We start from the raw sequence: 134568 nt of genomic DNA, 5'->3' as shown, positions 1-134568 counted from the left end.
AAGCAGACAAAATGCAGAGACAAAGAAATGTGTCACAAATAAAAGAAATGGAAGAAAGCAAACTGCTGGATATAGAGTTCAAAACCACAGTTATAAGTTTACTCAAGAATCTTCTACAAACCTCCAAAAAAATGAAAAAGGGCCAGTCAGAAATTAAGCATACACTGACTCAAATAAAGAATAATATACAGGGATTCAACAGTAGAGTAGAGGATTCTGAGAATCAAATCAATGATTTGAAATATGAGGAAGCAAAAAACAATCAAAAGAGCAAAAAGAAAAAAGAACCCAAAAATATGTAGATAGTGTAAGGAGTCTCTGGGACAACTTCAAGTGTACCAACATTCACATTATGGGGGTGCCAGCAAGAGAGAGAGAGAGAGCAAATATTGAAAACCTATTTGAAGAAATACTGACAGAAAACTTCCCCTACCTGGTGAAAAAAAAATAGACTTACAAGTCCAGGAAGCATAGAGAGTCCCAAACAAGAGGAACCCAAAGAGGACCACACCAAAATACATCATCTAAAATGCCAAGGGCTAAAGACAAAGAGAGAATCTTAAAAGCAGCAAGAAAAAAGCAGTTTGTTACCTACAAGGGAATGCCCACACAACTGTCAGCTGATATCTCAACAGAAACTATTCAGGCCAGAAGTAAGTGGCAAGAAATATTCAAAGTGATGAATAGCAAGGACCTACAACCAAGATTACTCTATCATTTAGAACTGAAGGTTAGATAAAGAGCTTCACAGACAAGAAAAAGCTAAAGGAGTTCCTCACCATCAAACCAGTATTATATGAAATGTTGAAGGGTATTCGTTAAGAAGAGGAAGAAGAAAAAGAAAGAGATCAAAAATATGAACAACAAAATGCAACAAATACATACCTATCAACAACTGAATCTAAAAATCAAAATAAACAAATAAGAAAGCTAGTGAACAGAATAAACTGGTGAATAAAATAGAATCAGAGACATGGAAATGGAACAGACTGACTATTCTCAGAGGGAAGGGGGTTGGGGGTGGGGAGAGATTAAACAAAGATCTTAGATGCATATATGCATCACCTATGGACACAGACAATAGGGTGGCGAAGTCCTGGGGCAGGGCGGGAACCGGGTGGAGGGGAGTTATTGGGAGAAAAAGAGGGACATCTGTAATAATCTCAACAATAAAGATTTTAAAAATAACAATAAAAATAAAAAAGAAATAGCTTTCAGCTAGCGTGGGAATGTGAGGTAGATCTGGGCCCCAGAAAGCAGAGCTGGAGGAGAGAAAATGGGGAAGAAGGGAGGCCTCAGGAGCCCTGTCTTTGGGGCAAGTTTTTACAAAAAAGCCCTGAACACAATGGGCCCTCCAAAAGCCAGAATAAAGATGATGCTCTGGTCCCCATCATTAGCATTTTTTTAAAAATCCTCACTCGAGGATATTTTTTCATTGACTTTTAGAGGGGGTGGAAGGGAGGAGGGGAAAGAGAGAAGCATGGATGTGAGAGACACATATCAATTGGTTGTCTTCCACAGGAGCCCTGACCTGGGGCCAGGGGTCTAACCACTGAGTAAACCAGCTAGGGCCATCATTAGCATTGTGAAGAACCACTGATGGACTAGGAATGGACAGCTAAGATGGAATACAAAGCTTCCTGCTGGCACTAGTCCCAGTGCCACCTCTCAGGCTCACCATCTATCCCCATCTTGTCTCCTGGGCTCCTGGGGCCTATAATGCACTTTGTCTTTCCCACCTGCCACTGTCTACTCATCAGCCTCGTATGCAGGGTCACCAACACCTCTCGCTCCAGCTGGCTCGGAAAGTGCACAGTGCCTCTTTGGGTTTTGAGGGTATTGTTACTAACACAGAGAGAAGTGACAGCTGTAATTGAAACTACCAAACATGCTCATCAAAACATTTCCAGAATTCTTTATAAGTTCTACTGGTGCCACTCTTGGCTTTCACTAGATCCTATCATCCCAGCTGCTCCCCGTCATCCCAGCTGCTCCCCATCCCTACCTCACCTCCTCTCTGCCCTTCACCTCCCATCCTGGAAGCCCTGTCCCAGGAGCTCCCTGCTCCTCCTTCAGGCTCCCAGAGCCAAGTGGGACTCACCCACCACCCAGAGAACATCCCAACAGCTGTGTGTTTACTCAGCATTTGATATAGAATTGTTCAATAAAAAGAAAGAGTTCCAACTAAAGTAAAAATAATCCCAGCAGAGGTCTCAAATATTAAATCTTCCTTCTGGAACAGAAACCCTGTAAATATTAGAGTTTGCGCTTTGTACAGTGGTGAGTCATGCGAGCAGTCAGGTTCCCTCTCAATTATATAATGTATTTATCTGGAAACTAAACTCCTCACTTTGGATCTCCTACTTGCCACATTGGATTCAATCCCATTCGGTGCTTGCCCAGAACTTGTCTTATTGTTGTTCTCAGAATGGCTTAAGCACCAGCTGTATGGGCAGAGCTGTGTGCAAGTGCCCTTGAGTTCTGTTTTGCCCTTCTAATGCTGCTCAGAATTCCCTCTGAGAGCTCTAGGTGTCAACAGGCATGATCATTATTGGAGTCACCTGATACAATACAAGAAGAGCTGTCACACAGGCTGCCAAAGGGGACACATTATTGCCAGGTTCTGTGCCCTAAAGGAGGGGCCCAGGGCAATCCAGGCAGACTGCGTTTGAGCTCTGACAGCCAGGAGCTTTCATGAGGGCATCAGACGTTGCGAGTGAGCTGACTCCTCAGCATGGAATGAGGAAATGCCAGCTGCCCTCTTTGCTCTAAGTAGAAGAATGAGTTAGCACTTCTTTGGTCATAAAAGGGGCTTGAACCTGTGCAAGAATAATAAAACTTTATCAGCAGCTGTCCAAGATGTGGCCTTAACCCCACTCAGAGCGCCACAAGGGGTAAGATAGCAATGGGATTGCCATCCTCCTTGTTGGAAGGGTGCTGGGTCACCTTGCACATGCCCACTTTTCAAGTTGCTTCCAGTCTAAAGGAGATGGTGTGGGACCTGTCACTCAAAAATACCATGGCCTCTAACCCACCCCTTAGTCCATGAGGGCCAAATGGGACTTCTCTCTGTTGAGTGCCCTCTACTTCTGGAAGAAGTAGGCCTTCACCAAGCTTATCCAGGAGGATAAGGTTGGAAGGTAAGTAAAGAGAAAGTTAGGGGCTACAATGGCTTTAGGACAAACCCCTAATGTCCGCAAATGAAAAGATTTCGAATTCCCAGCCTCCTTACCCCCACCCCGGTTGCCTAGCTAGGGGGTTGCCACAGGCCCATTATCTCTTGTCTTTCTCTTTGATACCCAATCTGACCCCACTGACACTCTCCTCTCCCATCCCTCAAGGTACCTGTCCCTACCTAGTAAGCTTCTGGGTTGCTACGACTTCCTAAGTCCTTTCAGGGCCTCTACAGGCCCCTACTCTGAGTGCGGAAGCATCACCCTGAACAGGCCCAGTTCAGTATGTTTTTGGGCCAACTCTGGCCTCAGGTACATAACCAAACTGCAGCTGCTTTCCCTCAGGGGCTGGGGGGTAAAGGCAGGTGGGAATGGCATGGTCTTCGAGGCTCCAGGCTCTTAGGCCTTATTCATGCACTTCTCATTGGGTGGCATGTTCACTGGCCAGAGGGTACGTCTGGTTCTACCCTTCACTGAAATTTTTTCATCTCTTTTCCTGAGGCCTCAGGGCCTAGTTATACTACAGGCCACCCTGACACACCACCTAGGACCAAAGTTCATTCTATTTCAAAAGCTTCCACATTATTTCTCAGTTTCCAGTTGAGGAACATCCACAGTCCTCAGCTATTTGCCAAGCAGAGATGACTGACACAACCAGGGTCCAATGAAGAGCCAAGCCTTCCCGGCTCAGGTTGCCCTTTTTCTCTCAGAGGCTGGGGAAAAAGTGGTTCCTTCCTGTGAGGGTCTTGGCATCGCCTATAGCAAACGGGCCAGCCCGCCCCCACTGAGGCCCACAAGGGAGCCAGGCAACCTGATGTAGGGCTCAGGAAAGGAATGGAGTCCCGCATGCCAAACCTCTCAGCCGTGCTTCTCTGCCTGGCCCTTGTTATCTGTGTTTGGAATCTGCTCTGTACACATCTATGTTCGAGGTTTTGGCGTTTGCCTTTGCTAGCAAAGCTCCTCTGAAATTCCACCTGGCCTTGGCCAACCTCAGAGAAAAGGCCCTCAGGCAAGGAGAGTTCGTCAGAGGCCAGATGCCATTAGGAGACATCGTGGCGCCAGAGACCAAGGGAGCCAAAGGGACTGGAATGAAATGCTTAAACCTGGGTGACAATCCCAGACAGCTGGAAAGGGACAGTCTTCCTCAGGAACACAACAAACAGCCTCACAGTAGTCTGTCCCTTCTCCCCTGGCCAGCTGCCCGGCTCTAGCTTTTTGCCTGAATACCTGGGAAGAAACTGGTAAGAGGATAAGGAAGAAGCAGGGCTGGCTCCAGCGGAAGCGGTTCATGGGGATGAGGGATCCTGGCTCTGGATGCTCACAGCCTCCTGGGGCTGGGAACCCCAGGGGACCTCTCTGCCTCCCGTCTCAGAAGGAGAACGTGCTTGAATGGGTTCTTTGACCACAGGGGGTCCTCCAGGCGGCTGGGCATCTCCTACCAGATGGGGCAGAGCCTGCAGTATGCGAGAGCGGCCACCAGAGGGCCACACAGAGACAACTAGCTCCGACACGCAGCCGGTTGCCAAGCAACTGTGACGTAAAGGGCACCCAGTTCGAACCCTCCTAAGGCCCCCAGGTTATTTCTGGTTTAACAGACTGTGGCACAAGGAGTGGCCTCAGGAATCCCAGAACCGCCTCTCTTTTAAGCCGAGAGAATCTAAAATGGTCCAGGGACCCCAAATCCAGCACCACCCTGGCGTCTGGGGGACTGGGCTACTGTCCCTGCTCCTCTGAATGCCAGGAATCAAGAAAAGAAGATAAAAGTTTCTACATTCCCTTCTGTAGCTCCACAGCGCTTGGGCAAGCTCTGATTTCCCTAGCGGCTAAAGCAAAGCAACCACCGCTTCTCCCCTCCCCCACCCACCCCTCCCAAGCAGGGGCAGGATTAAAGGCATGTGACCTTGAGCCAGACCTTGAGCCTCCAGGCTCCTCCTCAGCTGCACTTGAGGGGCCTCGAGGGGTGATGCTAAAGCCCAGATCTGACCTTCTGTGGTCTTGATTCTCTCCCTTTCACCCAAGAATTCTGTCCTTGCCTCAAACCTCTCCTCAGGTTTTGATGACCCTGAATATAGAATTCTCCCAATTCTTCCAATTCCAGATGGATAACTGTGACCTGAGAAACCAGACATGGAACCAAGAAAGTGAAGCAGACACAAGACGAGGGGTGTGGTTATAATGAGCTCAAAGCCTGTGCCGGTAAAGCCTGTGCCGTCTGTGAAAGGGCCTGGTGAGATAAGGTCAGAGCCTCTGGCACAGTCAGGGCCCCTCTGGCCGTGGCATCAGTAGGGGTTCCAGGCACGTCTTTGGGTCATGAGGAACCCCCGCCCGCCCTGGGGCTGGGCTCTGACAGGGGCCCAGGTATCAGTCACTGAGATGGCGGGGTCTCTCAGGGGCACCGTGTCGGAGAATCACACAGGCATGTGCAGCTCGTTGTACTCATCCTGGCCGTCCTCGTCGAAGTTTGGTTCAGCATCTTCCGAGTCCAGCTGCAGAAGGAGCGGAAGGTTGGAAGAGGCAAGGAAGCCAAGGGGTGCCCCCAGTTCCCCAGCTCCTCCTTGGCCAGCAGCCCTCGCTGCTCCCAGACCTTTCCAAGCCTCACAGTTTGCAGGGACTGTGGCCCCAGAGTGAAGCACTTCCCATCTGCTTAAACCTTCAGGTCACCACCCCCTCCAGTGACAGCTCCTAATAACAATACCAATGAGAGCAGCTACCAGAGGTGAAGCACGTTCTGGGGGCCGCTCCCAGCTAGCTCTTGCGGTGTACTTCTGTGGACTGTGTTTGGGTGGATGATTTGCAAAAAGATGCCCCTTCCTCCAGATGACAAAAATAGGGCTCAGATGGATTTCAGCACCGTCCCACCCCCACCCGCCCCTCAGCTATGTGCTTCTGTTCAATGTACAGCCTGCACAGCTGTCTGCAGCAGCCTTGTGCTTACTTCACACCAAACCATCGTACTCAGTACTTCACCTGGATTAGTGCTTAAGCCTCACAGCAATCGTATAAGGTAGAATCTTCTATTAGCCCTTATATAGATGAAAGTGAGAGTTCAGGTTAGGTTACCTGTGTCAGGCACACAGCTGTCAGGCGGTGCAGCAGAGATTGGAACCCAGGCCCCATCCACACTGGCCCTGCCCCAAGCACAGTCCCTTACCGCCTGCAGCTCTCTGTCCTGGAAAATCCGGGGCAGAAGGCAACGCCTCAGAGGCACCGTGAGCAGCAGCAGGAAGGGAAAGGCGAGCGAGGCCGCCGTGGACTTGACCACCCAGAGCAGGGCGATGCAGCCCAGCTGGATGCAGGTGAACAGGTGCATCCGCCACGTCTTCACCTGGGAACAGGCATCAGGTCTCACCACACTCCCACCCACATCTCTTGGGAGTTGGCTCCCCAGGTCCCAATATATCTTCATAGTCATCCTATCCTGCCCATGTCCGGCCCAGGGATCCCCTGGACACCCTTCCCATCACCCAGCTCCCCGCCTCCATGCTTCCTGGCCATACCTTGGTCACATAGGGCTGCTCGGGATGGTGTTTTGCTGGCATGAAGATGAGCAACAGACGCTGGGACAGCTGGATGCCAGACAGCGACGTGACCCCCATGTACAGGAAAATCCCAAAGAGCACGGCCAACGGGATCTGGCGCAGCACAGCCCCCATGACGATGGACAGGCCTGGAGGAGGAGTCACAGACCTGCCTGACCCCTCAGACAGCGCTGTGAGGACAGAAGGACCTGGTGGGAAGGGGGCACGGACCATCTAACTGACCGGCTGGGCCTCATCACCACGCACAAGAGAAGATGGAGCAGGAAAGAGAACCAGGAGAGGGCACGAGGAAAAAGGGCTCATGGGGGTCAGGAAGCAGGGCTGGCAGGCAGGGCAGGGGCTAGACAGGCCACATTTGGAGAGTCAGAAGGGACCTGGCCCAAGCCCGGATGAGAGAGCTGATTTAAGGCCTTGGGGTCCAAGAAGGCAAGTCTGGGGAGCAGGGCCAGGCCTTGCAAGGTGGGCGCTCTCACCCACGAGGCTGGAGATGAGCACGCCAGTGACCCGCTGCTCCCGCACCTCCTGGATCTGGGGTTTGTCTCCAGGCGCAATGGCGGTGCGCATGACAGTCAGTGCATTGACATGGGTGACTGAGCGGACGGTGGCAGCCGTCAGCCAGGGCAGCCCAAACAACCCACACAGTCCCCCCAGGGAGCCGATCAGAAGCAGGTCCAGGTGGAAGCCGGAGCCTTTGAGCAGCCTCCGTGCCTTCTGGCTGACAATGAGCCTACAGAGAACGAAGTGGGAGTGAGTGGGCCAGCAGCCGGGCCAGGCGCACACAGCCGGGCGGGGAGCGGGGTGGGGGCAGAGAAGAGCTCTCCCAGGATCTGCCAGCTTCCTCTTTCAAGTTCCCAAATTAAAGTTCTCACATTTAAGCAAGTCTGAGCTAAATTCCTTACACTGTGGATGTTTAAAATACCATAAAAGCCAGATGCCAGATCTCACCACGTTATTGTGACTTAACCAAAATGAGATCATGTGAGCGTCCCCGGGTGAGAGAACATACTGCCAGAGCGTTCTGAGAACTGTCAAGTGCCACCCTGCAAATGCCGGTGGCACCAGACAGATGGCACGGCCAAGCACCATAGGCAAAAAACTGTCTGTCCCCTTGCTGCCAATCCCACCATCCGCACTCGTCCGCCCAGGGTCCCCGCCCTCTCACGCAGTGATCTGTGTCTCCATGAAGATCAGGATGAGGACCAGCAGGGCGGGGACAGCAGCTGCCACCATCATCCAGGGCGGGAAAGGACGGGCACTGCCCAGAGGCGGGATGAACCACGTGCGCTTATGGGGGGAGGTCACCGAGAGCCCCGTGGGCACTGTCAGCTTCTGCGAGGCCAGAAGGAAGGCGGGGTTCAGGGACAGTGCCCCCCACGCTAGGAGCCCACGCAGGGGCTGCTCCCGCAAAGCCGTGTGTCCCCAGTACCAGGGCTCCAGGGAATTGGGGTGTGAACAGGTTTGAAGGAAATTAGTTTTGCATCCTCCAAAGTTGCTGTCCCTACAAGAGTCCGGTATAGGGCAGAGACATGACATACCTTCTCCCAGATCCCCAGAGCTGCCAGGAAACCTGGGGGCCACCTGTCATTCTGCCCCAGCCCCATCCCTGCTCCTCCAGGTCTTGCCTACGGGTCACACACAGCCTCAGACCGCTGGGTGGCCTCCTTAGTGGGACCACATGGCTGCTTCTGAACCCCCAGCTCACCCATCCAGTGTGACCCCAGCAGGTCTCTGCCATTCCACCAGGAAAGCTGGGTCCCAGCCCTAATCTAACTGCCGCTCAGGCCCAGGGGTGAGAACCAGCTGCCAGAGAGATCGGGCTCACTCGCCTGTGTGTAGGTGTCTGTAATGGAGTAATCCACCAGGACCATCACCAGAATGGAGATGGGGATGCCGAAATCCCCGATGATGCGGCGAGCCTTAGGAGAAGGGAGCAGAGGTGGAGGTGAGGGCTGGAGGCTCACAAGGGCTTATTACTCCTGACCTCTCTTGGGTCTGAGCTGGTTCCGGAAGTTCCCCAACCTGTCTCTTCCAACCCCATGAGTGCCAGCCAGCCCAGGTGGGCACTTCTCTTCTGAGTAGACTTCTCTGAGGCTCTGATGGGCTGGCGCCACATAGACTTGGCTTAGAGCCAGAGGCTGACCTGGAGAAAAGGGCAGCCCCCCTCTAGAGGGGGCCTGGCAGGGACAGCAGAACTAAGAGTCCCCCAGGGGCTCCACGGGCCCCGCTCTGGAAGCCACGTACCTTGCCCCCCAGGAAGCGGCTGTTCCTGAACTTGCGCAGGAAGAAGGCGATGAGGAAGGTCCCAAGCATGAGGATGAGGGACAGCAGGGCCGTGTTGGGCTGGTTCCGCGGGCCTAGTGGCCCCTCAGTGGCGGGCAGAGCACTCCCATTCAGGTCCAGCCTAGGCGCCAGTGCCCCCTCAGGGGGGTAGAACGGCAGCAGTGGGTGCTCCGTGAACACCTATGTGGGTTACAAGGCTGCCCTAGTGTTCACCTGGGCAGGTGATCCTGATTTCATCAGCTGCAAGGGAGAAGGCTGTTCCCTCACCTACCTGACCAGGCAACAGTAACACACAACATCCAGCTACATAAGACACACACACACACTCTCAAAAGGTGACCCAAGGACACCCAGCCCTTAGCGCTCAGTGACCACTTCACACACCTGTGCAGGTAAATCCTGGAGTTCTGACCAATACCCTATGGGTCTGATTCCTTCCCCTTCAGCTCAGGCCTACCCCGGGGTGTCCCCAACCCCCCACGCCCACACACAACAGAGCCCCCTCTTTGGGCCCTCTGCCCCAATCTCCATGCCACCGGCTCCCATGCTCCTTGCCAGGATGCTGCCCACCCACATCTACACCTGCCCTGCCCCCAAACCCTCTCTGGACCCCTACCTTATAGAGTTTGTAGAAGGTCTCATAGATGAAAATGAAAGAAATGAGGAAGGCGAAGATCTCCTGGGTGAAAGGCGAGATGTAGCGGACCAGGAAGCTGCCCTCAGCGGCCACCAGAGCAAGAACAAAGACCACCAGCCAGAGGCCAACCCACACCCGGCCGGTGAGGTACTCCAGGTCATGGGATTGGCAGAACTGGTGGCCAGGAGGGAGGAGTGGTTACCCACAGCAGTCTTCTATGAATATCAGGGCCCCATGAGATAGGGAGGAGGTGGGGTGAGGGGTAACTCCAAGGGTAGGAGGGGGACCCAGCAGGGACCTGTCACCTGGGCTGAGGGGCCAGGGGAGGAGCAGGTGATCCCAGGGGAGCAGCAGGACAGGGCTGTCACCTTGAAGAAGGCTTCTTCGAAGACCAGCAGTGGCCCTGAGAAGCCAACCACAAGCAGCGGTTGGGCCCCCAGCAGAGAAAAGAGGACTCCAAGCACAGCCGTGGACACGATCAGCTCAGACACTCCCATCAGCCCTTCGGTTTTCTCCCCTGGGGAGAGCAAGGGTCAGTGGGAGAGCCCTGCCTGGCTCCTCCCTGGCCCCTCTTCCTTATCTAGCTTAGCCTAACCTGGGGACCCAGCAAGAGTGGAGCAGCCCCCCAGAGCAGTACATAGGGCCCCCTTACTAACCCCTTACCTCCTGCCCCTTCACCACCAGCTCCCCAAGGTGATCTGCATAGCTCCCCCAAAAGTGAACTCTGGAATCCCCTGACCCAGCAGCTCAGGATGGTCACACTGACGACTATCTCCTCTCACCCATAAGCCCCTAAAGTGATCACTGGGACACCCTGTCCCAGAAACCTTGGAGATGACACTGAGCCCCGCCCCTCCGCCTCACCTAGCAGCCCCCCGAAGGTGATGGCAGGGCTGAGGGCAGCGAAGTAGATGAAGAGCACGGCGGCCACACACTGGTAGTGCAGAGCGTCCCGCAGGTCACTGGGGTAGTGCGGGTAGCGGCGCTTCACGTCCCGGACAAGTCCCCCAAACACCGAGCCGGTCCGCCGCAGGGGGTCATCTTCAGGGGTCGCCTCAGAGCCCCCCAATTCCAGCGACAGCCCTGGGGGACAAAGGGGTGCTGGAACACAGACCACCCCTCCGCTTGCAGGCCCTCCATCCTTCCCGGCCTCGCCCGTGGGCAGAGGCCTGGGTCAGGGGCTAGAAGCTGCATCCAGGACTCTGGGAGTCAGGACGGAGCTGAGGTCATGGACTTAGCTGTGTTGGGGGGGAGCATGGGGGACTCTGGACACCAAAGGGTCTGACCTTTCCCAGGAGCCACGTAGCCTCCCCGGGTGGTCATCTCCACTTTGTTCTGCTCTCGCTCCCGCCGCTTCCTCAGCAGCTCCCGCTGGAAGGCGGCCACGGAGCGCAGCAGGTCGCGGCCCTCCACCTCCGACGGGGGGATCACGATGCTGCCATCCAGGAACTCGCTGATGGCGCTCAGGAGGTCCTGCCGGTCATCAGCCTGGTAGGCAGCCTCGTGAAACAGCTGGGGGCAGAAAAGCAAGGGCTGATCTGACCCGGGAGGCCCTGGCATGGGCTTTGGGGAGAGGGGTAAGGACGTTCCGCCACATACGCAGGTCCAGTCCAGTTGTCAAAATTCTGACTCACAGGCCCTGCTGGCTGGCAAGCCACAGCCCTCAGCACTGCCCCTTCCCAGGGCCCTCTATTCCCCTGGGAGCCTCCAGGCTTTCCCACAATCCAACAACTACGGGGTAACACCTGGCACTGCAGAGGCCTCCAAGGCCATTCTGCCTGGACAGTGCCCACGTCCTGTTGGGAAGGATTTTGAACATCACTGTCCTATCCAAGCCCAGGAGAAGCCACAGTGAAGACCAACATAGCCAGCCCATTCACATCCAGTCTATGTCACATCCAAAACCTGGAGGTCTGGCTGCTTCTCCCTGTCCCATCTCCCCTCCCACAGCCCCAGCTCAGAGGGCTCCCTTTCTCCCCTCGGCCAACAGCCTCTCCACTCTCCAAAGCGCTGCTCCACCCAGGAGGGCCCCTGCACCCCTGCATCCATGGTATCCTGGGGCAGTGAGAGGGACAGGAACCAGGAGGGCCCGGGGGACAGGCCTAGGGTGCCCAGTCCACGGGCTGGAGGACCAACCTTGTCAGACATGAGGGTAGCGATGGAGCGCCCCAGCTCGTGATAGTCGGTGCTGGTGTGGCGGGGCCCAAGCATCACGAAAAGGAAGCGGACCGGTACGGGGACCTCAAGCACAGACTCCAGGAGCACCGCCTCACTCAACCGCACAAAGGCTGCTGCCGGCTGCTCCAAGAAAGGCACACAGCCTGGGGAGAGAAGGCCCGGGGCTGGGCACAGGGGCGCGGGCAAGGCAGCCCGGGGCCGGTGGCTCAGGAACATCATGTGCAATGGGGCAGGTGTGCACTGAAGAGAGAAACCCCGTTCTAAAGGAGACTTATTCATTTATATGTTTGTACATTTACCACAATTTACCAACAGATGGAAATTAAGGGGTGCTTTCCTCTAATTCTCACAAAGGTGCTCTATGGCCTAGCATTTGTCCAAGGTTGCCGAAAACGGAGGGACGCAGGCAGAGGACTGGGGAAGAAAGGGCTGGGGATGAGTTGGGAGGGGCAGGTGGGGCCAGGTGGGGATGGGAGAGGCACAGAGCTCAAGACCGGTGGACCACAGGGGAGGCACCCATGCCCCTGCCTCTGCCGCTGCCCCCAGCGCCCGTCCCTCCTTACCCACAAGCACCACAGTGGCCTCAGCATCTTCGGGGATCTTCTCCAGCAGCTTCAGGCTTTTCCCCCGGTGACTGTCTCCCCCAGACATATGGAGGGGCTTCTGAGGACGCAGAACTGGAATAGGGCTGGGACCCAGACCGGAGGCCGTGGCAGGCCCTCCCTTCCCTGCTCCAGCCCTGGACTCTGCCCGCCAACCCCTGGACCTCCCACCCCAGCCAGGGGAAGGACTATGGGTGATGTGCCTCACATCAGGAGGGGACCAGCCCAGGATCTGGACCCCTTCTCCAAGCCCCCCCACAATCACCTCAGCCTTCTCTTGTTTAAATGGCTCCCCTGGGTCTGCCACATCATCCCATTTAAACCTCCTGCTTCTCCAGAGTAGGGGTCCCTCGTGGTTTCCCCCTAAAGATCCCCCCACATCCTAGCATGATGCCAGGCATCCCACCTTCCTGACCCACTCAGTGGCCTCCTTTGAAACTAGAAACCCTCTCAGTCCCCCAACCCAGGGCAGAGTAAGGCGACTGACCTCCTTGGCATCAGGGTCGTGAGGCCAGAGTGGGGCTGGCTCCCCCAGGTCATCGGCCATGGTGGGCACTGCCCCATCAGGGCCATGGCTGGGGGTGGGGTGGTGATTCCCCATGACCGAGTTCACACTGGAGCTGGATGTGTTTCGGGGAAAGAAGCCACTGTCCTTGTCATCATTGGGGTGGCTGGGGAAAGGGCAAAGCAGGGGAGGCAGTTAGGAGGGGAGGATCTTGGCGATTGAGGTGAAGAGGAAGTGAGAAATGGAGGGCCACAGCCTCTATCCCTCTGCCTCAATGTAAGAAAGAACTTTCTAACGGGTAGTGCTGCCCAACGATGGATCAGGAACCAGCTCCCCGTCACTTGGGTGCTCAAGCAGAGGCCGCAAGCCCCACGGGACAGCCTGCTCCTGTAGAGACGGCGGAACCAGGAGCTCCCTCCTGGGCACCCCCTCCCCCGGCACCTGTGCTTCAGTAGCAGGGTGCGCAGGACGCTGGCCCTGTCCTCTGGCCGGATCTGGTCAGACACAATCATGGTCTCCACCACAAGATGCGCGATGCCCGGCAGAGTGGTCTGCTCCAGGTCCAGGAGGGCGGCGCCTGGGGGCACAGTCAGAGGAGGGGACACGGTCCTATCAGACAGGAAAACCCGCCCCAGCGGCCTTGCTTCCCCAGGGCAGGCAAACACACTTGGAGAGCCAAGCACCCCTGTACCCGGGCAGATACACTACTCCATGTGGCCATAGCCCAGCCAGAGAGACGGTCGTGAAAATGGAGCACGGAATGAGGGCATGGCCCCTCTTCACCCAGGGAGGGGAGTCTACTATGCCAAGGTGCAGTGCCAGGGACCAGGGGCAGCACCCCACCCCTCAGAGCTGACAGCGGGGCAGGCAGTTGGACCCCACATCCCCAGGGTGGCAGCCAGACCGTGCCTGGGCCCAGGACTCCAGGGAGGAGTCCCCGGGAGGTGAGCAGCCTGGCTCAGGCTCTGCAGTCTGTGAAGAGGGCATGCAGCCCAGGGCCAGGCCTGCAGGGCCCCTACCATGGGCGATGGTCCTCCTGAGCTCCAGGAGGCTGCGGAAGGAGAGCGAGGCCACGTGGGGCTTCCCCCAGCGCTCTGTCTCTTCCTCCACGTCCTCCTCAAACTTGATCCAGCGTGCCGTCTCCCGCCAGTGGGGCTCCTGGCTGCGGTCCAGCATCAGCTCGTTCAGCTCCACAAACACCTGGGGCAGGCACCAAGGATGAGGGCCTGGGGGCCACCAGATGGGACCCGGCGCCAGGGCACGGTGGGAAGTGAGGGAAAAGGAGGCCCTGGGAGCAGAGGCAAGAGGAAGCTGGTGGCCCACGCCCGGGTCCTGTACCTCATGAGGCCTCCGGTCTAGCTTCTTCTTCTTCTTCTTCCTGCGCAGGATGGGGGCCAGGCCACCGGGGCTGCCCCTCCCGCCCTGTGTTCGAGATGGCTTCTTCACCAGGTGCCGCCGCATGCCAGGGTTGTCTTCCAGCCGGTGGCCTGCGGAGAAGGTGGGCTTGGCAGTCCCAGGGGTCTAGCTCCCGGCCTCAGGATCATGGCCAGCCCCTCTAACTCCCTGCTCTGCCCAGCCAGTCCACTGGTGGGCGCCACAGTCACCCAGGGGCCATGCCAACAGGACCACCTTGTCAATGTGGCTACTTCACAGATAGGAGACTGAGGCCCAGAGCGGAGGAAGCACTAGCCCAAAGCACAGAGGACCACTAGCCAAGTCACAGTAACAAGGCAGATCCCTACTCAGTCCGCAGGCCCCCCATGGCCACTGCCTCTCACTCAGAGTGCCAGCACCCACATGGAGCCGCCAGGCCCCAAGCCCCCAGCACTGTCCCTGAGCCTCTCTCGGCGCCCAGGTCTAACCCCACAGGTCCTCGGCCGGACAGATTCAGGCAGATGTTCTCTCCCTTCCTCCCCGCCTGCCCCTTTCAGGCCAGCAGCTGGTGGAAGGTCAGCAGCCAGTTTACTCACAAGCTGGTCCCCCTGCCATGGGGCTCAGCTGGTCCCTGGTAGACTCCCACGGGTCACAGTCCTCAAGGTCCCGCACAAACATCTCCAAGTCCTCTGAGGCCAGCGAGTCTCGAGGGCTTTGAGCTGGAGCCCTCCAGGGGCCCAGGCCCTCGGCATCCCAGGGCCTGGAGCTCAGTGCCCCATTGGGCTCCGTGAACTCCAGCTGGCTCGTCATTCCCCAGACACGGGCTGAGGCCTCAGCCCTGTCCCCCCAAAGCCCCGGCTCTCCTGAGAGATGGGAGTCTGAACAGGAATGGTCTCTGTCCAACCGGAGCCCGAGATGTCCAGGCCTCTCAACTCCAACTCCCAGGTCCCCAGGGCTGCTCCCGGCTGCTTTAAGCCCCAACCCTGGATCTGTAAACACGCCCTCCCTCTGACCCTTCCCATCCCGCCAGCACCACTGCTGCTGCCATCGGATTGTTCCTGTCCCTGTCCTCAGGTCCTGGCAACTTTCCATGACGTATTGAGCTCAAAGCCCTCCTCCCCACCCCCGCCCACACACTGTTCTAAGGGGAGGAAGGCGGGGTCAGTGGTGCCTCTGGCCTGGGCACAGAGCCCCATGGGTGATGACAGGTGGCACAGAAACCAGGACTGATAAGATGGAAAGAATGTGCCGAGATCACAGCCAGGCCAGGCCAAGGGTAGTGGGTCAGGAGTGAGGAGGTAAGCCCTTGCTATAGGGAGAAGCAGGGCCTGGCAGAGTGGCTCAGACCCAGGGGGCTGGTGTGAAAGGGTGAAGAGTCTGCCCTGAGAAGAGGAGGGCGCTATATTGATATCTCCAAACATCATGTGGAAGCGGGGCTGCCCTATTCCAGGGGTGACTCCGAGGACAGAATCGGGGCAGAACGGCAGAGGTGTCATGAAGGGAAATCTCAGCTCTGGAAACCGAGGTAGTGAGCTCCCCGTCACTGAGTGGGGGAGAACACAGAGCCTCTCCAAGGTCCCTCACAGGCTGAGTGCTCATGGGAGTGGGCCACGGGGGCTGCCGCAGGGTATCACTCACTCTTCATGTCGTCCAGGTCTGCAGAGCCCAACATCTGGGCCTCCGCCTCGTCAGTGGGCACCTGCTGCTCTGGGCCACCCAGGCTGCCCAGGGCACTGCCTGGGCATAGCCGCTCCCGCAGGTCATAGCTGGCCGATGGGCTCCAGGGCCGGCTCTTCTCTCCTGTGACTCGGGGGGCCCGGGCCCGGGGACTGGGGGAGCTGAGGAGGCAACAGGCAGCCTTGGATGACAGGGAACCACAGTGGAGATAGACCAGGATCGGGGGTTCCTTGGCCTCCAACTTGGGGCAGGGCCTGGAGTGCCCCCCTGGGCACTAGACACAGGCTCCTCCTGGGCAGAGAAGAAAGTTCACCTCCACCTTCCTGCCCCCGTCATGCTGGTCCCCCCCTTCCTCCCGATCCCCCTCTTAGCCTCTGACTCTCTTCTCCTTGCCAATCATGTGGACAGACGGGGCACCCCTCCGTGCCTCCTCGGCCCCCCTCCTCTCCTCTCTGGGGTCAGAGGTGGACACACTCCCCAAGATCAGGAAGCAGCTTGGCATCTCCTCTGAGCTGGGCTGGAGGCCAGTACCTGACCGAGTGCTGGGGGCTCTTGTCCGAGCGAATGTCCCCCGAGGACAAGGGCTTGGTGGAGACAGCCCTCCCGGGGAGGCCGGGACTGTCATCCTCGTCACTTCCAATGGAAAACTGTGGACAAAGCAGACATGTCCTGGGCCCTGCCCCAACGCAGCCGCTTGGCCTGGCGAGGCCTCCTCTCTCACTCCACCCTAAGCAGCCAGCCCTCCCTCAGGGCCAGACCCCTACCTTCGCTTTCTGTGGGGACCCTGAGGGTGGAGGCTCCACAGGCTCGGCCTCATATTCCCCTTCCTCTTCCTCCTCCTCTTCCTCTTCCTCCTCCACCCCGGTTCCCCCCTCCTCCTGGATGGGAGGGGTCCCTTCGGAGGGAGCAGCAGAGGTTTTCTCCTTCTTCTTCTTCCTCCTGCTTTGCCTGGCAGAGCTGGGGGGCACTCGCCGCAGCTTGTGGGGTGGAGGCAGGCGCACGGAGAGCGGGTGGTGGGTGTGATGGGAGGTGTGCCGGTGAACTGCGGGGGCAGGAGAGCCAGTTGGGACCCCCACAGCAGAGGGGGACCCCACACCACCCTAGGGACACACACCTTATTCTAGCTCAAGGCCTCAAGCAAGGGCACCTTAGTCCTTCCTCCAGAGCCAGACTCCCCCTAACACCTGTGTCCATGTCCTGTCATTGGTGAGGCCTAGTAGAGTGGGGGGCCGGGAGTAACAGAGGGGGGCATGAAAGAGGGGTGGTGGGAATGGGAGGACATGATGCAGCAAAGAAGGAAAAGTAGTCAGAGAGCTCAGGACGGGAGATGAGGAGGTGGAGAGAGGAGGGCCAGGGGTGTGGCAGAGCCTTGGGGAAGACAAGGGTCACTAAGGGAGGCCTCTGGCCCATGTCCCTACATCTCCCCTGCGGCTGGGACCGGCTTCCCTGACAGGCGAGCAGGCGATGGGTGAGTGAGCAGGATGACTTAACATGGCATGGTGGCCCAGCACAGCGTCCAGCACAGCGTCCAGCACATGATGGCACTGGGTGACCAAGCCAGTGTGAGCACGGTGATGGTGGCAATGAGGTGATGGTGGTGAGGGCGGCCACACTAGGGGTCCCCAGGCTACCCACACTCAAAGTCCCGCTCGCTGTAGCTGCGGCTGGGCTTCTCGGGGTCCCAGGCGGGGGGCTTGCTGATGAGATCCCCAAACCTGCTCACAGCCAAGGTCTTGCCCAAGTCATCATCCTCCTCCTCCACGTCTGGACTCAGAGGGGGCTCCTCCAAGGGCACCCGGACCTGCGGGCTCAGACAGCTCACCTAAGGACCCTGGACCCAGGAGCGCCCCACTCCCCCAACTCCAATCCAGCCCTGGGTGGAAGGGGGGCGGGGACCAGCAGGCTCCATCTTCTACGGCCTCCGCTTCCAGGGCCCCAACCTGGGACCAGCGCCCCAGCTCCCAAGGCTTGGGGAGGCGGGGCAACAGATCCAAAAAATAGCAAAGGACGCCCCCCCCCCCCCCACACACACACACACACACAACCCTCCGCTTTATCCATTCCGCCCAAGATGGAGCAGGGGTGTCCCAGGGTCAGCCAGAGGGCGCCCCTCTCCTCCTTGGGGTCTCTCCCTCCTCATCCCCCATCCGGAAGCGTCAGTCACCTGGGGGAGGGGGGAGGCGCCCCCGGGCGGCGCGATCACTCCGTTGGCCATGGCCGGGAGGCGCTTGGGGGGCTCTCGCTCACTGAGGGACCCGCGACCCGGGTGAGAAGAAGGGGGCGCTGCGGGGACCTAGTGGAGAGTCCTGGGGGAGAAAGGCAGGGTCAGGTCCTCTCCCCCTCCCGGCCCTCTCCCCCTCCAGGAGCCCCAGCGCCCAGGCCCTGCCAAGCCTGGGACACCCAGGGGCCCGCCCCGGCCCGTGCGCCCCGCCCCGCCCCGCCCCGCCCTGCGGTACCTCGGGGCTCTGGAGCCTGCGGGACCCGCGCTGGCCTGCGCGCCCCATCTCCCTTCGGCTTTCTCTCCGGGGCCTGTCGCCGCGCAGGGCCAGGCAGCCGCGGGGCGCCCACGGCGGAGGCGAGCCGGGCGAGCTGGGGACGCAGGCGCCGGAGCCCGCAGCCCGCGGCTCCACCTCCCGCGCTCGGCTCCGCAGCCCCGCCGCCCCGCCGCCGCCGGGCCGCACAATGGGAGCGGGCGGCGGTGACTCACCCCGCCCCGGCCGCCCGGCCCCCACGCGCGCCCCCGCAGCAGCCCCCCAGCCCCTTCCCCGGGCGTCCCACTCATCGCTGGGGGTGGGGGCACGGCCCTCCAGTCCCACGATCCCCACATGCCCTCCCCCCACCTGGCTTTTAGCCTCCCCTCCCCTCAAGAGCCCCCGGGGGCGACCCCTCCGCAGACTTAAGCCCCTGCAATCTTAGGAACTGAGTTCACAGCACCGGGAAGCACACGCCACTTCCAACATAGCCCCTGATGCCTGGCTTCCGCCCGCAGGCACCGCCCAACATTTGACCTTGGCACTTTACCTCCCGCCCAGGGCCTCCGTTCCCCACCTGTAGCCCGCAGGCCTGGAAGAGGAGTTTCCAAAGTCCCAAGGGTTCTAAGATCTTGTGGCTGCTTCCATAGCTCCTCTCCCTGGTCTCCCACTCCCTGGGGTCACACCTCCTTTTCCAAGGGCAGAGGTCTTTGGCAGAAACTACTGGATCCCAGTTTGACCCTCTGAGGTCTCTCTGAAACTGGGCACCTAGCACGAGGCCATGCGCAATAAGGCCATCCCTGAATCCTTAAGAAAAACTAAGAGGATGTAGAGGGGAGAGGGGAGAAGGAGCTGGTGGGCAGGGGGAGATGGAACTGGCCAGGCCCAGGAGAGGAACTAACTCCTAGAAGGAGGAGGGGGAGGGTGCTGGCCAGATGGTGCTCCAAAGAGGGGGGAGAGTTTAACCCTGAGACGCTGGACGTGTAATTTACCTTCTCCAACCTCTGTCCTCATCTGGGTCTCAGCTCAACCCAAAGGAAGATCTCTCCACATTCAGAGCTGCACGAGGGGGGAGGGGCAACACCCACTTTGCTTTATGCCAGTAGCCTGTGCTCAGCCCTCACCAACCCATCTCAGACCCACGACAGAGGTTCAGGGAGGCTTAACCTGCTGTGGTCACAGGTGGGAAGCAGAGGCCCACAGAGCATCATTGGTGTAGAGGTGAATGCCCGAGCCACAGCCATTTAACCGCTGCAGGCCTGTTTCACTGACGTGCGCAGGCCGTGTGCACAGGCCGGGGCAGGCCCCTGGGTGTCTCGCTCGGTGTTGAGAGGGTAAAACAAGAAGCCGGTGTGGGAATCAGCTGTGTGTAAGCAGCGCATGTGACCAATGCCCAAGTCTCAGGATGTGAGTCTTCTCCATGATGGGTCAAAGTGTGTTCCCCAAAATTCATAGGTTAAAGTCCTAATCTCCAGTACCTCTGAATGTGACCTTATTTGGAACTAGCACAGTTACAGATGTTAAGATGAGGTCATCCTGGGGTAGGGTGGCCCCTCTTCCAATGGGACTGGTGTCCTTACAAAAAGGAGATTTGGGAAGCAGACACACTTGCGCTCGGGGAGAAAGCTGCCATGTGAGGACTGCAGTTATGCTGCCCCAAGCCAAGAACTGCCAGGACCTGGGAGAGAGGCCAGAACAGACCCTTCCCAGCTCCTTCAGAGGGAGCGTGGTCCTGCCCTCGTCTTGGTCAGACTTCCAGCCTCCAGCACTGTGAGATAATAGGTTTGTTACTGAAGCCACTCCGTTTATGGAACTTTGTTCTGGCAGCCCCACACACTACTGCTCCAACCCAATCCTTTACCGCTGAGCCAGGTGATTGGGTTCCAAGTCTCCACCTGAGTGCTGTCTGGGTGGAGCCTTCACTTCCTCAGAGATAAGCAAGAGTCTTGGAGCCTTTCCCAGCAGGGACGTGTTGGAGGGTTCTCTGGTCTTCAGTCTGCCTTCTACATCTGGGTCATGGCCTCAGTCCCTGACTTCCACCCAGTAAATTCCGACAGTAGCGCCTTTAATACCAAGACAGTCTGAAGTGGGCCTTGCCAATGTGGGACCTTGTGAACTGGGCCCTGGACATTGATGCCTATGGGCACCACTTGGCTCATCCTCTGAGGTCCTGCACAGGTCCTGGTCTTCCTGAAACCCTCAGACTCCTCTCCTCTTCCCAGCTGGGGACTCCCCCATCCCACCCGCAGTCAGCAGCTTTGGTCTCAGGCCTTGCCAGCTCTTCCTGTATCCCCTAGCCCAGGGGTGGGCAAACTTGTTGACTCGAGGGCCACAATGGGTTCTTAAACTGGACCGGAGGGCCGGAACAAAAGCATGGATGGAGTGTTTGTGTGAACTAATATAAATTCAAAGTAAACATCATTACATAAAAGGGTACGGTCTTTTTTTTTTTTTTTTTAGTTTTATTCATTTCAAACGGGCCAGATCCGGCCCGCGGGCCGTAGTTTGCCCACGGCTGCCCTAGCCCCATGGGATGATGGAGTGCAATCTCCCGTGAAAGGATCTTATGAACTTAGGCATCCAAGTTCATCTCTCCTTTCAAGGCGAAGACGCTCACAGCCACCAGTTGTTTCCGTACCAGCTCATCCAATTAGATGTCAGTGTATGCTTTCATTGTTCCTACTCAGATCTCCTAGCATCCTGGAGGCTTTTCCATTGTGTCCTATTGCCTCCAGCCCCCTATAGACTGTTCCCGATGGGATCTTCAATCCTGTGACAAGAATGCTCCTTGTGGTTCAGCGTTGACCCATGAACCAGGAGGTCATGGTTTGATTCCCAGTCAGTACACATGCCCGGGTTTCGGGCTCAGTCCCCAGTGTGTGGCACGCAGGAGGCAGCCAATCAATGATTCTCTCTCATCATTGATGTTTCTCTCTCTTCCCTCTCTCTCTCTCTCTCTCTCTCTTCCTCTCCTTTCCTCTCTGAAATCAATAAAAATAACATATATATTTTTTTAAAAGAATATTTCTTGTATGCACAAAGGATGGCCACTGTGTGTGTGTGTGTGTGTGTGTGTGTCACAAAGAGAGGGAGGGGGAGAGAATATGAGTGTGTGGCTGCCCTGTCAGCTCCCAGCTCAGAGCCTGTAGATACTCAAATGGTGACAGGAAAGGTGACAACAAAGTCAAAAGCACAGATACACCCCCCCCCTTCCTGCACAGCCCAGTCTGACTTGAATGTCCCCACCATGAACTTCCAAGATGAATTTTTTAAGGAGACTGCCTCTTTGCTACTAGAAGCCATTTAAGCATGACGCCTGGAGCCCAGCGACCTGAGTTCATAGTTCACCTGTGGCTAGGATGACATTTTGACAACTGCATGACCTTGAGCAAGCAATTTACCCTCTATGGGCTTCAGATTCCCCATCTGCATAACCACCACAATAACGGGTTTGCTGAGAGGATGAAATAAGTTCAACCATGTAACGCACTAGAACAGTGCCTGGCACATAGTAAGTGTTCAACAAATGTTAGCTAGTTTCACTACTCCAAACTAAAGTACTGGGAAGCCCTCAGGTAACTTGCAACATGAGAAATGAATACACACACAGGAAGGAAGTGGAAGTTGGCTTATACTTACAAGGACAAGTCCTTCAGATACCACCCATGTAAATTAATGATTAAAATAAAAGAAGACAGAAAGATTGGAACCACTTTTATCTCTACCAAGGTAGATTCTGACACTCCTTGGCCAGTGGACCAATCTCTGCCTCTGTAATCCTAACTTAGCAGGCCAAAGAGATTCTGGAAGATGGTAGGACATGGGTTCAAGTAGCGCGAAATTGTCACTTAGACTGACCTGGAATTCCCTCTTGTCAAGAATATCTCCTCCCTGCTCTCCAGAGAAGAGGGCCAATGTCATTTGCTGTGACTGGCCTCATGGTGAGTAAGACCTTATTTTTACAAGAGAGGTAGCATGGCATTTAGAAAGAGCCCAGCCTCTGGAGATAGAGATGCTATATATAAAATGCCAGTTCGATGCTTGGCACACACTAAGTGCTCAATAAATGCCATTCCTATTTACTATGGTTGTTACTCTGCAGTGGTTAATCCCGTCATAATCCTTGTGTCCTTCAATAAATCTGGACTTAGATTTGAAACAAATCCAACCTCGGGCCAGCACTGCCTGTCCCTGGAGATTCTCTCATTCCTGCAGAGCCCACCTTTTAGCTCCAGAGGTACAGATTCATCTATGGCTAGAATGACATTTTGACATGAAGCTATGTCCTTTCTCCTGCTCCAACCCCACCCAAGCAAGGAGCCTGCTTTGAATTCTGCTGTTTTGGAGAATGGGTAGAGAGGTTTGCAGAGGAGGAAAAAGAAAGGGTTAGCAAGAGTAGATACAGCGTCTTGGAAAGTAGATACAGAAGCTGGAGTGGGGATGGAGGAGCGAGTCTTTGCCCTCCTCATCAGCAAAGCAGGACATTTCAGGCAGCCGGTGTGGCTCAGTGGTTGAGCGTTGACCTATGAACCAAGAGGTCATGGTTTGATTCCTAGTCAGGGTACATGCCTGGGTTGTGGGCTCAATCCCCAGTGTGGGACATGCAGGAGGCAGCTGATCAATGATTCTCTCTCATCATTGATGTTTCTCTCTCTCTCCTTCCTCTCTGAAATCAAAAATACACTTAAAAAAAAGAAACTTGGGCCCTAACTGGTTTGGCTCAGTGGATAGGGCGTCGGTCTGTGGACTGAAGGGTCCTAGGTTCAATTCTGGTCAAGGGCATGTACCTTGGTTGCTGGCACATGCCCAGTAGGGGGTATGCAGGAGGCAGCTGATAGATGTTTCTAACTCTCTATCCCTCTCCTTCCTCTCTGTAAAAAATCAATAATATATATATATAAGAAACTTGGATGAGAGAGAAATATCAGCTGCCTCCTGCACACCCCCTACTGGGGATCGAGCCCACAACCAGGCATGTGCCCTGACTGGGAATCCAACCTTGGTTCATAGGTCGAAGGTCACCCACTGAGGCACACCAGCCGGGTTAGACCGTAAGCTTCTTGAAAGCAAGAGCATGTCTGATTCCTCCTTGTATTCCACCCCCACTCCTCTCACACAGAGCCTGGAACACTTCAAGAGCTCAGTAAGCATCTGTGGAATTGTGGACAGTGCACAAGTAATTATAGTGACTAATAAACTGAAGAATGTTTTTGTGGAGGACAGAGAAGTCACTAAGTCCAAGAAGATCAAATGACAAAGGATGAGCCAAGAAAAAACATGCCATGGCTTGCTCACATTCCAGCAGTGTCTGCAGCAAGTGGAGAAACCATGGACAGTGAGATGCGGGTTTTCCCTCTTCCGATGGCAAAGGGCTTTTATGGGCAACAAAGCAGGTGGTAACAACTATCAGGCAGGCTTTTAAATCAGCACTTATTAATGCTTTATGGTTCACACAGCACTTCCACATGCAGTGTGAACTGGGTAAGTGATTGATTAGCCTCATGCCCTCTCTGTAGATGAGGGCACCATGAGTCAGGAAGGGCAAGTGACTTGCTCGTGGTTAAACAGTGAGCTGCAGAACTAAGGCATAATCCTGAATCTGTTTGGATCTAAATTCACTGTGATTCTCCCATATGACCACCACACCACACTGGCTCTCAAGTGGTAGATACAAAATACTGCACATGCCCAGATACGATTAAGGCCTCACATACAGAAACCTGGCTGAGTTTCCAGCCGCAGTAACCAATCTGGGCAGGGCCTTCTCAGAAGCTATCCCAGCAGCATGACAAAGGAGTAGGAAGGACCTCACCCTTCACTCTATGCGAAATGATTCATCAGCCAAGATGACCCCTCTCCCATTGAGATAGATGGATCCTTCAAGCTGACCCACTCCCCTCTTCCAAAATCTTAGGAATCAGCATTCATACTGCTCAGTTTGACCACTGACCCCTGAGGGTCTCATATACATTTTTAAATATAATTTTGAATCATAATACATTGAGAGTTTTAAAATACTTTAGATAAAACGTAAAAACAACTCAAAATCACCTATTCCCCCTTTCTGCCTTGTTCTCGTTTTCATCCCTCATTTTCCCTTTCTGTCTGTCCCTCTAGAGCTTATTTATACAGGCAGAAGCAAAAATGAATATGTATTTCCCTCCCACCTTTTTTTCCCATGGAAAATACAGCATGATGTAGTTATGTAGTTTCAGGGCATGAATCCTTTTTCTTCGCTGCCACTGCCAGCAAGCCCAATGCCAGAGGCAGGCAATCAATAAGCACGTGTTGGAGGGCAAGGCCAGCCTGAATGGACGAATCAGTTTCCAGGGACAGTCCAGGGTATGGAAGGCAAGTTCTGCTGATTGACATCTATTTACAAGTATCAGTGGCAAAGCAGTCCCATCTGCTCAGAGCACAGCAGGGTCTGAGAAGGGCATCCTGGCATCTTCTCCTGGAGGGGCACACAGCTAACAGTCAGCAGGCAACACCAGCACCTGTCTTCTGGGTCACCAACAAAAGAGCACCCACAGGACAAAGGGTGCAGAGGATGTCGGTGAATCATTACAGAAAACAAAAATGTTCCGAGATCTTAAGCACAAAGAAATGGAAGCTCTTCTTTCAACTGCCTCAGCCTCATACCACAAATCACCCTAAAAAAGATTGGAGATTATGCCACCCCATCTGGACCAGGACCTGAAGGGGCTTGTGGGAAAGTGAGTGTAAATGGGCCCAGCCTTCATGGAAGGTAGCTCTGGGCCAACGGCTGGGCATCGCAGATGGTGCACAGTCACTGATGGGGAAGGGGGGTGTGCACGCTGCCGGGAAAGTGGACTAATATTTTTGGGAAGTTTTAATTTGCTTCAATTAAAAAATTCAGGCCAGCTCTGAGCAAAACAGAAGTAGGTGAACTTCTTTTCAGAATCTGTGCACAGTCCTCTCTGGGCCCCTCCACCCTTCTGCAGGCCTGTCACTGAGGCACCTCCACCCCAGACAGCACCTCCCAACTGGCCAGTTCCAAGATTCATACCATCTCCTCCCCACTCTCCCGCCAGACCAGACCAGGGCCTTGCTGGGGGAGAGAAACCAGTGGGCTCCAGCCAACAGGTCTGGGTCATGTCTATACTCTTTTCTTGAGCAAATGGGCTCTGTATCTTGTGATCAAAGGAGTATGAGAAACGCTGCTTTAAAGAATGTATGGAACACAGTAAGGGCTCACTAATCTAATCTGTTAGATTGTTGCCCTCATCACTGTGTATAGGCATTCCTCTATAAATCTTCAAGGGAGCTTTAAATACTGCCCCCAAGCCCCCGCCCGCCCGCAGCCCTGGCCCAGAAGGTAGCTGCTTTCAGGGAGGCAGTTTATGAGCCACTGGGGAAGCCCTCCAGCCCTGACATCTGCTTTAATGGGCTCTGGGGTAGGACCCGTGTACTGCTAATCTCTGTTAAGTGAAAGTATAAATAAATTCACCCATTCAGTGTGTGAGTGAATATGTAATGCACACATTTCAGAACAGGAACAATGCTGGCCCACAGTGGGGGTCAGGAAAGGCAGAGCTGGGAAGGATGGGCCTAACCACACTCACAGCCTTCTCCTTGGGGCCCAGCAGCCCTTTCCCTGGGAATCCAAGGACTTCCTGCCCTTGATGAGAAAGCCCCGAGGCTGAGGGACCATCAGCAATGCGCTGCTTCTTTCCCACAGGATTCCACCCTTCAGGGCCCTAGGGTTTGTAGAGGGCTGGCTGGGTCACGGGTGGAACTGGGCTCCAGGGGGATTTAAGTCTCCAGCCCACTACAACCATCCCCCTCCTTTCCCACCCCACTCAGGAGGTCCCACCGTGGACTTGCCCGAAACAAAGTTTTAAATGAGGTCTGACCAAGTTATCAGAACACACACCTCCTCCAGAAACCCTAAGTTGAAGGCCCATTGAGTGGGGGAAGGAGTACCTTCAAGACCACTACAAAAGAACCACACACACACACACACACACACACACACACACACACACACACACCTGCCCTCTAGGTCCATACCTTCTAAACCTGTCAATGTTGACTTTTCCAACAACAGATGGGATCCCAGGAATGTAGTAGTCCCCAGGTACGAAAAAATGTAAGCTTTTTACGACAACTCAACTTTATCCTTATAATGAGCCCAGTGATTTAAACTCAATCATTTCACGTCTAATTGGGTCACATCCCCTTTTAGGGGCTGGGCCTATCCCATCCCCCAGCACTGTCAGCTGACTTCCGGGGCCCACAGGATTCTCTGGGACACCACCCTTCTCCAGGCAGAATAACCTGAACAGCTGTCACCAGCCCTATCCTGTCAGGTCATTCCAAACTGCCATCTCCTGCTGCCTTGGTGGCATGGGGAGCATCTGACAGGTCACTATCCCCCCTAATTCCAGGGCCCCTCCATCCTGAGAGCCCCCCACCCCAATATTAAGGGACTTGTTCCTCCACTGCTTCAAATGCTCTTCTCTAAAAGCCCTCCCCTCCTCATTCTGGAGCTCTTATCTATTTATGGTCCCTTTTCAACCTCTTCTGATAGCTTAGCCCTTTCACTTAAAACCTGACATCTTTATTCTCTCCAGTTCGGCTAAGAGGGGTGAGAACCACCCATGAATTAATATTTCACCTAACACCTCACCACACTCTGGGGGAAAGAGAAACCAAATATACATCTGGGTCTGCCTGTCCCCGACAAGTCTAGGATTGTCAGGAGATCGCCAACCCAGGGCAGGTGGGCAATGACCCCTGTCTGTGAGTGGGGCTGGGCACACAGGCCCATCCCCTGCAGCGAAGGAGGGGACTGTGGCCCAGTGGTTTGCCAACAGCACAGGCTTTGAAGTCATACAAGCCTAGACTCACCAGGTCTCCTCCATTTACTGGTGTGATCTAGAGCAAGTCACTGAACTCCTCTAAGCTTCCGTTTCCTCGCCTGTAACAAGATGCCACCCACTTCCCAGGACCCCTGTGAGGAGCACACTGCCAAGCACTTAGCTCAGCACCCTGGCATGTAAATGTTCATAGATGAGATCCAGCCATCATGACTCAAAACCACACACACATTCAGACCGAGCCCAGCTTTGGGGCTCAAGGGCAGCTTGGCTTGAGTCCCCAGCACACCTTCCCCAGCCCTCCTACCAGGGCAGAGCCTGTCTACACAAGTGTGTGGGTGCCACTACTCCAGTGCTCATTCTTGGGGACAAGAAGCAGATCCCGCTAGGCTAGCTCAAGTCAGAATGGGGGTTCATGTAGTTAGGACCTTTTTAGTGGCTCATATTTGGCTCCAATTAGCTTAAGCTAAAAAGAAAAAAGAAGAGGTCTCCCTTAATTCAGTGGTCACCAACCTTTTGGACCTCACAGGCCACCAGTGGTCCACGGACCACCGGTTGGCAACCGCTGCCTTAGCTCACATCACCTAAAGTCCAGGGTTATTTGCCTCCAGGCACAGTTGGGCCAGGGGACTCCAAGGACACTACAGGACTTGTCCCTGTCACAGCCACCCCCTCCCCCCCCCAGCTCTTTCTTCTCTGCACGTTCCAGTTACAGCAAAGCTCTCCCCTCAGGCCAGTGGCTTCAGGCTTATCCTCTCAGCAACCTGCATGGGAAACTTGCTTCTTCCTTGATCGTTCCACCAAAAGGTCTGAGTGTTGGCAGGCCAAACCAGCTGCATGAGCATTCCTCAACCAATCACCGGGGCCACGCAGACAGAGGGCAAGGAGTGAGGCAGTGCTGACAGAAGGCAGGAGCAGAAACCACCAGATGCCAGCCCCAACTCCATGTGCCCTCCCTCCAGTCAGCCTCGCATGTCCAGCCCCCACTGCCCATGGCCTGAGGTCCTCACCAGTTCCCAAATGCATTTCAGGAGTGAGAACCTAACTGGCCCAGCTGTTTGTTAGGCAGTGATTTCCATGCTGGGCCGCATACCAGGCGCTGCGTGCTGAGGATGGTGCCCATGGGTCAGGGATCCCACTCGATCCCTTCATGGGGGCAGAGGAGGGCTGAGACAGGGTCTCACAGGACAAACAAGGCAGCTTGGGCCCCTCACTGGGCGCGGCAGTTCTTGTCAGAAAACGTAGAAGAACCACAGGCTCCCAAGTGACGCATCTAAAAACACGCATGACATCTAGAATGGAAACAGCTTTACTGATACCTGAGAAAAAGTGCAGAAGGAACATTCCTATGGCCACTTAGCCTGTCCCCTCGGGCCAGGTCATCCAGAGGCCTGACCATTTCTCTCCCCATTCCCTGGAGCCATGGGTCATCCAGGGCCTCACTGGCCAGCGCCCAGACCCTGGGGAAGTCCACAGCCAGAGCCTGGAGAACACCCGTGGCCAGGCCCCTGCGGCCAGGGCGGGGCCCGCTTGGAGGCTTCACCGGTCAAGGTCTAGAGCTTCTTGGGTCACCGTCCGGAGGCCAATGGAAAACAACTGCTCCCAGGGCTCCCGGATCCAGGCCAGCAGGGGGGTCAGCTGCTCTGGACACACGACACGGAGCGCCCAAAAACTCTCAAGCCGGGACACCTGGCAGACCAAGAGTGGCGAGTGAGACTCAGAGGGCCACAACAGAGAAGAAATTGCAGGGAGGACCACTGACTCCTTGCTCCTTCCCTTCCCCAACCCAGTATCACTCCCCATAAACGACGCTGACTTTTTAAACAGAACCCGACCGATCCTACTGAAGGCCCCCAAAGGGCTTTCACGCCACTATCTTGTTTCTTTAATCTTCTCTGTTTTCCAGAATGGACGTTCTGGAGTCAGTTTCAAGGAACTGCTTGGGTTCCTAGCTCTACCACCTGTGACCTGGGCAAGCTGGTTAACATCCCGAAACTGCAGTTTCCTCATCAGTATTAGGACTGATGAGAGGACCTCCTCATGTGCAGGTTGTGAAGGTTAACTGGCTGGCAGAAGAGCCCAATCAAATGCAAACCCCAGGGAGCAGCCACCGCTGGGTGCTTCACTCACGGCCACCCAGCTAACACAAGGCTGGGCTCCACGTTCATGGTGTTTCCACAGCCTACAGCTGCCCACCCTCCTCCCCCTTGCTATTGTCCAAACCCAGTGAGCCTCCCAGGTCCTTTACCCTACTTCTCTGCTCTCCCCATCCTGCCCCCAATTCCTAGCCTTCCTAGACCATTTCCCACACCACAAACTCTCTCTCACACACACTCACATACACATGTGCACACACACCTCATCGTAGAAGACCAGCCGCAGGTCCTCCGGGGCCGTGCGATAGAGCAGCACCGAGCTCAAGCTGCTGAGTGGCTGCTGCTCCCTGACACACACAGAAGGGCCAGGCCTCGAGGGCAGGGCCTTCTCAGAGGCTTCGCCAGATGCCGCTGGAAGAGGGGCTTCTGCCTCGGACCCTACAAGGTCCTCATCTAACAGGTACAAGCTGGACAGAGTCAGCAACAGGGACACAGGACAGGTCTCGGGGCCTGCAGTAAAAGAGGCAGGGTGAGGTCGAGCGCAAGGCCGCAGAGAAGCCCAGACCCTGGGGCCCAGGCCCAGCGCGTGGGAGAAGAGGGCGAGCCACACCGAGGTGGCCACAAAGCAGCTAAGCCTCTGGGCCCAACGTCAGGGACCTCTAGCCTCCAAAACCTCTGAGGCCTAAGACAAAGGAAACCTGCCCACCACCCACTGGACTCAGAAAGGAGGGTCCACTCTCGCCTCCTCCCACAGGATGAGGCAGAGCAGACCCAGCCAACCTGCTCCACCTCACAGCGAGCCTGGGCCCGAGAGCAAAGGTTTCTGGGCACCTCTCGGCCCACCCAGAGAGACTGGGGACACTGAGGGGGTTATCTGGGTATGCCCAGGAGCGACAGGATGTCCCGATGCCAGGAACTGAGAATGCTACAAGGGCACGCAGAGGCCTCACCTTCAACCAGGAACACTTGAAGGTAGAAGAACCGGGAAGGCTCCGAGGAAGAGTCTCTTTCCAGTAGTGGCCTGCGGGGAAGGTGGCAGCCCCAGGAGAGAGTGGTCAGCTGGGGGGGGGGGCGGGGAGGGGAAGGAGTACCAAGAGGGACAGACAGGGAGGAAGGGCCAGGCCTGGGGGTCTGAGGTCAGGTGGCCTGTGCTCGAAGAGCAGCCGCTGAAGACCAACCCCAGCCTCACCCTCCCACTGACTCACCAGAGTCGGTGCTCTGGGGTCACCTCCTCCTCTGTGGCACTGACGCTGCTCCTCCAGACTGGGGGCAGAGACTGCAAGACATCTGGACGGTGCCAGCCAGAGACAGGGAGCCGTCATGACTCCACCTCTTCTCCCAACCTCACCGCCTCTCAACACCTTCCCATTCTCCGTATTTCTAGATTCCAGGAACTTCTCTGAGAGTGGAGTTTCATTACCCATGTGTCTCAGGCGTGGGTGGACCTATGACCCTCGGCCTGCCCTCCCTGTCTCTCCCTTTCCTCTCTCACCAGTGAGTTCCTCTAGGAAGGCTCGGCAATGCTTGGCATCTCGGGGCAGCAGGACACAGCTGCCCGCTCCAGCTGCCCACTCCAGCCGCAGGCTCTGTCCTGCCAGGCCCAGCTCTATGCAACTCAGATCCTGCAGGGGAACGGCCAGGGTTGGCTGCAGCCAGCTAGCTGGAGGCCCGCTGTGGAGAGAGGAGGGGCAGAGTGGCAGGAAAGAGAAGAGTGAAGTGAGACCTACAGGGGAACCCTGACCCTTCCCTGGCCACGGCCCCGTTCACTCACCAGATCTCCCCTGTCACCTTCAACACATAAAGCCTGTGGTCAGACACAACCACGAGACACAGACACTCCCCAGGGTGGCCTGCCAATACCAGTGGCACCTAAAGAGCAAAGGAAGTTGATGAGAAACAGAGAGGACCAGGAAGGCAGCTGCCAGACGGAGCGCCGAGCTCCTGTGACAGAACCTTCAGCCCGCCCCTCCCTGCTCATCCATCCCGGCCTCCCCACTGGCCACGCTCTCCATCCCACAGCCCCTGCCCTTCACACTCTGCCAGACTAATTGTTTTAAAACATAAAACTGGGTGCCATCCCCTGCTTCCAATCCTTCAGGGGCTCCCATGGCCTTTGGGATCAAATCCAAACTCCTAAGCAGACACATGAGGTTGCTCCTCTTGGTCACAGCCCCCCACACCCCCCCCCCCATTCTGGCTGCCGCCATCAGGGCAGTTCTCCCCACTACTCTCTCAAGTCTCCATGCATGTGCTGCTTCCTTTTCCTAGAACATCCTTCCTCCCTCCTCTGCAACTCATCCTTCAGGACTGGCTTAGCCATCACCTCCCCGGGAAGGGGCAGCTTCCCTAACCCCCTCAGGTGGACCAGATGCCCTTCTAGGGCCTTCTCCTGATTCCAGCACTATTGCATCACGTGATCATTGCCTGTCTCTCACACTGGAACGTAAGACAGAGGACAAGACTGATTTACTCTAGCTCCTTGGTGTCCAGCACATGCTAGGTGCTCAGCAGAGGGTCCAAACGCGTCCTGTATTTACAGTAATGACAGGAGGTCCCACTTACTGAGGCCAGGTGCTGGGCTGGGCAGTTTACAGACTTGACTCTCCCTGATGCTACCACACTCTGAAAGGTTAAGTGTTATCCCCCTTACAGAGGAGTGACAACGGAGACTCAAACATCAGGGACCGTGTCCACAGACACACAGCAAGTAACCGCTGGAGCCAAACGGGGAGCCAGACCTAGCAGTTCCAGAGCAACAGCTTAAGACTCCATTGGCTGTGATGGAACGAGCAGGCGGCCTGCTCAGCTAGGGGCAGGGGCAGTGCCAGGCTGGCACAGACCTTGATGCAGCACTGGAACTCCTCCTGGGCATCGGTGAACACCTCAACATCCAGGAAGAGCCGGAGTCGGTGGTCCACAGAGCGGAGGCCACAGCGCTCAGGGGCTGGAAACATGCAATGGGCCATCAGCCTGCCCCGGCTGCGCGGCTCCATCTTCCCTCCCCACATTAGGGCCCCTTCCCTCCCCCAAACACCAGCCCCATCTCGTTTTGCCTATACTCACGGGGACTGAGGCTCCACTTGTGGCGGTCGTGGGAGCCCAGTGCCTGAGATGGGGTACTGTCAGCCCTGGTGCTGTCGTCACTTTCGCCAGGAGGGTCATCGTGGACGGTGCTGGGGGACTGTGACGAGGCTGGCAGTTGCTCTTCCTGGCTCTGCTCCCCGTTGGGGGCTCCCCCGGACAGAGCCAGGAGAACCACATGGTCACTACCACAGTTTGGACACACAGTAGGAGACTCTGGAGAAAGGGATGGGTACAGTCCCCGTGAACCCCCACACAGCACCACAATCCCCCACCGTCTCATAATGCTCCCCACCCACTCTCAGACTCACCTAGTCCCCCATCTCCAGCTTCATACACTACCCACCATACACTACCCACCACTCCCAGCACACCTGCCTCCCTCTGCAGGCCTGGCTGCTAACCAATCACTCCCCATCCAGTGAAGGACAAGCAAACCCAGACCCATGGCCCACAGCCCCCTCAAAATACACCATGTCATTTCAGGCCTTCTTAAAGGAGCCAAATTCAACCACAGCCAAATTCTGGTTCCCTCCCACAGCCTGGGCTGGTCATGTGCTTCGATGCTCTACCAGCAATGTCTAAGCCCCAAATCAACAGACCAGGAAGGCAGGGTACCAGAGATGGGTCCAATTCCCGGCTCCATCACATAAAGGCTATCATCTATGCACTATGACAAGACTCCTACACTCTCTGTGCCTGGTTTCTCATCGGTAAGATGAGGATGATGACAGTGCCAATGTTTGTTTTTTTTAGAGGGTGAGAGAAGGGAGAGGGAGAGAGATAGAAACATCGATGAGAGAGAAACATGGGCCGGCTGCTTCCTGCACACCCCCTACTAGGTATCGTGCCCACAACCCGAGCATGTGCCCCGACCAGGAATCGAACTGGCGACCTCTTGGTGCAGGGTCGACACTCAACCACTGAGCTACACGGGTCAGGCAACAGTGCCAATCTTATAAGGTTCCAGGATGAGTGAACGTAATCAGGTAAAGGCCAGGGATCAGCAACAAGAAGCATTCTTTGAGCAGCTACAACGTGCTTGGCATGTGCTGGAGCCTTCAAACAACTGACACACCCCTCCCAAGACTTGGTTTAGGAGCCCAGCACTGTCCCTGGTGCCTTTCTGTCACACTGAAATCTCCCACCAGCACTTTGGGGCAATTTCATTCTCATCTTTGTTCGGACAAGATACCGGAGGCTCAAGCAAAAAGTGAATGGAGCACACAGGACTGCTCATTAATAATGCTCCCACTGAAGAAACCCCAGGGGCCACAGGACCCCCTGGAGGAGAGCCAGGGCCTGGGCGGAGGCAGGGCTATTTCCACTACACACACTGCCCTGCTGAGCTTCAGGGGCCGCCGCCTCCTGGTAGGCTCAGGGTGAAGTTGGAGAGGGTCCATTTTCTGAATAAAATGTAAATTCCTGCTCCAGCTGCTGCCAGGAGGAAAGTAATAAAAAGCATGCATTTCAACATAGGACTTATCAAGAATATCTTTCTTCTTCAATGTCTTCAAATGTCTTTTTGACTGTCCTACAATGGAAAATTTTCTCGTCTTAAAGAACAGAATGCGAAGAGATGCCACAGGCACAACTCAGTATCTAGCAGCTTCCAAGGTCAGTCAGGAAGGAGAATCTCAGCCAACTCCCAAAGCATCTTGCTCAACAGCCAACGTTCTCGGATGGCATCACTAAAACCCAGCAGTGCACTGAGGGCTCATTAGGTTTTATGTACTTTCTGAAATGTTAGCCAAAAAGGGGGGAAAGCCTCCAGGTTATGAAAAAATAATGAATATGTTTAAATAGTTACAGAGATTGTATTTCCTGACATTTCAGGAGGGGGAGATAATCTCTCCTTTTTTTGTTTTTGTAAATGTAGCAGGCAGACAGTTTTATTTTTCCTCCAGGCAGAAAGATGGTCCCCACTCCTTTCTTCCCTGGGGAACCCTTCCACACTCCCTCCCTCCAAGCCATTTTCCCCCACAACGGCAGGAGGTGCATGGGCAGGAGGTCAAGGGCAGGGCTTGTACCTGAATTTTGGAACAGAGGCCTCCAGCCCTCCACACTGTCCAGTTCCAACCTGGTATCCCCTGGCTTGAAATCGTGGCCACAACGTAGACACTGGAGTCTGTCCTCCAGCTGGTCCCTTGCTTCCCCCAGCTGATGCTGAACCTTGGTGGCTGCTGGGGTCAACACAGCAAGCAGCTCCTGAAACAGGGTGGCCAGACGCAGCTGTGAGCAGGAGGACCCCGGCCCTCAGCTTCCAAGCTCCCACCAGCCTCCTGGGCCCCATCACCTGGACAGCGGCTTGGGCGTCAGGCTCCAGCACCACATAGCGACGCAAGTGCCGGTCTGGGCAAATGTAAGAGAAGCGAAGAGCGAGGACAGGGCACAACAGGGGCGGCTCTGAGCCCTGTGAGAAAAGAGGGGACCAAAAAAAAAAAAAAAAAAAACAAAGAAAAAAAACAGCAGAGGGATTAGAGTTATACTGAGAGCACAGAGGGAAACATAGCTCTGGACTCCATTAAAATGCTTTTGCTACCATCGCGCTCTGGCCCACACACAAGCTCTGCTCCTGGCCGGCCACCCAAGCCGCCCGGGGCCACCTTTGGCCCCCAGCTACCTCCTCAACCATGGGAAGCCATGTTGTCAGAGCTGGCTCCCAAAAACAGCCCAGCGCCTCCTCCAGAACCCCCACCCCCACACTCACCTCAGGCAGTGGGTCCCTCTGGGCTTCAGTCTCGGGCTCTATTTCAGCTGCCTCCAGACTCTGGAGCTCAAGCCGTTCCAGGGTTCGAGCTGCTTGGAGTTCCACCTCAAACAGGTGGCCAGACGTGACCCGGAGAAAGCGCTCCTTGCCCCGCACGCCCTGAGGTCCCTCCAAAGGACATACCAACATGGGGCGACAGAGCTCCGCTGAGGAGAAACCAAGAGGGGGCCCTGTAAGGACGGAAAGGTACCCAGACTCTGCCCTCCCGTGAGCTGGCCCTCCATCCACAAGGGGTCAGCCACCCCACTCTCCCAAACACACCAAGAGCTCACCTTCCACTTCCTTCTCCTCCTCCTCCTCCTCTTCCTCTTTTCCCTGCTCCTCAAACTCCTCTTCCGCCTGTGGCTCTGGCCCCATGCTGACCTCCTCTGCCACTTTCTGTGGTGACTCCTCTGGAAGTGGAGGACTGGGCACAGGCTCTGGGCTCAGTGTGTCCGGGGGCAGTGTGCTGAGGGCAGGAGTCTTAGAGGAAGCCAGAGCGGGGATTCCCGAGGTCTCGAGGTGATTTCTGTACTGCAGCCAGTCCCGGCCAAACTGTTCCCGGAAGCTGTTCATGAGTTCAAGTTCCCGATGCTGCTGCACAAACCGTCCTGGACAGGTGTGTATTGGGGCAGGGCAGGGGCGGGGGAGGTACACAGCTCAGCCAGCCCCCATCCCTACCACCTCCCTGTGAGTGCTCCTCAGGGTGAAGTAAACGTCTGTGTAACAGGTGGAGGTGGTAAGGGTTCAGAGAGAGGCTAAAGGCTCCCCCCAGCAACATGCCCCAAAGCATATTCTACAAAACACCCTGGTCACATGCAGTTCACAACCGCACCTCACGTACTACTTTGGGAGATTCGCCATACAGAGCAGCACATTTAAGGTCCTGCGATGGCCCAGAGGGAGGACACCTATTTGTTTACCAAGCATCTCCCAAACATATCTGGCCATGGAATCCTTGTGACATCCCACTAATGAAAGTTCCTTGTAAAACACTTCGGAAGGTGCTGTCCAGGAGCAGTCTCTTCTCCTTTCCCCAAACTAAGAGGAAAGACTAAGAGGCCCTCTGCAGTGCTGCGCTCCACCCAACAACATTCCCAACTAGAGCACTGGGAGCGCTGGGCTGGGACACGGGAGGCTGGGGGAGGGCCGACTCACCAGCCGGGGAGGGGTCCGGAGTCCGGGGCTCTGGGTCCGTGTCACTGGGTTCTGAGATACTTGCCCGCCTCACGCGAACACGGCCCTGAGTTTGGGTAGAGTGATGAAATTCCATGAAAGCCAGGCCGCCCACCCACACGCAAGGACAAAGCCTTACTATTCTTAGAGCCCCAGTCAAGGGACCCAACCCCAGGTACAAGGCAGCCTAGGACGCTGTTACCTTCAACTTACGAATCGGGGGCTGGGCCACAATGCCCCCTGAGGAGGGGCTGTCACTCAAGTCAACACCCCCCGAGGTTTCAGTGGTGCTCCCCACCGGCCAGGACGGAGTTGGGGCCTCTGAGGATGTGGAGGTCTGGCGTGTGACAACAGGAAAGAGAAAGAGGTCAGAGCCAGAGGAACCTCTGTCCTACCCAAGCTGGCCGAGAGGCGGGACCCATCTCCAGCTGCCCGGGAGGCCCCTTACCCCGAAACCCTGCTTCCTTCAGCTAGCGTCCTCCCAAAGCAGCCCTTGCTGTCCCACTCCCGCCCCTCCCCGTCACACTCACCTGGAAATCAGTCAGTAATAAGACCTTCCCATCAAGAAGGAACTGAACGAAGAGAAAGGAGGGGGCAGTGTTGGTGGGGGGCTCATTCCCTAGGGGAGCTCCAAGCCCAGGTGGGAGCCCTCCTGGGCCTGTGAGGACCACCAGGCTCAGCAGGTGGTACCAGCAAATAAGCAAGAAGTAAAGGGTCCAGTTAGAGGGTGAGAACAGGCAAGAGGTGCAGGGGTGAGGACGGCCGGGGCAGGAAAGGGAAAGCGAGCGGATATGGGAAGATCACTCACGCCAGAAGCAGCACCCCTGGCCCGGGGTGACAAGTACTGGGCAGTGGCCGCTCGGTGTGCCGGGTGGAACCACAAAGGGTTTCCCTCCAGGTAGAGCTGAGGGGCAGGAAGGAGACAGAGGTGAGTGTGAGCCTCCCTGTGGGAGGAAGGGCACTGACCACATCAGTATGGGAAGGAGGGAGGGGCGCAAAGCTGGCTTCCCGGTCTTTGAAGCGCCTAAGCCTCACCTTGCGGAGCTCGGCCAGCAGGCACAGTGGTGCCAGTGCCCTGTGTTCTTCCAACAGGTTGTATGCCACATCGAGGTGCCGCAGCTTCCTCAGCTGCTCCAGGCCTGGCGGAGGCGAGAAAAGAGGAAGGGCATGTGAGTGAGAGCAAGCATGGGGAGGGTGGGGGTCGGGCTGGGGGTAGGCTGGGGAGGGTGCAGGGAAAAGATAACCCTGGGCACCTCAGACCTGCCGGTGAGCGAGCATCAGCTCTGGAGGGACATGGTTCCCAGGCCGCCTGGCCATCCTGAGTCTCACACTGCCCCATCCCCTCCATGTCTGCCCCACCCTCCCCTACTCCCTGCCTACCACCACCGCACTCCCCCACTCACCATGCAGGCCCTGGAGCTCATTGCCTCGCAGTATCAGGGTCCCCAGAGTAGCTCCTGAGGGTCCCATTCTCGGCACCGAACACAGGTGGTTATAGGAGATGTCCAGATGGTAGAGCTCAGACAAGTCCTGGGAGGAAGCGGGTGACAAAGAGCCTTTCCTTGACCAAACTCTAGGCTCCCCTAAGCCCTCTTCTCCACTAGGCCTTATCCTTGGCCTGTGAAAACGGCAAACTCTCAGCACAAACGATTTCATCTACCCATCCTCTCCCTCACGTTAAACTTGAACCAGTACTAGTTCAGTTTCTGATAGCTCAAGCCCACATCCCTAGGATGACGACTCCAGCCCCCTTACATTCCTGCCCGGAAAAACTCAAGGCTGCCAGGAGAACTGCGTTTGTTCCAGCCAGCACCTAAAGATGGGGCCCGTCTCCCAGCTTCCGTGGGGTTAGAAGCCTAACTTTGGCAAGTGTCAGTTAACAAACCCAGACAGGTTGGTTTCACATAGTCCAATGTCCCCTTCCTGCTTTTTTTTTTTTTTAATATATTTGTATTGATTTCAGAGAGGAAGAGAGAGGGAGAGATAGAAATATTCATGATGAGAGAGAATCATCAGTCAGCTGCCTCCTGCATCCTGCACGCCCCCAACTGGGGATGGAGCCTGCAACACGGGCATGTGCCCTTGACCGGAATCGAACCCAGGACCCTTCAGTCCCCAGGCCGATGCTCTGTCCGCTGAGCCAAACCAGGTAGGGCCCCTTCCTGCTTTTTGTAAATTTCCACTTCCCTGACTGCAGAGGAACCTGACTAGAGTCCGGCCAAGGACAGGATCTGCTCAAGCCTCCGCTGGCCCCCTCCCCATCTCCTCACTCCCACTTTATTTTTTTTTTTTTAATATATTTTATTGATTTTTTACAGAGAGGAAGGGAGAGAGATAGAGAGTTAGAAACATCGATCAGCTGCCTCCTGCACATCTCCCACTGGGGATGTGCCCGCAACCCAGGTACATGCCCTTGACCGGAATCAAACCTGGGACCTTTCAGTCCACAGGCCGAGGCTCTATCCACTGAGCCAAACCGGTTTCGGCGTCACTCCCACTTTAACATGCCCAATTACCTCTGCACAAACCGAACTGGAGTTCAGTTCCTGCTGAATAGTTTATTACTGATTAGGAGTTTTACTACTGATTAAACATCACAACCGTTTATTACTTAATAAACTACCACAATAGTTTATTATTAAAACCTGTTCTTACCACTTTAACTAGTGTCTGGCTTTCTCTTTCACAGGGAGACAGAAGAGAAGGGTTCTTCACTATCATCACAAGAGCCACCCTTTTCTGGCTATGCACTGGGCTAAGTAGCATCAGATACTCTTCATAATCATTCTAATATAAAAGTGAGTACTCCTGCCCTGGTCAGTGAGCTCGGTGGTTAGAGCATTAGCCTGCACACCGAAGGGCATGTCCCTGGGTTGCAGTTTCGATCCCCTCCCCAGTCGCAGCGCAGGCCGAAGGCAACCAATGGAATGTGGAAGGCAACCAATCAATGTGTTTCTCGCACATCGGTGTCTCTCTCCCCCTCATTCCCTCCTTTCCACTCTAAAAATCAATGGAAAAATGTCCTCAGGTGAGGATTAACAAAAAAAGCACAACAAAAAGTGAGTACTCCTATGGTTTCCACTTTTCTGGTGAAGAAAAACCTAGAGGTTAACTAACTTGTCCCAAGTCACACATAGGAGCTGAGATGTGAATACTGGTTTGTCTTAGGCTGAGCCTGAGCCCCCAAACCACACTGCCTCACAGGATACAGCTCCATCCCACGGGCAAGAGCACGTGGAAGCAAAACTGGGTCCAGGAGAGGTCAGAGCAGAACCATTAGAGGCCCCAGTGGCATCGGCTCCAGGCAAACTCCTCACACTCACCATCAGGAAGTCCCTGCAGCCCTGGAGTTGATTGTGGCTCAGGTTCAAGAAGCGCAGAGCTGACAAGAGACGCTGCGGGGGATGGGAAGAGGAAACAGAGGATCGGACACCTCCAGGCAGCCAGCTGGCCCCTCCCTACAGACCCACCCTGTCCTTCCCCAAACCCCCTCCCTCTGAGGCACTCACCAGGGAGCCGTCTAAGGCAGTCAGTGCATTGTAGCTGAAGTCGGCAGAAAGCAGAGCCAGCCAGGGCAGGGCAGAGCAGAGGTCGCCACCGCAGGCTGAGAGGAGCTCCTGAGACAAGGTGCTCAGTCACCTCCACTCTCCTCTCCTCCCCACACCAAGGCCTCACTCTATGGCCCAACCATTCATTCATTCTTTATGCTGAGTTCAGTCTGAGTACAGACTTAGAGAGAGCCCAGGGCCCTATCCTCAAGGTGTCCACTGTGGGGAGAGTAAGGTGACAGAGAGGAGAATATATAACACAGTCTGGTAGGTGTGACTATGAATACATGGACAGGTACAGAGTGTTGTGGGAGCACAGTGGAGGGAGGAAGTACACTGTCCAGAGGGAAGCAGGGGGCAGGAGCAGGGAAGGCTGCAGAGAAGGGGGAATGTCAGAGTTTGGTCCTCTAGGTCTCTCAGGACAAGGCACCTGGACCCACCCCCATCCTCCTTACTTCTAATGTCTGGATGCTCCGGCTGCAAATCAGGGTCTCCAGCTGGGAATAGATGCCACGGAGGCCATGAAGGCAGTGGACAGGGACACCTCGGAGCTGCAGCAAAGGAAGGGAAGAAGGGAAAAGATGACAAAGCCAACTATGGTTCAGGGAAGCATTAAGTGGAAAAGAGAGTAGATGCCACATTACTGCAGAGCAATGGAAACTCTCAGGCCTGCCCCTCCTTCATCAAAAGAAGCCACCTCTCTTTCCCCATTCTCAAAAGGCTGCCTCAAACTGGATTTAATGTTGCAACATCCCCCAATGCCCCATACCTCCAGCTGCCGAAGGGACTTGAAGGGGAAAATCTTGATGGGCCCTGGGAGGCCAGGACCAGGAACATGGACCAGCTAAAAGGAAAAACATTCAGGTCAGTGAGGTTCGGCACATCTCCCTTTCCTTGGCATGTCTTTCTTAGCACAGCCACCCATAGCTCTCACATCTTTTGGATCTGAGCCCTGCAGATTTCTTGCACCCATGCTACACCCCAGTCCCACCTCCACTATTCTCCTGGGCTTTTATACGAAAAGCCTTTTATCCTGCCCCGTTCCCACCCCAGAACCTTGAGTGAAAGCGTTTTCTGCAGCACATCGAAGAGGAACTGAAGCTGGAGGATGACAGGGGAGTCGGTGGGGTGGGAGGGCAGAGCCACAAAGCCTGTCTGGCCAGGGCCCCATGGCCCCAGGTACAGCTCAAATACGTGGTTCAGCTGCTGCAGTGTGGCAGTCAGCAGGCTCAGTGTGCTACAGCCAGACAGGACCACATCCCCTGCAAGGGAGAGGGGCAGACAGAAAGGACAGCATAAGGAAAGGGTCTTTCCCTTTATTTTGAGACTTTGTGACCCCAGGACACACCCACTCCAGTCTATATTGTAGACCTTCCACTATAGGATCAAACTTTTTATCTTCTCCTCACTTAAAAGTTGTCAAAGGCTCCTCCATCTTCAAAACAAGCCTTAACTCTTCAGCCTGACATGTGAGATTGCTTCATTACATGCCCCTGACTTTTCTAAATTTCCTTTCCCTTCTGCTCAGAAGAGCCTGTTCTACTCACACTGCTGGAAACAGGGTCAACCTGGTTCATAACGCCTCCATTTTCTGACACAACCCTTCTACTCTGCCCAGCTTGACACACCCAGGCAGTTTTCTCAATACATAATACTGTTCAACTTTTCACTATACTCACTCCTTTTATGTAAAAACTAGGGGCCGCCCTGGCCGGTTTGGCTCAGTGGATGGAGCGTCAGCCTGTGGACTGAGGGGTCCCGGGTTCGATTCCAGTCAAGGGCATGTGCCTTGGTTGCGGGCACATCCCCAGTGGGGGGTGTGCAGGAGGCAGCTCATCGATGTTTCTCTCTCTCATCAATGTTTCTGACTCTCTATCCCTCTCCCTTCCTCTCTGTGGAAATTGATAAAATATATTTTAAAAAATAATAATAAAAATTCATGGATAATAAGGACCATTATAAACTTATGAACAATAATATATACAGAGGCAGAGCTGCCTCAAACAGATTGTCAAACTGCAGTGGGAAGGCCGGGGAGGGTTGGGGGGCAGGAGGGAGGGGGGTAAGAGATCAATCGAAGGACTTGTATGCATGCATATAAGCATAACCAATGGACATAAGACACTGGGGGGTAGAGGAGGCCAGGGGATTGTCAAGGGCGGGGAAAAAAAAAAGGACACATATGTAATACCCTTTGTAATACTTTAAGCAATAAAAAAAATAATAATAATAATAATAATAAAAATAAAAACTAGGGGCCTGGTGCACAGGATTCATGCACTGGTGGGGTGAGGGGGCATGGCCTGCGGGGATTGGCCTGCTGTGGGAGCACACTGACCACCAGGGGGCAGCTCCTGCATTGAGCGTCTGCCCCCTGGTGGTCAGTGCACATAATAGCTACTGGTCTACCGGTTGTTCTGGTCATTAGGCTGTTCGGTCACTGGGCTTTTATTATATAGGATTAACTGGGCGTTTTATCTTTTTTTTTTTTTTTCTGGTTGCAAAGGTAATATGCACACTTACAGAAACTCTCAAACAGTACCAAAATTCATGTCACAGAAAGAATAACCACTCATGATAGCACCAAGGTATTGCTCTCTCTGTTAAAACTGCTCTCTCCAATGAGATTGTCACCCTTCAGGGAATCTTTTGGTATTCAACCCTGTACCTAAAAAAGTGCAACTATATGGTAGGCACGGAGAATTTTTCTTTACCTTTTTAAAAAATATAAGGATACAGTCAAAGGATGTCCTAGCAATAGCACAAATAAGTCCCCCTAAACCCTTCAGCCAATTTCCCCCACGGTTACATTCATATATGGTACAATGTCAAAACCAGAAAACTGGCAACGGTACAATGTACACTTTTATAGTCCTATGCCATGTCATCTGTGTAGATTCCTAAAGCCAACACCACAATCAAGATACCAAACTATTCCTTTACCACAAAGATCTCCCTCCTACTACCTCTTTGTACCCACACACACTATCATCCCTAACCCCCGGAGCCAAGTCAGGTTCTTGCCGAATAAATTAACAAATCCCATAACCTTGCATGAAGGGCTTTCTATGTACCAGACACTAGATACAGACATGGTTCAGGACTCTTCCCACCCTCAAAGAGCCTCCCAGTCTAGAAGAGCAGATTAGATATGTGCGCAGTTAATTACACAAACCAGTTTCAACGGCTACGAGAGATTTCACAGAGACTACCAATGGGAGTGCAGTGATGGAAGGCACCTACCAGTAACTGAGTGATATGTGCCAGACAACTGTTACTTCATTTAAACTTCATCTAAGTCTCCTAAAGAACACTATTGACTCCTCTCTTACACATACAGAAATTGGGGCTCAGAGCAGTTAAGAATATTGATTTGATGTCATATAGCTGGTAGGAAGCTGCTACTTCTGTGTGATCTCAAAGCCAACACTTTTCTAACCACAACTAATGCCAAGCATGTGCAGAACAACTATTATGGCTCCACTGTGCCCGGGCACTGAGAAGTGCTATTATAATAACAGCTACCACTTTTGGGCACTGACAATATACGCCAACACTGTACTAAACGCTTTATGTGAATTAGAATTAATCCCCACAACCACCTTTGAGCTAAGTACAATCATTATACCATTATGCTGGTGAGAAGAACAGGCTCAAAAAACTTAAAACAATGAGGACAAGTATGAAGGAGAGTTGGGTTTCAAATCTCGTGCTTTTAACGATGCTATACTTAGGTCCTCGCCACACAACAGTGATGAGGCCCTGTCTCAGGTCTCGAGGGGCCTACAGCCAAGTAAGGATCACCTTCCTGTGAGAGCCCAGAGGGCGCACGGAGGAAGTGGCAGTGGAGCCGGGCCGGGAAGCATGGCTAAGGTTTAAACTGTCAAAGACAAAGGACATTAGGCAACAGTGAACAAACCCCGAAGGAGTAAGGAAAGTGACACACACCCTCGTGACCCTAAAGAGCTGTAACTCCCTGACTCTTCAGGGGGAGTGGCCCTGGAAGGCAGCACGCACCCCACCTTGACCCAGCCCCAGCTCAACCGGAAGTCCACTCACCCGATTCCCGCAGCAGCCCCGCGAGCTTCCACAACAGGGAGTCCCGCGGGGCCGTTGTCATGGCCACGAGACGCTGGGGGCGGAGCCTGTAGAAAGAGGAAGCGAAAGAGCCTCAGGTGGGTGGTACTACCCAAAGGCCAGGATGTCCGTGCAAACCGAGGCCTCGCGCGGAGAAATAAAGCAAGAAAGAGGCCAACAGCGTCCTCCATGGTGCCCTTCTGAGGAGCACGAGGCCTGGTCAGCCAGACTCACCCCGCTGGGCGATCCGCTCACCGGCTCCGGAGCCCGGCGCCCAGCATTGAGAGACGGGAAGTACCACCCCGGAAAAAAGGCCAGATGGAGGGAGGACCGGAAAGCACGCCTTCGCTGCCGGAAACCACGCCCTAAGTCGTGCACACGTGTCGGGTGGGGGCGTGCTCGCTGCTGCCGGCGGAGGCCGGCCTTGGGGCGGAGCTGCCTGTGCCCCGACCGCGTCCCGGAGCTGGGCCCCCACCACCTCCGCCCCGCCTCCGGCCCCTCACAGCCTGGGGCGCCCGCTGGGCTTGCCGCGGCCCCTCCCAGCCAATGAGGGAAACCCGACTGGCTGTTTGCAGACTGGGAGGGGAAACAGCTTCGAGAAGTGGAATTTGCTGTTAGGAAAAGACTCCTCCAAAGCGAATTGCAATTAAAGGAGAGCGTGTCCTCCACAGCAAGTGTTTTGATGTGTGTGAAAGAGCTGGGGCTGGCGGAGGTGCCACTTCTGGGGTTCCTTTGGCACTTTTTCCTAAATCTCCCTCCAGACTCTGGGTGTTGTTTTTTTTCCCTTCAGCAATATCGGGCTCACATTAGTGATTGGTAACGTTCTACGTGCATCTCGTCTTTGTTTTTACGGTGCTTCACCTCATCTGAAAGTCGTAATAAACTAGCGGCACGCGGGCCGCATGCTTGAACGTGTTAGGGAAAAGGGGAGCTGGCCCTGAACGCATCTGCCTAGTGTTGCAGGTGGTGTGCGGGTTCTTGATGTACCGCAGGAAAGATTTCACAGTAGGACTCCTGGTGATTTTAAAATTATTAAAGCTGGGGACAGTGCGACAAGGAAGAGCCTAGGATAGAAGAAGCAACGGAGAGGAACTAGGCGGAAAAGGGAGCCTACGCTGGGCTGCTTTGGCTCACTAAGAAGTCAGAGGAAAGGGGCCTTGGGACAGGTTCAGGGAGTTAGCCAGACGAGCTGCCACTGTCCATTGCTCCCTGGTTGCGAGTCTCCTGGGGTCCCTTGGGGATTAGGAGATGCATGCTTGTGGGGGAAGAAGAAGGAAAAAGGGAAAGGAGCCGGCCGGTGCTTCTAGGAGGGAGACTGCACCCTGGGTCCTTTATCTTGAAGCTTTTATCTCTCTCTTGCTTGGGGGACTCTTAGAAGAGGTTTCAGGAAAGGGTTTTAGCAGAATATTCATCAGTTTATCACGTGAGTCCTTTCAGGGTCATGATCTCTATTGATTGGTCAGTGCCAGGGCAGGGGGTCCTTTGTCCCCGCTGCTGGACCTGGGGTCCCCCACCTGGTTTTGCTGCTTTTCTGGGTCTGGAGCTGAAATACAACTGAGGTCTAGATGCCTCACCAGATTTGAAAAACTGGTTCACACAGGCTAAGTTGCTAGCGAAGGTCATTCAATTAGTAACCGATTGCGCCCATTGTAGCTTTCACATAGCCCCCTGTCAAATACCACCTAACTAAATTAAGTTTAAAAAAACAAAAAAGTAAAAAAAAAAAAAAGTCTTTAGAGAATTTCTGGTTTTCAGGGAGGATTTGTTTGATTTTTGTTTGGGGTTGTTTGGTGTGTTGTGTGTGTGTTTTTAATGAAGTGCCCCTTTTCTGATTCATTTTCAAAATGAATTGTAAGCTAGTTGAGAATAAGAATCCTATATAATAAAAGGCTAATATGCAAATAGACCGAACAGAGGAGCAACCAAAAGGCAGAACTGAACAACCGGTCGCTATGACGTGCACTGACCACCAGGGGGGCGCATGTGGAACATGGCGAGCATCAGCCACAGAAGAATGGTGGAGCAGGTGAGCGGGAGCACCAGACCAAGGCAGGGTGCCAGTCACTGTCATCAGGGTGAGCCTCTGGTGGTTACTGAAAATTCTTTGCTCCCGCACACCGCAGTCCCACCTGGTGCTTGCACCTGCTGCTGGTGCTGGAGCCGCTGCTCACACCCACTGCCGGCGCCCAGCACTGGCACTGATTGCTCGGCGCCCCTGGAACCACCGGTGGCACCCACTGACAACGCCGGCCCCAATAGCTTCACAGTCAGCAGAGGGGCCAGCACCATCAGCACATGGAAGCAGTGGCAGCAGGAGTGGGGGGGGGGGGGTGGCTGGCGAGGGGGGGCCATGGCAGAAGGGACCTGGCAGGGGTGTAGAGGATGGGCAGAGACCTGCCCCTGTGCCCACGGCAGCCTCTCGGCCCACAGTTCCTTTCAAGGTGCACAAATTTGTGCACTGAGCCCCTAGTAGGTTGATAATCATCTTTATACCAAGTTGCAAAATTTGGAGCACCCTATTTTCTAAAGACAAAATATTTGAAATGGTAATCTATGCTCCTAAACCACACAATTTAATGTTTATGGCATACAATGTGTGATCTGAGCCAAAAGCCTAAAAAGTGGTTAAAGCAGCGGTTCTCAACCTGTGGGCCGCGACCCCTTTGGCAGTCGAACGACCCTTTCACAGGGGTTGCCTAAGACCATCCTGCACATCAGATATTTACATTACGATTCATAACAGTAGCAACATTACAGTTATGAAGTAGCAACAAAAATAATTTTATGGTTGGGTCACAACATGAGGAACTATATTTAAAGGGCCAGAAGGTTGAGAACCACTGGGTTAAAGGGAAAGCACGTTGTGAACAGCAAAGCAGTAAAATATAAAGTAAGTATATTTTTGTTGCATTATTAATCCTATGACCGTGACGACTATCAGTCAGTTTATCAAATCACCTGGTTGTAAAGAGGAAGAGTTTTCCCATACTGTAACTGCCAACTCTAACCCCCTTAGGCAAAAAGAGAAAGAACCTTTTGAAGTTCCTGACATTTCAGTGTTCTGAAACCTGTTTCAGGGCTGCTTCCCACAGAGTTTCCTGAGAATTGCTCCATTCATATGGATAACCCCTGTAGCCAGATTTGTTCTGCACCCCCTTGCTTCCCAGAAAAGTGGAAGTGGGACAAAGAGCAGCAAGGAAAGTTGAATTACAGAGGGAGAGAAAAGCAGATCTACTGAGAGAAGCAGCGGGAGGAGACGAAGCCGTTTTTCCCCAGCCCCCTTGTGAGGCCCACTCCTCCTTCTGCCCTTGGCCTGCAGGGCTTGGCCGCCTTCCAAAGAATTCTCCCTCTACTTTTTCTGCCTAAGTTTGAGTGTATTGCTCTAAATTGCTGCCATATGAACCTTTGCTAAAACAAAATCTTTTCAAAAAATTAAAGTCTAAAAGAAAAAAATAGTATCTTTCACTATAACAGAAAAAAATAAAGTATATACCTAGAACATTTTAAGATGTATGCCAGATCTATGTGCAGACAACCAGAGTACTTTAAGGACATTAGAAATGACCTAAGTAAATGAAAAGATGACATGTTCCTGATGAAAGATTATTCCATTTAATTTAATATTATAATGATCTAAATTGAATGCAATTTTCATCAAAATTCCAATAGGAAGATTTTGGAACTTGACAAGTTGATTCTAAAATTCCTCTGGAAGACTAAACACATGAGCATTGCCAAGAAATGTTGTAGAAAAAAAAAAACACAAGAAGCACTAGTAGGGGCCGTACCCTGCCAGATAGCAAAATGTCTATAAGGCCACAGTAACCAAAGCAGCATGACACTGACAACAGTTACAGATAAATATTGATAGAACTAAAGAAACAACCATGATTACATGGAATTTTTTTTTACTATATACAATAAAATTTATTTAAATGGTATAAATAATGAATTCTTCAGTAGTTTGGGGACAATTAACTTTCCATCTGGGAAAAAACTAAATTCCATCCCTCATACAATGCACATTAAATTTCAGAAGGATTAAAGAGCTAACCATTGTTTTAAAATTAAATCTAAGGATTCTTCAAAGTTTAAGGTTCAAATTTACTTCTTAAAGACTGCTCTTTATTTATAAGGCATGCAATGTCATTTCAAAAAAAATTTGTCCTTAGACAGCAGTGTTATCTATATGGCCTGCTACTGCATAATTTCATATTACCGTGAATCAAAATGTGTTTCTCAGAGAAATGCTATGATAGCATGCTCTAATAAAACTCTTCTGAGGCCCAGCAAAGGTGGCTCGGTGGACCCTTCAGTCCGCAGGCTGACGCTCTATCCACTGAGCCAAACCAGTTAGGGCCAATGATTCTTTCTCATCTTTGATGTTTCTATCTCTCTCTCCCTCTCCCTTCCTCTGTGAAATCAATAAAAAATATATTTTAAAAAAATTAAATAAATAAATGTGCCGCTGGACCTTCCAAGCACATGACCAAGACCTCCCAGCGCAGCAGCGGATGTGGTACTAGGTACTAGCGAGGCCCAGCTCACCCACCTCAGGCTTCACGACCCCTGTTATAATGCATGAGGAGAGAAGTGAGTTGTAAGCAGCTGCCACTGGTAGCTTCCCTGCCACTCCTAAGTTCACTGGGGTAGCCTCTGCACAATGTGTATGACCAAAGGGGTAAGGAAAGGTGTGCTGGCCACTAGCTTAGGCAGCATGGACGGGAAGAAAGAAGGAGAGGGCATCTTCATACAAGAATAGCAAAATCAGCGACCTGAGAATACAGACTTCAGGGTCCTGGTCTGTTTGAAACAAGCCTGCTTGTTTCAGTTACCCTGGAGCATGCAATGCCCTGGACGGTTGCCTAGTTCATCTGTAAGATATGAGCTAGACATGTCCTGGATCTAGACCTCACCACTCCGGTGCCACAGCCTCCTGCAGCAGATCAGATGCCTGAGATCTAAGGATTCCTCAGAAATGAACATTTTTACACTTGAAATTGTGTTGTGGGTGGGAGGGTGAAATTGTACGATTTACTTGTTTCATCAACTAGGTCTCTTCATGGAGTTGGGATGGGGGGTGGGGCAAATGGAAAAGAATGAAGAGGTGTGATTATTACCTACACTAGAGTCTTTGTGCCTGGTGCCCAAGGCCCCAGCATTGAGTGGTCAGACGCAGTTCTTTCTACATAAGTTACCACACATTGTGTCCCTTGGCCCATTCAGCCACAAAAGACACTAGGAATGTACACGGTCACAAAAAATCAAACATTCGGGACAAATAAGCAGCATTGGAGGAAGTCTAGCATAAGAACTCTGCATTGGACCACTACCAAGCAAGCCCATCAGAGCCTGGTTCCAGGACAACCAGGCACACGGAGAGAATGCCAAAGAGGCAGAAGCCAAGCTTCATGTGAAATCAGAGAAGCCAGGGCTTGAGAATGGCTGACTGAAAGGAAGCAAGAAAATAATATTCCAGTGACCCAGCAGCAACTCTGGTCACCCAGCCTGACTGGACTTTGCACTTCTGCAGAAAATACAGTGAGGGATTCTCTGAGTGGCTTTATCGTAAACAGGTCACCTGAGAGTGCCTTTAATTCTTTTCATTGTCTATCCTAAAAGCCTGTGAATTCATCTGAGAAGGGGGTTACGAAGGGCCATAAGAAAGATAGGGACCCTGTGCCTCATTCAGAACCCAGAAAGGAAGAGATGAGGTGAAGCCTACATTCCCCATGCAAGCACGTGGGGAAGGAGTGAACGCCTGATAGGAAGTGTGAGTGGAGGCATCCACGGGGAGAAAGGAAAGCAGGAGGAGAGGAAGAGAAAGTCACTGTTTCCGGCATAACCCGCAGGCCTGTTGGCAAAGTTAGATACATATGTGACATGTGCTTTCCATCTCAATTTTCCTTGCCTACAGCGCTGGAGTGAGCGGTTCTCAACCTTTGGGTCGCGAACAATGAAAATACATCCTGCATATCAGATATTTACATTACGATTCATAACAGTAGCAACATTACATTTATGAAGTAGCAACGAAAATAATTTTATGGTTGGGGGTCACCACAACATGAGGAACTGTATTAAAGGGTCGCGGCATTAGGAAGGTTGAGAACCATAAAGCAAGAGAGAAGCCTGCAGTGTGAAACATGGGTCAATGGGAAAAGGAAACAAGAGAAGAGTGAGATCAAAGGGCTTGCAGTGGTTCTCAACCTTCTGGCCCTTTAAATACCGTTCCTCATGTTGTGACCCAACCATAAAATTATTTTCGTTGCTACTTCATAACTGTAACGTTGCTGCTGTTATGAATCGTCATGTAAATATCTGATATGCAGGATGGTCTTAGGCGACCCCTGTGAAAGGGTCGTTCGACCGCCAAAGGGATCGTGACCCACAGGTTGAGAACCGCTGACTTAGGGTCTTCATGGCTGAAGGAAGGGCGAGGCAGAGCCGGCTTTGGAATCCCAGAGCCTCTGTAGAACCTCAAAGTTAGAGCAGTCTTTCATTCATTCATTCGTTCGTTCATTCGTTCAACAAATATTTACTGAGCCCTGACTGTGCCAGACCTGTGCTGGATTCTGGGTAAATAAAGGAGACGAGCGTGTGGCTCTTGTTCTCCAGAAGCTGGCAGTGTGGTGGAAGAGACAGACACCGGCAATCACATTTCAACATTGTATTTGTTTTCTATTGCTATCTCAAGAACTTACATCAATTTAGCTGCTTAAAACAGCGAACACTTATGACCCATAGTTCTCAAGGCCAGAAGTCTAAAATGTATCTCACTAGGCCACAATGCAGGTGTCAGCAGAGCCACATTTCTTTCTAGAGGATCCAGGGGAGAATCTGTTTCTTGTCTTTGCCAGCTTGAGACACTGCCCACTTCCCAGCCAACAATGGCCAATTTAGTCCATGAACCCGGAGAAAGACACCAACTAAAAAGGGTATCCGGGTGGCTAACGGGGCTCAAATTGTAAAAATCGAAGCCTAGCAGTCATTTCCACATGGGAGCTTCTCACACAAACTGCACTTGAGGGAGAAGCCCGCACTGAACTGCCTGCCCACACTGTGTTTGTGCCATCTGAGCCACCGCTTAAAAAGGAGTTCCTGGAATTCGGTTTCAACCAATAGGACTGAGGCTTTCCCCATCCAATCAGGACACTGCCCTTTGGACCAAACTATAAGGATTTGGAGCCCTCATTTGCATGAGGACAAATCAATCAAGGGCCAGGGGTAGGGACTTCTGTCTACATAAGCCAGTTCCTCTTTCTTTTTCTTATGTTTTTTGTTGTTGTTGTTGTTGTTTTTTATTATTGATTTCAGAGAGGAATGAAGAGGGAGAGAGAGAGAGAAACACCAATAATGAGAGAATTATTGAGGTGCCGCTTCCTGTGGTTGATGCTCAACCACTGAGCACACGGCCAGGCAAGGCAGCTCCTGTCTAACTCTGGGAACACACTTTTCCTTGCCACGAAGCCTGCTGTCTCCTGGCTGAGCTGAAACACTGGGCTGGGAGGGACAGTGCAGGCCAGAACAGACCAGCATGGAGCGGAGCAGAGCTGTCTAGTGAGAGGCTGTATGACAATTGAGCTGTTTTGCACTAAATAAAGTTTCCTCTTTTACCACACCCTAAATTGGGGATTCCTGTTGGTGTCAAACTGGAACCACCTACCACCAGCTGACAAGTCTTTTTCCCATCACATCACTCTGACACTATTCTGCCTCCCTACTTCACTCTTAAGGGCCTTTGTGACTACATTGGACCCACCTGGATAAGCCATGATAATCTCCCTATTTTAAGGTTATCAGGTTAGCAACCTTAATTCCATCGACAATCTTAAATCTCTCTTACCTGGTAAGGTAACATTTTCACAGGTTCTGGGGATTAGGATGTAGACATCTTTAGGGAGAGGGGGCCATTATTCTGCCTACCACAAACATAATGCAAATTATGGTAGAGGTAGTGCTATGGCAGACGGTTCCAGTGCCAGATTACAAATTGAATACAGTAAAACCTCAGTTCTTGAACATCTGCCATCTTGAACAATTCGCTTCTCAACCCGTTCATGCTCCTACCTGTATGATCAGCCCCTCGTCTCTCAAGGGACAAACAAAGGGGAGTACGTGTGAGTGTGAATCCGTTTACGGCTAAACCTCCTATTGTTAACGTCTCAGGAAATTGTGCTGTGAATATTTTCCTCTCTTTTGTTTTGTTCCTTGTCTTTCCAGATTCTAGCGGCTGCATGTATTCCTTGGCTTGTGCCCTCCTTCTTCCATCCTTTTTTTTTTTTTTTTAATTTATTTCAGAGAGGAAGGGAGAGGGAGAGGGAAATAGGAACATCACCAATGAGAGAAAATCATTGATCGGCTGCCTCCTGCATGGCCCCCAATGGGGGTCGAGCCGAAACCCGGGTATGTGCCCTGATTGGGAATCGAACCAGGGACCTCTTGGTTCAAAGATCAACACTCAAACACTGAGCCACACCTGCCACACCTACCAACACTCAAACACAGGCTCTGGTAGGATTTTTAAAATCAGTTAGGTGGAGTGCCTACAGATGTGCATACAAAGACAAGTGCCGGTTGGTCTATAATAGCCTTCCAAAATATAGAGGTTTACATCAGGAGCGAAGCGAAACACCCAGGAGCGATGAGCAACACCTTCACATGTGCTACATCGTGTTTTGCTTCGTTTAGAGTTGTTTTCCTCAATCTCTTTTTACTGCTGCAGTCACTGTTACTTTTAATCAGCTCAAAAAACATTATGTAACAAGCAGTTAGACAGCCATGTATGAGGTCAGTCATTTTGCACAACAAATCTAATAAAAAAAAAAAGTTTGAAGTGTCTGCTTACCAGTAAAGAATGTTTTCACTGAGAATTTAAAAAAAAAAAGGATAAGAAATTTCAGATTAAAGATTATTGCCAAAAATAAAAAGTGATTGCTGTCTGCACAAGTGTCCTGGAGCCGGGACACCCCTCTTATCAATGGACACAAATAGTTTTGTCTCTCCAGCAGGCAGACTTGAAGAACAGAGGAGAGGCAGAGGGGATGTGGTAATGTAGTAGAGCTGTAGTGCACAGACGCCGGAACAAGACTTCTGACGTTCAAATTCTGGCTCCACCACTTACTAGGGATTTGACTCTTCAGTTATTAATCTCTCTGTGCCTCAGTTTCTTCATTCGTGCAATGGGTGTAATAATCTCAGTGCCTGCCTCATAAGTTGCTATGAGAGTTGCATGAGCTTTTAGTTGTAACATGCCTGGCACAGTAAGTGCTGTGTACGTTTTTGTTATATAACTAATGCGATTAACAAAAGAAGCTTATTTCTTGGGGGCAGAAGTATGGTTGCTAAGTGGGGTGGGGGGAGGTAATAGTAGGATTGGAAAATAAAGTCATAGGAAGCTCTCAGAAATAAAGTAAAAGAATTGCATCATATTCATGAGGGGGAAAAAAGACTATTTCTATAAGATAGATGTATGTATATAAACTCAGGAATAGGTCTGGCAGGATATTCACCTTTGTGGAAGGGACGGAAATTGGGAGAAACAATCAAGGGAACTTCATATATTTTTTATATTTGAATTCAAATATATTCAATATTTGAATCTTTACTATTAGACTGTATATGTGTGCTATGTATGAAATAAAAAACAAGTAACATTTTTTATTTTTTTTTATTTTTTTTTTATTGATTTCAGAGAGGAAGGGAGAGAGATAGAAACATCAATGATGAGAGAGAATCATTGATTGGCTGCCTCCTGCATGCCTCCTACTGGGGATCGAGCCCGAAACCTGGGCATGTTCCCTTGACTGGAATTGAACCTGGGACCCTTCCGTCTGCAGGCTGACGCTCTATCCACTGAGCCAAACTGGCTGAGGGCCAAGTAATTTTTTTTTTTAAATCAGCATTAAAAAGCAATGTGCCAGGAAGCAGTGAGGAATGAGTGGCTGACTCTACCATCTGGGGATCAAGGAAAGTCACAGAAGAGATGACATCAGGGTTGGATTTTAAAGGAGGCATTGCCTGCCCTAACTGGTTTGGCTCAGTGGATAGAGCGTCAGCCTGCGGACTCAAGGGTCCCAGGTTCAATTCCGGTCAAGGGCATGTACCTTGGTTGCCCGCACATCCCTAGTAGGGAGTGTGCAGGAGGCAGCTGATTGATGTTTCTAACTCTCTATCTCTCTCCCTTCCTCTCTGTAAAAAATCAATAAAATAATATTTTAAAATAAAATTTTTTAAAAAAAGAAGGCATTGCCTGGGGAAAGGAGACATGCTGAAGATACATGGCAGCTTGAGAACATCATGATGTATTTGAGTTTGGGTGGGTGGTTAGGTGCGGAGAGGAAGGGAGAAATGGGTGTAAGATCAGGTTGCAAGGATGGGTTTAGGGTCAGTTGTAAAGGGCATGAATACCACACAAAGTGGATTGAACTTTGTGTACATAAGGGACATGATCACAAAAGAAGTATCCTCTGGCAGCCAGGTGGGCATGCCCTGGACGGAAGGGTAGGGAATGACTGGTTAGAGAGACTGCTAAATTGCCCAATCAAGAATGGCCCCTACATGGCAAATTGGTGTCTATGTAGGGAGAGAGAAAGGGCTTGAGGTGAGAGACAACTTGGAGGAGAAACCAACAGTACTTTTCTCTAGCCTCTACCCCTTTTGGGGAGTAACTAAACCCTTCTTTGGGGAGATCACCTTGTTCACATTTAGCCCTTGTGCTTTAGTCTCTGGGCTGCAGGGGTAGGACACATAATCTAAGTCATTAACTCATTCTGTCCCCTTGGACACCCTTCCTGGAGGAGAACATGACCCTAATCAGGACAATCAGGCCGCTAAGACTCCTTCTGGGACTTCTGTATGTGAACTCCCTCTTGCTAGACCAAGTGGGGTATTGATGGGAGGCTGGACCTGCCCAGGCCACCATGGACCTGGGACAGAGCTGACCCAGGGGATGTAGACCTACAGCTGGATCTTTGGGGCCCAGAGTCAAGCCATACTTTGGCCAGCTGTGCTCACAGACTTGATATGAACCAGTGATACTTTTATTTTTTATTTTTGATCTAAGCTCGTTTGGGTTGGGTTTTCTACTCAAAGTGACTCTGAATGAAGAGTATTCGAAGTGTGCCTAATGATTAGCACTGGGAACAGAGAGGATCTCTGAAGGTACTGCTCTTACTCTCATGGCAAGGAGTGAGGGCAAAAGATGTCTTTAGCCACTCTCTGCGCTCTTAGGGAGGGGCGGCTGTAGCTTCCTGATTTGCTAAGTTAGCAGAATCTAAGGCCTTAAGACCCTGGAAGGGGTGGCCCAGACCAGTGACTGACTCCCAGATTTCAGGGTTTCACAGATTTGGGAATTTCATCATTTTCATCAGCAAAATTACAAAGAAAAATCTTAGGCTCCAAATAAGAATTTCCAAGTTTTAATTTTGCTAATTAAAAAACTTTAAAACAAACAAAAACCCACTACCTTCTACCATCACCTGAATATAATAAAAGAAATAACACTTTGACACACACACACACTCACAGAGAAATGATAACTTTAGGAAAAAGGATAGCCCTTTAAAATGAACACCTTTTGGGGGAGAAAAGGGGAACATCTGTAATACTCTCAACAATAAAGATTTTAAAAAATAATAAAATGAATATCTTTGGCTTCCTTGAAAGACACTATGTGGTACTCACTTTTCTCCCTTTGCCTCAGATCCGTGAACATTTTTACCAGCAACACCATCTGCTAAGTAACCTAGTGCTGAACTCTGTGCCCTTCAGTAGTGTCCCCAGCCATGGGATCTCATTCACATTCCTGGGACAGGAAAGTCTAGATAACACAGGGTCACAGGTGGCCCCAGCAAGAAGAGGAAGGATCCTGAGCCTAGTAGGAGGATTGAAGATCCCAGGGAAAGGCCCCCTCAGGCCGGGAGGATCTGGCAAGGGAAGCCACAGGGAGAGTGGTGCTCAGGCAGGCTTCAGGCACATCTCCCATTCCCAGCACTGGCCCAGCCCAGCCAGTCACCTCCCCAGTGCACTGCCTGAGTAGCAACCCAGGAGCCCCGATGCTGGGTCTACATGAAGGTGCTGGGAGTGGGAGCTCTGACAGGCAGCTCTCCTCTCCAGAACAACAGCAGTTTCCTTTGGGATTCAGTGTCAACAGAGACGGGGCCTGCCTATGGCAAGAGTGTGAGTGTGGCCGAGGGAAGGCTACTCTCATGGGCTCTTGTTTCCCTCCCTCCCTCTCTGTCACCCCTCTGGTTCTGATGACTGCACTCTCTCCCATCCAGTACAGTATCTCATTCAGCTCAGCTCAGGACGGGGAAGGTGGTAGCCAAAGGGTGCCGATGGAGCTCTCTCCCTCCACATGCCCTTCCTGGGCATTACTGGCTCACCCCATTCAGCTGGGTTAGTAGGAGGGAGTCTTTGATGAGTCAGTCTGTTAGGAGAAATACACATGCAGTTGTGCAGTCAGCATTAGAAAGTGCTCTAGAATTTCAGTCTGAGGGACCTGAGCATCCCCAACCCTCCCCCATCCATACCCCCATTAAAGGGAGACTGGATGGAACCAAACCAGTGACTTCCAGAGCAGGGGTGGGAAGTGAAGGGGTGTCGGGGGGCAGGAGGATAACAAGACCCAGGGGAGAAGAGTGAAAAAAGCAGGGAGGAAGGGGTGGGGGTGGGGATCCCAATGGCCAATTAAGGCAGGCAGAATGGACCCAATGGGAAAAGAAAGGGGCTCTTTGCACCCTGCTCTGGACTCAGCATGTACACAAAGAGTGTACACAGATTCACACGAGATCACACATTTTTTCAGCAGTGGGCTCGGCCTTTCCACACTTCCAGCATTAAGGACTGAGTTAAGGGGTAACAGAAAGCTACATAGGGTGGCCGGGCCCAATGTGGCTGAGTTGGTTGAAGTGTAATCCTACACACCAAAAAGGTTGCAGGTTCGATTCCTTGTTAGGGCACATACCAGGGGTGGGCAAACTTTTTGACTCGAGGGCCACAATGGGTTCTTAAACTGGACTCAGAAGAAGGAGCTGCGGCCGTGTTTCCCGACGTTGCCATGTTAACACTGCTGCTGGTGAAGGAGCAGAGGGGAGAGCAAGAGAACCCTCCGCTCTTTCGGCTCCACGGGCCGGATAGAACAGCCGAACGGGCCGGATCCGGCCCACGGGCCGTAGTTTGCCCACGGCTGGCACATACCAAGATTGTAGGTTCTGTACCAGGTTGAGGTAGCTGTGGGAAGCAACCAATTGATGTTTCTCTTTCACATCAATGTTTCTCTCTTCCTCTCTCTCTCTCTCTCCCTTTCCCTCTCTCTAAATTTGTAAACATTTTAATTTGGGATTAAAAAAAAAAAAAGATACACAGGGTGCATCAAGGGAGCCAATGATTTCAAGAACCAGGCTTCACGAAGGGCTACATCAAGACCCAATGATAGGTTTGAGGGAGTTCCAGGGCCCTCAGCAAATTAAAATCCTCAGGTCTTCATTTTTGCACCTCCTCTCTGCCCTTGTCAACTTTCGGACACACATCTTTCCCTCACGTCCCACCCAAGTTCCTGAGAAATCCAAGATCTGACCAGCTCTGAACCTCTGTTAATGATCTCTGGCCACTCTACGAATCACCTGACCTTTAGGTAGGTCTCCATCGCGGAGTCAGAGAATGGCAGGGGAGGGGCTTCTGGCCGCCTTAGAGGTAGGCACTCTGTGTGCCTCAGTTGCCTTTACGTGTGGCAGGGCAGACAACCCGATGGACATATCAGGTCCAACTGGCATGAGGGCTAGTTCTGTCTCCAGAGTGGCTGTCAGGAGCGTGGAACACCTTTGTGTCACCCCCAAGCAGTATAGCTTCCCACCAGATAGGCATCCAAATCCAGCTCTTGAACCCCAGATCTCTGAGGTCAAGTGAGGCTGAGCGACCTGAGATCCCACAGTCCCATGCTCCCAGAGACCAGATCTCCCCGCCACCCTGACCATATCAGAGAAGCCCTAGGATGCAATGTCAACTCATAGACATAATATGCACCGGGTTCTTTATTGTCGCAGGGGTGGAGAGGAGGGGAGTCCTCAGGCAGAGAAGTAGAAGGGGTGATGGCAGGGCTTGACCACCAGCAGGACTCCCTTAGATGCAAGCACAGTGCTGCGTGAGAAGGTTGGGCACTGTCTCATACTTGAAAGAGTAACCCCCATCTGAGGTGGTGCGGACACGTAGGGACCTCATGGTCCCCGGGATAGCAGCACAGCAGGGCTGGGCCCCTGGCAGCAGAGAAAGGGGCTGGAAAGGAGTAGGGGGAGCTCCAGGGACTGGCAAAGACAGGTCTGGCTGAGTAGGCAGCCCACAGCCACCATGACAGTAGTAGAAGATGAAGCTAGGAGGGTGTACGATCCAGTGATCCCAGCCCAGCTCCTGGAAGGAGATGTTGAGGGCTGCTCTGTGGCAGTGGGCATGGGCGGCGGGCTCCTCTGGAGGCCTCTGCAGCAGGCGCAGTGCAGCGGGCGACCAAGGCCAGGGCAGCGGGGGAGTGGAGCGTCGGGTTCTTTCTCCTCCACTGGGCGGCTTGGCCCGTGTGTGGGCCACCAAGAAGGGCGTGGTCTCGGGCCGGGCTGAGCAGGAACAGAGAGGACAGCGCAGTAGGAGTACCAGGACCGGATGGGTCAGCAGAGGGAGGGCGGAGGTGGCCAGGTGCAGCACAGCCCAGCGAGGGGGTGCCTGGCCCAGTGACATAGGCACGGCCATGGGAACCCCAGATGACAGGGCCAGCAGGTCTAGCAGGGGCCCAGAGCTATTGGAGGCTGCTGTGCCCCGCCTGTCCCGCCCCGTGTGGAACCACAGCTGGGCCGAAGTCACCTGGCGGCTGCGTGTGTGCTGGGACGGTCGGAACATATATGTGAAGAGGCCCTCCTCTGCCTTGTGGGCCAGCTCTCCTGCAGCTGGCTGGTCCTCACAGCGGGCACCTGCAGGAGACAGAGGGTAGAGAAAGGGCAATCCTGACTGGCAGAGCCCAGGAGCCCTCCTCCTAGACAGGAGGAAAGCGACTGCCATTCAGGAGCCTGCCAAGCACTCCACTGAGAGGTCTGCCAGACTCAGGGACTCGTCCCAGTCTTGGGAGAACCGACAAAGGCACCCCATTTGTTATTTCATCATAAAAGGATTTCAAAAATACAAGACATTGCCGGCTTCTCTCCACAGTGGTTTTACCAGTTTCTATTCCCATCAGCCATGTGCAAGAGGCCCTGCCACTCTACCTACACCAGCACTTGGAATTGTTATTTAGACTTAACGTTTTGTTCATCTGCTAGTGTGAGATGGCAACTTGAATGGTGCGTTCACAGGCACTTGTTATATTACACTTTATATCTTTTTACATGTCAGAAATATTGCACGATAAATTCTTTAACATAAGTCCACCGTCTAAAGAGTAGGAAGAGGAGAAAGGAAAGCTGAGAATAAAGGAAAGTTCTTTCTAAGAAAGTGCAGTTGGCATCCTTACCCTGACAGGTACACAGACTATACTAAACAAGCACGAACCAGCACCAGCTGAGGAAGTGGCAACTGGGGCTATACCGTTACATGGATTATCTCATTATAAACCTCACAACAATTGACCCATTTTGCAGGTAGAGAAACCGAGGATTAGAAAGGTAAAGTGGCATTGAACTACTAAGAGGCCAGGCTGGGATTCTGCCCAATCCCAAAGCCACACTTCTACTCACCGTGCTGCATGGGGACTGAGGAGCAGGGCGGCAGGGGTGCTCCCTAAAAGAAAGGTGGGCCAGATCCCAAGAAAGTCCACCCAAAGGAGCCCTCTACTCACTGAGTTAGTGGAACAAGGAAAGGTGAGAAAGGAACTGAAGAGAAGCTCGACTAAGTATCCCAGAAAAGTTTCCAAACGACTCTTTCTCCTGCCTCCCTGATGTCTTCCCAAGACTCAGCTACTTGGGGCAAAAGAAACAAGGTTTGGAGCAGGGAGCAAAGACAGAGATAAGAGGAAAGGTGACAAAAAAGGTCCCACACCAGATATCTCTGTCTCTAGAGACCCTTGGCCTCCCAGGCGAAAACCCCCCTAACTCCTCCTCTGAGTGGTGCGTTCGCAGAATACACCGTCTCCCTGAATCCTGAGAAGTAGGCATCATTACCCGTTCGTTTTATAGATGAGGAGACAGAAGCTCAGGGAGGTTCAGTCATTGGCCCACGTTGCCAAGCCAGTTGAGTGGCAGGCCTGGGATTCAAACCCAGATCTGCCTACCTTCCAATCCCATGCTATATGCCACACTGCTTCTCAAAGTGCCCCGCTCCCCATCCTCATTACCTGCAGCTGGGAAAAGGATGGCCTGGGAGACATCCTCCTCCTCAGGCTCCGAGCCCCTGCGCAGGATGCCCCCCACAGCATGTCTTCGGGGCAGACGCCTGCCTCCAGGGTCCCCGCCTTCACCGCTCACTGCTGGGGCCCCCAAAGCATCCAGGAACAGGGCCCTCACTTTGGCCAGGACAAGTTCCCGGTCCAGTTCTGACCCTTGGCAGCCATGCCCCCACTGTGGAGCCACCAGCAAGAGGAGCAGCAGCGGCAGCTGTAGCAACATGGCTCACCTGTCCCTGTCAATGCTGAACCCACACCCTATCACTGCCCCTTTGTCAGGGTCTGCCCAGAACCTCCCCACTGTCCCCTCCCCATCCCTCCCCCGCCCTCTTCTACCCTTCTCACCCTTCTTCCCCAGGCCTTCCCACGCCCTGCAGTCTGAGTTGCCCCTGCCTATGGCATTGAGACCTTCTCTCTGACGCAGATGTCTGCGGCCCTGAGCCTTATCTCCCATTCCCGCCAGGAATGTGGGGGAAGGTGCTGGGGAGGGTTTTCACCCTAAGTGACCTGACCCACACTTACAACCCCCCCCCCCCCACACACACACACACCCCACTATGTGGGTCACGTCCCAGACCCAGCACAGGAGTGACATCAGGTGGGGCAGGAGGCTAGGAGCTGGGGTCTGCCAGCTCCTAAAAGTGTCATTTGTCAGGGAGACAGTGCGCCAGCCCTCAGACCTCCTGGGGCCCCTTTCAAACAAGCTGCTGCGGGGGGCCGGCATTGGAGGAAGGGCTGAGACTGGGGCTGGAACCGGGGGTAGTGTGCGGGCAGGTGGTCCCGCCTGCTCTAAACTTAGCCTGCAGGAGCCAGTCTGGGCTTAGTCCTCCAGCTGTGTCATCAGAGAATATTTTTGGGATTGGCAGCTGCAGGCGCCCTGACACTCCGGCCCCAGCCCAGCGGGAGGTTGGGGACCTGGCGGCTGCAGGAGGGAGGGAGGAGGGGAAAGAGGCCCAGGCTGTGGGAGGGGGCTGGGAAGAGAGGCTCTCGGGAGCAGGAGGCCCAGACGCTGCCGCGGAGGCTGCAGGGCTCCTCGCTGTGAAGGCAAACAGGAAGGACTGCCCCCTGAGCTCTGGGCTCCCGGCCCGGAATCTCTGCGCCGCGGAGCCACAGCTCCGGGCGAGGGTAAGGAGGCGGGCGGTCCGGGGAGAGCTGCACGGATCCCCACGCCGAGCTCCCGGACGCCCCCCGCCTCCCGGGCTCCCTCCACAGCTTCGGGCCTCCGCGCGTCCGCCCACCACCCGCCCTTCCCCCAGCCGCTGCGGGTCGTCGGCGGCCGCCGCGATGAAGGCAGGCTCGGGCGATCAGGGCAGCCCCCCGTGCTTCCTGCGCTTCCCGCGGCCCGTGCGGGTGGTAAGTGGCGCGGAGGCCGAGCTCAAGTGCGTGGTCCTGGGGGAGCCGCCGCCCACCGTCGTCTGGGAGAAGGGCGGGCAGCAGCTGGCGGCCTCGGAGCGCCTGAGCTTCCCGGCCGACGGCGCCGAGCACGGCCTGTTGCTGACTGGCGCGCTGCCCACCGACGCGGGGGTCTACGTGTGCCGCGCCCGCAACGCGGCGGGGGAGGCCTACGCTGCGGCCGCGGTCACCGTGCTGGAGCCTCCGGGCCCCGAGCCCGAGCCCCAGCCCGCCGAGCGCCCACTGCCGCCGCCGGGGGCCGGAGAGGGCGCCCCGGTGTTCCTGACGGGCCCCCGGTCGCAGTGGGTGCTGCGGGGGACGGAGGTGGTGCTGGCGTGCCAGGCGGGGGGCCTCCCCGCGCCCACGCTGTCCTGGGAGAAGGACGGGATGGCCCTGGACGAAGTGTGGGACAGCAGCCACTTCGCGCTCGAGCCGGGCCGCGCGGAGGGCGGCGGGGGCGTGAGCCTGGCGCTGCGCATCCGGGCGGCGCGGCTGCCCGACTCGGGCGTCTATGTGTGCCACGCGCGCAACGCGCACGGCCACGCGCAGGCGGGCGCGCTGCTCCAGGTGAGCCAGCTCCCCGAGAGCCCGCCCGAGGACCCCGACGAGGCCCCCAAGCCCGTGGTGGAGCCGCTCAAGTGCGCGCCCAAGACCTTCTGGGTGAACGAGGGCAAGCACGCCAAGTTCCGCTGCTACGTGATGGGCAAGCCCGAGCCCGAGATCGAATGGCTCTGGGAGGGCCGCCCGCTGCTCCCCGACCGCCGCCGCCTCATGTACCGCGACCGCGACGGCGGCTTCGTGCTCAAGGTGCTGTACTGCCAGGCCCGGGACCGCGGGCTCTACGTGTGCGCCGCGCGCAATTCGGCTGGCCAGACGCTCAGCGCCGTGCAGCTGCACGTCAAAGGTGTGGCGGCGCCCCCTCCCAGGTCCCCCAACTCCAGCCCTCTCGGTGCCCTGTGCTGCTCGGGCGAAGGTGGGGGGACTGGGAGACAGGAGGCGGGGTATTAAAATCCCATTTTCTTCCCGCTTCCCACCCCCAGGGATTCGGATTTACTAGGCCTCCAAGGTATCCAGGACCTGATTAGCAAACTCCCCAGGTGGTTCTGAGGCATGAAGTGGAAAACCTCCCTTTGACTTATTAACTGAGAGAGGCCTAGCACTCTTCTAGTCCAGTGGTTTTTTTCAGCCTGTTAGTTTACTTCCTCTCCCCCAATGGAAATCCCACCTAGGGCCCCAATCTATACTAATAAAAGGGTAACATGCTAATTAGACGGACATCTTCTGAACAAAGCCTCCGTGGCAGGAGGAGGCAGAGGCGGTTAGGAACCAGCAGGCAGGCAGGCAGGTGAGCGGTTAAGAGCCAGCAGTTGCAGATTGCAAGGGATGTCCAACTGCCTCTTTAGGCCCAATCCTGCAGGGGCCTAGAGCGGGGGTCGGACATCCCCCGAGGGGTCCCAGATTGGAAAGGGTGCAGGCTGGGCTGAGGGACACATCCCCTACCTCCCCCCCCCTTGCACAAATTTCATGCACCGGGCCTCTAGTATATTATAAGAGAAAAGGATCATTTTCTGGCTGTAAGTTTCTAAGTCCAGATTTATAACATACTTACAGAGCCAATCAGTGAGGACGGGGGCTATTTTATTGAATACATACATTTAAAGTGGAGGTTGTACTCATTACTGGATCTGGTCTGTGAACCTTGTGGGGAAGGCCTAGCTGCAGGCCTCACATTGAGCAACTCCTGATTCAGACCAAAGGTAAACTTGAGGGAGAAAAACTGCCCTGCGAATTTTAGCCATTCTTTCTTTAGACTGCTCTCCCCGGGTTTGCAAGAGGAAGGTGAAGGAGAAGAAATTTATATTTCGAAGTTGAGTCACCAACATCTAATAAATACTCATAAATAGAAAACGGGGGTGGGGGAAGCACCCCAAGCTCACACTGGAAGTTAAGCTCTCCATAATCGGAATCCATCACGACCTGCAGGATTATACCTCTACTAGTTATTGTCCAACTTTTTTCCTCCGAGGAAAAAAACTTGGCAAATCTCCTGAGCCCAGCCTGGCACACAGTCAAGCATGTGGCACCTGTGCCACGGGGGTGACCTCTCGGGCAGGCGGCCACGCACTGGCCAGGGGAGCTGAACTCTAGCAGGACAAAAAAGCCCAGCAGGCAGGCAGAGCTTCGCACTGCTCCAGCAGCAGGTGAACCCACGGGGTTGTTTCCAGCATCATGCTTTCTTTTTGCAAAATGCAGTTTTGAAAATGCTTGAAAAGAAAATTCAACTCAGAATTTGTATGGTGCCTTTGAAGGGCCCAAGGGAACAGTTTGAAAATCACTGATGTGGTCCAAGCCCTTCCATCCCTTTTCCCACTTATAGGTAAAACACCTGAGGCCCAAGGTCACTACAATGGCCTTGCTCCAGGTGATGTGGCTAGTGTCGGGGTGAGACAAGGATTTAGGCCTCTGACTTCCCCTCTGGAGGTGTTTCTGTGCTTCCACAATGCCTGCTGGCTCTGGGAGAAAAGCAAATGGCGTGAGCTAATGTGGGTTTAGGCCGTTGATGATGCCAAGAGGAGTCCCTCCCTAGAGCCTTCTCTGTCTCTCTCCTCTCCACAGAGCCCCGACTCCGCTTCTCCAGGCCCTTACAGGATGTGGAGGGCCGGGAGAATGGGATTGCCGTGCTGGAGTGCAAAGTCCCCAACTCCCGCATTCCCACGGCCTGGTTCCGCGAGGACCAGCGGCTGCTGCCCTGCCGCAAATACGAACAGATTGAGGAGGGCACCGTCAGGCGCCTCATCATCCACAGGCTGAAGGCGGATGACGACGGGGTCTACCTGTGCGAAATGCGCGGCCGGGTGCGCACCGTGGCCAATGTGACGGTCAAAGGTCGGCTGGCCAGCGGGAGGAGGCCGAGGCTGAGACAGACAGGTGCCCTGACCCCTGACCCCTGACCCCTGGCTAATGGACTCCCGTCTGCCTCTCAGGGCCTATCCTGAAGCGGCTGCCCCGGAAGCTCGACGTTCTGGAAGGCGAGAACGCCGTGCTGCTGGTGGAGACGCGAGAGGCTGGGGTCGAGGGGCGCTGGAGCCGCGATGGGGAGGACCTGCCAACCACCTGCCAGAGCAGCTCCGGCCACATGCATGCCCTGGTCCTTCCGGGGGTCACTCGAGAAGATGCTGGCGAAGTCACCTTTAGCCTGGGCAACTCCCGGACCACCACTCTTCTGAGAGTCAAATGTGAGGGCGTGAAAGCCCTTGGTCAGACTCCTCAAGGGCTGGACAGGAGAGCCAGGGCAGGAGGGTGACTGGGTTGGGAAGTGGACCTAAGGAGGAAGGGCGATGGGAGGCTGGGGCAGGGCTCCCATACAAACCCTGCGTTTGTCTCAGGCGTCAAGCACAGTCCCCCGGGACCCCCGGTGCTTGCAGAGATGTTCAAGGGCCGCAAGAACGTGGTCTTGCTGACCTGGAAGCCTCCCGAGCCAGCTCCCGAGACCCCCTTCATCTACCGGCTAGAGCGGCAGAAGGTGGGCTCGGAAGACTGGGTCCAGTGCTTCAGCGTTGAGAAAGCCGGGGCCGTGGAGGTGCCGGGAGACTGCGTGCCCTCCGAGGGTGACTACCGCTTCCGCATCTGCTCTGTCAGCGAGCACGGCCGCAGTCCCCACGTTGCGTTCCACGGGTCTGCTCACCTCGGTGAGTCCGTCCTCCAGTCCAGACCGGGCCTGTCAGCAGTGCTACCCCACATTACACCCTCTCCTTCCTTCTGCAGCAGTCGGTCCCGTCTTCTTAAATGCCTTCCACCTGCAAGCCCTCTGTCACCCCTCTGGTTCTGATGGCTACACTCTCTCCCCATCTCAGTACCCACAGCGCGCCTGGTGGCAGGTCTGAAGGATGTGCAGGTATACGACGGGGAAGATGCTGTTTTCTCCCTCATTCTCTCCACCATCATCCAGGGCACCTGGTTTCTTAACGGGGAAGAACTCAAGGGCACTGAGCCAGAGGGCCAGGTGGGGCCTGGAGCCCTGCGGTACTGTGTGGAGCACAATGGCCCGCAGCACCGACTCACCCTGCAAGCCGTCAAGCACCAGGATAGCGGAGCCCTGGTCGGCTTCAGCTGCCCGGGTGTGCAGGATTCGGCTGCCCTCACCATCCAAGGTTGGTGCTGGTGGGGACCCGGGTGGGCAGATAGCGCCAGGACACAATTCCTGTTGACAAAATGAAACAGATGCTGTTCCCACTTCTGACATCTGGACCAGGAGAATAAGGAGCACCCATGGTGGGCTCAGATGGAAGATTCTGGTCCAGGAGGCTGGCTTTAACCCACACGCAATGTACAAGGGCCCCCTTGTTAATTCATGAGCATCATATCCAAATTCTGTGGAGCGCTTTATGGTTTACAGAGCTCTGTCATGTTTGTCATCTCAGAGCCATAGACCCTGGCCCCTAGGCCCTACCTTCCTGCCCTATTGTGTAATCGCTAGCTGTCATAGCTTCTTCCTATGTGCCAGGCACAGTCCTAATCACTTTACATATATTAACACAATGCTCTCAACAGCCCTAGAAGGTAGGTTCTTCCGTCATCCCATTTTACAGATGAGGTAACTGAGGCACAGAGCGGTTAAGTGATTTGGCCAAAGAAACTCACAGATCTAATGAGTGGCAGTGCTGGATTATGAACCCAGGCATTCTGGCTCCAGAATCACTTGTGGAGACAGAGAAGAAGAGGGAATGAGGTGCCCTGAGGACGACAGTTGATGGGGGTCTAAAAGTTCAGGGAACACACTGGCATTTGCCGTCTCACCATTGCTGGAGATGTAACGCCAATCGAGGAATTCCTCAGCACCCAAACACGGGCCTTGAGGTGGTCAGCTTCCAGCATCCCGGGAAGAGGGCAAAGTAAGAAATAACTAACAGTCAGAGCAGCACTTCCAAATGTGACCCAGGATCACCAACATCAGAGTCATCTGGAGGCTGGGTTATAATGCAGATTCCCTGGCCCTTGTCCGACTGGGAGGGGGTGTCTAAGAATCTGCATTTTAGCAGGATCCCTAGGAATCCTTACACTAAAACCACTGCTCTTAAGAATTGGTTAATAAGCCCAAACCTGTTTTTTAAGACTCAGCAAATGTGTGAACAGCAGTTGTCTGGCCTGATGTTCTCAGCCCTCTACACTCCTAGGGAAGGAGTGCTTATCTCAGGCAGAGCAACAGTGAGGGCCTGCACGTGACCAGCGCCTGCGTGTGACCAAGTTTCTCCTTATACAGAAAGCCCGGTGCACATCCTGAGCCCCCAGGACAAGGTGTCGTTGACCGTCACGACCTTGGAGCGGGTGGTGCTGACATGTGAGCTCTCCCGGGTGGACTTCCCGGCGAGCTGGTACAAGGATGGGCAGAAGGTGGAGGAGAGTGAGTCGCTGGTGGTGAAGATGGATGGACGCAAACATCGTCTGATCCTGCCCGCTGCTGAGGTCCGGGACAGTGGCGAGTTTGAGTGCAGAACGGAAGGGGTCTCGGCCTTCTTCAGCATCACTGTCCGAGGTCAGGAGCCATGGCAGCTGGGTTCCTCTAGCTGAGGCTGACTCTGGGGGCCATGCAAGCCCTGTCTGCTGTCCGCCTGCTTTTGGGGTGGGGGGGAGGTTCCTTCCAGGGTGGTCCTGGTGGGCCAGGGGCCGTGTTTTCAAGTCACATACACCAGCACATTTGCCCACTACATACCCTCTGTGGGGGTAGGGTGTGGGGAACTAGATTCAGCTAAGGGAAGAGAGTGGGAGCTAACATTTATTGGGCATTTACTAGTCAAGGTACATACTTTCATTTACTCTTCACAACTAGGTGAAAGGCAATACATCTCCGGTTCACAGATGAAGATATTGAAGCTCAGAGAGGTTATTTGCCAATTATCACACAGCTAGCAAACACCCCACGGGGTTCATACACAGGACTGCTTATTCCTCTGTCCCAGGCAGCAGGGTGAAAAGGAAGTATTAAGTGCAGTGGCCCAGTGGTTCTCAGAAGCTGGTCCATGTTCTGGCTGCTTCAGAACTGTCCTGGAAGCTTGTTACAGTGCCTGTGCCCAGCCCCCCAGACCACCAGAGCCAGAATACACAGGACAGAGCCCGAGGAACCACTCATCCAGCTCATCTTCACTTTAAGTGGAAATCCCGTTTCAACTCCAAGGATGTCTGAATGCACCCATGACAGGAACCTCGCTACCTATAGAGAGAAGCTGTCCCACTGTGGCCCCGCTAGGTCATTCCCACCTCCTGCCCGACCCAGGACCAATGCCCTGAGGCTTCTTTGTCAAAGCAGCAGCGATACAGCCTGTGATAGTGGCCTCCTCTCAGCCTAGACAAAGGCTCTCTGTGCCACCTCCCTCCATGTCCCCACCCAGTGGTGACTTCTGGGCACTCACGTAGCATCCTGGTGTCACATGATCTGTCATGCCTCATGTCATTACCCAGAGCCCCCTGCACAGCATGGCCTTAACCTTCCCAGTGTCCTCCAGAGAGAAGACTTGCAGTCAAGCAGCCAGTATGGACTCGCATCTCCTGGGTTGGGGGGTATCTGTGTGACCCTGTCTCTCTCCAGACCCCCCAGTGCACATCCTGGACCCTCGGGAGCACGTGTTCGTGCACGCCATAACCTCTGAGTGTGTCGTGCTGACCTGTGAGGTGGACCGGGAGGACGCCCCTGTGCACTGGTACAAGGACGGGCAGGAGGTGGAGGACAGCGACATCATGGTGCTGGAGAACGAAGGGCCCCATCGCCGCCTGGTGCTGCCCGCCACCCAGCCCTCGGACGGGGGCGAGTTTCAGTGCGTCGCTGGAGATGAGCGTGCCTACTTCACCGTGAACATCACAGGTGGGGGTCCAGGCAGGGCCACGGGACAGGGGACAGTGTTCCCCGCCCCTTCCTCCTCCAGCTGATCCCACGCCTACCCATGGTCTGCACCCCGAGGTTCAGTCACTGCAGGAAATTCATTGTCATAATACGCTGGTCACAATTGCATAAATCACAGGGAAGCCCTGCCTTCTCCATTCTCCTGAAGAGGGGGAAGGCAGTGGTACCATAGGGCAGAGGGCACTAGAGGGGTCAGGAGAGCTGAGGCCTTCAGGAGACCCCAACTCCTCTCCCCAGTCCCACCCTTCCTACTGTCCCTGTCACAGCCCAGAGAATGTGGAGTGTCCTGCGGCTGAGGCTGCCATCATGCCCTTGATGTGACTGGTGACTGTTCTGTCTCCAGCTGTGAGTGTGAGGCCTGTGAGACCCTCTCTGAGGGAGGGCCCGAATGTTCCATTTGTGGCGCACTTTGCAGGAGTAGGAAACAGGCATGGATCAGGCAGGGCCCATTGATTCCAGCCCCTGACGTCCGGCCACACTGCCCCTGTCCCCCAGACGTCTCCTCATGGATCGTGTACCCCAGCGGCAAGGTGTATGTGGCGGCCGTGCGCCTGGAGCGCGTGGTGCTGACCTGTGAGCTATGCCGGCCCTGGGCCGAGGTGCGCTGGACCAAGGATGGCGAGGAGGTGGTGGAGAGTCCAGCGCGGCTCCTGCAGAAGGAGGACACCATCCGCCGCCTGGTGCTGCCTGCCGTCCAGCTCGAGGACTCCGGCGAGTACTTGTGTGAAATCGATGACGAGTCAGCCTCCTTCACCGTCACTGTCACAGGTGTGGACCCACCCCAGCTGCCCGGGGTCACCAGAGGACAGTCCCAAGCCCTTGGAGAAGCTGGCCACATAGCCCCTAGCTAGCACACTGGAGGGGGCGGGGGGCTGTGGGTGCATGTACCAGAGCTCCCTGCTTGGAAGAACCGAGGGTCTGTGTTTGAGTGAACAGGTCCCTCCCACACTCTCCCATCCCATGCCCAAGACCAGGGAGGAATAGTTGTGGTTCACAGACTAATTTACTGAGCACTGTCTATGTGCTGTGGGTAACTGTATGCAATGCAGACCCCTCCCACTCTCAGAGCTGCCAGTCTAGCTGGGGCGGTACCTGTTAACCAGAGAACGCAAATGGGTAGTCTCTAGCACCCCATGCAGCCCACAGATGTGTTTTTGTTTGGCCTGCAGAGTCTTACCAAAGTCAGGACAGTTCAAATAACAATCCGGAGTTATGCGTCCTCTTGAAAAGGCCGAAGACCCGGAGGCTCTGGGCCCGCTTCCCCCCATGGCGACGAGCAGCTGGCGCTGAGTAGCAGCTGCCCCCATAACTCGGGGCCCCCTTTCCTGTCCCACCCTCCCGCTTCTCCCAGACTACTTCCCCTGCGGGCATTTGAGTTTGCGACCGTGTTAAATCAATAAACATGCAAATAAATGTACAGCGACACCTTGTGACAAGTGCTGTGAGGGACAGGGCAGAGGGCTCAAGAGAGCAGAGCAAGCGAGTCAGGACAGGACTCGGAGAGTCACCGAGTGACTGTGTGACCGTACTTCCCTGGGCAGCGCTCTGGATGCTCAGCTGCTCCCAGGCAGACAGGCCACTTCCCTCCAGGAGCTCACCATAGAGTGTGGGGTTATCAGGTGTCCTGATAGGGAGCAGAGGGAGCCCAAGGCCTGGGTCTATTAACCAGGTTGGTGGCAGGAAGTGCCTTTGAAACGGATACTTGGGGCGGGGGCTGAGTTAGCCAAGAGGGAAATGGGGTTGGGGCTGAAGGTGGGGGGAGAATATGCAAAGTGAGAAGAGCACAGGATGACTATAGAAGTGCTAGTCATTCGGTGCTGGGAGCTTTGGCAGTGCAGCCAGCACCAGTCCTGTGTGTAGGTGTGGGGGTGGGGGGGGGGTGCAAGGCCTAGGCATCTCTGGGTGGTGCAGAACCCCCCTGGCTACACTGGAGCGACCACCCTGCTGCTGGCACAGTGTTGCCTCCTCCCCTGCTCTGCCCTGGGAATAATGCCTCAGCCTAGGCTGAGCAGCTTAGGGCCCCCCCACTCCCTGCACCCAAATAGTGTAGCTTGACACATACCAGCCCACAAAGGCCTTTGCACATCTGTCCTGTAGTGAGTCCCTTCAAACTCACCTGCCCTAAGCCCTGGCCAGATGTCATGGCCACAGCTGCACATAGGCCAGCCCACATTTGGCCTCCCCACAAAACACCAGATTTGAATAAGGAAATTCACACACCACCACCTCGCTGTGGACGGGGGAGAATTAAGTCTGATACCAAGCTGAGGTCCTACACAGCAGTGCAGGCACCCTAGCCCCATTGCTCCACCCAGTCACTCCACTGCCCTATACCCTCCCTCACCCCTCAGGCAGCCACAGTCTGCAAGCAGCTGGCCTTGGTGGGGCCCAGAGAACTAGCCTGCATCCTAGACTCAGGAGGAGCTCAGTTAGGAAGGTGGTTTGCAGAGGCAGAGGGCTGAGTGTGTGCTGATGGGCACCTCTGCCCTTGCTCACACCCCTGCAAAAACAGACCGGGAAGCTAGCAGTTCCCAAGCCCAGCCACAAGGGGGCCGAATGTTAAAGAAGCACTAACATGTCCCCTAGAGAAGATTCTGGGAGACCCCCAGGGTGCCGAGGGAATGTGAGCAGGCCCTGGCTCAGTCCACTGCCCTATTCAGTGTTGACATCCTTTTCTCTCTATGGAGGAGCAACCACCTTGGAGCAGTTGGAGAGGAACTCCCAGGATCGGCATTGAATGTCCCTAGGGAACTCTCAGCCAGGTGTTGGCAATCCATGCGCAGATGCAAAAATCATTAGTGTTCCTGCCAGCCTTGGCTCAGAATCCCTCCCACTGGTGGCAGAGTCTGTGTTCCTTTAACAGGTGGTAGCTCTTCCTCCTGCCCTAGAGTAGGTGCAGCCAGCTGTGACCTTAAGGAAGTTGCTTAATCACTCTGTGCCTCAGTTTCCTCATCTGGAAAACCGGGATAAAACAATACCTACCTCCTAGGACTGTGGTGAAGGTTACCTGTGTAAAGTGCTTAGGAACCTCAGAACGCGGTATATAAGTACTTGCTATTACAGATCCATGATCCCTTATCCACAGCTTCGAAATCCAAAAATCTCCCAAAACCCAAAGGCTTTCTGTAAGTTCGGTATTCAAAGTCATTTTAGTAAAGCCTGAGCTTAATTGCTGTGAGGCTATTTGTACTCCTTGATTATTCTGCTTAGAGTGAATACATCTGTATGTTACACCGAAGAAACGTTAATGTGATTGATTATGGGGGTGCCCCGTGGGGGCTGAAGGGATGGGTAGATGAGAGGTGATAAATGCACCACTTCTGCAGTCTGATACATGCTGGATTCTGTCACACCTCTCGCCCCAGGGACTTCAGAGAACAAAGTGTTGACCTATGATTCCTTGTTATTATCCTCGTTACTCATTATTGTGGGTGACAGGGACGTCACGCTGCCAGATGGCTCCAGGGAGGCTGGCAGTGGGTTTGTCATAGCCCGTGGTTGCCCTCACTCTGCAGAGCCCCCCGTACGCATCATACACCCCCGGGATGAGGTGACCTTGACCGCCGTGAGCTTGGAGTGTGTGGTGCTAATGTGTGAGCTGTCGCGGGAGGACGCCCTGGTGCGCTGGTACAAGGATGGGCTGGAGGTGGAGGAGAGCGAGGCCCTGGTGCTAGAGAGTGACGGGCCCTGCCGCCGCCTGGTGCTGCCTGCTGCCCAGCCAGAGGACGGGGGCGAGTTCGTGTGCGACGCTGGAGACGACTCGGCCTTCTTCACTGTCACTGTCACAGGTGGGCAGTTTCTGGGGCACACGGGAGAGTAGAAAAGCAGGAGGCTGAGGGACAGACACCCAAACCCCTGACGTCCTATATCTTAGGGCTCCCCTCTGGCCCCACTCAGCCTTTGCCTTCTCCAGCCTCCTTATTCTCAGCCAACAGAGAGCCCTAGATGACTCAAATCAGGTCGAAACAGTGACCGGGGGCCTGGTCAAGAGAGTCTAGCAATCAGGAGCCCATTCATTTTTTTCAACCAATACTTAATGCTATGTGCTCAGCACTGTTCTAGATGCTGATGGACACAATAATGAACCAGTGAGAGAAAGCCTCCTGTCTTCAGGGAGCATGCATTCTAATGAGGGTGGACAGACAACAAATAGCTAAAATAGATGTTTTTTCACTTGGTATACGTGCATCGGAGGCAAAGCAGGGAAAGTGGATAGAAAGTGGGTGTGGGATAGGAAGGGTGTGCACGGGGGTCAGGCAGGTCTGGGCTACCTCTTTCTGTCCGTGTGGCCTTGGGTGAGCCGCTTTCCTCCAAAGAGGTCTCAGGTCCTCATCTGTAAAGTGAGGCAGCAGCACCCCTCTGGAGAGTGTCGGGAGTAGCAGAGAAAGGAACTGCAGTGTGCTTGTCACAGCACCTGGCACACAGTAGGTACCTATGGATTGTAGCTGGTACCATTCCCAAGAGCTGCACTGTGAAGGGAGATGGTTGAGAAGCTAGCAGGTGAGGCTGAGCTCACATGTGCTTCTCTCTGTTCACCCACCAGCCCCGCCAGAGAGGATTGTGCGGCCCGCAGCTCGCTCCCTGGACCTGCAGTTTGGAGCTCCAGGGCGCGTGGAGCTGCGCTGCGAGGTGGCCCCTGCTGGGTCCCAGGTGCGCTGGTACAAGGATGGGCTGGAAGTGGAAGCATCAGACGCCCTGCAGCTGGGCGCCGAGGGGCCCGCTCGCACCCTGACCCTGCCCCACGCCCAGCCCGAGGATGCCGGGGAGTATGTGTGTGAGACCCGTGATGAAGCTGTCACCTTCAACGTCAGCCTGGCTGGTGGGTGCCTCTAGCCAGCCCGGGGTGGGGCGGGGGGGGGGGGGAGGGTGGAAGCAAGCCCAAGCTGACCCCTCCTCTCTCTGTCCAGAGCCCCCAGTCCAGTTCCTTGCCCCAGAGGCACCCCCCGGCCCGCTCTGTGTGGCCCCCGGGGAGCCGGTGATGCTGAGCTGTGAGCTTTCCCGGGCTGGCGCCCTCGTGTTCTGGAGCCACAACGGGAGGCCGGTGCAGGAGGAGGAGGGCGTGGAGCTCCACGCCGAGGGCCCCCGCCGCGTCCTCTGCATCCGGGCTGCAGAGCCAGCCCACGCCGGCCTGTACACCTGCCAGTCCGGGGAGGCCCCAGGCGCCCCCAGCCTCAGCTTCACTGTCCAAGTGGCTGGTGAGGACAGCCTGGGCAAGAACCCATGTGTTCCCCGCTCCTCTAGCACGCCTGCCCCTCCTTGTACCTTTCCCCATCTTGCCTCCACTGCTCTCCATATAGCCCTTGAGCCACTTCCTCCCAATGACCCAAAGCTCTGCCCCCACAGAGCCCCCCGTGCGGGTGGTGACCCCAGAAGCGGCCCAGACAAGAGTTCGCAGCTCCCCAGGCAGGGACCTAGAGCTGGTGGTACACCTCTCTGGGCCTGGGGCCACTGTGCGCTGGTACAAGGACGGGGAGCGACTGGCGAGCCAGGGGCGGGTGCAGCTGGAGCAGGCCGGGACGAGGCAGGCGCTGCGGGTGCGGGGCACACAGAGTGGAGACGCTGGGGAGTACCTGTGCGACGCACCCCAGGACAGCCGCATCTTCCTCGTCAGTGTGGAAGGTAACTTCACCCCTCACACCCTTTGGGCCCCAGTCCCCCCAGGGTCCACACCCCTCACCATGTTGGAATCCCCTCAACCCCCCACACACCTCACTGCCTCTGGCTCCAACCAATTCATGCACAACTGTTCCTTGGATAGGGGCTCAGAGCCCCCTTGTCTAGAAACTCTCAAATAGGAGGAGGCATCGCCCAGTGGTTAAAAGCGGGGGCTCTGGAGTGACCCACCGAGGTTCCAGTGTGGATTCTGCTTCCCAGTAGTTGAGTGACACTGGCAAGTGGCATAACTTCTCTGAGTCCCAGCTCTGAAGTGTGTGTGTGGGGGGAGAGGGGGGGAGGTTTAAAGGGCTATTGTGACAGTTAAATGAAATAGATAGGGTCCATGGTAAGTGATTTATTGTTATTAGGGAGCCAGAGAGGTGGGGTACCAGGCCAGGAGGGAGAGGAGTTGGCCAAGAGAGGCATCTATCTAGTCCTTTGGGACATCCCCATGGCTGACACACAGCAGGTCCCAGGAAAGGTCTCTTAAATAACTGGGGGTGACGCCTCTACCCTCTGGAGGGGATGAGAAGGGGGAGGGAGAGAGACCCAGCCCGCCTCACTGCCTGACCACCCCCACCAGAGCCGCCACCGGTGAAGCTGGTCTCAGAGCTGACACCACTCACTGTCCATGAGGGTGACGACGCCACGTTCCGGTGTGAAGTCTCCCCTCCAGACGCCGACGTCACCTGGCTGCGCAATGGGGCCATTGTCACTCCAGGACCTGGGCTAGAGCTGGCCCAGAGCGGGTCAACCCGCACCCTGACCGTGCGAGGGTGCCAGCTGAAGGACGCAGGGACCGTGACTGCCCAAGCAGGGGGCACAGCAACAAGTGCCCGGCTCCACATTCGAGGTTTGGTCCCGATGGGGACACAATGGTCTTATTTCCTCTACTACCTATCCTCCTTGCCCCACCCTAGCAGCCTTGCCCTTGTGCCCAGGGACAAACCAGTGAGATGGAACAGGGGGTCCGCCTCCAGGCACACCCAGACTCCATGGCCCCCTCCCCCTGCCTCCCCAGAAACCGAGCTGCTGTTCCTTCGGCGGCTGCAGGACATGCGGGTGGAGGAAGGCCAGGACGTGTGCCTGGAAGTGGAGACGGGCCGAGTGGGTGCAGCAGGGGCCGTGCGCTGGGTTCGAGGTGGGGAGCCCCTACCCCACGACTCTCGCCTGTCTGTGGCCCAGGATGGCCACATCTACCGCCTCTTCATCCATGGTGTTGTACTGGCTGACCAAGGCACCTACGGCTGCGAGAGCCACCACGATCGCACCCTGGCCAGGCTCAGCGTAAGGCGTGAGTGCCCTGTCCTCTCCTAACGAATTGCCCGCCCTATGGCACAGCCTTTCCTGGCTGGCCCAGGGCCCCTCAGGCCCCCACCAAAGTGCCCCCGGCTTCTGAGGCCAGTCAGCCCTAGCTGACCTCCAGGACTGTGGCCTGAAGTGGCCTGCTGGAAGCAAAACTTTTCTTTTTCTAAAGTTTTCTATTTACCTTAGAAGTCCATGTGGATTTTGCATTCCATTTCACATGTCCAAGTTGGCTTTGCTATGAACATAAATATTATCCTCCAGAAAGACTAGCAGTATTTATCCTTTAGTCACAGGCCCCAGGATACGTGGGTCCATTTCAGAAGCAGGGGTGGCTGGCAAATAGCACCCCCATCCCCCAAGCTGGAGCCCTCTATGAATTGTGTGACTTCATGCAAAGTACTTAGTCACTCTGAGCCAAGTCTTAAAAATGAGGCTGATTCCTACTTCAAGAGTCTTTGGGAATATTCAATGAGATAACATGAAAAATGCCCACAAAATGGTTCTTGTTGGTGATACATATTCTTTTCTAATTTATTTCATTCATTTAATCACATTAAACCCATATCTCAATGCTATTTCCCTTGTATAATTGGAGAAACTAAGGCCCAGAGAGGTCAAGCAGTTTGTCAAAGGTCACACAGTACACAACTACACGGCAGAGCTAGGGTCCAACTCAGAATTCTGTTCTTCTTCTGAGTGAGGGTCACAGCACCCTTCACCCAAACTCCTCAGCCTTCTAACCACACCTCACCCCCTTCTCCTAACCCCAGTAAGCTCCGCTCTCCCCCTAAGTCTGGTGAGCTGTGCTCCCTTCTTCCTGCATCCCGGTTCTGAGCTTCATTTGATAGGCCCTTCATAGGTTAGGTGTTAGGGGTGGTGCAGGTAGGACCAAAGGGTGTGTGAGACCCCCAAAACCCATGCCCAGAGCTGGAGCCCTCATCCTCCTTCTCTCCCCATCTCCCCCCACCAGCAAGGCAGCTAAGGGTGTTTCGGCCTCTGGAGGATGTGACCATCATCGAGGGGGGCAGCGCCACCTTCCAGCTGGAGCTGTCCCAGGAGGGTGTGATGGGGGAATGGGCCCGGGGTGGAGTCCGGCTGCGTCCAGGACCCCAGTGCTGCATTCACACAGAGGGCCGCACCTACCACCTGGCACTCAGTGGCTTGGGCCTGGCAGACTCAGGCTGCATCTCCTTCACGGCGGACTCCCTGCGCTGTGCAGCCAGACTCACTGTGAGAGGTGCGGCCTCCGGGACACTGCTGCCTGCTGACCAGCCTGGGTGTGACCCTACTGATCCCACTACCTGTGTGGCCCCCACTGACCATGGCCCAGTGTGCCCCTCACTGACCTCTCTGCCAGAGTGTGGCTCCCCCGACCCTTTGGCCCTGTGTGGCCCCAGCGACTGCCCTGCCTGAGTGTGGCTCCACTGGCCCTCCAGTCCCTGCAAACCACGGACTGGGCTACTGTGAGCCACTGTGAGCAGGCTGTGCCAATCTGGTCCCTATTGTCTGCCTGTGCCTGACCATGGCCCCACTCACCACACTGAGTGTGACCCCTCTGACCACACCTGCCTGCTGTGCCCCTGTCTGCCTACCTGAGTGTGCCCTTCTGACCACTCAAATCCCAATGGCCCTCTGTCTGTGTCCCCCATGTTTGCTTCTAGCACAGTGTATCCCCCCATTGCTACTCTGATTGCATTGTACCCCTCATTGTCAGTGTCTCCTGTTCATCACAGACCTTGCCTGTCTGTGGGTGACTCCACTGGCATCTCTGCTCTAGTTCCCCCCAGTCCCTCTAGCACCAGCATGGCCCACACTGACCACCTTAAAGTGTGACCACCAGCTGGCTACTCCTGCCCCATTAACCCCTGTAACTCCACTGTGTCCTCCACCGACCAGCATCGTCCACTTGTCCTAACACATCCCCACTGGTGACCTCCACTGCTCACCTTGCCTAAATGTGTTCACCACTAACCCCTTGTGCCCTGTGTGTTCTCCATGTCCCTGGGAGCCAGGCCCTCAGCCGGCCCTCACCCCTGTTCCCTCTGCACTGTCCTCCTCTTCCCATCCCAGAGGCCCCAGTGACCTTTGTGCAGGTGCCACAGGACCTAGAGGTGACCGAGGGCGACACAGCTACATTCGAGTGCGAGCTTTCCCAGGCCTTGGCTGATGTTACCTGGGAGAAGGTCAGAGCCCAGCCCCAGCCCAGCCTACCCTGGCACCACAATAGTAATAATGCCCCAAACTAATACTGAGTGGATGTGCCTGCCACTGTGCTCAGATGTGCTGTACACTTAATCCTTTAATCTTTACAACTCTTTCAGGTAGGTCTTGTTATCTCCATGTTATCTCCAAGGAGACCGGGTCTCTGTGGGGTGAAGTATTGCCCAGGGGAAGACAAAAGGGGCCGAGCCCATATTTGAATCCAGGTTTGTCTAATTCCAGAATCCATGATCATGGCCAATGTGGTTGGTACATGACCCCGGGCTTCCCGCGCCTGTGGAGCCCCTTCTCAACCTTAATGTCCCCTAAAGGGTGACACCTTCCCAATGAGGCTCCTAGCGCGGCTCGCAAGCGCAGGACGGCTCCACCCCAGACTGAGGGACGCAGACTAACATAAACACGCCTCCAAACTGCTTGGCATCAACTGAGGGCGCCACCGCCCCCCAGGGCCGCGGTCGCCGGTGCCCAGCTGAGTTCATCCGGACCCTCTGCCACCCCCATCCCTAGGACGGGCGCCCGCTCATCCCCAGCCCCCGGCTCAGGCTCCAGGCCCTCGGCGCGCGGCGCCTTCTCCAGCTGCGGCGCTGTGGCTCCTTGGATGCTGGGACCTACAGCTGCGCGGCGGGAACGGCCCGCGCGGGCCCCGTCCGCCTGACCGTGCGCGGTGGGTACGGGGTGCTGCTGGGACCGGGCACTGATGTGGGCTCGGGGTCTGCAGACCGCCCTTTCCCTGGGACTGACTCGGTGCTGCCCGACGAGGGGCGGGGCGGGAGTGGGTGGGTACCACCCTCCGCCCCGCCCCGCCTCACGCCCCCGGCTCCGCCCCAGAGCGCGTGGTGGCCGTGCTGTCCGAACTGCGGCCGGTGAGCGCCCGCGAAGGCGACGGCGCCACGTTCGAGTGCACCGTGTCAGAGGCCGAGACCACCGGCAGCTGGAAGCTCGGAGGCCGCCCACTGAGACCCGGAGGCCGCATCCGCATCCGCCAGGAAGGTCTGGCCGCCTTGCTACCCTAGCTCCTCGCTGCCCCGCATAGACCCCGCCCACTAGGATTAGCCCCGCCTCCATCTCGAACGGGCCCCGCCCCACGTCCCTAAGCCGTCAGCCTGTCTCTCCGCGAGCCCCCGGGTCTCAGCCCTCGGTCCTGGCCGGCTCCTCCTCCCCCTCCGCATCCCAGTTCCGCCCATCCTAGCGCACGTTTGTCGCGTCCGAATCGACCCGGCGACCTACTCCTGCCCCACCACCCTCATCTCCGATCCCTTCCCAGAGGTGGCTCCGCTCGCTAGCGCCCCCTTCATCCTCAGGAAAGAAACATATTCTGGTGCTAAGTGAGCTGCGCGCGGAGGACGCCGGTGAGGTCCGCTTCCAGGCGGGACCCGCCCAGTCCGCAGCTGAGCTGGAAGTGGAGGGTAAGCCGCTGCCGCGGGGGCCGCCTGGAGTGGGCATCACCTTCCCTGGGCCTGGCAGGCTGGCGGCTTGTCCTAGGAACGCTGCCTCCCCCACCTCCCTTTCTCGGGGGGCTCTCCCTGGGCGGGTCACAGAGGGCAGTGCGCCGTCTCCGGGGGAGGAGGAGACTTTGAGTTGAGGGTACAGCGGAATGGGCCCGTGGCATTGAGGTCTGAGACCCGGAGCGGAGGCCGTGGGGGGAGGGAAGACGCGTTTCTCTTCCTGGGGGTCCTGCGTGTCCCTATTAACTTAAGCCCTCGTCCTGCACCCCCAGCACTGCCTCTCCAGATGTGCCGCCGCCCGCCTCGCGAGAAGACGGTTCTGGTGGGCCGCCGGGCGGTCCTGGAGGTGACTGTGTCGCGCTCCGGGGGACACGTGTGCTGGTTGCGGGAGGGGGTCGCGCTGTGCCCGGGAGACAAGTACGAGCTGCGCAGCCATGGCCCCACCCACAGCCTGGTCATCCGTGACGTGCGACCTGAGGACCAGGGCAGCTACTGCTGCCAGGCCGGCCAAGACAGCGCCCACACGCGGCTGCTGGTAGAGGGTGAGTGAAGCTGACTTGGGCAGGAGGCCTGGCCAGGCAGAAGTGGTCACCTGGGAGCTGGTGGGCTGAGACACACCTCCCGCAGGTATTTCAGGGCGTGGGGTGGCCAGTTGGTCCTGGGATGTATTGAAGGTAGGAAGTGGGGTGGGGGTGGGGGGGCTGGGATCTGTTAGGCTGAGGAGAGGAAGGAGCTGTGTTCTCCATGGGAACCACTGGGTTCAGGACAGCGATTCCCACCTTTCTACACCCCTTCCTGTCCAGTACCCTCCTCACTTCCTCCTGCCACTGCACCATGTTTGTCTCACCTGAGTACCCCATTTGTAGCCAAGTTCTTATCCTCCCAACTCCCGGCTCCTGGTTTGTGGCCCCCACAGGACCCTCACCCCCTCCTGCTCTCTGCTGGCTTCTGCCCATCTCAGTGAGTTCAACATCAGCCTGGGCAGAGGGCTCCTGAGCTAGTCCCATTTCTTTCCTCTCCCACATAAGAGATGCCCCACTCTCCACCCCAATTCCTGCATTCCCTACAGACGCCTTGCCCCACCCCTATCCACCACCCCCCCCCCCACTTTCCTGCAGCACAGACAGCCGTGACAGAGGCCCAAGAAAAGGTGGGGCAGAGGGTGAGGGCCACTCTTCCTGTGTGGGTGCCCAGGTTCCGCCAGGGAGGATGGTGGTACCCACTTTCTCCCCAGCCCCACGCGGAGTTATTCCTCTGCAGGTAGCTAGAAGGACCGAACCAGGCCAGGCGGGTGCCCTCGGACAGCTTGGAAGGCGCATGCCCTTACCCTGGGCAGGGATGGGAGGCAGGGAACTAGAGGTGTTGAAAAACAATAAAAGTGGTGTAGCCCTTTTCCTTGGCTCTCTGTATGATGAAGGAGGGCAGAACTGGCCTGGAGGACCCTGTGTAGTGAGTGACACAGGGGACCAAGAACTACAGTGCTTCTGAGTTGGCCCATGGACGTGCCAGCCACCGAAGATCACTACTCTTGGCAGAAGCCACAGTTTGGCACATTTATAAAAGATGTAAAACAGGGTGGGGCGAAGGGAGACAGAAGCATGAGGTGTCCAGGGTGGCAATGACAGACACCAGACATGCATCGTGCATTTAAGCCCCCTTAGCCCCAGGCCCCCTCCCCAACCCAGCCCAGAGCAGCAGCCCCCACCCCCATCCTCTGTCACTGCCCTCGGGCTGGTGGCTTTGCAGAGGACAGGGACCAGGGTGAGGGGTGCTGCAGTGGAGAAGGACAAGAAGCCTTGGATGGATCTGGCTGGGAGGCAGAGCAGTGGAGGGAGAAGGCAGACCTCCCCCACTTGGACATGCAGGAGAGTGGCCCATGGGACCCCAGCAGTGGAAGAGGAGGTGGGCAACCCTTGCAGAAGCCCTACCAATCAGAAATCTAAGGCAAGGGTCCCAGTGTTCCCTTCAACCCCACCCCTTCATGCACACGCACACACAGGTGACACACTCACAACCCTGAGCACACCCCAAAGGGTCTCACACCCCCTGTCCCTCAGGAGGCCCTTGGGAGAGGGCTTTCCCTCAGACCAGGCATAGCCCGAGACAGGTCCTTCCTTCTAGCAGCCGGGCCAGTCCTCTCCAGGGTAGAGAAACAGCCATAGGCTACAGGGCGAGGTGGGCTGGGTGGTGGACCAGAGGCCTCCGCAAGCTAACAGAGCTGGTGACCACAGAGTCCAGGTGGGCAGGAGCAGCTAGACTGCTATACCCGCACAGGGGGCCCTGTGCAGGCTGTCAGTGGTCCCCGGGACCCGTATTCATAGTCCATGTCTGTGGGTGAGGCCATGAAGGAGCTCAGTGAGCTTCCTGTCTGCCGGTCCCGGAAGCTCTGGATATAGCTCTGTGGGAGAATAAACACAGGTGTGAGTGCAGCCACAGACCCCTGCCCTGAGAGCCACCTCAGGCAGACATCCTCTCCCTGCACCCCCACAAGCCTGAGACTCACCCCAGATGGCTGCAGTCCCAGGACCTCATCACATTCATAGTCTAGCCCTGAGACTCTACCCCATACCATACTTAGTTAAAATTCTTACTCAGGCACTTTTCCCCCATCCCAGCGCTGGGCCCATCAGGCTCCTGGTGCAGGGGTTATGATGGGTGGACAAACACTAGGCCTTCTAGACCAGGGGTGGGCAAACTTTTTGACTCGAGGGCCACAATGGGTTCTTAAACTGGACCGGAGGGCCGGAACAAAAGCATGGATGGAGTGTTTGTGTGAACTAATATAAATTCAAAGTAAACATCATTACATAAAAGGGTACGGTCTTTTTTTTCAATAGTTTTATTCATTTCAAACAGGCCGGATCCGGCCTGCGGGCCGTAGTTTGCCCACGGCTGTTCTGGACAGTGCCCAGCCCCTGGGGAAAGCCCAGTCCTGCTTGGACGGAGCTTACACACTCCCGTGACCCCATTCGGATTGGAGGGGCGCGGAGTACTCACCGGGGAGAGGACATCTCCATTGAAGCGTTTGATGGGCACTGGCCTGCGCCGATAAGCAGGGTCAGGGGGCCCAGGCCTTGGAGGAGCCCGGGAACCTCTGGAGGGAGCCCTTGGGGGTCTCTTCTTACGACGCTTCTCCTTGCGCTCTTCCTGCTGCCTTATCCTCATCAGCTGCACACGTCGTCGCTGCCGGCTGATGACCACTGTGAAGGGATGGGCAGAGAAGAGTCTCAGGGGTCCACATGTGTCATCTCCACCCTTCCTACCTGGTGGCCCAGGGCTTCCAGATTCCCCTTATCTGTAACCCCTCCCTTTCCTTTCCTGGTCTCCCACCTCCCAGATGGGAATTCCATTGCTCTTTATCTCTGAAGGTCTTTATGGAAGATTCCTAGACTTCTAGGTACCCCCTCTCCAGCTGTCATCCCTCTCCCAACCCTGAGGTCTAGGTGACTCACCAAGACCAGCCATCATCATCCCTCTACTGGACAACCTCAGCTGCCTCCTCACTGGTTTCCCTTCTACACTTGCCTTCCCCACTGTTTTCTCACTCAGCAGCCAGAATGAAATCCCAAATGCTAAATTAGATCATGTCCTCCCTGCTTTAAGCCTCCAGCAGCATCTCATTGCCCTCCTAATAAAATCCAGCCTGGCTGGCGTGGCTCAGTGGTTGAGCGTCCACCTATGAACCAGGAGGTCACGGTTCGATTCCCAGTCAGGGCACATGCCCGGGTTGTGGGCTCAATCCCCAGTGTGGGGCATGCAGGAGGCAGCCAATCAATGATTCTCTCTCACCATTGATGTTTCTATCTCTCTCTCCCTCTCCCTTCATCTCTGAAATCAATAAAAATATAAAACATAAAATAAAATAAATAAAATCCAGAGTCCTCATGATGGCCCAGAGGGCCCACATAATCAGCATCCCTCAGTCTCCACAGTCCAGCCCCATTTCTTCAGCAAGCCAAGCCCACCCCTTCTCAGGCCCCACTCTTGCTATTCCCTTTTCTCTAGCTCTTTGCCTGGCTGGCCCCTTATTCTGCAGAGCTCCACTTAAGCGTCACCTCTTCCAAGTGGCCTTCCTTGAGCACCCTGTCTATAATAGCCTCTGAAGGTCACTCATATTACCCTGCATATCTTTCATATCACTCTGCACAACTGGAACTATCTTGTTTGTTTGCATGTCTGTTAGGGAGGGACCTCTTCTATTTTTGTCTCTGTTGTATCTCCAGTTCTGGAGTGGGCTTAGCTCAGAGCTGCTGCTCTGTATGTTGTTGTGGAATGAATAGTACCACTGAGATCCTATCTTCCTTCCCAGACCACGATCGAGTCACCTCTCTAACCCTATTGAGGCCTTCCACTGCTGGTGGGCACAGCTTCTCCCCCCACTCCCCAATTGCTCACCCGCCCACCCACCCCCCACTTCTCTTATGACCACCCTGGTCCCTGCCCTCTCACCTTCCGTGTGGGAGTCCCCCTCGGCCGTCACCCGCCACTGCACCAGGACGCCCATCAGGCTGAGCAGAGGCCAAAGCGCCAACAGGGCCCAGCTCCGCCAGCAGAGAGGAGGCACCGGGGCGGCGCGCAGCCGCTCCACCGCATAGCGCCCCAGCAGCAGCAGCTCAGCAAAGTAGTCAGCGGCAGTGGCGATGAGCGCAGCACCAGTCACAGCGGTGGCCAGAGTGGTGAGCGGGCGAGGCCAGCGCAGCGTGAGCAGCGCGCAGAGCAGGCCGCCCCCCAGCAGCAGCCCCAAAGGGCTCCACACGGAACCCGGCTGGTAGTAGGGGGTGGAACCCAGCAGGGCGGCAGCAGCGAGCAGCAGACCGAGCAGCAGCCCCACCAGGAAGAGGCCCACGCTGCGCACCAGCATGGCCACCAGCCCGCACAGCAGCCCGATGCCCAGTGCGATGCCCGCACTCGCCCCGGCACTCAGCTGTGTCTCCAGCACCCGCTCCCGGTAGCACAGCAGGAAGATGACCACCGAGCCAAACAGCAACCCAGTGAGGAAGAGCACTGCCTTGAAGCAGCGGTAACCTGGAGGGGAACAGGCGCCAGTGAGGGGCCAACGTGAGGTCACCCGGCTGCAGGCAAGGGGTAGAGGGGTCAGAACGTCAAATCTCAGGGGAACCCGAGGCAGGATACTAAGGTAAGAAAATTGGGGGTCATTGGGGTCCTGCGGGCACCAGTGATGGGGTCACTAGGGTCAAGGGAGGTCAGAGAGATAGGTCACTAGGAGTCACTTGGAAAACAGAGAGACAGACATTGAGATGAACATTTGGTCTTTGAGGGTTAGAGGAGTCAGAGATAGGTCATTGGACTCGAGTGCATCAGTGATAGGGACATTGGGGTCGTTGGAGTCATGGGGGTCAGAGAAATAGGTCACTGGGTCACAAGGGGATCAGCAATAGAGTCATTGGGGTCTATGAGGGGGGATTGTTCAGAGAGATGAGGTATTTGGAAGTCAGAAAGAATTTGAGAGATGAGGTCTTGCAGGGGTCACAAGGCTTCAGAGATATGGCATCATTAAAAGGTTATAAAGAGAAAAGGGAAGCAGGGTTATTAGGGACTGGTTCCAGGAGATGAGGCCTCTGCAGGTCAGGGGGATTGATAGACATGGAATCATTGGGTTTCAGAGAGAGGGTAATGTTGAGGCCAGAGAAATGGGATTATTGAGATCTTGGTGGGAGGAGGAGCAATCAGGCAATGAGTTCCTAGCAATAGTTAGGGGAATGGAGTCAGAGGGATAAAAGGTGATGAGATAGCTGGAGGAGGGTCACTAGGGCTTACAAGGGGTCATAGGGACTCAAAGAAAATTATAGGATGAAATAGTGGTTGTGGAGTTCCAGGAAAATGAAGGTTATAGGGCCATTTGGGTCCATTAAGGGTAACCGGAAGAGTGAGGGACTTGCTGATCCTGAACAGTTGGGAAGATGGGGGTGAAGGGGTCAGGGAGAGCCAACAAGAAAGGTCAAAGAGAAGATTCAATTCTGGGAATGAAGGGGAGCTTTAGAATCCAGGAGGTTCTGGAGTCAGAAAGAGGAGCAGGGCATACACAAGGTTCAGAGTCCAAGAGCCTGCGAGTGGGGGCATCCAAGAGGGGTAAGGTGGCAGGAAAGCACAGGAGAGGGAATGTCAGGGTGTATTGAGCAACTGCAGAGGGATTGGGTATGGGTATGGATTTGGGTAGGGGAAGGAGTGAGGTAACACAGACTCCTTGGAGGCCCAAATGTATCCTGAACCCATAGAGGGGCACTGCCTCCTGCCCACTCTACAATTGTTCAGCCAAGAGTTTGGGGGTGGAAAGAAAAGGACCATCTGGCTCCCATTCCTGCCTACTACCCAGCCAAGCTAGGGGGGAGGTGTAGAGGCATCAGAGCACAAGTTTCACCCCACCTTCTGCCAAGCCTAGAACCCAGACCTCCAAGCTTCCTTTACACTTCTTTCAGTCACTGATAATGCTTCTCTTGGAGGCTTTCCTTGGGCCTCCAACCAATAGAGATTGCTCCCCTCTCTGAAGTTCTGCAACTCTAGCTGTAGAGTCACTGGGCACTTACTCCACTAGTCTATCTGGCACCTTTGTGCAAATTAGAAAAAGGTGTGCCACCCAGGCCAGTGTGGCTTAGTTGGTTGAGTGTCCCATGCATCAAAATATTGCTGGTTTGATTCCTGGTAAGGGGACATGCCCAGGTGGCGGGTTCAATCCCTGTTTGGGATGCATGTGGGAGGCAACTGATCAATGTTTCTCTCTCACATCAATGTTTTTCTCTCTCCCCTCTCCCTTCCTCTCTCTCTAAAGTCAATAAAACATATTAAAAACAACAACAAAAGAGGAAGAAAAATGTACGCCTTCCTCTAGGCAAAGCAGCCTTGTGCCAAGGCCTAGAGTTTGGCAAGTGGAGCATGAGCTGGGTTTTAGGCCCCACTTGCATATGAACTCAACTCACTTGTATAGTAGGCATCCTGCACAACTGTTCACAGCCACCCTGATTATTGGAGCCTGATTATTGTAGGCGATCTTCATGTGTATGATTACTATCTAGCCTACTCTACAGTTGACCTTTGAACAACACAAGTTTGAACTTCACAGGTCCACTTATACATTAATATTTTCAATAAATATACAGTCAGCCCTCCATATCCTCAGGTTTTACATGCACAGATTCAACTGACTGCAGACTGAAAACAGTATTTTGGATCTATGGTTGGGAATCTGTGCATACTGAGAACCCACTTAGGTTATATGTAGGTTTTCAACTGCACCCAAACCCTCGTGTTATTCAAGGGTAAACTATAACATGTATCAAGGTGTGAATATTCCAGAAGTCTCTCCCCCATTATACTCTGTGTGAAGGGACCATGCTTAATCACCCTGCTAACTGTTTTCAGTGTCTAGCTAGAACAGTGACCCAAACACATCTTCACCACAATAGCTATTATTTATTGAGTCCCTACTAATTCTCACAACAACTCTATGTGAGGTAAATATCATAAAATCAATTAAAACATATTATTTCCACTGTTCAGATGATAAAACTGAGCTAAGGCAAGTTAATATGCCCAAAGCATCACAATTAGTAAGGTACAAAGCCAGGTTCAAATTGAAGCATGCCTAATTCAAAAAATTTGTGTTTTCTAGGATCTAGATCAGCTGTTGCCAACCTTTCGGACCTCACGGACCACAGGTTGGTGACCACTGGTCTAGATGATATAGGAACATGTGGTATGAAAGAAAGTAAGGAAAGGGAGTTATTCATGCTAATTTTGGTGGCGGTGGTGGGGGTGGTGGTGAAGTTCTGGAGGAGATTTGGAGTGCATCAGGAAAATAGGGAGAGAATGGGGAGCCGAGGTGAGGGATGAATTGGGGGTCTCACCGAAGAAGCAGTAGACGACTCCAAACAGACAGCACATGATGCAGACGAGGGCCGGCAGTGCCTGGTACCTGCGCTCCAGGGGCTGTTCACAGGGTGCACCCCAGAAGGCATCATCTGGTTCAGGGGGCAGGAGCTGGAACCGCAGTGTCGCCACAGTGCCTGGCATAGTGCTAGGAACGAAAGGGAGTCACCCTCCCAGGTCAGCCTGACAGAGAGGAAGCTGGAGTCAAGGAGGAGTCCTGGGTCTCCACCAGGATGGGGCAAGAATGGGAGTGGGAGACCTAGGCAAGGACACGCTGGACAAAGGAGTGGTGCCCACATCAGGCAGCTCCAGAAGCATCGCTAATTGGGGGACAAAAGACAAAGGGAACAAAAGTGTCTGGCTCGAGGGGGCCAGAATGAAGAAGTCAAAAGGGGAACTGGTTCGGGGGAGATGAGGGCAGTGTGCTGCCAGTGAGGAGGCAGCCAGGAGACTCGTCTGTGGGCGGCTAAATCTGGGATTGTCCAAAATCTACCTGGGCTGGAAGCGACCTGAGCTTTTGAATGAAAGAGGCTGTGCAGAGGCCAGAGGGTCCAGAGGTGCTGGGCGCCAGAGGCCCCAGCTGCCTGGGGTCCAGGAAAAGTCCGTCGTGCGGGGAAGGGAGCTGCTGGGCCGGAGGAACCTGTCTCTGCGCGGCGGCGCCTCTCCGCCTCCAGCACCGGCTGGCACGCCAGTCCCGCGGCGTCCGGGGCCTCGGGCTGGGCCTGGGGAAGGGAAAGGAGCAGGAGCAGGAGCAGGGCTCGGGCCGCCCCAGAGCCGCGGCCCCATGCCCCGAGCCCGCCCGCGGCCTTTGGTGCTGATGGACAGCTCCGGCCTCGGCTCCTGACGTCACGTGGGCGCATCATTCGGGCCGGGGCGGGCTGCCTCTGACGTCATCCGGGACGCACCAACCACGCCGGGGGAGGTAGGGGGCTCCGCCCCCGGCGTCTCCCTCTCGCTCACTGAGGAGGGGGCACTTCCGGGGGTCCTTCCCCTTTCACCTCCCCCTTCTCCTCCCTCTCCGGTAGCCGGAGCCCGAGACCCCACCCCGGGGGCGGAGCCCTCGCAGTGACACGTCGGACAGCGGCGGCGGCGGCGGCGGCGGCTTCCGTACCGAAAGCCGAGACCCTGCGCGATCCTGAACGGCGGCCGGAGCGGGATTGGAGCGCGGCGCCGGTGGCTTCGGCTCGGCCGCCAGCTCTGCTCGGCGGGGTGGGAGCGGGCCAGCCGTTTGGCCCGGGGCCTCCGGATCCGCCCCCTCCCCGGTCCCGCCCCCTCGGAGCCTCCTCCGGCTGCTCTGGGGCTGCTCCCGGGCTGGGGCCCGCGGTCCGGGCGCCATGCGGGCATCGCTGCTGCTGTCGGTGCTGCGGCCCGCAGGGCCCGTGGCCGTGGGCATCTCCCTGGGCTTCACGCTGAGCCTGCTCAGCGTCACCTGGGTGGAGGAGCCGTGCGGCCCGGGGCCGCCCCAACCCGGGGACTCTGAGCTGCCGCCGCGGGGCAACACCAACGCGGCGCGCCGACCCAACTCGGTGCAGCACGGAGCGGAGCGCGAGAGGCCGGGCGCCGGCGCCGGGGAGGACTGGGAGCCGCGCGTCTTGCCCTACCACCCCGCACAGCCGGGCCAGGCCGCCAAAAAGGCCGTCAGGTAGGGAGCAGCCCCGCCAGCTCCACCCCTGGGCACCGGCCGGGACAGGCTCTCCCGGGACGCCGCCGGGGCCGGGTCAGGCTCCGGAAGGAAGAGCCTGGCCGGCCAGGAAGTCTTTGGGCCGGATAACTTCCGATGGCCCTGCTTCCCCGGCCGTGGAGCCGTGTGAGGCCCTCTCTGGGCCGAACCTACCCGGTAGGCGCTGTGCTAAACCGGCTCCACTCCCTGGTCACCCAAATCTCCTCTGAGCTCCCTGGCTGGCTGTTGGTTTTAGAGAAATGATTGGTATGAAAATGCATTTATAGAGAGAGAGGGAAAGAAAAAGGATAAAACTAGGATTTACCTGTATCTCTTGTTCCTGGGTGGGACACCTCGTGATGAGGTTTGTGGGAGAGAAATGATGTAGCCATCCCACTAATGCCTCCCCAGGAGTTGAAGTCATTCTCCTAGGCAACCCTGAGTTCAAATTCCAGTTCTGCAACTTACGGTCTGTGTTATGGAAGGCCAGTTACTGGAACTCCTGAGCTCCAACTTGCCCTTCCCCCAAACACACTCAATACACCCCTAAGCCATATATTCCATTACATCATTTCTGTGCTGTGTTTGTGGTATAATGGCGTATTTATATAGAAATAAGTACTGTGCACACGATGTGTAGAGTACCTATGGGTCAAGCATTTGCCTAAGTGCTTTAAGTAGATACAGTCAACCCCATTTTTCAGATGTGGCTACTGAGGCTCAGATACGCTAAATAACTTGCTCAAGGGCACAACTACTAAGTAGTGAAACAGGGAATCAGACCCACAATATATCTCTCATATCTGCATGGATAGTAGTACCATCTCCCAAAAGCACTATGTAGGCAAGACTAACATTTTACTTAAATTCACATGACACCTGGGAGAGACATGTTATTCTCATCCTATTCGTAGGTGAGGAGACAGGCCCAGAGAGGACATGGCCTGCGGAAGCCTATGTATGCTGCCTCCTGTCTTCCTTAAATGTTTTTAAAATATTGATCTTCGAGAGAGGAAGGGAGGGAGGGAAGGGAAAAGAGAGGGAGAGAGAGAAACGTCAACCAGTTTACCTCCTACATGCGCCCTGACTGGGGATGGAGTCCACCACCTGACTATGTGCCCTAATTGGGAATCAAACTTACTGCCTTTTGGTGTAGGGACGACGCTCCAACAACTGACCCACATTGGCCAGGGCCCCATTGTCTTTTTTATTATTATTTTTTTTTTTACTTTTATTGATTTCACAGGGGAAGGGAGAGGGAAAGAGAGATAGAAACATCAGTGATGAGAGAGAATCTTTGATTGGCTACCTCCTGCAAGCCCTCTAATGGGGATCAAGCCCACAATCCAGGCATGTGCCATTGACTGGAATCGAACCCGGTACCCTTCAGTCTGCAGACGGACGCTTCATCCACTGAGCCACACTGGCCAGGGCCTCCTTGTCTTTTTGATAATCTTGTGCCTTCTCCCCTAGGACCCGCTACATCAGCACGGAGCTGGGCATCAGGCAGAAGCTGCTGGTGGCAGTGCTGACCTCACAGGCCACGTTGTCCACTATGGGTGTGGCCATGAACCGCACACTGGGGCACCGGCTAGAGCGTGTGGTGTTCCTGACAGGCTCTCGGGGCCGTAGGGCACCACCAGGCATGGCTGTGGTGACATTGGGCGAGGAGAGGCCTATTGGCCACCTACACCTGGCACTTCGCCACCTGCTGGAGCAGCACGGCAACGACTTTGACTGGTTCTTCCTAGTACCTGATACCACCTACACCGAGGCCCACGGACTGGTGCGCCTAGCTGGCCACCTCAGCCTGGCAGCTGCTGCCCACCTCTATCTGGGCCGGCCCCAGGACTTCATCGGTGGAGAGCCTGCCCCAGGCCGCTACTGCCATGGAGGCTTTGGGGTACTGTTGTCCCGCACCCTGCTGCAGCAGCTGCGCCCCCATCTGGAAGGCTGCCGTAACGACATCGTCAGTGCGCGTCCAGATGAGTGGCTGGGGCGCTGCATCCTCGATGCCACAGGGGTGGGCTGCACTGGTGACCACGAGGTGAGAAGATAAGCCGCCCCACTGGTGCCTCCTATCTGAGCTTGTGTACTTCCCCTGAGAGGCAAAGGGGTGGTTGGAGATACAGGCCTGGATTTCCATGCCAGTTTTGCCCATTTCTATCCCTATGACCTTGGGCAAATTACTGAATCTCCTGAGTGGCAGTATCCTCATCCATACCAATGGAAACAATTATTGCTCAGAGTTGTTATAAGGATTAGAAAAAAAATAAGAGAGCTTTGCACATAGTAGGTGTTCCGTATTGGCAATTATTATTTTATTTGAGCCTGAGATAGGACGCATACCCATTTCCTAGATGAACTAGCAGAGGCTTGACCAAGGTCACACACAAGCTGACAACCAGCTAAGGTACTTAAAACCACAATTCTGATTGCAAGTCCACAACAGGTCATAGGGTGGGGAAATGAGACACACACTAGGAGGTGAGGGGTAGAGGCTGTTCCATCATTCTTCCCTTTATGGACCCCTACTCTTTCTCTCCCCAGGGAGTGCATTATAGCTACCTGGAGCTGAGTCCTGGGGAGTCTGTGCAGGAGGGGGACCCTCGTTTCCGCAGCGCCCTGACCGCCTACCCTGTGCGTGACCCTGTGCACATGTACCAGCTGCACAAGGCTTTTGCCCGAGCTGAGCTGGAACGCACATACCAGGAGATCCAGGAATTGCAGGTATGACCTGGGCCGGGGGTAGGGTGGCAGGTCCTGTGAGGTCTTCAAGATCCCAGGGAAATAAACTATGAGCACTAGAATCAGAACACATCTGCCTCCTATCCCTGTTTCTTTCTGTCTATTCTGAGAAGCCCCTCCAGAAACCCCCCTTTTGGCTCTCAGGCTGCCTCCGTCTGGGGAAAGGATAAGTAGGGGCATTGGAAGGCAGACGTTGGCAGGGGACAGGACCCATCCTGAGTGGCACCTGCCGTCTGCCCAGTCCCCCAGCTGGCCCCTGGGGTCTCTGCCTTGCTCACAGTCTGTTTCTCTAACCCAGTGGGAGATCCAGAACACCAGCCGTCTGGCAGCTGATGGGGAGCGAGCAGCCGCCTGGCCCGTGGGCATTCCGGCACCATCCCGCCCAGCCTCCCGCTTTGAGGTGCTGCGCTGGGACTATTTCACTGAGCAGCATGCTTTCTCCTGTGCCGATGGCTCGCCCCGCTGCCCTCTGCGTGGGGCTGATCAGGCCGATGTGGCCGATGTCCTGGGGGCAGCCTTGGAGGAGCTCAACCGCCGCTACCACCCAGTCCTGCAGCTCCAGAAGCAGCAGCTGATTAATGGCTACCGTCGCTTTGATCCTGCTCGGGGTATGGAGTACACACTGGACTTGCAGCTGGAGGCGCTGACCCCCCAGGGTGGCCGCCGGCCCCTCACTCACCGGGTGCAGCTGCTACGGCCACTGAGCCGCGTGGAGATTTTGCCTGTGCCCTACGTCACTGAGGCCTCACGTCTCACTGTGTTACTGCCTCTGGCCGCGGCGGAGCGTGACCTGGCCCCTGGCTTCCTGGAGGCCTTCGCCACAGCAGCTCTGGAGCCTGGCGATGCTGCAGCCGCTTTGACCCTGCTGCTGCTATATGAGCCACGACAGGCCCAGCGGGCAGCCCATGCAGATGTCTTCGCACCTGTCAAGGCCCACGTGGCAGAGCTAGAGCAGCGTTTCCCCGGCGCCCGGGTACCGTGGCTCAGTGTGCAGACAGCCGCCCCCTCACCACTGCGCCTCATGGATCTGCTCTCCAAGAAGCACCCGTTGGACACACTATTCCTGCTGGCTGGGCCGGACACGGTGCTCACACCTGACTTCCTGAACCGCTGCCGCATGCACGCCATCTCTGGCTGGCAGGCCTTCTTCCCCATGCACTTCCAGGCCTTCCACCCAGCCGTGGCCCCCCCACAGGGCCCGGGACCCCCGGAGCTGGGCCGAGACACGGGCCACTTTGACCGCCAGGCGGCCAGTGAGGCCTGCTTCTATAACTCTGACTATGTGGCCGCCCGAGGGCAGCTGGCAGCGGCCTCGGAGCAGGAGGAGGAGCTCCTGGAGAGCATGGACGTGTACGAGCTGTTCCTCCGCTTCTCCAGCCTGCATGTGCTGCGGGCGGTGGAGCCGGCGCTGCTGCAGCACTACCGGGCCCAGACGTGCAGCGCACGGCTCAGTGAGGACCTGTACCATCGCTGTCGCCAGAGTGTGCTGGAGGGCCTGGGCTCCCGCACCCAGCTCGCCATGTTGCTCTTTGAGCAGGAGCAGGGCAACAGCACCTGAACCCACCCTGTACCCCAAAACCCTGGCCTGGGGGTGCTTCTCCCCAACTACCCGGAGCCACCTGTCAGCCTCCCTGGACAGGGCTGGCTGGCCACAGCCTCAGACTCCAGGACAGCCCACTGGCCTGCTCTCTGGCTTTGTGGGTGCTCAGGCTCAGGAGAAGCCCCGCGGGAGGTGCCCTCAGAGCCACCCCTTCCTGCCCCTGACACTGCTGACTCAAGCTGTGGCCTCAATATTTATGTAGTGCAGTCGCCTGACGCCAGGCCTGCCTCTAAGTCCAGGGGCTGGGCTGTAGATGACTTGTTGGGAAAGGGGGGAGCTGAGAGGAGGAAGTGGGGTGTCTCCCAGCTTCTCCCCTGAGGACCCCGATGAAGCTCTCTGCCTTTAATAAACTGGCTGAGTGTGGACTGGTGATTCTGGGTTTTTGAAAGGTAGGCAAGGGGCAGGGAGAGCTGACAGTGAGGATGGAAACTCTGTCCCGCTGGGCCTGGATTTCCTTTTCCTGGAGACCAAGTCCTGCATATGCCCAGCCCCGCCCCAGCTCCCAGCCTGGTCACACATAGACACAGAGAATTCTTTATGCCTCTTTATTCCTAATTTTGTCTGCACTTATAAAACCAGACTGGAGACGCAGGCCTGAGAAAATTTTCTCCCCCACCCCCAAGCTCAGCCAGGGTCTGAAAGGTTTGCCTGCTCCTTGTAGAGGGGACTCTGGGGGTGGGGATGGGACAGGGGGAATTGGGAGCTGGGCCAGGCCTGCTGGGCCATCCGCTCCCCCTGCCTCCATGGAGTGGGCCTGGAGAGGGGCAGGAAGTAGGAGAAGCCCAGCAGTCCCAACTCCTGGGAGCCCGCCCTCTCCTGCTGACACTCTAGGGCTGGGACCCTGGCTGTCACTGAATCACCCACCCCCATAACCCCACCCATCTTCTATATCTGTACTCCATCCCCACCCTGTCCTCCCTAAATATATACAAATGTACAGAGGGTTCCACCCCTTCTGGGGTTGGCCACTTCCTCCACCTCCCTCTCTTCTCCACTCTCTCCTCCACAGGGGGCCATGGTCTGCTCTCCAGCTCTCCCCAGGCACCAACCTTGGGAGGGGGTATGGACAAGAAGGACCCTTGTGCGAAGCAGCTGGCGCCAGGGTCGGTGAGAACAGGAACTGAGTGTCTTCCCAGTGAGCACCACCCTCTCCCTGTCAGCCTTGGGCTGCCCACAGGCCTTCTGTCCTGGGAGCAGGAGGAGACTATTTTGGGGATCCAGGGAGGAGTCCCAGATGCCTTGGTCCTTTTAGACACAGCATCATCCTAGCAAGCGAAGTCTTCAAAGAGGCCTCCTGCAGGGCCGTGTGGGTGGTGGTGGTTGGGGAGCAGGTTGCTGGCTCCCCCACCTTCAGCCCGACCCCGGCTCAGACAGGGACTCTGCAAGGTGAAGAGGGAGAGTTCAAACCATGCCCCCAAGCGTCACACAGCCAGCCTTTCCCTGTCTCCTGTGGCAGAGGCTCCAAGGGAGCCCAGGAACCCCTCTCAGGCTGGTACAGAAACCATGAGGGTGCTCAGTCCTGGGAGAAGGCGCTGGCTGCATCCTCTCAGGGCTCATCCTCACCTGCTCCTTCAGCTCCTGCAGCCCCAGAGTGGAGATGCCCCCAGAGGAGGTCCGCAGGGGGGTCTTGGGACGACGCCACACCCTCTTCAGCCGGTCCCAGGACACCTTGGGGTTCAGGGTGAGGGGACAGTTGTGGGCTCGGGAAACTTGGTAGAGGAGAAGGGCAGTAATGAAGCGGGGAAAGAAATATCCTGGCATCTCTCCCTGGTATTGGTAGAGGAGAAGGGCAGACTAGCCAGGTTCACCTTATAGCACTTGCTACCCAGCAAACCCCAACTAGGACTCCCGACCCTCTTCCCCCACCCCCTTCTCCTGACTTCTCAGCAACTTCAGGCCTTCTAGTTAGTCAGGGGACCCTGGCAAAAACCAGAGCTTGACTTCCTGGCAGCCAGCTCCACCAGGAAGCCCACACTCCCCTCTGCTTTTCCCACAGGCCCCTCCTCTCCTCCGCCAGCTGTGTGGTGGCCCCCGACAGGCCCCTTCCTTGCCTCATAGATGTAGTCGAGGATCTCCAGCAGTGTGAGGATGCTGGCCCCGATGAACAGGCCCATCTGTCCCCCGAGGTCTCCTGGGGATCATGAAAGCGGGTCAGAGGGAGCAGGCCCAGCTGACCCACGCCCATGGAATCTGAGCCAGGTCTCACCCAACAGGGCTGACAAGCCATAGGCTGCTCGCTGTTCCATGGCCTCGGCGGTCAGTGCTTCAAAAAAGACATCTAGGACCAGGAAGTTCTCCCTGCAGAGGCAGGAAGCAGAGTGTCCATGTGGGATCACCTTCCAAGGAGGTGGCTGGCAGGGACATCCCAGGTCCAGCAGATGCTGCTCTGAGACCCCTTGTGCAGGGAAGCTGGTGACTACCCTCAGACACCCCAAGGCAGTGAGGGGAGGCAGTTCCAGATACATGTGAGCTTCACACTTCGAGGGTTATCAAAAGGCCTGGGAGAGCAAGAAAGCCTGGGCCTGCAGATTCCCGCCTGTCTTCTCCTCCAAAGCAGCAAATAGTGTTCATGTTGCCTCATCCCTATCCCTCTCTAGAACGTTCAGTGGCTCCCTATTGCCCAACAGTCCACTCCAAAACTCCTCTTCCACACTTCCAAGACTGCCCACGATCTGTTGCACTGTGCCTTCTTATTAATCCGCTTTCTTACCTGCTTCTGGTCCCCCTCCTACTCAGGCCATCTCCGCACCACCACACAGTTCTCTAACTGAGATGCCACCCCTCTCTCCTCCTTTCTCTTCCTCTCACAGACCCAGGCTCCTCAGAGGCCCAGCTCATGCCTACCCTGCTTCCCTACCCCATGCCCATTAATCTCGCCTGGGGCCTGAGGAGCATACCACAGCCTCACACAAGGACTCATCCACAAATTGTGGCATGGGTTTTGTATCATAATCATCTGTCTTCACAGGACCCAGCACCGGGCCTGGCACCCAGAGGATGCTCAGCATTTGTAGACTGGCTGCTGGGCGCCAGACCCAGTGTTCGGTGTGGCCCCTCCTCACTCCTCTCCCAGTCCTTCCAGTTTCTCTCCCTCAGCACAGCATTCACTCAACATGCATTTAGCAGCCCTAGGTTGCTGAGGAAGACAACACATAAACGGAGGGTTCTAAAACAATGGGTGCATGCAATGACAGAGATAGGGTGCTATGGCAGCTCAAATGAAAGGCATGTGGACCAACAAGGACTTCCCCGGAGGTGGAGACAAAGGATGTGACTTGGAGGATGGGTGGGGGTTAGTTAGAAGAAAAGGACTGAAAGCATTCCTGGCAGAAGGCTCATTATTAACAAAGATGCAGCCTACTCCCCGTCTCCATCATGCACCAGGTGTGAAGGTGGCTTCCACCACACACACATGCACACACGAACACACACATGCACACACATACCGTATGTAGGTCTCATTGCGGTTGTACTTCCTGGCCAGGTACCGGGCTGAACCCCTGTTGGGGATCCTGACCATGGAGATTTCTTTCCCGTAGCGGGTCAGGTTGCAGGGAGTAGGACAGAAACATGGGCCCTCGGAGCCCCCACCCAGGGAGTCTGCAACACAGAGGCACCAACTGCAGTGGGGGTGGGGGGTGGCCCAAAGGCCCACCAGCTGCAGAGGCTGTCCTGAGGCAGCCATGCTCACACTAAGGGCTTTTACTGGCCAGCACTGGCACTGCCTAGAGAGCACTGGATGGGGGAGAGGGGGAGGTCCCTTCCTGGACCAGCTTCAGGCTACCCAACAAAGCAGATGAAGACAAAGCTCCCGGCACCCTCCCACAGGCTTGTCCCTCTGTCCCCAGCTCCCTGGGCAGCAGGGAGGGGGGTCCTCATGGCTCAGAGCTCATCAAACACATGAGGCCTCAGACACACAGAGGACTTGGAGAGGACGCTGGGATGAATGGGTGGATGGATGGGTGGATGGATGGAAGGACAGATGGAGAGACAAGAGAACAAGCGGATGGACAAGTTTGTATGCTTAGTAAGCTGGGTTTTCTCTGTTCACACCTTCAGATCCACTCTCCATTCTCTTTCTTTCACTGTGCCCACGAGGCTGAGCTCTGCTAAATGCATCACCTGACTCCCTCATCCCCTGGCTTTGGGTTGGGAGGCCCCAGCAGGGTCAGAAGGCCAGGAGGGGAGAGATACCAGGGTATTTCTTTCCCCGCTTCCTTACTGCCAGGCCATAGTTAGCAGGGCCTTCATTCCTCCTCTCGTGACCACAGCTCCTGCCCATCAGCCCTCTCTGTGAGTTCCAGGGGGCTCCCCTCCTGCACCCATCCAGGCCTGGGGGCGGAAAGCCTGCTGGTGTTGCTAGTTCTGTGAAGTCTCACCATCCCTTGTGGTTTACTTATCCCTGCTCACACACCTGTTCCTTCACTAGACATCCTTCACCCACCCCTCTGACTGCCACAGTTGGTGAGTGGGACAGGGAAGGCCTCAATGCGATTCTACTGCCTCAGCAACTCAAGCCTGTCACTTCTCTCCTCCCCTGGCCGCATCATCTGGGTTATTGCCAGGCTCTTCCGACTCACGCTGCTTCTAGTCTCACTCCGCACCTATCCATTTCCCACATGTAATCAGAGTCACCTTCCTAAAATCAGATAGTATTCTTGCCTTGCCTTAAGCCATTGTTGGCTTCCCAGAGCCTCCTCTATTCTTCCCCACCCCCTCTGCTGTGCTTTGCCCTCCAGCCACACTGATCTTTCAGTGCCCCAGACATACGCTTTCTCTGGCCACAAGGTCTTTAGCATGCGCTCTTCTTGCTGTCTAGAACATGTCCCCTTTACACCTGGGTGACTCTGACGTACCTTCAAGTCCCAGTCTCTGTCACTTCCTCTAAGAAGCCCCTCTGCCTTCCCAGGTACATGCCCCTCCCTGGGGCCTTGTAGAATCTCTGAGGTTCCCCTACCCAAGGACTAACACACTGTGTCTTGATGCCTATCCACAGCCTTGCCGGCAGTGAGCTCTCTCTGCAAGAGCAGGGCTCTTGTTCCCATGCACACACCAGCACAGGCTGTAAATGTCTGTTGAATGAATGAATGAATGAATGAATGAATGAATGAATGAAGTGCAAGTCAGACAGGACCTATGGACAGATGGGGCCTGCCTTACCCACACTGGGAGCCAGCAATGCATTTTTCCTTACACCAAGAAAGGAGTCATTTCACTTCCCCAGAGAGGCAAGCTCATTCTGAACCAAACCTAGAAGTCTGGGTTCTCTGCAACCCCTCACCCAGCTGCCTCCACTTACCCAAATGTTCACACCTGCAAAGGTCTTCAGACCCCTGGAGGTATGGGATAAGGCTCAACCCCCAGGAAGAACCCCCAGGAAGAGACTGGGAGGAGGAGAGCCAAGGTTGTTAGGTGAAGGGTAGACAGAGAGGTGAAGAGGAGGGTGATGGAGAGGCAGGAAAGGGAGCAGGCAGCACGGACCCAGTGTGTGGTCGGCACACTCAATGTAGATATTTGGTGGGCAGATGGTCTCATTGCCTGAAAGGAGAGAAGATTATTCCTGGAGTCTACGGTTCCATCCCCTGTGTCCCACCCCATTCCCAAATGTGGGCACACTTGTGCATGCACACACATGCCCAAGGTGTACACGTTTGCACATACACATGCAGGCATGAATGTATACATGCTCAAGCATATAAGCATGTAAATGTACGCATGCATATAGACATACAAACATATGCACACTTGTGTGCACACATATGCACACACATTTATATACATGGATTGAAACGTGCACACAACCCCCAGAAGTACACAGGTATATATGTACATGGTCACGTGTATGTATAAATACATGTCATCTATGTGCATATGTTAAAACATGCATAAAATCCCAAACACACACACTCACATGGGTATAGACATGCACACATGTTGCACACATGCACCTGCCCGTGCACATGAGCAGTCCTCTGCCCCTGGAGGTTCTGGAGCCTGGCAGGGTGGCACAGAGGGTCGGCAGGGTGGTGGGTGCCCACCTGGCATGTGCACCATTCGGCAGTGGCAGCGCTGAAGCACGGCCTCCTTTTCACAGCGCAGCCGGCAGGCAGACACACTGTAGGCCGAGTAACCCTGAAGCTCAGGCTCCCTGAGCCCGCTCTCCGCCCGGCAGTTGCCCCAGGGCTGGGGCAGATAGGTCAGCTGCAGAGGTGGGCATGATGGGGTCATGCCCAGGAGTACCATCTGGCCCTCCAGTGCCCACAGCCCCAGCAAAGTCCATGGGTGGACTGGTGGGCTGTGAGCTGGGAGGGCAGGTCTGGTCAGCATCCCCTCTAAGCCCAAAGGCCCAGCCCCGGGCCCAACCCAGTGCCCAGCTGGAGGTGATCACCCGCTGTTCCTGGCAGGACACGAAGGTCTGGAAGCCTGGGGACACGCCGAAGCCCAGCTGGTGGATGTAGGGTGGCTCCTCCTGGCTATGGATCTGCACACGGATGCCAGCCTCAAACGATGTCTCATCTGCACAGTGGAGAGGGGGACCTTTGGAAAGCCATCCCGGCAGCTGGCCCCGGCCAGAGTCCCCAGGGCGGCCCTGTCCCTTTCCCGTCTGCGTACTTGTCTCTCTCCAGATGGGCAGGTACTCCTCCTGCTGGATGTCCAGCATGATCTCCAGGCCACTGCCCATGCCCCCAGCCCGGCTGGGAAGGGAGCTCTGCGGGTCTGCATTGAAAGTATAACACTTCCCATAGCGAGTATAGACCTGCAGGGTGAAAGAGAAGAGAAGGGGAGATGGAAGGAGAGCTAACACTCCTTAGGTTTCCCTGCACCCCCTTCCCTGCCTGGGCAGCCCTGTCCCATATTCCAGGAATCAGTCTACAGCCCAGCCTCTCACCTGAGCTCCATCTTTTCTGCTGACATCCTCCCTTAGATGATTGAAGGCATCCCTAGCTTAACAAATCAATAGCAGAATTCTTGACATCTTCCCAAATCCTGCCCCCCCCCCCACCACCACCATTCTCCTTCTCTGAGTGAAGGGCCCCATTATCTACCAAATTTCTCAAGTCAGAATCCCTGAAACCTCCCTTTCCCTCACCAGCAACTGTCGTGGGCAATTCTACGTCTGAAATCTATTTAGAATTCATCCACTTTCCTTCCACATTGTGTCCCCCTTTCACCACCATCGCCCACCTGGCCACAGTGGGCCTCTAACTGCTTTCCCCTCGCCCATCCTTGCTTCTGCCTCCAGGCCGTTCACACAGTAGCCAGAGTGCTCCTTCCACCCAAGTCGCCTGTCAGCTTAGAGCCCAACAACGGCTTTCCATTCCCTGCAGAACAAAGCCCGACTCCTTCCCTCGCCTGAAAGTCTGCGTGTGACGTGACCCTTGCCTACCTCTCCTGCCACTCCGCCCCCAGCTCTCTGACAAATTCAACCTCATGGTGCGCCTTCCTTCCTCAGACCTTTGCTCACTGGGGTGCCTCCCCTGGAATGCCTCCCCCTCCCATTTTGGCAGGGCTAGGTGTTCACCTCTTAAACCTCAGCTTAAGCGTCTTTCCTCACCACACACTCATATACCACTCACGTGCACAGTTCCACCTCCACCATCAATCAACATGTTTGTGGATTTGCTCAAAGTACTTATCAACACCTGAGATGATCTTGTTTATCTGTTTGTCTCTTAGTTCAATGTCTAACTCTCCCCCACCAATAGACTGCACCTGCCCCAGTGCGGGGGGTAGGAGTGGAGAGGGACACAAAGGACTCTTTTTAAAAAATATTTTTTTTATTGATTTCAGAGAGGAGGGGAGAGGGAGAGAGACAGAAATGTCAATGATAAGAGAGAATCATTGATCAGCTGCCTCCTGCATGCCCCACACTGGGGACCGAGCCTGCAACCCAGGCATATGTCCTGACTGGGAATCCAACCGTGTCCTCCTGGAGTCCACCGCAGCCATTCAGCCACACTGGCTGGGCAAGAACTGTTTAATAAGCAGTTACTGCAGCGCTGAACAAAGCCCATCTTCTAACTCTGCAGAGAGTTCTCCAGCATAGGCACCAGATGGCACTAGCGCCCTGGGGATGGAAGTTGAGGCTCCGCTGGGGACGTAGCTGTGGTGGGAATTTATTCAGCAGCTGGGGTGGGGAGGAGATTGAGGGAGAGGTGGATGCAAGTCCTCCCCCGCCCCCCGCCCTGCCCGCCTCACCGCACAGAGCCCCTGTGTCAAACCCATCACAGGCAGCACCTTCCCTGGGGGCCAGGGGTCGGCGCACTCAATCACTCTCTCTCACTCCGCCTCCCCTCTCCTTGGGAACACTGCTACACTGGCAAAACTGGGAAGAAGGCATGAGGCATGTAAGGGAAAAGATATCCTGAATGCCTCAGAGGGAGGGTGTAGAAGGGAGAGGGGTTGGGTTGAGAGCAGTGGGAATGAGGATCTGGTTGTGGGACCGGGTTAGGTCTCCCATCCTCACGAGGTGAATCGCCTTGCTGATCCTCCCCTCTCACACCATTCTTCCATCATCCTAATACGCTGCCTCAGGTTCCTAAAACAAAACAAGCGCCACGCATTTACAAAACAGGGCCACATCCACTGCTGCCCCATTTCACCCACTCAGCAACCTGGTATCGGGCCGGTTGAATTAGCCAGATTATTACAGACAGGAAACCGCAGCTCAGAGAGGTGATGGGATTTGCTCAAGGGTCACACAGCTCATCAGTGGGAGGAGTGTAATTCATCTAGATGTGGGTGCCCGATCCCCCCCCACCAAGTCTACTCTCAGCCCTTGTTTCCGCCCCATTCCGCTGGCATGTGACCCAACACCCATCCCCTTTTCTCCGTTCTCTATACCCTCCTCACTCTTTCTTCTCCAGATCTGCTGCCTCTCAATTCCTCAATTCCTCGCCTGTCCCTCCCCTCCTCCTTCTGCACCTCGCTGTCTTCTGGGTTCCAGTTCTTGACTCTGTCTGTGTCACCCCTGGCCAACTGCCTGCCATGTGTCCTTCTGTGGGGCAGCAGTGGACATCGCTGGCAGTTCCAGAGCTTCTCTCTGGCCCGGGCACTGTGCTAAATGGGTAGCGTATGCTTTCCAACTGCATCCTCACCAGCACCCTATGTCCAACAGGTGAGGAAAACGAGGCTTGGAGAGGTGAGCTGATCTGCCGAAATCTCCAAGATCAGTGCTTCTCAAACTTCAATGCGTCGATGTGCACACAGAGCACCTGGGGATCTTGGTAAGTGAGGATTCTGATTGTGTTGAATGTGTTAGGGGGCAGGACTGAGATTCTGCATTTCTAACCACCTGCTGGTTGCACTTTGAGGTGAAGAGGAAGAGTCCAGCTAGACCAGTGATGGCGAACCTATGACACGCGTGTCAGAGGTGACACGCGAACTCATTTTTTTGGTTGATTTTTCTTTGTTAAGTGGCATTTAAATATATAAAATAAATATCAAAAATATAAATCTTTGTTTTACTATGGTTGCAAATATCAAAAAATTTTTATATGTGACACGGCACCAGAATTAAGTTAGGGTTTTTCAAAATGCTGACACGCCGAGCTCAAAAGGTTCGCCATCACTGAGCTAGGCTAACACTCTCACTAGAGAGAGGGGCACCCTGAAGGGGGCTGGGTGCAAGCTATCTGGGCCCCCCCCCCACAGTGGTGTGGGAAAGGCAGAAGGGAATATATAAGCATTCGCCCCAAATTTTAAAGCACCCACCCTCTTCCTATTCCGGGCCAAGATGTTGGAATCAGCTTTTGCTGACGCAGCCAGTTTTAAGTATACGCTCCAGTTGAGAGGCTAAACAAGGCATGAGCTGCATGGGGACCAGGGTAGTAAACTGCTCACTCGTGTCTCCCAGCATGCTGCACCACCTCGGCAGAGCCCTGACTGCTGGCTACTCGTGGTCTTCCCACATCTCAGCCTCATCCGTGGGACTATGGACTGTCTGAGGCCAGGAGCCCCACTTGACCATCTTGGCATCCCCAGAGCCCAATGCAATTTGCAGAAGGAGACATGAGATGGAGGGAAGGAGTGCAGAGTGAACACTATCAAACAGCCCCACTTAGTACCAGGTCCTGCGCTACGTGCCTTTGATCTATTTTCTCCTTTGAGCTGCCAAGGTAAATATTACCTCCACTTCACGATGAGGAATCTTAGAGAGGGACAGTGGCCTGGCTAAGGACATACAGCAAGTAAATGACAGCAGAGATTCAAACAGAACTGAGCCTGATGCCAAAACAGAATGCTTATAAAGCACCTGGTAGTGTTTAGCAAATGAACGACTCGGGTAGGTCTGGGCCAACCTCTCTACCTGATACCTCCAACAGGTACACACAGACACACGGCGCATGACCCTGAGCTCAACCCTGTGCAGGGCCAAGCCCATCGGCGAGGCTTTGGCTCTGATGGCTTTGGAGGGGAGTGGTTATCTGGCACCCCTGCCTCAAGTTGGCTGGGCAGAGTGGGTGTGACAAAGGGAGAGGGGTAGAAGGACTCTGAGTCTGATGTGTATACTTTGCAGGAAATGGACAGGCCAGACTGGCAGGGCCAGGCCACCTGCACCGCCTGGGTCAGGCCCGACTGCTGCGCAGAGCAGAACGTTGCTCTGGAGACGGCCCCTGGGTCAGGCAGGCAGCGCAGGTGGAGCCGCCAGCTCCTAAGTGGCAGAACATTTGTGGCAGCACAACCACCATCTCTTCCATGGAGACGGCACGGCCACTCAGGCACATGGTCCCACTGCTGGCCACTGCTCTCTCCCCCTGGACAGGCCTGAAAGGAGGGCATGTGCACAGGAGCTGAGAGTCTAGGGCTCAGCCATGGGAAGGGGCAGAATGTGACTCGATGGGTCAGGGGCTATCTCCAGATCACCCACCACCAGCCCTCTGCCTCTGTGTGCCAAGCCAGCTCAGCCAGGTTCAGTGAGCCTGAGAGGGGGCGGTGAAGGATTGAGAAAAGACAGACAAGAGAAAAAAGCTGGGTCTCGGTGGGACGCTGTTCTCTCTGATGGAGAGCTAGCGACAACGCCTATAAGCCATGTCTTTATTTTATAGCCGGATTCCACGAGGCAAAGTAAGGGCGTGGTCACAACGTTCTCGTGGGTTTCAAATCTACTCAATTACATGCACCTGAACTCTATCAAGCCCACCTCACTCAGCTACGTGGGACCACAGGTTTGGGCCATAGGTTCAAGCTTACAACTATAGCCTTTGGCTATAATTGTGCTGGGAGGGCTTTGCCCGCCAAGCTAGGACTTGCACGTGGCTTTGCCACGAGAGGACGGTCCCCTCTCATTAGTCTGAGGCTTGAACCTGTCCAAAAACTGTGGCTGCTCTCCACACCTCTGGACCCTGTCCCCATGCCAGACCCCACCCCCTCCCTCAAAAGGCCCTCCTCTTCTCTGCCCTTCCTTGCTCTCTGCCTTAGTTCCCAGGTCCACCCTCCTGGCCCTAGGCTGAGCACATGGCCTCCCAGAGCCCTCTGGCCCTAGGCTGGACAGCTGAGACTCTGTCTGCGCTGCATGCAGACCTTGGGCTCTTCACCACCTTCCTTCTGGCTAGCCTCTATCTGTCACTCCCGGATCACCCCCCCTGTAGTGTTAGCCTGGACCAGCTCTGGGTCTGTCTGTCTCCCTGGCCTCTGTCCCCTGATCTGTCTCTCAAGTCCCTCCTCCTGGCCTGTCTGTTCTCAGCCTCTAGTCCATCTGGCCTGTTTTTCTGTCCCTTGCCTTTTCTTGGCCTGTCCATCCCCCTGGCCACTGTCTTGCCCTCCCATTGGTCTGGCTACCACCACCCCTCCCCCACCACCTGGCACCCTATTCCTTTGCTGTCTATATCTCTATCTTATTTGCTTTCCTCCTTTCCTCTCTATCGCTTAGTCCGGCTGTCCAGTGTCTGCTTCTTGTGTTCCTCTGAGACTTTTACCTGGGCCTGAGGCTGCTCCCCGCTCAAGCCAGGAACCCCTCCCTAGGTGTGCTCCCCTTCTTCACCTGGCCCTCTCTCCAGGTCTGCCCCAGTCCATGATCAGGGGTTGGGAGAGATGTAAGCGGCTTTTCTCAGCCCCCTGACTTCCGTCTATCCACAGCTTCCATTTCCCCTGGCTGGCTTGGCTGTGTTTTCTCCCATCCCTCCCCATCCCCTCATCCTCCCGGCAGTCACAGAGACCATGGGGTTAACAGGCAATTAGCAAGTCCAGGGCTCAGAGCTGCGAGGGAGAGGGCCCAGCCTCCAGGAGATAAGAAGCAGCCAGGAGCAGCTGAGTCTGGGCTAATCCCAGAGCTAATCTGCAGCCTGGGCTTTATCTCTGCTGCCTTTTGGGCACCCTGCCTCTGCCAAGGCCCTGGCACAACACCCCCATTTTTCCATGGCAGCTTCATTTCCTCCAAAATTCCATCAGCCCTCTGCTGCTGCAGTCCAGTCTCTTACTAGTACTTAGGCCCCTGGGATCATTGCCCTTCAGCCTGCAGTGCCCTGGGGTCCAGTGGAAGGGGGTGCACCTGCATATACCCTGGATTGTGACTAGCACCCCCAGGTCCGAGAGCTCCCAGCCCAGTTTTATTCAGGGGTGGCACAAGCGTCCAGGTTCGAAGCCTCCTTCTCTATTCTCACCAGGGGCAGAGGAAGAAAGATGGCACCAACTCAAAAAACCTGGGGGGTCTGCACTCAGTCCAAATCCTCACTGTACAAAGGCCAAAACAGAAGCCTAGAGATGCAAGGTGCTTATCTAAGGACACACAGAAAAAAGGGGGGCAAGTTCAGAATGAGAACCCAGTCCCCCCACCCAGGGGCCCCAGCTTTCTCCACTAACCATAGTCACCCCTGGGGAGTCAGGAGAGCCTGGTCCCAGCTCCAGCTCCACCACTGACAGCCTGTGTAAGCTTGGTTAGTAAAGTGATTTATTGACTTCTTTGGACCTCAGTTTCCTCATCTGTCAAGTGAGGACAGAAATTCCTGCTTGATTTATTTCACAGGGTGGTTGTAAGTCTCAAAATAGACGATATATATGAAAGCCATTTGCAAAGCGAAATCATATACATGATGCCTCAATATTAGTATAATAAGAGTGCTGTAGAGACCAATAAGAACCAAAGTGGGGCAGAGATCAACCATTGCATATGGTGCCAGGAATGGAGCCACATAAGTTCATAACTTAGGGGCAGGGCACAAATCTTGAAGCCTGACAAACAGGGTTCAAATCCTGACTGCCACCAACCTGGAACGAACAACCTAGGTTTGTGGTTTCACCTCTCTGAGCCTCGGATTTCTCATCTGTACAGGGGAATAGGATTCCTCCTCGTAAGATTAGTCAGGAGGATTAGAGATCAGTTCAGAGTGATACACAGTAGGTGTTCAAGAAAAGGGGGAGCTTTTTTGGGCAACAGCACTTCCTGCCAAAATGGTGCAGCAACTTTGATCTTTTATTTCCCCACCCCTCACAGGGCCTCATGCACCTTGGCAAAGGCTCTCTCTGCATTTTGGGAGAGACAGCGATTTCATAGAGGCCAGAGCGAGACCCCCAGGCTCTGAGCTCGGGCTCCCCCACAAGATGGGAAGCAATACCGAGGGCACAGGCCAGAGGCCCAATGTGGTTCACACGTGGGACCTGCCCTTATTGTCTATAGGATTTGGACGCAGTCATTTTAACCTCTTGCATCCTCCATTTCTCTTCTGGTAAAATGTAAGTAAAAAATAGACACCCTTCAGAGGTACTGCGAGGGAAGAAACAATGTACATAAATAAGAGCCACAGCTAACATTTATTTAGCCTCACTCTGTGCCTAGCACAGTCCTAAGTGCTTTATTAACTCCTTAATCCTCACAAAAACCCTAAACTGGAGGTCTCTAATCATTTGCACTTTACAGGCAAGAAAGGAAGCCCAGAGAAGGTAAGGAGCCTGCCAGGTCACGCAAATGTAGTGGGGCTGGGGACCAGGCAGTCTGCTGCTGAGTCTGTGCTCACAGCCACTGTGCGATGAGATACACCTGGCCTCGCACCAACAAACAGTAGGTGCTCAAGAAACAGTGTGTTCTAACAACACGTATTAGTCCAACACTTGAGCCTGTACGGTGTGTCAGGTGCTGTGCTTGGTACTGGGGACGATCCAGAGAACAAAACAGACAGCCTCTGCCCTGAAGGAGTTTGCTGTCCGGCTGCAGAGACATTCATTCATTCGGAAGGTGTTTACTGAGCACTTACACTCTGAGCCAGGTGCAAAGCAGTGGGCAACAAAACTCCAAGCACACAGGCATCGACAGACCATTACTAGCAGTGACTGGTGCTATGATGGGGGCTGGTACCAGTTCTCTGACAGTGGAACCGGGGTTCAACTGGGTGGGAGAGTAAATAAAGCTCCTCAGAGCAAGCCCAATCGCCCACCCAGAAAGGGCATCAGACCATGCCAGAGTCAGACAGAGGAGAATACCCACTCCCCAAGCAGGCCAGCACAGTCCCCCAGCCCTCACCCCCACGGCCCCCCAAGTGCTTTTCACGGTGCCTTCCTCCTGAGGTAGAAGTGCTGTGGGTTAGGAGGAAATGGGCGCAGCGGGGTCTGTTCACATCTAAATGTGGGAGCGGGGGTGGGAGAAAAGTAGGAGCCGGGTCTAAGCCCTGTGACTCAGGCTGAGGCTGAGCTGGAGCTCGGAGCCCCAGAGAGCTTGGGGCTGGGCGAGAAACCCTGGCCCCAGGCCAGCGCGCGTTTCCACCGGAGAGGAGCGCTCAGGACTGCCAGGCGCAGGGAGACGGCCAAACCTATTCCCAGGTAACAGTTGCCTAGGCCTTAAACCCTAAAACGTCAACTTTCCAGGCGGGAATATTTTTAATTTGTAACGAGGTCTTTCCCCGACATTCCCGCCCCTCGAAGCAAAGTTATGCGTTAGAGTTTTGCTTACACCGTGGAGCACACATCCCCAGGCCCCCTCCCCCGCCAACCACCCCTACCCCCGCCAACCACCCCCACCCCCACCCCCAACCCCCGCTCCGACCCGGCGGGAGTTCAGGAGCCCAGACTGAGAGGTGGCAGTGGTAGTGGCTGTGGCGACTGCGGTGGGTGGGAGGGTGTACGCCACTCAGGGCCCCACTGTCCCCACCGCCCCCCAATCCCACAGACACCCTGGGGACCAGACCTGGCCAACCCGCCCCAGAGAGCCGCACCCAGCGCCGCGCGCTCCTCTCCGCCCCTCCTCTCTCCCGCGGGGCAGGCATCCATCACCGCGCCCGAGCGCCCTCCCTCCCGTCTCCTCCGGGCTCCTCGGCTCTCCTCCCTGGGTTTGCCTCATTTGCATTCCCTCGGCTCCCGGCTCCTCGGCAAAGTGACCTCCGCACACAGCGGCGCCAGAGGCTTCCACTGCGGAGGGAGCCACCGCCGCCCCCCGCCTGCCCCGGGGAGGGGCGAGGGGCGAGGGGCGCGAGCCTGGACGGCGGTGCGGGGGCCGGGGAGAGGATGCTGCAGAGTCGGGCCCGGCTGGCGGGCCTGGGAGCGGCGGGAAAGGCCTGGTGCGGAGGGGCGCAGAGGGACTCGGGAGGGATTTGAACCCTCGACCTCGGTCCCCAGCGGGCGGGAATGACTTGGAGGGCAGCGCCTGGCCAGCAAAGCTGCGCCCCAGAAACGGAACCCCTGCTTGGAACCTGGAGTTCCCCGACACCCCGTTTCCCTCCCCCTATGTACACCCACTGGAGGGGGCCAACCGTACAGGGCAGTCGCCCAAGGGTCCCCAGCCCTCGCGGGGCCGCCCAGCCCCCGGCCTGCCCCCCTGGCCCACCGAGCCGCCGCCGCCCCTCCCCCCGCTTGGTATTTACACCTTTCACACATTTGTAAGCTATTATCCTGTCCACGCTTAGTCACCGCTGAGCCAAGCGCCACGGATTTAGCTCCTTTAATCTTTCCTCCTAAATCAATCCTCCATTTCCCCTTAATCATCCGGTGGCTCCTCTCTGAACTCTCGCTGCTGCCTGGGCTGCTGCAGCCCAAGCCTGTCTCTCTGGAACGGCTCCCCCTCCAACCCAAACCGATGTCCCAAGGGCACGGTGAACATTTAGGGGTGGGGGGATCTTCAGCGCTGCCAGCCTCTGGCCTGGGAGCCACGGTAAGAAGTGTAGACACCCTCTACTCCTCTGGAAAACAGAGCCCTCTGAACCCTCCTTTCTCTCCCTCCCTCCTCCACCTCCTGCCTTGCCACCCTCATTCATCTGAGATGGTTCCAAGACCCCAAGCCTGCACCATGATTTGCAAAAAATAATAACCCAAAATTCTGCCTTCGGGCTTCTTGTCCATGGTTCTGGCTGTCCCCTCCCCAGCTGCTTTAAGGAGGTGGCATTGCTGGGAGAGCCTGGCAGGGCAGGGAAACACTGATAACTCACCGGCCTGAGGCTGTCCTCTCCTCCCCCACCAGGGTGGCTGTCCAACTCTCCTGACCACCCTTAGTCTGCACCGGCGTTCACTCCCTGCCCTCTGCCCAGGGGTCTCAACCTGCGCAACCCTGAGGTTCTGGTGCTCCCACCTCCCTGCCCCCCATTCCTGATCCTGCCCCAGCCTGGGCTGAGCAGAGGCAACCCTGCCGCCAGCCACGAGAGGGAGCAGATTCCTCCGAGAAGCAGAAGGGCAGGGGTGGGAGTCCAGGAAGAAGTACGGGTAGGGGAGGAGAGGGGGACGTGGGGGCCATTTCTTCAAATGCTAATCAGCATCTTCCGGCAGTGCCGCGAGACGCTGAGCTGATAATGAGCCCAGCTCGGGGCTGATTCCTGATTAATGAAGAGGCCACAGGGCTGCTGAGTGGGGCCGGGTGGGGCACGTCCTTCATAGCCCTCCCGCTGCCCTTGCAGACCCGTCCTCTGTAACAGTAACAGCCCCTGTCCTTGGCTGCTCCACCAACTCCACTCAAATCCCTCGCTGCCGTCTCCACGGGCCAATGAGAAGCAGCCAGACTGAGAGCGCCCCCTCCAGGAGGGCCTGGGGGCAGCAGCCAGTAGCAGGGCGGAAGATGAGGGCTAGTGCACTGGGTTTCTGCAATCTGTGAGTTGTAGGTAGACATCAGAGTATTATTTTTTTAATCAGGAAAAATTTTATTAAGGCTCGCCCTAGCTGGTTTGCCTCAGTGGATTGAGCGGTGGGCCTGCGGACTGAAGGGTCCCGGGTTCGATTCCGGTCAGGGGCACATGCCCGAGTTGCGGGCTCAATCCCCAGTGCGGGGCTGCAGGGGGCAGCTGACCAGTGATTTTCTCTCGTCATCGATGTTTCTATCTCTCTCTTTCCCTCTCACTTCCTCTCTGAAATCAATCAAACATATTTTAAATAATAATAAAAATAAATAAATAAAATAATCAAGGCTCAGGGCTTCTCTGGACAAATTGGAAGAGGTTTTCAGTTCTCCTCAGACCCCACCCTTCCCAATTGCATGCCCTTCTAGACCTAACCTGCCTGGCTCCTGAAGGCAGGACCAATCCTGAACTTAGATGTTGAATTAAATGTTCTCAAGTTTCATGCCTCAGGAAAAAATAGACCAGAGAGGACAGAGGGCTAGGGGGTGGGGATGAGAGGTAAGCTCATCTGGTAGGAAGAGCCCTGAACCAACCTCAGTGGATACCCCCTCCCTGCCTCAGGCCCTTGGAGCCAGTGGCCAAGAATGGAGTGGGATATGTGTGAAGTGGCCCCTCTCACACAGAGGATAGGGGGCAGAGATGGTCAACATGGGCCTCACCACACCAGGAAGGGAACAGGCTCAGGAGGAAGCTTGGACAGAAGGCAGCGGTTTGCTAAGGGGCCTCGAATTGGGGGCCAGGAAGCCAGAGAATGATAGAGGGCTTGCATGTTGCTCTCCTTGCCTCGTAGCTGTCCTGGTGGCAGCTGGGGTGGAGCTGGGAGAGGAGGGAGAAGGACAGGGAGGGGGACTGCCCAGCTGGAAGAGGCCTTGTCTAATTGTGCCTGATTAGTAGAGAGGAAGAGAACAGGGCGAGTGATTAATAGTCTCGGCAGTCACCAGCATGTGCAGAAGGAGGGGTGGAAGGGGGAGGGAAGCCAGAGCCCAGAGGGAACGGAGACAGTGAAGCGCCCACAGGTCCCTGGTCACCTGCCGCTCTAGGGGCTGCCTGGACCCCACAGAGAGGGGCAGGGTCCTACCCCTGTCTCCTCAAGGATTCTCCTTTTCCCCTGTGCCTCAATTTTCCAGACAATAGAATGGAAGAGAAAAGACCAAGGCCACATCCTGCACCTGGGAAGAAAGGTGCACTGCTCATGTGGTGTTTCCAAACACCTCGATGTCCCCATACACAAGCTCTATCCTCAGCTCAACCTGGGACCTCAGCCCAGAGATTGGATGCCAGGCTTCCGATCATAGCCCGCAGCTGTCATCTTATGTCCTTTGATACCAGTTGGCGCTCCCAGCCCCACCCAATCGGGCCGTCTGAACCTCGTTCCCAGGACCAGAGCTGCTCTGTCCAATACTGCAGCCACGAGCCACATGAGGCTATTTGAATGGAACATTCATTTTCTCTGTCACACTAATCACATTTCAGATGCTCAAAAGCCGGGGAGGCTAGTGACTACCATGTGGGGCAGCACATTTCTGTCATCACAGGAGTCCTGTGGGAGAGCGGTGATCTCCAGTGTGTGCTCACGCTCCTGCACCTGTGCCGGGTGCATGAATGTTTGGGAGGTTGGCTAGCATGGGAATGCTCTAATAGGGGAGAGGGGAGTGCGGGCCTCAGGGAGAGAAAGGAGGGAGGGCTAGGTGAAGGAGTAGCGAAGATGCCAGTGTCTGGGTCAGAACACGGCAGGCAGTGCTGGGAACAGTCAGGTTAAAGAGTTGGGTGGTGGCATTTTAACAGCTGACACTCCCAGAGTGCACACTAGGAGCCTGCCAGGCAGTGTGCTAAGCCAGCTCTTGAATCCTCACCGCCACCCACATTTTTTAGGTTCGAATATTCTATTGAATGGCTACGGAATCTGATGCTGAGGGAAGCTTTTTTGACTCCTCCAAGGGCACACAGCTTAAAGGGTAGAGCTGAGGTTCGAATCCACATGGTCTGGCTCCAGAACCCACACACTTGACTGCCATACCGTGCAGTCCCCAGCTGAGAGGAGATGCTGAATCTTAGAGTCATCCTTGCATTTTACAGCTAAAGAAATGACGCCTAGGAAGAAAGAGTGATTTCTGCCTTCTAGTAAGTGGGCAGGCTGAGAGCAAGCCGCAGTGGGGAAAGTGTAGATGGGGCTTGGAGCATTGGGGCGGGGGACCAGATGGCGGAAGGAATCAGGGAGGAAGGGGAGAATATAGGTGGTGGTGAAATTAGGAGATGGAGGTGGGAGCGGCTTGGTATGAGACCGAGTAAGGAGAGGGAAGGGAAAGAGGAGAAGAGCCGGGTGGGCTAGGTGGAGGGCAGCATGAGCAAAGAGGCCAGAGTATCCTCACCATCCAGGAGCCATCTTCTCTCTCTCCCCCTTCCCCTTTCTCCTCTCCAAACCTCGTCCAGCCCAGCGTGGCTCATTCCTTAAACCTTCCCAGTTCTCTTTGGCCCAGAGTAGCCTCCCTCTCTGAACTCAGGCTCTTACCATCCAGGTACCTAGTTTGGCAATTAATCCTGGCACCTCATGACACCCCTTGGTGTGCATGGCTGGTTAACGCTTGCGTGGCTGGTTAAGCTTTTGAGTGGCCCTGTCCCCGTTCCACCACAGGACTGGAGGCTGCTTGAGGACAGGGACTGGGCAGTAGGGTTTCCCTTCTTTGTTCTCCTCGCAGCACCTGGCAGGGAGCCTGGCCCAGGGTGGTGCTCAGAACACCCTGTTGATTAACTGAGTAAGTAACTGATTGGGAGTCAGCGAGGGGATATCAGGAAGCGTGGGGGTGGGGTTGTGGGGGGAAGCAATTGCAGTGGTAACAGAAGCGAGAGCAGCAGCTTAGGGGACTGGGGGAGGGTGCATTACCCGGAGTAAAAATAGGCTGGAAAATGTGACATTTATTAACTTGGATTCCGGAGGAAAGGTCACAGCAGAGTGGGGAGTGGAAAGAAGGAAACAGGAAAAGCAACACAAAACACACAACAGCCCCTTCCTTACCCAAAGCGTGTCTCTGTCACCGGCCATCTCACCACTCACACCCTGGCCGTTTCTCCACCAACCGTCCCTGTATCCTTCTCCCCACCATCGACCCCAAATCTCTATCATGGTTCCATGTTCTCACCACAGTTCATAATGGACCTCACGCCCTCATCAGAGACCCCATGCCACTTCTCCCATCTTGCCACAGCAATATGCCCCAGCTTCCTCAATGCCATAGTTCATGGACCGCCATCACAACCCATAATCCCAGACCCTGTGAATTTGCAGCAGCCTCAGCCCTAGAATGCCAGGTCCAAAGGAGAGTTACACTCAGCAGATGGGGAAAGGGGTCCAGGCAGAGGGTATGGGGTCTAAGCTGGGTGGGGGAGAGGGGGAGCACGATCCAAAGAGAAATTTCTTCCCCTCGATGCTTGCTTTGCCCCTCTGCCCCTCATCATCCTGCCACAGCCCCAGAGCTGAGACCCACACACTTGTACTATCCTTTTCTCCCCAGACCCAGCGCACACAAGGGCCTGTGGGAGATCCAGCTTCATCTCTCTGGGGCATCCCCAGGATTCAGACTCGCCAGCCTTGAGCAGGGGACTCCCTCTTCCCGTATCCTCTGGCACCTGCTCCTCTCCTGAAGGCCAGGCAGGAACCCCCTGCCTCCCTCACCTTGCTTCCCCATCCCTCCATCTCTTCCTCCCTTTCCCTCCTGCCGGGGTTTCATCACCCTTCCCCTTCCCTTTCCATCCCAGCCAGGGCCAGGACACAAACTCCAGCTCAGGGACACAAAGCACCCATTGATTTCTGCCCCAACAGCACCTGCTAAGACCGGGCTCTGTCCCCCCACCTCAGACGGGTGAGGATGCCACATAGAAGAGCCCCACGGATCTGAAAGTCCGCATTCACACTGCACTCCCCACCTCTTCTGGGGGACACTCAAGCGCTGGCTTTGGGAGCAGTGACTTTCTCATAAAAGAGGTTTGTAGCAGGATGGCAGGTCAGTGCCCTGACTCCTGTCCCAGCACACCCCTCTCCCTCTGCCCCTCCCCCCATTCCTACCCAATGGCAGGAGGACCCCGAGGCTGCAGGAGGGAGGCAGGCACCTAGTGGGAGCATGTTTCCTGGTGATACTGAGGCAGTGAGTGAGTGAGAGCCTGGGTAGGGGTGGCCCGTCCATAAGGAGGGAAAGTCCCCCGTCTCTTGGGCTGGCCCTGGAGGCTGTGCTGAAGTGGGTACCATGTTGACAACATATATGTGCATATGCATCTGGGCAGTGGTAACACGCATGAAAACACTCACATACACAATGCTGGGAGTCAGCTGGACTGGGACAGGCATCCCAGGCACCAGGAATAATAGATAACCCCTGACTGGGTGAATGGAGCACTGACAGACAGATGGCATGCAAGACCCCCACACTCACATACATGGTGAGAGATGGCAACAGCAGTCCCCACATGGGGAGCAGGGTTGAGAGAGATGGGGGGTGTCACAAGAGGGCATGGCATCTACTGCGTGACCCCGTGATCCTTGGCAGCTAAGTAAGAGCTGGGATGTGTGCACAGAGATATGTAGCTCTCTAGCTGTGTGGGTGTGCAGGTGTGCACGTGAGTGTAATGGCAGGGACACTGAATGTGTGTGACAGGGAGTGTGCAGGAAACTGTGTCCCGGAGCCATGGGTGTGTGTGTGTGTGTGTGTGTGTGTGTGTGTGCTGGGCAGCAGTGAGGGTGAGCCATGCACACAAGAGTGAATGAGTGATTCTCAGTGTCAGAGCCAGAGCCGGGCAAGGGAGCAGCAGCAACCAGGAAACGGAGGGAGGGACTGGAACGCGGGAGAAGCTGGAGGGGCAGCATGAAAGAGGGATGTGTGAGGGAGTCTGTGAAAGGGGGTGTGTGTGAGAGACAGAGACAGAAGAGACACTGACACCCAGTGTACACGAAGATCCTCTCCATCCAGCCCGCCGGCCGGGCCAGCTCCCCAGGAGGCAGTTGGAGGCCCTCCCTTGCTGGAACCCCCCACACCACCTCTCCCCTTCACCCTCATTTGGTGAGGAGAAGAACCCAGAAGCCACAGAAGAAAATTGGGGTCAGTTGGCCCTGCCGTGGTGGGGTGCATTCCTTCCCTGCAAGCTGACCAGCTTTGGGGCCCCTGGGCCCCTCCAGGACCCCCAGCCCCAGACCTGGGCACTGCGGTGGCAGCAAAGCCAAGAGGAGGAGCAGCAGCAGCGCCAGGGTAAGCCCCTGGGTGTCCCCAGCTCCATGGCTGGGGAGCCAGAGGGAAACACCAGGCTTGGGGGAGACTCGAGGCCAGCCTCTGGTGGCGGAAGGAAGGAAAACCCCGCTGAGGATGCCCCCACGCACCACCACCACCACCACCCTCCGGCCACCCCGGGCCAGGCGGGCCAGCTGGCAGGACTCACCACAGAGAAGTTGCTGGCGGAGCAGTGATGCCCACTGAAGTTGCAGCTCTTGAGCATGTCGGCAAGCTGGTGGCCAGTGCGGTTGAGGATGTCTACCATGTCAGGCTCCGGGTAGCGTAGACCGGCGGCTCGGTGCCCGTCCCGGTCTTTGGGGGGCAGCCCTGTCAGATTGGCCAGGTGGAAGATGTCAGCGTCGCTGAGTGCCGAATGCCGGAAGCGGTTGATGTTGCAGAGGGTGACAGCCGGGAAGCCCGTCACTGGGGCTGGGGCAGCGGGGTCCATTGCCACCAGGTGAGGCCAGGTCAGGTAGCCCCGGGCCAGGCCTGCCGCCTGGTACAGGAAGGCGGTCAGCGAGGTGAATAGAGCCAGTGCCCACAGGGTTCTACGAAGTCCATGGGGGCCTGGGCCACAGGCCCGGCCCAGCCCGTGCAGAGTGCTCTTGCTGGCAAAGGTGGCCAGGTCCCGGGGCGCTGCTGCCCCCCGCGCAGCCCCCAAAAGGCTCTGCTCATCCCCTGCCTCCTTCTCCTTGGGTTTCGCATCCTCCTCTGCAAATTTGATTTTGCACACAATCTCGATCGGCATCTGTCCCCGGCTGCTGGAACTGGCCAGAGCCTCCCTGCCCCTGTCCCTCCCTGGCCAGCAGCCCCCGGTGCCCTCCGGAGTGTCGGTGGTGGCAGCGGCTGTTCTTCTAAACTCAGGGCAAGCTGGAGGAGGATGGGGACAGGGTGGGGGCCCGAGGTGGGGGAGTCACTCCCACTCCCAGCAGCTCCACAGCCCTGGTGCTGCCTCTGCCGCTGCTGCCTCTGCCGCCGCTTGTCTCTCTCCTCGATCGTCTCCTTGTGGCTTCCCTTATCAGCACCAGCACAGCTGTCAGCCCCTGCGTGTGTCCCTGCGAGCAAGCGAGTGAGCTGCTCCGCCACGCCGCGCAGCCCCAGCCGCTCCGCTCAGCATGTGCTCCGGAGCCCACCCCGTGCTTAATAATTCAGGACATGTCAACAGCGTTTCACCGGCAGCACGGGCGGCAGGAGCCAGGCCAGGGGAGGGGGCAGCCCCCCAGCCCAGGACAGGGATCCCTGGTCTCTGCCGGAGACCTCGTCAAGCTGCCCCACAAACTCTTGCTATACCCTGGCCACTCGTGGGGTCCTCTGATGGCCCCACTCCCAGGCCACCCAAGGAAGAGTGCTACACCCAGAGTCCTCAGCTCATTCTGCCACTTCTCTGGACCACACCCCAGGAGGGGTCAGCCAACTCCGTCTCCCAGCTCCTGGCCTCCCTGACTCCTGAATCCAGCATCCAGCCACCACCTGACCCCACTCCCACCCCCCCACCCCCTGCTCACAGTGGCTTCTAGAAACTCCTTGGGAGAGCCACTTGTTTGAATGGGGGGGGGGGGTGCTGAGGCAGAGGAGGGCAGGATAGACAGACAAGGGGACAACATGAGGCCACCAAGATTCTTGGCTTCCTTAGAGCTTTGCTCCAGACTTCCACACTGACCATACCCTGCCCCCTCTGGGACGCTGGCCACCCCTCCCCCACTTTCTCCCGCCCCCACCCCAACTCAGTCACTCCTATGTCTGGGACAGAGGGCACCCTGGCTGGCTTGTACATCTGTGGCCACTTTGCTTCCCCAGATTTCTAGCCACAGCCAGGCTGGGGGTGGGAGAATGCTGTTGAGTGAACAGGCCAGAGAACAGAGAGGCCAAATGGGGGTATTGGAGGGAGCAGACGCGTGCAGGGGTTGAATGGCAGGGTGTGCAATCCAAAAAAAACAGACCGGGGTGTCCCCTGGCAGAGTGGGGGAGGGGAGCCCAGGGGGGCTGCTGTCCTGCGGGGGTGGGGGAGGCAGGCATGTGGGCTGTTATCACAGGCAGGGACAGACCCTGTTGGCAGCCGGGAGAAGTCTCGGTGCCCCCAGTGGGGGGGGTCCCAGTGAGCAGCTTGTGATCTGGGGTGCCCTGTGAAAGAGCAAGTCCTCAAGGAGGAGGAAGCACTTGTCCCCTAGAGGAAAGGGGGGGGGCTGATTAATCGGGGCGCTAATGAGCAGCAGGGAGAGGAAGCTCAGAGGGGCGGGGGAGGCGGCTCCATCGATCCGAGAGCCGTGGAACCAGCAGCTGAAAAAAAAGTGAGAAGGGAATCGATCTGAGGGAAACTGCAGCTGCTGGGGATTAGAGCCCGAGGTCCACCCGCTGCCCGGTGGCCACCCCTCCCGTGTGTCAGGCGTCAGGCCTGCCCCTCGGGGCGCAGCCCCTGCCTGGCCCTGGAGGAGGGGCCCAGGGATAGCCCCATGGGGGTGGGGGGTGCAGGGAGCCACCCTTGGAGGCAAGACCAGGTCAGCCCCTTCAGTCATCACAGGTCACCCCAGCATGGACCTCAACACCCCCCCACACACACACACACACACCCTGGCCCTGTTGGCACTTTGCTGGGATTGTCCCCAACCTCTCATCAAAGTAGCATCCTCAGGGGCCCATGGCTGAGACTCCCCACAAGCCAGCACCCCCAAGCTGGGAAGATAAGACCCCTGGGGCCAGGGGCTGTATCTGGCAGGGTCCCCAAAAGAAAAGTGGGGTTGGCACCGGGAGCAGCTCCCTGCCCCTGTCCGCAGCCCCTCCCATGCTTTCCCCTCTCTGCTGGACTTTAAGTCTAGACCCTTCCAGTGCTTCCTCCCCCACCTCCTTGTCCTCCCCCAGCCTCTCTTCCCCTTTCTCCTAATATTGATTTTTCTTTGCTTTTTTTAAAAGGTGATTTAATTGCTTTTTTAAGGTTATTTCAGTCTGGGGCTCAGCCAAGAAAGCGGGGAGCTGCTCCCCAAGCTTTCCCCAGTACTCGCTGCTGCCCTGGACTCAGTGCACGTCCCTAAGCTGCCCTGCCATCCATGAGATCATAGTCATACTCCCCACAACACACTGGCCTCCATCAGGAGCCAAAAGCACATCCTCTTTCCTCCTGAGGGCCTGGCAGGAAGCCTCCAGTCTTTAGAGGGAATGAAGTTGGGTGGTAACTGGTGTGGGGGGAGGAGCGGGAGCTCCGGGGCACTGGGAAGTGGGAGGGCAGGCGCCCCCACCATTGCCCCACAGACAGCTGTCTCCAGGTGTCGCCGCGTCCCCATCGTCCCCATCGTACAGACTCCCAGGCATCAGGCTATGCGCAGTGGGAGTCCCCCACCCCACCCTTTCAGCCCATCCTTTGGTCTGCCCCCCACTTCAGTGTCTCCTGTTTCCCCCCGGCCCCCTACACCCCCTCTCCCTCTGGTCCCCGTCCTTTCTCCCCTCCCTCTCCCTGCTTCCCTGCCTGCCTCCCTCTCTGCCCGGCTGCAGTTGGGTGATAATCTCCCTCATTTAGCCTCCTGGCTGCTTCCCCGGCTCATTGCCCAGCTGGTCCCTGGGGCCCGGCCCAGCTTCTTCCCCACCCCCACCCCCAGCCCAGCGCCCAAGCTCTCCCATCCCTTCCCTGCCCCCCCACCCGCTCCCAGGGGACAGGCTGCCCCCTGCAGTGAGCGTCAGGGCCAAGTGTAGCTGGCCAGAACCCGAACTGGGTGTGATCAAAATGGGAAGGGCCGTCAGGGACTCTAGTTGGGAGTGTGAGTGCCCGGTACAGAGCGGGGGCCATGGTGGGGGGTGATTACAGGGTCTGGCTTGAAGCCTTAGCCAGGTGTCCTCTGTCCCCTGTTGTCCCCATTCCCCAGATTAGTTCCCAGTTAAATTCTCCACCCGCCCGCCCCCCACCCCAAACGGGATGAACTTGGCTTCCAGACCAAGAAAGAGAACGGTGGGTGGACTGCGCGGTGAGATTGGAGTGGCCTTTGTACAGCCTGACGAGGCAGGGCATGGGAATGGGGGCAGAGTGACGGAGGGGACAGGGAGGCCAGAGGGTTCTGACTCAGAGCACCTGGGAGGGGGCAGGAGGCAAAATAAAACCTCCCAGAATGCAGCTTGTGGGGCTCCGAGGACCCTCCGGGTCTTCCTGCATCAGGGCTCCTGGGCTCTGCCTCTTCTCCCAGCACAGGGACCCCCACGCTGAGCTGCATTCGCCCCTTCCCACCACGTGTGGCCCCAACTCCTTGTCTTGGTGGCCCCATTCTAAATGACATGATCCCCAAAATCCTAGAAAGCATTCCCCTAGAGAGAGTCCCCAGCCTCCCTCCTGGTCCCAAAGGACACCCCCCTGCCGTCGACAGCCCAGACATTTGTTCCAGCCCCGGCTCTGGTGCGGACCAAGGGATGAGCCAGTGTGGGTGGGCAGGGACCACGCTAGGGGGTGGGGGCCGGGACTGGGCCAGGCTGGCTGGTGAGCAAGCAGCGGTGACAAACGGGCTGTGCGGGGGCTGAGGGGCGGGGGGCGGACCGCGGCTGATTTATCTGGGTTATTTATGCTGCGGACGAGGCAGGAGAAACGGTTAATGAGAGTCCCGGAGAAGGGGGGTGGGGAGGCCTGGACGTGATCTGAAGTGACTTAGGAGGGTTAGTGTCCCACCACCAGGCCCTTCCCCCACTGCCCCCTGCATCCCAGGCCCCATCCTGGGGCCAGCCCAGACCCCACTCCTGTGGCACCCCCAACCCCCTTTGGGATGCCCACGCTGAGAGTGGGTCACTAGGGACTGAAGGAGTCCAGGTCCAGGATTGAAGGGCGGCTGGAGGAACTGGGGAGGGGGCCAGGAAGGGGAGGGCAGGGAAAGAAGAAAGATAAATCTTGGCTGGATAGAAACTGACCAAGTCTATGGGGCCTTTGGGGTAGGGGTGGGTGGGGGGAGGAGGCTAGTGTAGCAGTGGGTGGGCAGCTGGCAGTGTCGGAGCTGAGGCTGGAGAGAGGGCATTGGGGTGCAGATCTGGTGTCAGCCAGGAGCCATCTCCCGGCCTGAGAGGCGAGGGGGGGCGGGCAGTGCAGGTCAGAGCGAAGAGAGAGCCAGGGAAGGAGCAGGGAGAAGATCCAGAAGAGGAGGGGGAGAGGGCTTTGCAGTAGCGAAAGCTGCTGGGAACAGATAAGGCAGCACAGCAGCAGGAAGGATTAAAGCGTTGAGGGGTGGGGGCGGGGGCGGGGGCGGGGGTGAGGCAGGGAGGAGAGGGTTGAGGGCAAGACATCAGGACCAAGGAGATGATGGGAGAAACGAGGGCTGCCAAAAGGGCAGGATTTAGTCAGGAACCGAGAGGCGATCATCACCTAGGAACGAGGGGGGATAGAAGGGACCCCAGCGCATCTCCTGTGGGGGGTGGTCTTCTCGGCCACTGGCCAGCCCCACACCCTGCACCTGTCAGAGGCAGCAGAGCTGAGCAGAAGGGGCCGTTGCTGAGGGCAGGGTGCTGGTAGACTGTTGGGTGGGAGTAAGTGGCAGAGGCCAGCCCTGGGAGCCTCTGAGCTCCTGGCAAGACTGAGGGCACGCAACGCCTCCTAGAGGTGGCCAATGAAACCCAGGGTCACGGGGAACATCCGTAGGGTACCCAGCCAGCCTGTCCCTGGATGGAGACCTCATCATGCCCAGGGTCGCAAGGACCCGCATTTCAAGGGGTTTTCTTTGTGGGGAGAGGTGTGGGCATGGAGGAAGGCAGGTAGCTTCTCCAGGCTGGCGCCCTGGACTGGAAGCCCCTCGCTATCTCCAGCCCTCCTGTTCCCCAAGCCTCCCAGACGTGTGCACTTGGGGAGGGTGAGACCCCTGCTCCTTCCAGACGAGAGTCTGCAGCCGTTCAGAGGTGGTGGAGGTGACGGAGGGGAGCCTGGAGGGAAGGAAGAGGAGGAGTAGAGGGGCAGGGGGCGGGGAGTGGGGGTGGTGGGTGGGGCAGAGTAATTGCATGTTTGTCAGTTCTGTCTGCACTGGAGCGTGTGTGGTGGGTAGAGCTTTGCCACTAGGAGTATGTCTGTTGGCAGTGGTGTCAGTGTGTCTGTCCCAGGGGTCTGGGCTCTCGTTGGCCTCCGCCCCCCTTTGTGTTTTGGGGATGGTGGCTCTGGGCACACCCAGCTGTGCTCCGTGCTGATGCGGCAGATGTGGCGGGCCCCAGCTGTGTCTGTTTCCCGGAGAGGAGGAGGGGGATGCAATCTGCTCCCCCGATAATGGCTGCTAAGTGCTGGGGGAGGAGATGGAGATGGGGGTGGGACTGGGGCCCAGGGCAATCCCACCAAAGGGGCAGGAAGGGGATGAGGGCTGGTCCCCGCCCACCCTGTCCTGGCCAGCCTCCTGGCAAGCTGTGTTCTTGGCGTGGCCTCTCCCCTGGTTGGTTCTGGAAGCCCACCCAAATCTCCCCGTCCCAGCTCTCCTCTCCAGCGCCCCATCCAGCTTGGTGCCAGAGACCCACCCCTCTCCCCGGCCCCCAGCTCGCTCCCCCTCGCTGATTTTACAGAATAATCTTTTTATGGAAACGGAGAAAAGCACTAATGGCAGGAGCGCACCCCTCCCCCGCATCCCTCCCCTCTTCATCCCCCACTTCCCACCCCAGTTCCCTCAGTTCTCCCTTCTCAACCCCTCCAGGGGGCCAGCACCCTTACAGTCAGGTCCCAGAGGGGACTGAGAAGGGGGCTCCCTGCTCTCCCCCCTCCAGAGGCAGGGGGCTCCCACATCCTGGGCCCTGAGGGGTGCCCTCAGAGCTGGATGGGGCTCTAGGCCCCCTTTCTTAGTCCCCCCTCCACCTGAGCACAAACACACAACAGTGGCTCCATCAGCCTGGGGGGCATGTTACAGAGACCTCCGCTTCACTAGCCCCCGCCCACTTTGAACACTGACCCTTTCCCCTTCCAGTGCCTCCCCACCAAGTCCCCACCCCCACTGGGCATAGGAGGGGGGTCCTGGGGGCCAGGGCCTGACACAGACTTATTGGATTTCACGGTGTTTTGCTGAGAAAATAATTAAATTATCATATTTATGATGGAGCTGCCATGGCCTCTGCCAACCATTCAGAACAGAAGGGTCAGGACTGGGGGGAGGAAAGAGAAGGGACCCGATCCCTTCCTCAGGGAGTTGACCCCAGGCCCAGAGTAGGCACCTGCAGCCTCCTCCCACGCCCAGCAGAGGTGATGGCAGGTCTGGGCTCCAGGAAACAGGAAGGGGCCAAGTCAAGGCAGGTTAGAAGCCACGCCCACTAGAACCCTGGGTCATTTCCCAGGCGCTCTCACCCAGCCTGCAGGACCTGAGGGCCTGGGAGGTCACTTCCAGCCCAATCCCCATGTCACCCTCAGCCCAGCTGCTGAACAAGCTCATCTTCCTAACCGCCTGGCGATGAAATCCTGGGCTCTGTCCCAGGCCCTGGTGCTGACAACAAGGCCCAGCACCCTGCAGCCTGCTGCCAGGACCCCCTCCTCCCTCCCACCCACGCCCTGCCCCCCCATTCTCTTCGGGTAATTAGATTCCTCTCAATTAGCAGATTACGATCATTACCAGCTCATCTGGCAACTAAGCTCCGCACCCACAGCTGGGGAAAGGGGGGGGGGGCACCAAGAGGGGCACGCGGGGGTCATGGGCAAACATGAGCGGTGCTGGGTTTCTCTGGGGTTTCAGGAATGTGGAGTGGAGGGCTGGGACCTCCCAGAGACAAAGCCAGGATGGTGGGAGGTGGCAGGTGTCCTCCTCCCCCGGAACAGCGGAACAGCGCTGCCTACAGTGATTACATGCGGAGGGAGAGGTACCAGCTAGGCCCACCGTGCCTGCCAGGGGAGTAGAAGACAGACACCAAGCTCTGGTGGGCGAGGGGGAAACCACCACTCTGCCAAACGCTGGGCCAGGAGCGGGTGGAGCTGGCAAAGCAGAAAACAGGCCGGGGCGAGGCAGAAACTGAAGACAGGGGATGTCGGTGACCAAATCTCAGACTTGTGGCTCCTGGTCCCTGTGTCCGCCACCCCTACCCCACTGCCCAACTGAAATCCTTTACCCTTCCCTTGGAAAGTCCTCCACTCCCAGGCCTGAGCCAAACCCAGTGAAGAGGAACAGGGAGGCGGGCAGGCAGGCAGCATCAGGGTAGGGGTGAAGGCGGGGCCGGCAGGCTGGGAGCCTGGAGGGCCTTTCTCTGAGCAGCAGTGCTGAGGCTGAGGCAGTGGGAGGGGGAGATTTACCAGGGCTCCAGATTCATTATTCATGAGCCCGCAGCAATGACTCCAATTTAAATGCTAATGTGGGGGGGCCTGACTCAGCTGCCCCCCTTCCACCCCCACACCAGTCCAGGCACAAGCCGAGTCCTCACTGGCTCCAAGGTTCATGGGGTTTATTAGGGAGCAACGGAGAGGGAGGCCGAGTCCCCCACCCACCCACCCACCCACACTGCTCCCAGTGTGTGAAGATTCTGCCTGGCTTCCCCAGGTCCATTCTGGACAGAGGCTGGAGGGGCAGGAGTTGGGGGGCCTTCTGGAGGCCCCCTTCAGAGGATGATCTGGTTGGTAAAGCTTCGGCTCAGCTCCTTGTGTGGCAGAACAATCGAGTTCAGGATGAGCACCTCAGCAGGGATCCGGACGCGGCAGCCTGCAGTGTGGACGAGGGCACCAGGAGGAGGCCATGGGGAGAGGAAACCAGGGGCAAGGAGCTGGGGGGGCCACTGCCATTAGGGGGGATCCCTCCCTGCCCATCTGTGCCCTGGCCCCATGCCCCCAGTGACTCACACAGGGCCTGGCACACAGCAGGCACTTGGTAAATGTTTGCTAAAGGAAAATACACACACACACACACACACCCTCACACAAGCACAAATTTTCCCCATAGAGCCCACCTATCACCTGTGGCGGTTTCTCACGGCCCTGAGTCCCCTGGGAAGCCATACCCAGGATGGTGATGGCAGGCAGCAGCTTCCCATCCTTGAAGAGGCTCTCACTGTCCATGTGGGCCCGGGGGTCGTTGGGATTGGGGTCATTGGGGGTACCCTCCACGCGGGCCCAGCGCCCCACAGTGCTCCCCCAGCCCACAATGCTGTGCAGCACACACGTGTGCTCCTGCCAAACAGGACAGTGTGAAGTGAGGGGCCAGAGCCCGTGGGGTTCCCCCTCTCCCCAGCTTCTTAGGGCACATGCTGGGGTGCCTACCTGCAGCGTGGCTCCATGGAGGACAATGCTCTCTCGGAGCCGCACGCCCTCGCCCACAGTCACCCCCTCCCCAATGGAGACGTTGGGGCCCAGCTGTGGAGAGGAACATATGCCATAAGCCCTGGGGGGGCTTGGAGGACCCGCTCATAAGGGGGAAGGAACCTACTTGAGGCCATATGACAGGCTGTGACAAACATAAGAGGCCTGTACTCCAAGCTCTGGAGATACCCGCCCTGCCCCACCCACCTTCCTCCCTGGGCTGGGCACTGCTTACCACAGCTGATGGGGCCACCTTAGCCGTTGGGTGGATATAAACGTTTCCTAGAAGCAGAAGAGAGGACCTGGAGGCAAATGCCCCAAACCATATCTGGTTCAGGGAGGGCAGGGATTCAGATTTCACCTCTGGGTCTGAGGTCCAGAGTCAAAGCTCTGAGGGTAGAGGGATGGGGAGTGGGGAGGGGGGGGGGGGGAGGGCAGAGCTCAGGAATTGTGGCAGGATGGGTACCTCGGATCCGCGGCCCGCCTGGGCTGTGCTTGGCCAGGCGTTCGGGGTGAGTGAACTGGTACTGACCCAGATAGAGGCGGGAGGCATAGAGGGCCGAGCTGGGGGCCACAAAGTAGAGCAGGGGCTCAGGGGCCAGCAGGGCCTGTGCCCACCGTCCTGAAGTCTCAACCCCCAGACACCCCATCAGAGGCCTCTCCCATACCCTGCAGACTTGATCTGGCTCCAGATACCGTCATTAAGGTGCACGTAGATCTGGCCCTGCCCAGCCAGGGCTGAGAACACGTCCTGCTCCAGGCGGATGGTGCCTGCCCCCCGCCACAGGACTGAAGAGTCCTCCCTGGTAGAGGGGACAGGACGCTGACATCAGTTCCCCAACTGAGCCCAACTGGGTGGCCAATACAGTCTCTCAGGAAGGGGAATCGGGGGGAACCCCATTACCTTGCAAGGCCTCTCCCAAGGATGCTCACATCCCAGGAGGCTCACCCACTACTCAGCCCCTCACTCTCCCAGCTGGGGATTATCCCAGGGGAGCCCCAGGCATAGACCTGCTGCCCATCCTGCCCCATGTCCAGAAGGAGTTCGACCAGATTTGGCTTCCCCCAATTATCCCATCCTCCTCCCATCCACCCCTCTAAACCCCACCTCCGGTCCCTCCCTCTCACTGGATGGAATGAAACACAGACAGACTCACCCCAGAGGAAGGCAGCTGGTGAGGGCAGAGACAGTCACAGAAAAAGAGGGAGAGAGAGATGGTAGAGATGCCAGTTCAGCAGAAACAAAGAGGCCAGGAGAGATGGAGAGAGAAGCAGAGATAAGAGTGGGAGTGAAAAGATGGCTATGAGGGAATGAGACATGAGAGGGAATGAAGGCAGGGGAGCCAGAGAAGGGAACCGTTCCCAGGCCTAGGAGGACCACCCTGGGATTGTGGTTTGTGGTGAGCATAGCTCCCTTTGGGGTACTATACTCCAAAGGGAGCCTCCTCAGCCTGAGAGTGTGTGTGTGTGTGCGCGCACACGTGCACACACGCATGCCTGCACCCAAACATATGTGCGCCCAAGTGTGTGTGTTACCGTCTGCTCTGAAAGACATCTCTGGGACACTCAGGGCTTGAGAGAAATGGACCAGAAGGGGAGTGGGCAGGTGGTGACAGAGGAGGAACTGGGATGGATAAAGAAGAGGGACAGAATGAGGTTAGAAGGGGAGGAGCTGGAGAGGCTTGGCTGGAGATGACAAGTGGAAGGGGGAAGGGAGGAGGAAGATGAGCTGGCTGAGATGGAGCCAGCAGAGACTGGGGCAGGGGGGCTGTGACTCAGGGTACTTGGGGTTACAGGGCCATGGGGTCTGCCTCACAGTCGCCCATTCTGCTGATTACGCTGGAAGACATCGCCAAGGGGCTTCAGGGCTTCCGGGGAAAAGAGGTAGATGCCGCAGTTGATGATGTCACTAACAAACGTGCTGGGTTTCTCCACATAGTGCAGAACCTGAGGACAGAGCAGGCTGGGGTCAGCAGAGGGGCCACGGCCACCATCCCCTAAGACCCTCCAAATGGCCAGTCCTCCTGTTGCCACGGGAGTCTTCTAAAATGCAGAGCATATCTTGTCACTGCCCTTCAACTCCGCCTTCAAGATAAGTCCGAACTGTCTGCCTTCTCCCTCCCGATCCTCCCCACCTCCCAGAGGTTCCAGGACACAACTCCACGGCACGGCATGCCGGTGCCTTTCGGAATGCCCTTAACCAACTCTTCGTCTGGAAGACTTTGATTTCAAAAACCCAGTTGACATCGTCTCTCCCTCTCTAAGGACACTCTTGTCTGCCCCAGAGTGAGCTTCTCAGCTCTGGGCACTCCTGTTCTCTGGCCACACCTCACCCACCCATGGTGGCACTTGTGTCCTCTGCAATGGTTGGTTTTTGATGTCTCCCCCAGACTGAGGGCTCCTGAGAGGCAGGGTTGTGTCTCTCTGGCTGTTTCTTTCACACTAGTTAGTGCCTAACACAAAACTCTGTGCGTGTGTAAATATCCTATATAATAAAAGGCTAATATGCAAATCAACCAAACAGCAGAATGACTGGTTGTTATGACATACACTGACCACCAGGGGGCAGACACTTAACACAGGAGCTGCCCCCTGGTGGTGAGTGTGCTCAGCTAGAAGCCGGGCTCATGGCTGGAGATGACAGCTTAAGCTGTCAGTTGGATATCCCCCTGAGGGCTCCTGGACTGTGAAAGGGCACAGGCCGGGCTGAGGGACACCCCCCCCCCCAGTGCATGAATTTCATGCACTGGGCCTCTAGTATATATATATATAATGTATTCACATATGTATTTTTAATACTAAAACTTGAACAGACAAAAGGGGTGTATGAAAGTTAGTGAGGCTCCAGAGAGTTTCAGAGATAGGGTCAGAAGTCCCCAGCCCCACCCCCGCCTTGCTAATTATGCTCCCACCTCCATAATTCTGGAGGCATTATGCTGTTTCCTGCCTCCATATCTTTGCATATATTGTTCCCTCTACCTGCAATGCCTTCCTGTCTCCATGCTGCCAAATTTAACTCAGTTCAGACCACACCTCCTCCAGGGAGCCCTCCCCACCCCCACCCAGATAGGCTGGGTAGGAGCCCTTTTTGTGATATATGGCCTATGCATATATCTATTGGAGCACCACACCCATGGCATTTATCTATTACCTCTTCCTAATCTTTCTTAAAGAGATAGAAGGGAACAACTGAGGGTGTGCCACACCTGTTGGACAAGATTGGGGCCCACCCCATAGCATTCCAGCATTCTCTAGAGCAGTGGTTCTCAACCCTCCTAATGCCGCAACCCTTTAATACAGTTCTTCATGTTGTGGTGACCCCCAACCATAAAATTATTTTCGTTGCTACCTCATAACCGTAATTTTGCTACTGTTATGAATTGTAATGTAAATATCTGATATGTAGGATGTATTTTCATTGTTACAAATTGAACATAATTAAGCATAGTGATTAATCACAAAAACAATATGTAATTATATATGTTTTCCAATGGTCTTAGGCGACCCTGTGAAAGGGTCGTTCAACCCCCAAAGGGGTCGTGACCCACAGGCTGAGAACCGCTGCTCTAGAGGCTGAAGAGTGGGAGAATGATGATACACAGAATAGGCACCCAGCCAGCCTCCTCTCTGCTCTTACCTCATGCGTCTGTGGATTCTCTACGATGCAGCCATAGTTGAGGGACTGTGTCCTGTTAGCCTGACAGACACAACGAGGGAGTGACCTGCCTGATCCAGGGCAGCAAGGTCTGTTTTCTCTCTCGTACTTTCCCTCTCCTATAGCACCTGGCACGTAGCTCTGCCACTGACAAGCCTTCAGATGGGGTGAGAACTGACAGCTGCCCTCCCCACTCTACTTCTGAGCAGCTAAAGGGCTCAAGGTCTCTCTCCACCACCACCTCCATTACTGCTGGGGTTTCTAGCACCTACCCCCCCTGACCTGCATTCCCACTCCAACTCCCTGTTCTGGCCCTGCCTCCCCAACACCCTGCATCCCAGGAACCTCTCTGGATCACCCTCTCGACACCCTCCTACCCCCCTCACCGTGGTGCCCAGGAGCAAGAAAGGGTGAGGCTGGTGTCTGTGGGCAGCCAACATAGCGCTCAAGGGGAAGTCGGAGCAAACATCAGCGTTGAGCACGAAGAAGGCCTCAGGGCCCCCAGCCAGGATCTGATCCCGGAAGTGGTAGAGACCACCTCCTGTGCCCAGAGGTGCAAATTCCTGCAGGTACCTGTCCCCAGGGACCCCAGAGCCAGCTCAGTGAGATCAGAGGAGTCAGATACGATGAATCTGGGCACTGACCCCTCCTGTTCCCAGGATATGCCTGCCCAAGCCCCACAGAGAAACTCAATATATACAGGAATTCAGAAACCTCCTAGTGTGTTAGGGTGACTTCTGGCCATGCTGGCTCAACCCACTCCTGAGAACTCAGATGCTTAGGGCACTGCTCCCCCACCCCTACACGGCACATGCGCACAAACACCTGACCTGACTGGAAGGTTAAACTCTTGTTGTGCAGCTTCTAGGAACCGGGTAAGTGGCTCATCAGGTTGGTAGAAGCCAATGAGAAGAATCTCCTGCATCCCAGGGACCTGAGGTCAAGGGAAGAGATTGAGAGAAGAACAGCATCTGATAGGAGGGGATTATGGGAGGGAGAAATCCCTGGTACTGGCCCAAAATCCAGAAATCACACGTTCAGTCTCAACTGTGGCCTTGGGCATTCATTTTACCATGCTGGTCCGATTTCTCCTCTGGACAATGACGAAGTTAGAGTCTGTTTCCCTTAATTAAAAGACTCTCAAAGTTAGAGTCCTTTAATCCTTTATTATTCTACTAGAGGCCCGATGCACGAAATTCATGCAAGAGTAGGCCTTCCTTCCTCCGGCTGCCAGCACCAGCTTCCCTCTGGCACCCGGGACCCGGGCTTCCCTCACAGCCCCAGCTTCGTCCAGAAGGTTGTCTGGAAGGACGTCCAGTCTAATTAGCATATTATGCTTTTATTATTATAGATTATTCCCCCCACCCCCAATCTGAAGTGGGGTTCACCCTAGGAGTTTGCCTATCAAGCTGCATTAAGGATAATCCATTCATTTCCCCCATATTTATTATCTGTCAATCTGAGCTTAAGATCAGCATGAGGTTAAGGATACCATTTGTCAAGTGTCTACATTGTACTAATTACTTTACAAACATCATCTCTAAGCTTTGCAACCCCACAAAGTAGGTCTAATCAGCCCCGCTTTACAAATAAGGAAACTATGGCTAAGAAAGGGTGAGAAATTTGCTCAATTCCTTTTAGCAGGCAGAGACTGGACTCAAATCAACCTTGCCAGTTCCAATACCAAAAGCAATAAAGGAATTAGCTCTATAGTGAGCAAGAGTAGTATGATTCTGTGCTTTGTTATCATTAAGGTTTCTCATGCTATGGCTTTAAGTTGTCTCTAAGATTCCTGCCTAATCTCACATTCCATAGGAGTGAAATATGAGCAAGAAGAAGCCAGACAAGAAGCTAGATTAGGAGAATACACATGACAACTGCATTGCACAACTGGTGGTGTGGTGATGGTGGAGGGAGGTGACTCACAGTGTCATTTGTAAATGGTGGTCCCTGGAGTTATGCCTGGTTGGAAGAGGTCATGATTGGTAAAGGGGGAAATACAGCATGAAGGAGATGAATGGAGGTGGGAGAGGGGAGCCTACAGGATTACCTGGGCACAGGCCTCAATGTGGTGCTGGATCATAGGGACCCCTGCCACTGGAAACAGGGGTTTGGGCACCTCAAAAGACAAAGGCCTGAAGCGAGTCCCTGAGAGAGAAGAGAGAAGCATATTTTTGTTTTCTGCTTCCCAACCACTCCAGCTCAACCGCCTCCCGACATTCCCCTGGCTCCTCACCCTTTTGAGGGCCTCCAATCAGGATCACAGCTTTAAGCATGATGGCAATTGTGACCTAAACCTCAAATAGCAAAGAAAAGTTAGGCTCAGATCTCACATCCCAATCCTGGAACCCCACTCATACCCCAACCAAACCCTAAACCCAAAATAGCAACACTGAGCCCTCCCGGGATATAAATTCAATCTAGTCCCTCCCTGGGCACCCCACCTCACACATCTCAAATCCCAAACCAAATCCAGCCAGCCTTCAAACCTCACAGTGATTCCTCCAAAATTCTGAAATCCACACCCCGCAATCTCATCCCTAACAGACTTCCTTCTGGCTGAAAGCTCAGCAAACTCCGAAGCTCAGCAATAGACCTCCCTCTCACACCCCAAATCTTCAAAAACCAAACCCCCAAACCACGGATTCCCATATTGGTCCATCCCCACTCTAGGTGTTAAGCCCTGCATCCCAACAGTGAATCCTGATATTGACCCTCAAATCCCGGGTGAGCCCCACATACTTCACTACAGTCCTAAGAGTCCACTTTAAGTATTAAACTAACACTGATGTACATTTGACAACTCCAACCCCTGGCAAAAACCCTTTCTATGCTGAACCTAAAATCCTAAAATTAACCTCTAGGGTGATGATCCCTGAATCAAAAAGACATTCCAAACACAACATGCCAATCGCCTGTGTCCCAAGACTGACAAGTGCTGAATCTTTGGGATCGGAGGACTGATTGCTGACCCTCTGAACCCCACAACTGACTAATAAACCCTAACCTCGCGTATCCAGGGCTTGTGGGACCAGGACTGCATCCGCCGTGCGGAGAGCCAGCCCGGACCTCCGCGCCGCCCTTCGCCTAGGGGCCGTGCCCGGCCCTCTCCCCCTTTCGCTACCCCTCCATCGGATCTCTTTACCCCCAGTCCCCTTTACGCCAGCTCTGCCGCCCGCTACTGCTGGCTGCTTCCGCGCACGTGTCTTCTCGCCACTCGCGAGAACTTCGCAGGGCCTGCTGGGAATTGTAGTTCTGAAGTTCCTCCCTCGTTCCCACAGAGAAAGGGGTGGAACTTGTGGGAGAACAAGGAGGCGTGGCCAAGGGATTGAAGGGGAGGGTCGAAATGAGAAGCGGAGGCGGGAGCCGGGATTAGGATCGCGAGCCGCCTGGGAATGGGCCCGGGGGTAGTAGTTCAAGTAGAGAAAGTAGGTCACAGGGGAAGCGAGCCTGCAGAGGAGAGTGGGGTGTGGTCACCCTTGAAACGGACGTGGGCAGCGCGCAATTCCCCCACGAAAGGGTGAGGCTTGAAGGTTACAAAAGAAAAGAAGGAGTCGTAGACGCCTCTGCCCTCCTGCTGGGCAGTGAAGCAGCTTCCCACCGTGAGAGAAGCCGATCTCGCTCAGATTTACTGTCTGTGAATACAGGCACTGGACTAGGCACTCTCCAAACTTCCCTCTGCCCCCAACACTGTGACTTCGGTGTGTGGGTACCGGGGAGTGGAAATGGCGACTCATAAGAAGAGAACAGACGCGGAGGGTCCGAGAAAGCAGCTTTATTAAGCAAGAAGAAGGGGGTTGTTAGTCCCACCCACCCCAAGGCGTGGAGACAGAGCGAAAGTTCCGAGGGTCCCTTTCAGGCCACGTCCACGCGAGCGAAGCTCTGGTCCATGCCCAGGCTGTTCTCCACGTACACCTCGTACTTGCCGCTGTCCTGGGGGGTGGCCCGGCGGATGGTCAGCGTTGTGTTGGTGCTGCCGATCTCGAAGTAAACCCTGCGGGGGAAGGGGGCGGGGCCGCGTGTCAGCTTACGGGCTTCCCGGCCGGGCCTCTTTGCCAGCGCTGTTTTTTGCCTCCGGGTTCCCCTCCCTCGTCCCACTCCCGCGGGTTTTCTGGGCCCCATCCGGCCCAGGCTCCAGCGCCAGGCCCTGCCTTTGCAGCCGCTCCCCGCCCTCGCCTGTCATCCTCCTCGATGTCCTTGCCGTCCTTGGTCCAGCCCACGTTGGGCGCAGGCTCGCCCATGATCGCCGCAGTCAGCGTCACGGTGGTGCCTTTGCGCGCCTTGGTGTTGTCCGGTCCCTTTTGAATTTTCGCCGGGACTAGAGAAAGGGAAAGGGAATGCGACCCAGTGAGGGACCTAAACGTGAGGCGGGACATCACCCTCCCAACTATTACCCGGCCCTAAATACGAGATGGATCTGAAGTCTCAGCGTGACCTTGGGCACGTCTTTAGCCTCTCGGGCTTCAGCAACTCAGCTGTTGAACGAGATGAATCCCTGCCCCTCCTACTTCGTAGGGTTGAATGGAGGATGAGAAGAGATACTATGGGTGAAAGCCCAGGAATGCTCACACCTCTCGGGGTGCCTTGGAGACAGCTCTGGATAGTGGAGATTGCCCTGGGTTGGGAGCCAGAAGATCAGGGCTCTCTCTCCCTAGCTCTGCCCCTGGATCGCAGTGCCCTTGGCGCTCTGAAGTCGAGTGGTTGAAACCCATACCGGACCTGTTAGGCTGGGTGGGATGGGATCCCGAGGTAGAAAAGACTACACAGGCCGTGCGGATCTGCGCCCTACTCTGTGCCTCAGGCTGTGCCAGGGGCTGGGCTGGCCACATCCCCACCCGGACTCAGCTGGGCCCGAGGATAAACGCGCGGCTGAAACCCGCTGCAGACCGCGATGCTGCTCTGCTCCGCGGCATTGCACGCGGGGCGTGCGCACCTTCCACGAGGATGCGCGCCGAGTCGGAGCACTGGCCAAAGGGGTTGGTTACGTTGATGCTGTACTGGCCGAGGTCCGCCAGCTCGCCATCGCGCACCACCAATGCGACTACGTCAGGGTCCTCGAAGATGTAGCGATACTTGGGCCCGTCGCGCAGCTCCTTGCCGTCCTTGCTCCAGCGGATGAATGGGTCCGGGAAAGCCGAAATGCGGCAAGTCAGCTTGGCCGCGCTGCCCTCGATCAGCACCACGTCCTTCAGCGGTTCCAGCACGCGCGGCGGCCCGGTCTCCCGCAGCTCCTTCCGGGACCTGCTCGCGGGCAGGGGCAGGGCCCAGAGTTCCCAGACACCGTTCGCACCCTCCCGCAGCCCTGTCCGCCCGCACACAGTCCCCTGCCCGCCCCCTCGGCCGACTAGATCCGTAAGCACAGGGAGGTGCGGGGGAGGGGCCGCTCCTGAATCATTACCCCGATGAAATGACCTGCTCTTGTCGGCCTCCTGCCACACCTCAGCAACTGCTCTCCCCTAAACCCAGTGGCCTTGGCAGTCCCTGGCCCTGTGCTCAGGACCGCCCTTCCCCAATGCGGAATGCGGACTCTGCAGTTTCAGCTCCCTTCCCTCAGAGGCGCTAGGGCTACCCCTCACCTGTGGCCCCGGTAAGAGGCCTGGATACGAATGGCCGCTTTCTGGACCTGGGGGTCGTTGATGTCCAGGCTACATCCTGGAGGCGGGGCCGTAGCCGCCGGCTTTTTGGCGGGAGCTGCTTTGGACATCTGGGCAGCGGAAAACAAACACGGGGGTCTAGGCTGACACAGAGACTGCGACCTTCAGCCTTTGCCCTTTGGATTCAAAACGTCCCCGGGATGGAAGTGGCTAGAGCTGGTCTGAGGATCGGACTCACCGTGGGGGTGGGGGCGTCGACTTCGGGACCTGAGTGAACTAGGTGGGCAGCAGGCGGTGCGAAGCCCTTCCGATGGCACAGTAGGGGCGCGGGCAGGTGCTCAGCCCTGGGCCCTGGTTTTATACATCGCTCCCCTCCTTGCCTTGTTTGGCGTGGTTGCCCCAAGCCCCCCGGGACCCCAGCTCCCGCCCCTTGACCCAAGCAGGCTCCTTATTTAGCCCGAGGATGCCTGCGATGCCTGCTCAGTCGCTAGAATAGGGCTAGGGGGGTGGGGTGGGGGGAAACTCGAGCGGCTCTGGGGTGCACCGGGCGTCAGCGCCTGGACAGCTGGACAGCTGGACAAGGCCCCATCTCCTTCCAAGGCAAGGGGTACCATCCCACTCCGGGGAGGACCAGGCGGGCTCCACGCCGACAGGAGATTCAACTCCTTGTGGGA

General features: G+C 55.7%; 9 protein-coding genes across 36 annotated transcripts; 2 read left to right on the top strand and 7 right to left on the bottom strand.

Annotated features, from left to right (window-relative positions):
* Positions 1-5148: 5148 nt before the first annotated feature.
* SLC4A3 (solute carrier family 4 member 3) lies at positions 5149-18633 on the bottom strand. Of its 11 annotated transcripts, XR_004969556.1 has the most exons (24): positions 18422-18633; positions 18130-18271; positions 17601-17766; positions 16730-17007; positions 16497-16612; positions 15927-16126; positions 14253-14401; positions 13934-14114; positions 13356-13491; positions 12897-13080; positions 12371-12470; positions 11766-11950; positions 10916-11141; positions 10494-10712; positions 9935-10146; positions 9609-9803; positions 8954-9172; positions 8539-8628; positions 7875-8041; positions 7186-7439; positions 6671-6840; positions 6325-6498; positions 6141-6196; positions 5152-5659 (listed from the first exon to the last, which is right to left on the bottom strand). XR_004969556.1 is itself a non-coding variant. In XM_036320559.1 (23 exons), the coding sequence occupies exons 2-23, from the start codon at positions 18178-18180 to the stop codon at positions 5640-5642; spliced, it is 3669 nt and encodes a 1222-aa protein (XP_036176452.1). In that variant the 5' UTR covers positions 18181-18271; positions 18422-18633; the 3' UTR covers positions 5149-5639. The 11 variants fall into 11 exon arrangements, 10 of the variants coding, with proteins under 10 accessions (XP_036176452.1, XP_036176447.1, XP_036176454.1 ...); XM_036320559.1 differs by lacking the exon at positions 6141-6196 and having other exon boundaries at positions 5149-5659; positions 6234-6498; positions 9935-10032; XM_036320554.1 differs by lacking the exon at positions 6141-6196 and having other exon boundaries at positions 5151-5659; positions 6234-6498.
* Positions 18634-28570: 9937 nt separating this feature from the next.
* On the bottom strand, positions 28571-44385 carry LOC118661734 (serine/threonine kinase 11 interacting protein). 3 transcript variants are annotated; one of them, XM_036320071.1, is made up of 25 exons: positions 44241-44384; positions 43989-44074; positions 40986-41191; positions 40699-40773; positions 40385-40480; positions 39891-39998; positions 39705-39776; positions 37785-37911; positions 37417-37520; positions 37190-37285; positions 36912-36953; positions 36584-36718; positions 36364-36448; positions 35499-35816; positions 35167-35372; positions 34753-34869; positions 34487-34664; positions 32439-32672; positions 32216-32319; positions 31147-31244; positions 30868-31046; positions 30581-30662; positions 30326-30396; positions 29638-29885; positions 28571-28968 (listed from the first exon to the last, which is right to left on the bottom strand). In XM_036320071.1, exons 2-25 carry the CDS (start codon positions 44047-44049, stop codon positions 28819-28821), a joined length of 3192 nt encoding a protein of 1063 aa, XP_036175964.1. In that variant the 5' UTR covers positions 44050-44074; positions 44241-44384; the 3' UTR covers positions 28571-28818. The 3 variants fall into 3 exon arrangements, with proteins under 3 accessions (XP_036175964.1, XP_036175965.1, XP_036175966.1); XM_036320072.1 differs by lacking the exon at positions 28571-28968 and having other exon boundaries at positions 29751-29885; positions 30581-30774; positions 44241-44385; XM_036320073.1 differs by lacking the exons at positions 28571-28968; positions 29638-29885; positions 30326-30396 and having other exon boundaries at positions 30644-30755; positions 44241-44385.
* Positions 44386-58035: 13650 nt separating this feature from the next.
* On the bottom strand, positions 58036-60660 carry INHA (inhibin subunit alpha). Its single transcript, XM_036319328.1, has 2 exons — positions 60316-60660; positions 58036-58960 (listed from the first exon to the last, which is right to left on the bottom strand). Exons 1-2 carry the CDS (start codon positions 60584-60586, stop codon positions 58128-58130), a joined length of 1104 nt encoding a protein of 367 aa, XP_036175221.1. The 5' UTR covers positions 60587-60660; the 3' UTR covers positions 58036-58127.
* A 662-nt stretch (positions 60661-61322) lies between these two features.
* On the top strand, positions 61323-80915 carry OBSL1 (obscurin like cytoskeletal adaptor 1). 5 transcript variants are annotated; one of them, XM_036319321.1, is made up of 21 exons: positions 61323-62659; positions 64372-64641; positions 64740-64991; positions 65142-65444; positions 65610-65906; positions 67016-67288; positions 68339-68611; positions 69146-69418; positions 72166-72438; positions 73194-73469; positions 73558-73845; positions 73994-74269; positions 74889-75158; positions 75327-75599; positions 76584-76850; positions 77684-77796; positions 78341-78497; positions 78662-78823; positions 79135-79239; positions 79551-79820; positions 80539-80915. In XM_036319321.1, exons 1-21 carry the CDS (start codon positions 61648-61650, stop codon positions 80544-80546), a joined length of 5691 nt encoding a protein of 1896 aa, XP_036175214.1. In that variant the 5' UTR covers positions 61323-61647; the 3' UTR covers positions 80547-80915. The 5 variants fall into 5 exon arrangements, with proteins under 5 accessions (XP_036175214.1, XP_036175213.1, XP_036175212.1 ...); XM_036319320.1 differs by lacking the exon at positions 80539-80915 and adding an exon at positions 80145-80355 and having other exon boundaries at positions 74943-75158; XM_036319319.1 differs by lacking the exon at positions 80539-80915 and adding an exon at positions 80145-80354.
* A 45-nt stretch (positions 80916-80960) lies between these two features.
* On the bottom strand, positions 80961-88068 carry TMEM198 (transmembrane protein 198). Of its 2 annotated transcripts, none has more exons than XM_036319326.1 (5): positions 87656-88068; positions 87141-87310; positions 83728-84303; positions 82276-82478; positions 80961-81676 (listed from the first exon to the last, which is right to left on the bottom strand). In XM_036319326.1, exons 1-5 carry the CDS (start codon positions 87946-87948, stop codon positions 81539-81541), a joined length of 1380 nt encoding a protein of 459 aa, XP_036175219.1. In that variant the 5' UTR covers positions 87949-88068; the 3' UTR covers positions 80961-81538. The 2 variants fall into 2 exon arrangements, with proteins under 2 accessions (XP_036175219.1, XP_036175220.1); XM_036319327.1 differs by having other exon boundaries at positions 87141-87345; positions 87656-87771.
* A 188-nt stretch (positions 88069-88256) lies between these two features.
* CHPF (chondroitin polymerizing factor) lies at positions 88257-93535 on the top strand. The gene is made up of 4 exons (XM_036319324.1): positions 88257-88804; positions 90296-90869; positions 91373-91552; positions 91869-93535. The coding sequence occupies exons 1-4, from the start codon at positions 88497-88499 to the stop codon at positions 93126-93128; spliced, it is 2322 nt and encodes a 773-aa protein (XP_036175217.1). The 5' UTR covers positions 88257-88496; the 3' UTR covers positions 93129-93535.
* A 552-nt stretch (positions 93536-94087) lies between these two features.
* ASIC4 (acid sensing ion channel subunit family member 4) lies at positions 94088-117019 on the bottom strand. The gene is made up of 10 exons (XM_036319325.1): positions 115619-117019; positions 99783-99927; positions 99559-99686; positions 99209-99371; positions 98652-98708; positions 96617-96770; positions 95377-95468; positions 95222-95301; positions 94734-94838; positions 94088-94549 (listed from the first exon to the last, which is right to left on the bottom strand). Exons 1-10 carry the CDS (start codon positions 116198-116200, stop codon positions 94436-94438), a joined length of 1620 nt encoding a protein of 539 aa, XP_036175218.1. The 5' UTR covers positions 116201-117019; the 3' UTR covers positions 94088-94435.
* A 6834-nt stretch (positions 117020-123853) lies between these two features.
* GMPPA (GDP-mannose pyrophosphorylase A) lies at positions 123854-131534 on the bottom strand. Of its 11 annotated transcripts, none has more exons than XM_036320470.1 (14): positions 131446-131534; positions 130537-130597; positions 130351-130448; positions 129131-129234; positions 128687-128873; positions 128283-128342; positions 126462-126592; positions 125803-125817; positions 125314-125448; positions 125112-125209; positions 124881-124927; positions 124607-124699; positions 124297-124516; positions 123854-124052 (listed from the first exon to the last, which is right to left on the bottom strand). In XM_036320470.1, the coding sequence occupies exons 2-14, from the start codon at positions 130574-130576 to the stop codon at positions 123952-123954; spliced, it is 1329 nt and encodes a 442-aa protein (XP_036176363.1). In that variant the 5' UTR covers positions 130577-130597; positions 131446-131534; the 3' UTR covers positions 123854-123951. The 11 variants fall into 11 exon arrangements, with proteins under 11 accessions (XP_036176363.1, XP_036176364.1, XP_036176359.1 ...); XM_036320471.1 differs by having other exon boundaries at positions 130537-130591; positions 131446-131521; XM_036320466.1 differs by having other exon boundaries at positions 130537-130591; positions 131308-131501.
* A 526-nt stretch (positions 131535-132060) lies between these two features.
* SPEGNB (SPEG neighbor) lies at positions 132061-134265 on the bottom strand. The gene is made up of 4 exons (XM_036320883.1): positions 133877-134265; positions 133234-133541; positions 132477-132618; positions 132061-132294 (listed from the first exon to the last, which is right to left on the bottom strand). The coding sequence occupies exons 1-4, from the start codon at positions 134002-134004 to the stop codon at positions 132156-132158; spliced, it is 717 nt and encodes a 238-aa protein (XP_036176776.1). The 5' UTR covers positions 134005-134265; the 3' UTR covers positions 132061-132155.
* Positions 134266-134568: the final 303 nt, after the last annotated feature.

This window comes from Myotis myotis, unplaced genomic scaffold (assembly GCF_014108235.1).
Source record: "Myotis myotis isolate mMyoMyo1 unplaced genomic scaffold, mMyoMyo1.p scaffold_m19_p_8, whole genome shotgun sequence".
NCBI lineage: Eukaryota > Metazoa > Chordata > Mammalia > Chiroptera > Vespertilionidae > Myotis > Myotis myotis.
The sequence above is the reverse complement of the archived record's forward strand: the minus strand, read 5'-3'. Positions and strand labels throughout refer to the sequence as shown.

Bases quoted from the DNA above. Each gene is read 5' to 3' on its own strand.
- CHPF (XM_036319324.1), top strand. From the start codon at position 88,497: ATGCGGGCATCGCTGCTGCTGTCGGTGCTGCGGCCCGCAGGGCCCGTG. The intron at 88,805-90,295 runs GTAGGGAGCAGC...CTTCTCCCCTAG, and splicing joins GCCGCCAAAAAGGCCGTCAG to GACCCGCTACATCAGCACGG. The intron at 91,553-91,868 runs GTATGACCTGGG...TCTCTAACCCAG, and splicing joins AGGAGATCCAGGAATTGCAG to TGGGAGATCCAGAACACCAG.
- SPEGNB (XM_036320883.1), bottom strand. From the start codon at position 134,004: ATGTCCAAAGCAGCTCCCGCCAAAAAGCCGGCGGCTACGGCCCCGCCT. The intron at 133,542-133,876 runs GTGAGGGGTAGC...GCCCGCGAGCAG, and splicing joins GCCTCTTACCGGGGCCACAG to GTCCCGGAAGGAGCTGCGGG. The intron at 132,295-132,476 runs GCGAGGGCGGGG...CTTCCCCCGCAG, and splicing joins GACATCGAGGAGGATGACAG to GGTTTACTTCGAGATCGGCA.
- TMEM198 (XM_036319326.1), bottom strand. From the start codon at position 87,948: ATGGGGCCGCGGCTCTGGGGCGGCCCGAGCCCTGCTCCTGCTCCTGCT. The intron at 82,479-83,727 runs GTGAGAGGGCAG...ATCCCTTCACAG, and splicing joins GGGGGACTCCCACACGGAAG to TGGTCATCAGCCGGCAGCGA. The intron at 81,677-82,275 runs GTGAGTACTCCG...ATTCTCCCACAG, and splicing joins ATGGAGATGTCCTCTCCCCG to AGCTATATCCAGAGCTTCCG.
- SLC4A3 (XM_036320554.1), bottom strand. From the start codon at position 18,180: ATGGCCAACGGAGTGATCGCGCCGCCCGGGGGCGCCTCCCCCCTCCCC. The intron at 17,767-18,129 runs GTGACTGACGCT...CTGAGCCCGCAG, and splicing joins GCGCCTCCCCCCTCCCCCAG to GTCCGGGTGCCCTTGGAGGA. The intron at 10,147-10,493 runs GTGAGGCGGAGG...TGCTCTCCCCAG, and splicing joins CACCTTCGGGGGGCTGCTAG to GGGAGAAAACCGAAGGGCTG.
- LOC118661734 (XM_036320071.1), bottom strand. From the start codon at position 44,049: ATGACAACGGCCCCGCGGGACTCCCTGTTGTGGAAGCTCGCGGGGCTG. The intron at 34,870-35,166 runs GTGAGTGTGGGG...CTTTTCTCACAG, and splicing joins AGAGGGACCCACTGCCTGAG to GGCTCAGAGCCGCCCCTGTT. The intron at 31,047-31,146 runs GTGAGTGAACGG...CTCTCTCCACAG, and splicing joins AAGGTGACAGGGGAGATCTG to CGGGCCTCCAGCTAGCTGGC.
- OBSL1 (XM_036319319.1), top strand. From the start codon at position 61,648: ATGAAGGCAGGCTCGGGCGATCAGGGCAGCCCCCCGTGCTTCCTGCGC. The intron at 65,445-65,609 runs GTGAGTCCGTCC...TCCCCATCTCAG, and splicing joins CCACGGGTCTGCTCACCTCG to TACCCACAGCGCGCCTGGTG. The intron at 73,846-73,993 runs GTGAGGACAGCC...CTGCCCCCACAG, and splicing joins CTTCACTGTCCAAGTGGCTG to AGCCCCCCGTGCGGGTGGTG.
- GMPPA (XM_036320466.1), bottom strand. From the start codon at position 131,343: ATGCAGTCCTGGTCCCACAAGCCCTGGATACGCGAG. The intron at 126,593-128,282 runs GTAAGAGCAGAG...CTCTGTCCTCAG, and splicing joins AGAATCCACAGACGCATGAG to GTTCTGCACTATGTGGAGAA. The intron at 124,053-124,296 runs GTGGGCTCTATG...TCCACACTGCAG, and splicing joins GAAACCGCCACAGGTGATAG to GCTGCCGCGTCCGGATCCCT.
- ASIC4 (XM_036319325.1), bottom strand. From the start codon at position 116,200: ATGCCGATCGAGATTGTGTGCAAAATCAAATTTGCAGAGGAGGATGCG. The intron at 99,687-99,782 runs GTACGCAGACGG...TCCACTGTGCAG, and splicing joins GCCCATCTGGAGAGAGACAA to ATGAGACATCGTTTGAGGCT. The intron at 99,372-99,558 runs GTGATCACCTCC...CCACCTCTGCAG, and splicing joins TGTCCTGCCAGGAACAGCGG to CTGACCTATCTGCCCCAGCC.
- INHA (XM_036319328.1), bottom strand. From the start codon at position 60,586: ATGTTGCTACAGCTGCCGCTGCTGCTCCTCTTGCTGGTGGCTCCACAG. The intron at 58,961-60,315 runs GTAATGAGGATG...TGTCTCCTGCAG, and splicing joins CATCCTTTTCCCAGCTGCAG to GTGCCCGCTGTGAGGACCAG.